The sequence below is a fragment of the Caretta caretta genome, chromosome 6 (assembly GCF_965140235.1).
Source record: "Caretta caretta isolate rCarCar2 chromosome 6, rCarCar1.hap1, whole genome shotgun sequence".
NCBI classification, from domain to species: domain Eukaryota; kingdom Metazoa; phylum Chordata; order Testudines; family Cheloniidae; genus Caretta; species Caretta caretta.
The window spans coordinates 20,318,048-20,442,484 of NC_134211.1; the positions used below are offsets into that span (position 1 = coordinate 20,318,048).

The 124,437-nt window shown below is 45.2% G+C and overlaps 3 protein-coding genes across 4 annotated transcripts; 2 read left to right on the forward strand and 1 right to left on the reverse strand.

Moving 5' to 3' along the window:
• Positions 1-19,944: 19,944 nt before the first annotated feature.
• On the forward strand, positions 19,945-51,986 carry DRD4 (dopamine receptor D4). Its single transcript, XM_048852267.2, has 4 exons — positions 19,945-20,582; positions 44,305-44,417; positions 47,009-47,556; positions 51,653-51,986. The coding sequence occupies exons 1-4, from the start codon at positions 20,265-20,267 to the stop codon at positions 51,853-51,855; spliced, it is 1,182 nt and encodes a 393-aa protein (XP_048708224.1). The 5' UTR covers positions 19,945-20,264; the 3' UTR covers positions 51,856-51,986.
• A 9,739-nt stretch (positions 51,987-61,725) lies between these two features.
• On the reverse strand, positions 61,726-106,441 carry DEAF1 (DEAF1 transcription factor). Its single transcript, XM_048852265.2, is given in 16 exon segments — positions 61,726-62,454; positions 65,703-65,792; positions 67,441-67,482; positions 67,484-67,506; positions 73,261-73,290; positions 73,293-73,368; positions 77,669-77,919; positions 91,074-91,202; positions 94,844-94,972; positions 97,049-97,175; positions 97,889-97,954; positions 98,736-98,875; positions 100,320-100,466; positions 102,524-102,653; positions 103,080-103,177; positions 105,736-106,441. Coding segments are annotated over 16 exon segments (1,851 nt in total). The 5' UTR covers positions 106,004-106,441; the 3' UTR covers positions 61,726-62,349.
• Positions 106,442-106,709: 268 nt separating this feature from the next.
• TMEM80 (transmembrane protein 80) lies at positions 106,710-120,464 on the forward strand. 2 transcript variants are annotated; one of them, XM_048852268.2, is made up of 5 exons: positions 106,712-106,828; positions 114,230-114,246; positions 116,421-116,514; positions 116,627-116,719; positions 119,027-120,464. In XM_048852268.2, exons 1-5 carry the CDS (start codon positions 106,810-106,812, stop codon positions 119,230-119,232), a joined length of 429 nt encoding a protein of 142 aa, XP_048708225.1. In that variant the 5' UTR covers positions 106,712-106,809; the 3' UTR covers positions 119,233-120,464. The 2 variants fall into 2 exon arrangements, 1 of the variants encoding a protein (XP_048708225.1); XR_007357005.2 differs by lacking the exon at positions 116,421-116,514 and having other exon boundaries at positions 106,710-106,828; positions 114,230-114,400; positions 119,027-119,071.
• The last annotated feature ends 3,973 nt before the right edge of the window (positions 120,465-124,437 follow it).

Below are 124,437 nucleotides of genomic sequence, written 5' to 3' on the forward strand. Positions count from 1 at the left end.
GGATTTAGCTTTTCAAATGCGCCTGTATTGCACGGGATGGTTTCAGGAGTGGCATTAATCTTTAACACTTGATTTCTGGGTTCAGCTGCAGTAGTGGGCGGGGGGGCGGGAGGGAAGAGGGATGGGAGAGTGAACAGAGAAAACTTCAGGGATGTAGAAGGATAATTTCCAATAGCCCTTGCCACTGGTCTGTCCTCTTGTGACACCAAGGGTCTGCAGGGAGGATACATACAGGGCAGACCAGACTCCAGGGGAGAAGGGATCTCACTAAACTGGATGCCTGAGCAAAAACATGGCAGCTGAAATTCAATTTTAAGTTCAAAGTAATGCTAATTGGAAAACAATCCCAACTATACATATAAAATGATGGGGTCTAAATTAGCTGTTACCAATCAAGAAAGAGATCTTGGAATCACCATGGATAGTTCTCTGAAAACATCTGCTCAATGTGCAGCGGCAGTCAAAAAAGAGAACAGAATGTTAGGAACCATTAGGAAAGGGATTGATAAGACGACAGAAAATAGCATAATGCCTCTATGTAAATCCATGGTACGCCCACACCTTGAATACTGTGTGCAGGTCTGGTCAGGTCACCCCATCTCCAGACAAGATATATTAGATCTGAAGAAGATGTGAAAAAGAGAAGGGCAGTAAAAATGATTACGGGTATGGAACAGCTTCCAAACAAGAAGAGATTAAAAAGACTGGAACCGTTTAGCTTAAGAAAGGGATGACCAAGGGGGGATATGATAGAGGTCTATAAAATTGTGAATGGTGTGAAGAAAGCCAATAGGGAAGTATTATTTTCCCCTTCACATAACACAAGAACCAAGGGTCCCCCCAATGAAATTAATAGGCAGCAGGTTTAAAACTAACATAAGGAAGAATTTCTTCACACAACGCACAGTCAACCTGTAGATCTCGTTGCTGGGGATGTTGTGAAGGCTAAAAGTAAAACTGGGTTCAAAAAAGAACTAGATAAGTTCCTGGAGGATAGGTCCATCAATGGCTACTAGCCAAGATGGTCCAGGATGCAACCCAGTGCTCTGGGTGTCCCATAACCTGTAACTGCCAGAAGCTGGGACTGGACAACAGGGGATGGATCACTTGATAATTGCCCTGTTCCGTTCATTCCCTCTGAAGCAGCTGGCACTGACCACTGTCAGAAGACAGGATGCTGGGCTAGATGTACCACTGGTCTGAGCCAGTATGGCTGCTTTTCTGTTCGTAAGGACTGAGTTAGGGATGGATGCCCTGGGAAATAGTGTCCTGAAGGGCTTCCTTCCCTCCGTGCTGCTGGGTCTCCATGGGGATTATTGCAATGTGCCATGTCCCAGCTGTGAGCTCTGCTGGAAACTTCTTCCTCCAAAGGATTTGAATTCCAGCAGGTTAGGGGGCATTTCCCTCCCTTTCTCCCCATCACCAGTAGCATCAGATGCACGTTACGGTCTTTTGGTTGTCTTAGCGCTGAAGAGACTGCACTGCCTCCTACCCTGTGCAGTTTAAAATTGCAGGCGTCATGCTGGAGGCTAGGCCCTCCTGCTGGTACCTCCCTAATGTGTCTGTTTAGCACTCTGGGTCAGGAGGGGAGGAAGACTGAATCCTGGTTTCTTGCACCAAGTTCCTCCCTGTAATGTTTTTGCAGCCTTTGGGGCTTCTTTTGGTGCAGAGAAGCCTGATCCCGCTAGCTAGAGCCAGGCATGCTGTGGGTAGGAGCCGTGCAAAGTTCCCACACTTGACTCTGGATCTTGAATCTTGAGTCCCGGTCCTGAGCCCTAACACAGCTCTGCCAATGCGCCTCGTCTTAATCCCTCTTGCCCTTCCTTTTGTGGCCCCCTCACAGCTCTGCCATTGTGCCCCATTACTATTTGGCAGCACCCCCCTACTGCTCCCATCCTGGGCCCCTACACAGCTCTGTGAATGCAATTCCTGCCAGGCCTGCAATTTCCCGGTCACTGCACTCCTGAGTCCTGTCAGTGTATGGGCCTGTGACGTGAATCAACCTCTGCTGGAGGACAGGGCTCTCAGTGCAGAAGTGTGGTGGGTTGCACCCCCCGCTTGCAAGTCACACAACAGGCACTTCATCCACATGACTGTCCCAGTGCCTCTCAGACCTTCTCATCTTCTCTTGTTCTTCTCCTCAGCCTTGGAAGCCCCTCCCCTACTTCAGTGACCCTCCCTCTGGCTGAAGAAGGATGGATGCTGTTCCCAGCGTGACCAGCAGGGTCACTGCCAGCCCATGAGAAAATGGCCAAGTTTACGCGCAGATCATGGACCCCCCATGGACCCCCCGCAGTGCCACAACTATGGGCTTGTGTACATTTCCAATACTACAGTGGCACAGCTGCACAACGGGAGCACTTCAGAGTTCTCCCTTTGGCATAGGTACTCCACCGGAAAGGCAGTCGATGGAAGAAAGCTTCTGTTGGCCTAGCACTGGAGGTTAGGTTGGCTTAACTACATTGCTCAGTGGTGCAGATTTTTCACACCCCTGAGCGACAGTTAAGCCAACATAATTTTCTAGCATAGACCAGGCCCAGATCACAAATTGCAGAAGGCTTCAGGGTCCTTCACACAAAAGCTGCTTTGCACCAGCTCGGGAATTTAGCCTTTGATATTTAGGGGTAGTGTCATCACCTGAGAGCTACTCTGCTGAAACTGCTTAAGTGGGGTTTGGTAATCCATCTGGGTGCCCAGAGTGCAATTACAACGGATGGTGCCGTGTTAGTTTTCCATTGCAATTCTGAATGGCTCAGGAAAGGCAAGGATGTGAATGCAATCTCCTGTAACAAACGGAGCTAACTGTGTGATGGCACATGTATAACTCAGTGACATGTACTTAAAAAGACAGATGGTGAAAGCAATCAGGATGTGCAGGCAGCAGGCAGAGTTAGAAGGGCTTTGTTGTGAAGAATAACAGCCATGTGGAAGTAGGGCTGGAGGGAAGGGTGGTGTTTTGACTCCGAGGAGGTGAGTGGAACTCTGGTGACTGCTCCAAAGCTGCTGTCAAAAGCACCGTTGTGCGAAAGGCAGCTTTGCCCAAATTGGTCTGTTTCGTCATGGATGGAGTGTATTAAAGCCGGAGGAATGGGCTCTCTGTCTCACCAGACACGTAGGAAACACATAGGCGGGGAGAATTCATCCCTCTCTTACCGCCTCTTTAATGAAATCAGTGTTACTGTTGGTGTCAGCACTTTCATGTCTTTGCCTGCTGGCCATTGTGTGTTCCGCTCCGACCTCTTTGCGCTGCTCCCGTGGCATTAGAGGGGCTGTGAAGGTAATGGAACCTGCCCCCCAGGATTACCCCAGTGCAAGGTCAGGGGAGCACATCTGGGATGGCATGGAATTGTTATGTCTGCTTTATACCACCTCCTTTTGCAGCCCCCGGTATAGGGCAGGGTGCCAGTGAACAGAAAGGTTTGGGCATGGCCAGACCACACTGCACACCAGCTAATCCCAGCTGGTGCGACAGCTTCTAAGGGGTAGTTACAAGTATGGAGACAGCATTAAGTTGTTGTGGGGGGAGAGCAGACCCCCCCAGCAGGGTTCTGAATATGGGAGGCACAAAGAGAGGAACCCCCAGATGTCCTGTCCAGCCCCTTTTCACTGCAGATGTGACCTGAATTGTTTAAAAATGGGCTTACCCAGCTTTGGTCTTATTTCCACTTAAAAGATGACACCAGGTGGGGAACTTTAGAAGGGTGTTTTTCTGAAGATGTAGAGGGGAATTATTGATTCGGTAGCTCCATGGCTCCTGATTTTGAAGCAATGAGGCTGGATTCCCTCTGCCATTGAAGTGTTGTGCTTTTGACTTCTGTTGCTGTAACAGGATAATGCTTTTATTTTTCCTTTTGGAAGTGATACTTTGTTGCAACATGGCTGTTTGAATGTGGGCTTTTATACTCCTGGTTTGTTTAGGGATTTTTGGTTGTGCTCGGCTTCTGAGCTGTTCTTAGATTTGCTCAGCTTCCTCTTTCTTTTTCTGCCTCTTTAGCTCTGTGGTATTTCCCCTTGGTTTTGGTCAAGGTCTTTAGACACGGGAAGTATTAAAGGGAAGCTCATATTTGATATGTATGTAGCACAATCCTGATTCTCCACTGGTACAGTTTGCCTTCTTTATGTCCATGGATTCGGGTTGATTTATTTTTAAATCAACAACAAAAAATGTTAACTGGTGAATAACAGGGAAAAATGCTTCTTCGCTGCAATGAAAGGGCAAAGGTTTGGATTCTTGAAAGAACAACTATTCACTCTGTAGTATCAAGGAAACAGAGTGTTAGATTTTTGGTGAAATGCTTTTATTATAGGTGGGGCAGGTTGTGCTGCCTCGAGTTAAGTTGTCCTGATACTTCCCAGTCTAACACCCTGTTTTCAGTTGCTCATAACTTTCCCAAACATTAACTGTTCAGGCTGAAGTTTTCCATGCTGGTGTTTGCCTCAAGCTGAATATTTTGAGACAGTTTCAGCAAAAATGGCCCAGACATTTTTTTAAAAATGGGGCTAGGGAAAAGTATGCATTGCCCATGTTCAAAAAAATTCATACAGCTGTTTTGCTAAGAAGCTCTAGCATCTCCATGCTTTGAAATTTGGTAATGGGGTTATCCTGCTGTCATGCCTTTGCTGTTCCCATGAAAATTTACCCAAATATGGCCAAGCTATAAAAATTTCAGTTTGTACATGCTCAGTAGCTACTTGTTAGAGTTTGGCTGCTAAAGGTACAGAAGATTCTGCCTGCACTGAGGATGTTCTAGCCTGGGGCTGCCAGGGCTGAGCAAGTCTTTCCCTGAAATGGCTTCTCCTGTCCACCAGGGGCACAGGTATTGAGAGAGGGAGACTATCTAACCTGTGTTCTAAGTGCTCCTCTTGCTGACACCCAGGCAGTGTGGAGCAGAGAGCTGCCTGAGTCAAATGCAGTGGGGACAATAGTCAGGCCCTGGGGCAGAGTCAGTAGAGGTTGGAATAAGGAGCCTGGGAGGGAGGGGATATCTTCCACTCCCATGGGGACAAACCTTAGCACTAACCAGAATCGGTACATATGTCACATATGTTGGTCCTATTTGCTGCTTCCTGTCCTTGCATTTGGATGTACTCCTAGGCTGTAAGAACTTGACAGCAGGGATTGTCTCTCTTTACACATCTGTACGGTGCCTAGTACCTTGCTGGTGCAATACAAATAACATAAAAACAATGAGGACTCTGGTGGTACCTTAAAGACTAACATTTATTCGGGCATAAGCCTTTGTGGGTGAAAAACCCACTACTTCAGATGAATGGCATGAGCAATGAGGTCTCCATGCATCTGAAGAAGTGGGCTTTTTACTTATGAAAGCTAATGCCCAAATAAATCTGTTAGTCTTTAAGGTGCCACCAGACTCCTCGTTGTTTTTGTGGCTACAGATTAACACGGCTACCCCTCTGATACAAATAACATAGGAGCTCATATATGTAATGTCTCTTCTGGTTTCTGCATGGCAGAGCTGTGCATTAATGCTTCCCACTGGTCTAGCCCTGCAGGAGGGTGTAAGCATCTGTAATATCATCCTCCAGCTGTTTGCTGCATGGGGAAGAGGAGAAATCACTTTGGAGACTTAATTCTCATTATAAACAGGATATGCTCTGCTTTCTGGCTGATGGGAAATCCTGCCCCAGCTGTTCCAGGTGTGCCACGCCAGCAAAAACCAAAATGGCTACAAATAGCTGCTATCTGCTATTGGTTTATTATGACTGCATCCCTGTCTAAAGTGCATTCGTGACCTCAAGAGAGATAAATATCTGGCAGTGAAGGGATTGGCTTTGCAAAAATGATTGCTTCGTGCAGAAAGAGGCATTGTTAGATGCTCGATCTGTGTGTTTGCAAAGTCTGCAGCCCCTTAAATTCAGCTGTATTTCCAGTCTCCAGCTGCTTCCCTTTATGTGCTTACTGGGTACAGGTCTGTATTGTTGCTGAGGTCTGCTAGTGGCTCTACGGTTAAGCTTGCAATTTTCAGTTTAAAGTCACCTTAGTGACCACACCTAATTGTTGTTGTTTATTTGTATTGTGGAAGTGCCTACCAGACCCAGTCGTTGACCAGGACCCCATTGTGCTAGGCTCTGTATCAACACAAGACAAAAAGACAGTCCCTGCCCAAAGGCCTTAAAGTCTAAGCAACTGTTCTAAACAATATGCAAACCCTGATAGCCAGGATTTACCTAAGTGACTAGTGATTTTGGCTTCCTAACTTGTGACACCATAAAGGGGCCTGATTTTCAGAGGGCAAGTGTTTGGCATTAAAAAAAACAGCTAAAGGAGAGCTCCTCTGGCTGTGAGATAGTAGTAGACTGTGTAGTGACTGACACCAGCCTCTAGAGGGAGACAGTCTCACTTCCTAAGCCAGTGTATTGCATATAGTCAGTGGGTCCTGCATACTGGATTGAAGACTGTTGGTAAGACATTAGGATCTCTGGTGCATAAGGCTGGTCAAAAAACAAGGAATGAAACAACATTTTTTTCAAAAATCTTGTCCCATTTTTATGTTCAAATTCAAAGTTTTGCCTAAATTTCAAAACTCAGAAAATTTTGACAAGCTTAACAGATGTCAACAAAACAAGGGGGGAGGGAAGGGGGAATTATGAACATTTCATCAAAAGTCATTCCCCATTATTTTTAATCTAAGTTCAAAAATGTTCCCTGAAATTTGACAAATTTTGATTGGCTCCTTCTCGCCACAGGAGATTTTGTAAGTGGGTGAACCCAGGACAGTCATAGCTTTTGAAGATTTAATGCCAGATGGAACAAGTAGATCTTGTCTGACCTCCTGTATTGCACATGCCATCGAATGTCATGCAGTTTCTCCTGTACAGAGCCAAGTTACTTCTGTTTGACTAAGGCAGATGTTGCAGAAAGGCATCTGGTCTTTGTCTGAAGGAATCAAGAGATGGAGAATGCACCACTTCTTTGGGTAGTTTATTCCAATGGTGAATCACTCTCACTGTTAATTTTGTGCCTTCTGTCTAATTTAAATTTGTCATGATTTAGCAGGGTTGTAAAAGTTGAAAGACCTGTTCAGAGTACATTGAAAACCCTGCAGTTCCATTGCGGGATGAGTCAGATGTTCTTGAAACAGCAAAGAGTCCATGCATTTTATTTTCAAAGAGGTAGCAAGGAGCTGGCAACCCTAACAAAGACTAGCCTGAAATGCACTGTCCTGCTTATTGTAGATTTGCATGGAAAGGAACGGTAGGCAGATTGCAAAACGGGAGCAATTTTACGGATGATATTTTCCCAAAGAGATGATGTTGGATTTCTCTAGCTAAATGTATCAGATAGAAGACATAGGCTTGACCTTAAGAGTGCTCCATCCTCTTTTCATTGTTCTATATGATTAAGCTAACACAATCCTTTTGCCCAGATGTAAGAATACCATTCACCATCCCACTTAAGGCATCTGCACAGTTTTATTGAAAATTGGGAGGGGGAAGGAGGGTCTCCCTTTTTTTCTTTCCTCTCTCTGTCTCCCAACATTCAATACCTTAAATGCAATGAATAAATAACGAGATAAATAAGGAGTTCTCTGTTTTCCTGTAAACTCTGACAGACCTCTCTCTCTTTGCATTCTTGCTGCTCCTTCAAACTGGCTCGTGATCAAATCCTCCATTACTTGTCTCAAGTGAGCCTGCCAGGCCTACTTTCTTTTATTGGACCAACTTCTGTTGGTGAAAGAGACAAGCTGTCAGGCTTACACAGAGCCCTTCTTCAGGTCTGGGAACGACAGGGCTACAACTACCCTGCACACACCTTCTTTCAGCACTTTGGCATGTTGTCAGATGCCAACTTCTTGGCAGCGACTTGGCCATTCTGGTGTCATGACACCAGACTTCCTCTGAGCAGCCAACAGCAGATCTAATTTCTCAGGCAGGACAGGAGAGGTCTCTCAGGGTGCGTTGGAGCTGCAGAGCTGCATTTACATCTGTGTTCTCAGGACACACCTGGAGTGAGTTGTGGTAGAAGACTCAGTCTTCAGGGCTGTCAAGCCAGTTCCCCTCACACCCTGCATTGTCCGTTCCATTTTCTCTGGGCATGCTCCCTCAGTTAACCTTGGTTTCTTTTTTTGGCTCCTCCAAGCTGACTGACGAATAGGCAATTGGTGTCTTTTTGGGGGAGGATAGAGGGAGAGGATTTCTGTCAAGTGCCTTGACATCTTCAGCTGAGGTCAGATAGCCTGGCATCCTTCACCAGCAATTTTAAAAAATAAAGATTTTGGACACACACAGAAACGGAAGGAAGTGAATGGAGTTTTTCCAGGACGCCAACCTGAATGTGGAATGAGTAAAACAAGCCCCCATCGTTAAAGAACCTGGGCGGGTGTAGCATTTAGCAGGTGTCTGATTCCTGCAATTTACTGAAAATTACAACCATGCACACTGCTCATTTTTCAACCCACAATCAGTCATCTCCCATCCTTCGGCATTGCTGGCTTCACACTCCACGGCTGCCTCTGAGGCCCCCAGCCGTGTTCTATTTAAAAACACCCTGCAGATGGGGAGTTCATTTAAAATGCAGCTTTTCCGAGGAGAACTCTTCCATTAGGAGGGGACTTGGCTGGCAACAGCCCTGTTTAACTTCCTCCTCCTTCATTCCTGCCCCGGGGAGCCTGCTTTTCAATATGCTGTCTGCCACTGCTGCTCTGTTGGCATCATTGTCTTTGAAAAGCTTTGGTGCCAGCAGAAGCTGTGTTCCTGAGACCACCCCTCCCTTCCCAACCCCATGCTTTGATCCTGAGCTGCTTCTGTCAGAAAGTACATCACCCACGGCTTTGTTGGGGCAGAGTCAACCAGTCAAACGTACTCCTCCAGGTGCCCATGATTTATGAGCATCTTCTCCGTGCTGCCTGTTCTCCAGCAGCTTCCCCACGTTATTGTGGTAGCACAGGGATATCAATCTCCATTGTGATCCCCGTCCCTGGGATGCCATCTGCTTGCGATGGATGTTTGCTGACTGGCCTTGCTGTTCTTGACACCTCCTTTGGCCTCACATAAGAGTTTTATGCCCATATTGCTAACTGTAAGGATTCTGCTTTCTATCTCTCCTAGAAACTAGGCTTTCCCCTTTCCTAGTGTACTCGAGGCAACCTGGAGTTTTGCCTGGGAATGATATTGATGAGCACGACTGAACCTTTAGTTAGGAAAACCATTCAGGCATGCAAAGACATAATGGTGCTAAAAAAACAGCCCACCCACACTGGAAAAGGACTATCTGTTTCAGTGGTCAAGTTAAATGTCAGCGCCATTTCTCCACCAATGGCACACCACCAGTCGAGAACTACCAAGCCCGGTTGTCATTAGGACCCAGCAGAAGCCTAGTGGGTGAAGAAGAATCAGCTGGCTCTTCTGCTGCTGAAGTTGCCCTGCCCAATCACAAAACAGTTCTTCTGCCTAGACTTGCCAGGGCAGAAGAAGCAACCATGCAACTGGGGCTGGTTGAAAATTTTCCATCAAAACTTTATCAAGAAAATATTTGGTTCATGATAAGCTGAAATTGTTCATAAAGTATCTCTTTCCAGGAAAAACTTTTTGTTTTTCTCATAAAAAATTTTCTGCCAAAACCTGAAGGTTTTCGGCCAAAATCTGAAACATTTTGGCCAAAAATGGTAGTTGAAGTGCCTCATTGGAGTTGTAGTTTGCACGACCCATTCTCTTCTATAGATGGGATCCACAGCTGGGCTATGTCTCCTGCTATGAGCCATGCCCAGGGATTCCATGACTCGCAGCTTCCCTCACTGAAAGGGGAGACTGGAGTGCATTATATGAGATATAGTCTAGCTGGGGGCCCTAGCCCATAGAGGAGAATGGGGACATAAGGAGCAAACTATAACTCCCATTTCCAATGGAAAACTTTGTTTTTTGCCAAAATCTTTTAGTTTCGAGCTTTTGCTGAAAACTCAAATTTTCCCAGGGAGAATGTTGATGAAAATTTTTTTTTTCATTGAAAATTTCAATGGGGGAAAAAAATTGGACCAGCTCTATTTGCAATGCTGATAGCTGAGGGCCGGGCAGGGAATCCACACCCTGCAAGCACCAGCCCCCTTCTCTATCCCAGACCACCTGCATAATGCTTCTCTGTAGTGGGGAGTGGAGAGCACATTATCAATGGCTTCTCCATGCATTTGATGGGCCTCTGAGTCCCGGCTCCCCCACTGACTTGATTTAGCCAATGCACCTTCCCAGTTCAGTGCTCCCATGTGGGTTTGTGAATCTTTAGCCCTAATTCTTTCCTATTTATCTTCACCATAGAAATGGAGAGAGCCCCTAATGGGAGCAGTGCCATATCCGTCCAAGCACATGCTCCCCCTGGGAGAGAAGGGGTTTGCATAATCTCCAGCGCATGGGTCCATGAGAGGAAGCATCAGATGGTGGTCACAGCACAATGCTTACTGTAAGGAGATGTGGGATCCAGTCCTGACTTGCTGTGTGAGGTTGAGCAATCCATGTTAACTGTATTGTGCCTCAGTGTGTTCATCTGTAAAACAGAGGAAATAATTTGTCCCTCACAGGAGTGTTGTGAAGCTTAGCAGAACAGACACTGGTAACTGACCGGCTTTGAGACCAACTGATGTGAGGTGCTAATGCAGTGCGGGTTAGCTCAGTCCTCCCCTTATGATGGGATGTGCCTAGTAAAGCAATAGCTCATTGTATATAGTTATTTCTCTGTCTTGTAAACTCTTTGGAGCAAGACCAGTCTTCTCCTCTGTGTTTATACAGTGTCTAGCATAATGGGGGCCCCAATCCTGGCTTGAAGCCTTTATGTGTTACTGTCATACAGTTCGGCTTATCCTGGACCGCTTTGCCTATGGGATCAAAATGCTTTGGTTTCACAATCAGCCTGAAAAAGACAGAGGTCGTGTACCAGCCAACACCAAGCCACCAGAATCATGAGCACCATGATCCCATCATCACAGCCGGCAACACACCCCTCAACACCATCAGGAAATTCTGCTACCTGCGTAGCCTACTTTCCAGCGCCGCCATGTTGGAGGATGAGATCATTCAGTGCCTGGCAAAGGCCAGCCTCAGCCACAGCAGCTCTGGAGGGAGCATGGAGTCTGCCTCAGAACCAAGATACATATCTACCTGTTGTGCTCACCTCACTCCTCTACATGGACATGGACGCTCTACCGATGCCACATCAAACAGCTGGAGAGCTTCCACCTTCTCTGCCTAAGGTCCATCTGCAACATCAAGTGGCAGGACAGGATCCCCAACACTGAAGTCCTGGAGAGGTGCCAAATCCCTAGCATAGAGAGCATGCTCATCAGGCTCAACTTTACTGGGAGACATGTGGTCCACATGGAGGTGTCCCGCATACTGAAAGCACTGCGCTGCAGCCAGCTGAGCATGGGAACCCGCTCTAAGGGTCGACCCATCCTCAGATATAAAGACACCTTAAAGGCCAACCTCAGTGCATGCAAGATAGGTATTAAAACCCGGGAATTTGTTGCACTGCATAGACTCAGATGGAGAAGTCGGTGCCATGAGGCCATGTCCACTTTCATGTGACATGTGAGGTCTCAGCAAGAGAATAGAGCACATTGTAAGGTCAATAATTCAAACCCTCCTGCCAACAGCAACTACACTTACAAGACATGCAACCGCACTTGCAAATCAAGGATTGGATTCGTATCTCATGTGTGAAGCCATAAAAATAAACAAACCCAAAACTCAAGCCAATACTAGTTGAACATTCATTTGTCGAAGCAACATGAGAATCCATTCATCCAATACAAATATTTAATAATAATAATTAATAATTAATAATCATGCCACAACATCATGGAACCCTGCATTGCTGGTTATAAACGTAGCAGGCTAGACCTCTATATATCTACACTCTCTCAACATACTCTACTTCCACATTGTCTAATTTAGAGAATCTGAAATTAGAGAATCTGGAACCATTGGGGGGGATAAAAGTTGGTGTGTTTTTTTTTTTAAAAAGCTGATTTTTTATTTAAATTATATACAGGTTGATTTTTTAGAAAACCCTATTTAAAATTAAATTTGAAATTGACAACCTACGTTAAGGCCTACATTGATAACAATCTATTAAAATCATTTAAAGAAAAAATAATATTAAGCAGTACATATTTGCTGCCAAGTTTTAAAGAAAGTCACCCCACTGAACTGGTGGAAGTCACTGGCTAAGCACCTGGAGCCAGCGATTGTTGAAGTGCTAAACCAGCTTTTGACAGCAGGAACCCCTTCTGTAGGTACAGAGAGAATATTTTCTTCATTTCAGTTTATTTGACAGTTCAGTACAATGACTCATTCATTCAAAGTAAGAACTCAATTGGGAATTGAAAAAGTAGGAAAACTTGTTTTCCTCTTCCAGTCTATGATTAAAGACTAGCATATGGGATAGAGTCACAAAGGGATTTAGGGGCCTAACTGCCACTTTTGTGGACAAATAATTTTAAAGTCATTGGACCAGGGGGACTGGATCCTGGTTCCATCCACCTCCAAAGTAAGTGCTCTACCCACCTGGCTACAAAGTTGTTCTCATACATGCATTGCTCTCTCTCTCTCTCTCGCTCCCCCTCCCCCCCAAATGATTCTTTCATTATTTATTCACAGTGAAACAGCTTCAACAGGAGAGACTGAGGGTGCTCCATGTCAGAATATCCCAAAGAGCCCAGTGGTTAAAGCACTTACCTGAGAGCTGGGAGAGATCCCCTGTTCAAATCCTCCCTCCCCCTCAGCTGGAGCGGGGTCTTGAACCAGCAGTCTCCCACATCCCAGATGAGTACCCTAACCACTGGGCATTATGACGGAGGTTTCCCCATCCTGAGCTTCCTGCTAAAACAGTGTAGGTCCCTAACTCCAAGTGAGGGTTTGCACCTGAGGGATTGTCTACACTAAAAAGTTGTCGATTTAAGTCAATGAATAGCCACCGCAGTAACGAAAGTGGTGGTTCACGTCTACACTTGCTCCTTCTGTCAGTAGTGCACGTCCTCACCAGGAGCGCTTCCACCGACTGAAGCGGGGCATTTTGGAGCACTGACAGCCTCAGCCCCACATGAGGCTCACAGCCTGCACACACCCTCCCCCCGCCCAGCACTGACAGCTCAAGAGAACCTCTCTCATTGGTGCAGGTAGTGTCTACACTGAAGCTGATTAAAATCAGTGATTTAAATCACTTTGATTTAAATGTATCCATCCTGGAACCCACCTCCCTTTATTTTTTGTCCCCTAGTGCCTTAGCTGAAATTCATCCCTGTGCAGAGGGCTAGCAGAAGACATATGCACCACTTATGCCCTTCTTAAGATTTATGTTGAAGGCACAGGTCTTGTGCTGGCCCAGTGCACAGAAGTAAATTGCATCCTATTTGACAATGTTGACATTTAAGAGTCTGTTACACTTTTTGCACTCCCAGCTGTTTCCCTTAGGCAGGGGTAGTCAATTACTTTTTGTCAAGGTCCAAATTTCTTGGTCAAGATATAGTCAAGATCCAGACTCCAGAGAAAATAATAAAAATAAAATAACAATAATAATAATTCAATAAAAAGATTTCAAGGGTTGTTCAAAAGTGTCTGTTTGTCTGGATTTGGCCCACAGTCTGCCTATTGACTACCCTAGCCCTTAGGAGTCTGTAATGATGAATCTACCAGGTAAGGTCTCTGTGCTCCTGCTCTAATCATTAATGATGTCAAAGATAGGACGTGATATTGATGGGCGTATAGAGCCTTCTCACAATGAGGTTACTGATTCGAATTGAGCACAGGTGGGAAGAGACTGAAAGTTATCTGTTGGCTGTTTGGTGGCCTAAGGGGAATGAATTGTGATAATTTCAATCCTGCTCTTGTGGACAGACATCCACATCACACTAATCACAATCATATACATTGTGGATCTTTATTCTCCTTCCCCACTTGAACCTAAACTAGTCTTCTCCTTGGTCAGGAAGACGCCTGTGTCTTTTGGGCCTTCAGGGTTTCATTACGTGGTAAATTGATTTTCTGGGTGGGTTTGCGTCTGTCTGTATGGGCTTGGGGTCAAATCCTCAGCTGGTGGAACTCAATAAAGTTCTATTGCGTTCAGTAGAACTGTGCTGATTTCCACTGGCTTGAAGTTCTAACCTCAGCCACGTGAACAAGGAAGAAAAATGGATGGTTTCAACGAGGGGAGACCTGCCCTGGCACACACACAGACATCCTGGCCTCTGTGTCCCTAGGACACACTCTGACCTCCTGAAATGTGATAATGGAGAAAAGGGGAGTATAGATAGGCCCCGAACAAGCCTATCATTGGGGTGGGAAGGGGGGTAATCCCTTTAAGATAGTAGGGCATGGCCTTGACTAGCCAGCCTCCTGTGGGTGAGAAAAATGGCCAAGCAGCAGCTCAGGTGAAAGAAGAGTTGCAGGGAATAGCCTGCAGGAGACCCTGGATTGGGGAAAGGGCCTTGCCATGCGTGTTAAAGGAAAGGCCTGGCTCAGGATATCTGCTGTGTAGGGAGCGCCAGAGACCTTAGGAGAGACCAGGCTTGGTTTTCCTGTTTTGGCTGATAATGATGTGTCTGTTTTTTGAACCACACACATATCCCTGGTAAATGGGGAGGAAATATTGTTACTGGTGGAAGCTTCATTGATACAGCTGGCTGGGGAGTTGGCCTGCTGCCTCACACAAGAATGGGGAAACTGAGGTAGCGGTACGGTCTGATTCCAGGCTTGGGGAGACTCTGCTGTACAGTACATGTCGCCATCAACAGTAGCAGATCAGGTATGAACATTGCTCCTGTTAAGAGAAACAGCGACATGTGCCCTCACCAGCCCTGAGCCATCCTGCCAGGTCACAGCCTAATGGAAATTTAAATCCTTTTGCAAGAGGTGTATCAAAGCAGAAAGGTGTGTTCAAAACCTCTGCCCGCTTCAGGACACTTCCCCTGTGAGCTTGTAAACATGCAATATCATCACTTAAACTTCCTGATCCCCTCAAACTGTCCCAGTACAGAACATTCCTCGGCTTCCTTGAAGAAAAAAACACAACAGATGACAGGGCCCCAGATTCCATCATTCAAATAGGGACCATTCTGAGTCCCTGTGGGGGACAGTCCTTAGGACAAAGGTCAGCATCTAGTAGTTTGGACATTGGAATACTAATAGCTTGTCATTATTTTAGGGCAGCCACTGTAAATGTCAAAGGAATTCAGCCTGTTACTGAGCGGAAGAAAGTTCTTTCATATTTTAAGACAAGAAGACAAATGCTTCTTCCTCTGGAGAGCCTCTTAACGCATGTTGAGCACCAGATATTGAAGAGGGTCAGATGGTTGTCATCTTTTTATATATAACTCACAGAAGCATGACAAGGTTATGCATTTCACTGTTGTTGCTATTATGTCCTTGTATTGTAGAAGTGCCTAGAGGCCCCATGGGGCTAGGTGCTGTATGCACACAGAATGAACAGCTGGTTCCTGCCCCACAGTACCTACAGTTGAAGGGCCAGCTTATGAACCCATTAGTCATCTTGGTGAGCAGTCACTCACACAACAGTCCCATTAAAGTCAATGGAACTACTTATGTAACGTCTGGCCAATGGGAAGCACAAGCAAGCCCTAAGTGTTTGTCAAGAGACAACAGGTGCATAAAGCAAACAGACAGGAGGGAAGGGGGAGGACACATTAACAAGGTGTTGACTGATCAATGTAATAAACTGGTCAGAGCACATCAGCTACCTATTCATTGTAAATGGCTTTGTAGACATCACAAAAGAGGTAAATTTTAAGGCTTACATTAGCCATGTGCAGCTCAAATGTTAGGGAAGACAGGACTGTTCTTATTCAAAGTCAGTTGATGGAAGAAGTGTGTACCCAGTGCAGTAGGGTAATTACTTTGCATTTACACAGTGTCTTTCATCCACGGAGATTGAAGCACTTTCTAAGGGTAGGTAAAGAATAGGATGGATGGGTGGATGAAGAACACTCACATAGCTTCCCCATCCATCCTATACTCAAAAAGAGTAAAATACCAACCAAGATTATGACAGAACTTTGGTGTGGATTTTCATTCAGCAGCTCCTAAATACACAGTAACAATCATCATCATCATCAAAGAAACCTTCAGACAAGATTTAAAAATGATACATTTAGTCTCCTCAGGATTGAAATGCTTTAATCTAACTAAAGTCATTGGGCTCACAATAGGGGTAGTGGGTTATAGGTACAGTAATAGCTTACGGCAGACCAGAGGTCAGAGTAGATCTAACAGTCCCTTCTGGCCGGAAAGGTTACGAAACAAGTCAAGTTTCATTACTGGAACATCTGAGCAGCCAGTAGCCCAGCATTCAACAGAAATAACCCCATCTTTGAAACCCCCCGTGATCAGAAAGTGTCAAGGCCTGGACAACTTGATGAAAGAGAATTTCAGAATATCTCACCTTAAAACACTGACTGTTGATGGATTTAATGTGGAGGATAACTGCATAATTTCGCTTTTTCATGCTACGCACTTTGCAGTGTTTCTTTTAACAAGAATTTCTGTTCCACCAGTCTCACATCCAGCAACATAAATATTTAATATAGAATCTGTGAGCAGCATTAAGCAGCCATTATTTAACATACATACATCCCACCGCCGCCTCAAAAAACTGCCACTAATGTGTTTTTCTTCTCCCTCTCATGTAGAATTCTCACATGCCATCATTCCCCTAGATGTCACTAGTCTGAACTATGGGATGGCCATCATTCAGACCTGGACCAGTGACAGATTCAGGTTCTGAGCCAAGGTCCATGGAAGTGGACCTCAATGGAAAAGGCTCCCACTGATTTCAAAGGACAGTGGATTGAGCCCTTCAAGTCCAATATCTCCTGAACCATCATGGCTAGAAATAGCAGCTGTGAGATACCAGGCTTTAAAATCCGGATTTACAGAGAATCTCTATCAAGCTCGAACCATATTTTTGGTGATCATTGCTCTCTCCCTCCAACGCCTGCCTAGTTGGCCTCATGGTCCTATGTTGCCTGGCTGCAGAAGCAGAAAAATATGAAAAACTTGAACCAATTGAAAATGCTGCATTCCACAGGAGGTGTCAGATTTTTTTTGGTAAAATCTGAGGGACATACAGCCAGCCAGCCAGCCAGAGGCACTATGGCCCTCTAGGCTCCCAGAGTCATGGGATTATGTCAGAATCTCAGCTTGCTTTTTTTTTTTTTAAACATGACTGTCAAGGTTCCTTCCCCACTCTGAACTGTAGGGTACAGATGTGGGGACCTGCCTGAAAGACCCCCTAAGCTTATTCTTACCAGCTTAGGTGAAAAACTTCCCCAAGGTACAAACTTTGCCTTGTCCTTGAACAGTATGCTGCCACCACCAAGCATTTTAAACAAAGAACAGGGAAAGAGACCACTTGGAGATGTCTTCCCCCAAAATATCCCCCCAAGCCCTTACACCCCCTTTCCTGGGGAAGGCTTGATAATAATCCTCACCAATTGGTAGAGGTGAACACAGACCCAAACCCTTGGATCTTAAGAACAATGAAAAATCAATCAGGTTCTTAAAAGAAGAATTTTAATTAAAGAAAAGGTAAAAGAATCACCTCTGTAAAATCAGGATAGTCAATACCTTACAGGGTAATCAGATTGTCCCTCTAGGCAAAACCTTAAGTTACAAAAAGACACAAAAACAGGAATATACGTTCCCTCCCTCCAGCACAGCTTATTTTACCAGCCATTAAACAAAAGAAAATCTAATGCATTTTCTAGCTAGATTACTTACTAATTTAAGAGGAGTTGGAAGGCTTGCATTTCTGATCTGTTCCCGGCAAAAGTATCACACAGACAGACAGAACCATTTGTCCCCCCTCCCCTCCAGATTTGAAAATATCTTGTCCCCTCATTGGTCATTTTGGGTCAGGTACCAGTGAGGATACCTTAGCTTCTTAACCCTTTACAGGTGAAAGGGTTTTGCCTCTGACCAGGAGGGATTTTATAGCACTGTATACAGAAAGGTGGTTACCCTTCCCTTGATATTTATGACATGACTGTGAAGAAAAGCTTGAAAAGTGACTCACGTGTAACTGGTGCAGTGACATCTGCCTGAGTCTGCTGACAGCCCAAACCAATAGCTCTGAAAAGCACAAACTGTCCCATGCATCTCAGTGGCGCATCTGGGGCCCTGGCAAACACCATTCTCACAGAGAAGGATGCTGGAGGAGAGAGCAGCAGGCCTAGCCCAGTCACTAAAGCAGAACTGGTGGGGTGAGTACTGGAGAGCCTCTGTGACCATCAGTGCCACTTTCTAAGAGAAGGGAGATCCCTACTGCTGCTGAGGGGAAACCAGGCCCCATTCCATTGCCCCTGCCTCTCTGGGAGGGGAGGGCCCCCTCCCACCACTGCAAAGGGCCGGGGCGCACACAGGGATGGAGCCAGGGGGTTCCTCATGTCATGGAGCGTCTAGGGCCATCTGCATATGCAATACGCATGATGGCACAGTGGGAGGCTGAGGTTGTCTTGTTCAGGGTGGCTTCTCTTGAGGTTTAGCCACTCCTGCATAATGCGGTTCTTTCAGACTCCTGCCAAGAGAACCTGTAGACCACGCCACAGTGTAGAGAATTCCCTGATTATAAAGGGCCTGATCCTCAGCTGATGTAAATAGGTTCAGCTCCCTTCATTTCAATGGCGCTAAACCCCAAGTCCCCAGCAATACACAGAAAAGTACAGCTAATCCAAGTAACAACATAATAACAATAAAAAATAACAGCAGTGTCGAAGTAAAACGCTGGCATGATATTTTGTCTGCGTGGTTAAAAAGTGTAATGAGTCCTGATTTTATGGGAACTGGAGCTATATAAATACCTTAGGATAGATGTCAAGTATCAGGGGGTGGGCATGTTAGTCTGTATCCACAAAAACAACAAGGAGTTTTTTACCCAAGAAAGCTTATGCCCAAATAAATGTTAGTTTTCAAGGTGCCACCGGACTCCTTGTTGTTTTTTTAGGACAGATGGAAGGCTAGGAAAAAAGGCAATTTAGGTAGAAATTAGCAGTAGGTTAATTCTCAGGCCACTTTTCTACATACAGCTCCCTTTGGCTGCAGGAGGAGCGTTGCCCCGGAGTAGGATTGAGACAATATAAATGGATTTTCACTAAATCGAATGAGTGATCAGCGTTTCGTTGTGTGTGTGAATGTGGTGGGTAACCCCGGCCCCAAGTCTCCTCGCACTAACCCCGTTACTGCCTAAGGAGATAGAATCATAGAATATCAGGGTTGGAAGGGACCTCAGAAGGTCATCTAGTCCAACCTCCTGCTCAAAGCAGGACCAATCCCCAATTTCTGCCCCAGATCCCTAAATGGCCCCCTCAGGGATTGAACTCACAACCCTGGGTTTAGCAGGCCAATGCTCAAACCACTGAGCTATCCCTCCCCCCTAAATGTCGGGATAGGATGCCGTAGAGCAGGGATTATGATCTCGGAAAGAGCTGGAGCTTTGTTACAGGCACCGTTGGGGACACTTGTCGGGAGGGGGAGACTCCCTCGCCGCGGAGCTGCTGCCCCCCGAGGCACCTCTGGCTCCCCCATGGGGAAAGGGACGAGTCCCGGGTCGTGGCACAGGGCGGGGGGGGGGGGGGGGGCTCCTGGCACTGACACCGGGGAGGTCGCCGCGAGTTGGCGGCAGGAGAAGCGGGATGTACTGTGGGATGAGGCTGTACAACGCCCCCTCTCCTCCCGAGGGCTCGTCCGCCCATCCGCCCACGTGGCTGGGGGCCACCCCCCGCTGCTCCCGCCGGAGCTGCCGCCCCAGCCCTTTCCATAAGCCAGCAGCGCTCAGCGGCTCCCGGAGCGGGTCCCTCCGCGGCTCCCGGGGGGCGCTGGCTGGGGTCGCGGGGTGCCGCGCCCAAGCGAGGACGGGCGCCAGGGGCGGGCCCAGCCCTGCCCGGCTGGGAGCCGGCGGCCGCGCCCCACCCCCGGGATCAGCGGCCGGGGCGGGACCCGCCTTCGCGGCTCACTCCGGTGCAGCCGGGGCCGCTGCCTGCAGCCAGCCAGCGAGCGGGCGGGCGGGAAAAGTTGCGTCCGCGGGGCAGGGACTTCTCTGGGCGCGGGGAAGCTGGGCCGCGCCGCCGGGCTGCTGCCGCCTCCTCCTTAGCCCGAGGGTCGGCGGAAGGAGCCGGGCTCATTTGCCGGCTCGCTCCCACCGCCAGCGGGATGGGCCGGGGGGGCAGCCCCGGCGCGGCGCCCCGCCCAGCCAGCAGCCGGGCGCCGTGAGCCCCGCACGCAGCACCGCGGGGTTGGGGGGGAAGCCCATGAGCCGCCCCCGGCCGGAGCTGCCCCTCGGCCCCGGCGGGGTGCCCCGGGACGGGCGGGCCGTCATGCCGGGCAGCGGCAGCGGGGAGCTGGGCAACGCCACCGCGCCCCGGGGAGCGGCGCCCGGCTACAACTTCGCCGCCTTGGTCTTCGGCGTCTCGCTCATCGTCTGCGTCGTGGGCGGGAACCTGCTGGTCTGCCTGAGCGTCTGCTCCGAGCGCGCCCTCCAGACCGCCACCAACTACTTCATCGTCAGCCTGGCCGTGGCCGACCTGCTGCTGGCCCTGCTCGTCCTGCCCCTCTACGTCTACTCCGAGGTGAGTCAGACCCTGCCTCCTCCAGCAGGCGGCCCGGAGCCCCGGGCACCCCGGCGGGTGCCCCCTGGGTGCTTCCCAGCCGCCTTGAGCCCCGCTGGGTACCTGGGGTTGTCACTGCTGCGTCCCCCTCTGCCAGACGGCGCCTGACAGCTCTTCTGACTCAGCTCTGCGGCTTGAGCCGCAGCCACACGGCCACAGGACAGGGCTTGGACCCCAGTCACGGTGGGAATGCGGCTCTGAGCCCCCCAGAAGCTGGGGCCTGAGTGCTTGCTGCCCCCTGTCAGATTGATTTGTGGGGGGGGACGGAGGGGTTTGGTCTCAAACCTGAGTCCGAACCCAGGCCTGGTGTGCAGTGTAGACGTAGCCTCTGGGGCTAGTTCCACCAGGCTGGGGCGAGGGATTGTTTTACCCCTAGGGTTGTGTTTGTTTCTTTAGGGGCCTGTCAAACGGGTTCCAAATCAAAAGTAAAAGGCAGTTTCCTAAGCTTCTTTCAAGATATGTCCACTCTGCCCAGCTGAAATGCAAGGTCAGGCGCATGGATGCGAAACATCTCAGCAATTGGAGTGAGGATCCGGCTGTAGATATTTGGATGGACGGTTATTATGCTGGTTGCACGAGTGGTGGCCAGTTTTGCGGAACATCTGCCATCCGGGTCTGTAGGAGAAATCTCCTAGTGGTAACCCAGCCAAAAATACTTTGTGAGAGTAACTTTTCTGCTCTGTGTAGGGCTGGGGAGCGAGAGGTAGCAAATGTGGAACAGACTGAATGTCAGGCCTGTGTTAATTAGAAACTCTGATACAGCATATGCCTGATCCTATTACGTTATCTCAGCAGAACTGTTATGATCAAAAAGAGCACTTATTTTCCGAAGCTTAGTTGTAGCGTATGCAAGAGGGAGAAGCTATAGAGCTGGGATGCTTTTGCCTTGCAGGTGTGAATAGAAATAGTTATCCTGCAGTAAAGCTCATCAAAGTCAATGGAAAGACTCCCACGGCCCATAAAAGACAATGCTTGGGCACTCAAGCTAGTGTTTGGATGTGCCCAAATCGTTTGAGAGGCAGCAGTTTTTTGCTCCAAAGGTGCACGTTGTGGGGGAGGGCAGACCAGAGAGAATTCCTGGAATTTAGTTGGGGATTGGTCCTGAGCAGGGGGTTGGACTAGATGACCTCCTGAGGTCCCTTCCAATCCTGATATTCTATGATTCTAAGGCCCAGCAGGGCTTGGAGACATTAGTAAAGCCAGGAAGCCCAGGTTAAAGTGATCAAGCAGCAGTGTCCTCCCCCTAATTGTCTGAAATCCCTGAGGACACAGCACACGGAGTGAGAACACTTTTGTGCTCACGCATGCACACACAGACATGAGTGAGAGACACAGAGGCTTTACTGAGGGATTATAGGATTAGCATGGGGCTGGAGGAGAAGGGTTAAAGTGCAGGTTAAGAGAGCTGGACAGGGTTGGGGCAGACATTGAGGGTGTTGGGGAAACTGGAGGTTGTAGGCAAGGAGATCAGCTCTGAGGAGAGACTGCCATCCAGCACCTGACCATATTGGGTCTGTTGTATATCATGAGGAAAATCAGGGAAAGGAGGCAGCAGGCTAGGGAGGGCAAGGTTTGGGGTGCCCTTACCTTCCTTGCAGTGTCCATGGACTGCTGAGCACTTTCTGTGATCTTCCTGAGGCAAGGGTCGTACAGAAGCGTAAGCTCAGCTGTAAAGCCATCCAGCACCTGTGAGCCCTCGTGACACTCGCCTAGAAGAGCCCCATGCTCTGCTTCCCAGTCAGCCTCACTACAGGCCAGATTGTTATCTAGGTATCTAGGCATTGCTGCACTCATTGTTGCAATGCCTAACTGATTTAGGAGCCTACATCTAATCTTCAAAAGGAATTTAGGCACTTAGGAGCCTAAATTCTGATGACAGCTGATAACTGATTTAGGAGTCTAAATCCTATGTGTTGTAATGCTGAGTACAGCAATGACTAAATACCTTTAAAAATCTGTGTCTAAGTGACTTAGCCTTTTAAGTACCATTTCAAAACTGATTTAGGTGCTTAAGTTCCATTGACTTTCAATGAGATTTAGGTTCCTAAGTGCTTAAATCACTTTTGAAAATGGGACTTTGTTGTCTAGGTTAGATCTTGCAATGCTGATTGGAGCAACTCCTAAATACATCTGAAAATTTGGGCGTGTAGCACTCCACCATCTCGTCTCAGGGTCTTTGCAAAGGACCATTAGAGATACTGCTTGCACCTACGTTTGCCACTTGTGTGTGTAACCCTTCTGCCAGGCCAAGTTGATAGCAGCAAGGGTCGGGTTCAGTACACAGGGGTTCCCTCTCATCAAAGCAAATGCAAAACTGGCTTGAGCCCCCACCCAGTGACCTGGGAAAATCTTACACACCCCCTGGGCGCCTCAAAGAGGCAATACTTCCCCTCTCGCAAGCACAGAGTCTCGGTGTAGTAGAGAATCTTTAATAACATGAGGTAAACGACATCAGCATTAAATTGGGGAAACACCACAACTAGCGTTCATTAACCAAACCATGAGCAAAGACCCACCCCAGAGTCCCAGAACCCAAACGTCTCTTGAGTCCAGCAATCCACAAATCACCCAAAGTCCAAAAAGTCCAGCCCCAGAGTTCAAAAGTTCATCTGCATAGTGTTACTCCCCAGTCTGGCTAAAATGTGCCTGTGTGTGGGAGAAAGAGGTAAGGGGCACCTTACGTGTCCTGAAGCTGACTGCCCCACAGGGCTCTGCTCTGCTCTGCTGTTTCACGAACGGCTCTGCTCCACCACGACCGGCTCCGCTCTGCACAGCTCGCTGTCTCACGAAGACACCGCTGTCTCACGACCGGCTCCGCTCTGCACAGCTCGCCGTCTCATGAACACACCGCTGTCTCACGAACGGCTTCACTCTACCATGACCGGCTCTGCTCTGCACAGCTTACCATCTCACGAACACACTGCTGTCTCACGAACAGCTCCGCTCCACCATGACTGGCTCCGCTCTGCACAGCTCACCTCGCTGTCTCACGAACACTCCGCCAGCCTATCCACGAACAGCACCGCTGCACTCTAGATCTTCCGGCACCCCACTACTTGACACAGTGCTCGGTGATTTCAGCTTATAGTAGTGGGAGCCTTAGTGCTGGTGGACCATAAGGCCAAAGTGAATGCAGCACAGTACCTGTAGCAAGACTCTTAATAGACCCAAAATTAGCTCTGACATTCCACAGTGGAGAGAGACAGAGGTGCAATTGGTGCTTCAGGCCCTCACAAAGGGGCCCACACCACCAATACCTGTCTCAAGTCTCTCTCAATTCACAGAGTTTTGGAACCCATGTCCTTTGCCTAGCGAGTGCTACTCAGTTGATGGTGAGTCCCTCCATCATAACAAAAGGCCAAGTACAGTTCCAAGCACAGTTCCCATAATCAGGGTAATAACAATTTATTCTTCCCGCCCCAATAACAGAGACACTGGGGATCCCACAACAGCCAAAGTGACCATTTGGGCAGTTATGGCCTCATTCTAGGCGGGGTTGGTGTGCCTATGCAAATGAGATCAGCCCCTGAAGTTCTTTTCCACAACTTGCCACACCTCAGATGTCAGGGTGGAGCCCATCCTGACTCTGCTTACATGTGTGCAAGTGCATAGATGACTTCCTAATGACTATAACCCACAGGGTTGCATGAGCACAAGTTCCTCTGTGGACTGGCAGTGCCCAGCACCAAATACAGCAAGAATTGTATGCCGTAGAGAGCTTCCCCTCTGTACTGGGCATTGTAGATGGCACAATGAAGTGCAATGTGTGCGTTTGGGGTGGGAGGGTGGGCGCAGAAGGACAACTGACGCAATGCAGCCTCTGGGAAATACACCTATTCCTTGAATAGCATGGCTGTATGTGATGCCAACCAGGTGTTGACAGCTTGGATGGTTGGATACCCAGGATCATGCCTTTACTTGTATGTTCTGCCATTGCCTCCTCTGTTCACTCGATTTACAGCCTGAACCCCGAGCTTCATGTTGGTGAAGAGGGTCTGTGAGCACCTACCAGTTCATTTTCAGGGGGCATGTTTGTCACTTCTGTAATCATGGTCTCAATTTCTGAAGCTGGGATTTCTCTTGTTCCCTCATCCTCCCTGCCATCTTCCCGATCACCTGTGCCAGCTCCAAATGCTGTGCACTGAGCCCCCACCAATGTTGTCTGAAAATAGCTTGGCTCTTACACTGTAGATCTAGGCCTCATTAGCATGTACAATGTGCTAGTTTACATATGTCTGTGAATCTAGAAGGCATTTCCATTCAGTCCTGAGTACCTGGGGAATTTCCTTGAGTTGGATGCACTTGAAAATCCCATAAGTGCTGGATACTCAGACAACGTGGGTGCAGCCAAATACCAGTTTTGAAAATCCCCAAGCTGCCCAACTCCCATGTTAGCCCCTTGATGGGGATCCCAGTAACTATTTCTGTTTCCATAAGCTTTTGAAAACGTTGATGCTTCAGAGGGGCTGAAATCCACAAATCAGTATCACCATTGAAAATCAGGCTGGAGTTTGTCAGAAGTGTCCCTTAATGCCTCGTGCTGCATTCCTACAGCATTTGAAAGCAGCATGGGAAAACTGTTTATTTTCATATTACTTTTAAAAATCAGTAACCACCCTTTTCCTATCCCACCCATCCAGTCTAATTTCAGAGGCTTTTCTAGCAATTCAGGTGCTGGGGCAAACACCAGACTGTTCCAGCCTGCTACAGGTGTCTCATTGCTGAAGTATGTTACACACTCATCCCAAAAAGTCACTTAACATCTAGATATAGGGAGAACAGCAGCAATACTGAAAGAGCATAGCATCGTAGAACAGCAAGGCTTTTAAAATCCCTTTGGCTGGGATGGAAGTACTTGGACAGCTGGGGCACACAGTAGTGGGAGCAGGTTTTCCAAGAAAAACTTCACCCACATTCTGTTTTGAAAGTTTACTTTGTTGTCTGAAAAAAGAAAAGAAGTACTTGTGGCACCTTAGAGACTAACCAATTTATTTGAGCATGAGCTTTCGTGAGCTACAGCTCACTTCATCGGATGCATACCGTGGAAACTGCAGCAGACATTATACAAACACAGAGATCATGAAACAATACCTCCTCCCACCCCACTGTCCTGCTGGTAATAGCTTATCTAAAGTGATCATCAAGTTGGGCCATTTCCAGCACAAATCCAGGTTTTCTCACCCTCCACCCCCCCACAAACTCACTCTCCTCCTGGTAATAGCCCATCCAAAGTGACAACTCTCTTCACAATGTGCATGATAATCAAGGTGGGCCATTTCCTGCACAAATCTAGGTTCTCTCACCCCCTCACCTCCCTCCAAAAACCACACTTTAGATAAGCTATTACCAGCAGGACAGTGGGGTGGGAGGAGGTATTGTTTCATGATCTCTGTGTGTGTATAATGTCTGCTGCAGTTTCCACGGTATGCATCCGATGAAGTGAGCTGTAGCTCACGAAAGCTCATGCTCAAATAAATTGGTTAGTCTCTAAGGTGCCACAAGTACTCCTTTTCTTTTTGCGAATACAGACTAACACGGCTGTTACTCTGAAACCCATTTGTTGTCTGAGTGCTCAAAAGGGGCTTTTGAAAAGTCCCCACTACTACTTGTTCAAGAGGTGACCCCAAGTCTTCTGCCTCCCAGTCCCCTGCTCTAAATTAGTGATCATGCTGTCTCTCATTCAGAATATGACCTTGTCTACATGCAAGTTTGCACCTGTTTAAAAAGACAACTTTCATTAAGCTGGGTCAATTTAATAGGGCTAGTCTATATTATATTATCACAGCCAGACATCAGTGCATCTAGAGGTTTGTTTCTGATTATATCTTGCTGGGATACAGTCTACATGGGGGAGAGTGTGAGAATGAATATGGGGTGCTTCATTTTCAGTGCTTGATTTTTTTTTTTTCTCTGTTTCAGTCCAGGTCAATTCAAACTGCCCCACTAAAGTGGGCCAAGTTATGCTTAGTTTATGCTGGAGTAAATCATGGCAGTAACCCATTGAAATCAGTGGTGTTACTCTTGGATTTACACCAGTGTAACAGTTCAAGTTTGGGCTGAGTAGGTTTTGTGTAGTGAGGAGAACATTGGATCTAAGAATCCCAAACTTTGGAGTGGAGATCAAAAATTGGATCTGAATCTTTCAGCTCAGATACATCACTTGCCATAGAAACTAATTCCCTCATGGTCTTTCTTTGTCTCACATGTCACTTAGGGAAGGAAAGGTGAGCAGACACTGCTGCAGGTCAGAGAGGTGAGTGCGGATTCCCCCCTCAACAGGACAGGCCTGAGCAGCTTGCGATTTCTTGTTGAAATGCAGGAATCTCTTACTACAGATTTTTAGAGGCGTTAGTGGTTCTGTGGATAACGTGATTGAGGTTTACAGAGCTGACTAAAAGATTTAGACACAATTGGGGGTGAAATCATGGTTCCACTAAGTCAATGGGAGTTTTGCCATTGTCTTCAGTGGGTTTCACCTGTGACTCCTGTAATGCTTGCTTTCTCCCACCTTTTTGTCAGTGATATATTCAAAACAGGAGTTGTCATGCGATGTGCCTGTTTAGTGCCTAGCACAAGGAAGCCCTGAACTCAGCTGAGGCGTCTGGCTGTTACTACAACAATAATAATAAATCAAAAGAGCTAGTTGAGGTTGTTGACGTGGGCTGTGTTTCTGTATCTCAAACACAACTTTCTTTATTACTGCCAAAACTCTAGTCCTCAAGAGAGGATTAAGGATGTTGCACATTTTTGACTGAGCAAAGTTAGGCCCTATACTCAACATGATGGCCTTTCTCTGTTTGTCTTTAACACAATAACTTTGGAAAACCACACCTGATCAATTCCAAAATTTCAGGGAATGCTCTAGGCATTCCTGCGCAGAATCCTGTTGATTTTGATGAGAACTGGAAAAGCCATTTTCACTTATTTTTTAGCAGGACTGCACTGGGGTATGGCCAGGCTTGGCAGCATAATTGCACCAGTTGTTTTGATGACCCTGTCACGGAGTGTGTGGGAGTCAGTGCCCTGCACCCCTCTTCCTGGGATTCACCGTGACTCTCAGCCAGCCAGTAAAATGGAAGGTTTATTGGACAATAGGAACACAGTCTAAAACAGAAAGCTTGTAGGTACAACCAGGACCCCTCAGTCAAGTCCTTCTGGGGGGCAGGGATCTTAGACCCCAGCCTTGGGGTTCCCTACATTCCACCACCCAGCACAAAACTGAAACCAAAAGCCCGTCCAGCAGGCTCTCTCCTCCAGCCTTTGTCCAGTTTCCCGGGCAAAGGTGTCACCTGGCCCCACCCCCTTCCTGGCTCAGGTTACAGGCTCATCCCCTACTATCCCATTCCCAATGCAGACAGTCCCAGTAAAACTAGACGACATTCCCCGGACAATTCGCCCCTCTCCATACTGCGTCACAGACCCCACCGGCCATTGCCATGGGAACCATATCATGAAGCATTTCTAGTAGAAATCACAGGGATGAGGTCACGTGGGTGTGGCCTTGGGCAGAGTCCCAGGAGAAACAAGGCAGGGCATCCCCAAGTCTTAGCCTGTTGGCTTGGTGAGGTGGAGGATGCAGCTGGCTTTTGGATTTGTTGAGACCCAGCTGCTCCAGAGGGAGCAGCGTCAGTGTGTGCAGCTTGGGGTGACCATTCCATGGGTAAGAGCCTGCCCAGGGGATTGTGGGAGTGGCTGGGCCAGTTGCAGCTATGTGACTGAGCGAACTCAGGAAGAGAGAGGGCACTAGCTGTCCGTCCTTCCCTTTTAATCTGGGGGTGGGTAGAAAGCTACTTTGGAAGGGGGAGAAAAAGGAGAGAGACATATCTGGCATGGGGTAGGTGTTGAATGGGGAACCCTAGTAGGGGGGAGCAGAAAATGGGGGGGATGACATATGGAGCCCCTGACATAAGGCAGGGTGTGTATAGTACTTAGCGTATGCGCAACGTGCCTGAGGTGGCATGTGACCAGGGTTCATCACTGTGTTTGATCTGCTGATTGGATCATTAGCTTCCTTGGCACAGGCAGAGTACTGATGGGAATGCTAATCCATGACCCCGGGGTGGGTGGGTGGATGTGTGTGTGTGTGTGTGTGTAAAAAGAATGGAAAATACTACTTTTAAATTGTGAGTTTAAAGTAAGTCCCTTCATAGGTGTATTTCATCATTACTTGAATTTTACACTTTGCTATCTATATCATACCACAAACAAAATTGATATCTTTTAAGACTAAGTGACAATCCAAATGCCATTGATGTGAAACTCCTCCTTAGTGAGCTACCAATGAGTGCCGTGCAATTGCCCATGCTATGGAAACTACACGATATTGGAACTCGGAGTCTGCGAGGTGACCAAAAGCATCATGCTAAAATAAAATAAAGGATTATCTTAGACAACTTCACAATCAAATTGAGGTTTAGTTGAGCATTCTTTAAAATTGCTAGAGGTTATACATAGATTCTATGCATAGACTGTTTTTGTTTTTCAGAAAACCTGAAAAGCCATTTGCACCTAAAGTTGGCTAACCCATAGAGCTCAGCCTACAGAAGCAATGAAGTGTGCAGCCTTCTGCGTTAGGCTGAATTTAAAAAAAAAAATTAACAATACCTAGGTCTACAGTTACAGTTAAGCTGTTTCTCAGAACAAGTTTAGGGAAAATAACCTTGTTCTGAGAAATAGCTTAACCATTTTAACAGAAACTATAATATATATATATATAATAAAATCAGCTCAAATAGTTTTGTCTAGCAGAGTTAGAAACACTGAAAAATGGGGTCTTATAATGTTAAGAGTGTCTAGCTTTCATACCTGTGCTGTTTATAATAACTGAGAAAAGAAAAGATTGATGTAATGGTGGTGAGCTGTAAAGGTTTTATGGCCAGGAGTTTGGGATGACTGTATTATTCATGGCTGGCGAAATGTGTTGTTTTTTGAGTAATGCTGAGAGGCCATGTGACACAGAGGCCCATTGGTGGTTCACTGTTCTGTGTCAGTAACTCTTGTGAGGCCTGACATACTCACTACACCTAACACACTGTTGTCATGATATTTACCCAAAAAGTGGCATGTAATATATCGTTGGAAAACTACAAACTCACTGATTATTAATATTCTTGCATGATGTATGTATGGTAAACCCATAAAGGACTTTATAGATATATGCTGGAAATACATGACTTTAAAACCGTGCACATCAGGGGGAGTTGATAAATAGGTTTCTCCAGACAAAAGATACATGATTTCAAAGATTTACCGAACTATTAAAAAAAGGGGTAGGGATGAGAACTCCATAACTGTCCATCACTTGGGGGACTCAAGTGGCCAGAGCTCTTGAAATCACAGAATGTTGTGTCCTTCAGCCAAGGAGGTTGATGTCTCTAAGAACTGAGTTTAGGTGAGAAACCAGCTTAGGCAAAGATTTTAACTTGCTGAAATTAAGTTTTAGTCTTAGAAGTATATTTTTACTTTTGTTTTCTTGTAACCCTTTCTATCTTTATTCCTTAAGAACATAAGAACATCCATACTGGGTCAGACCAAAGGTCCATCTAGCCCAGTATCCTGTCTTCCAACAGTGGCCAATGTCAGGTGCCCCAGAGGTAACGAACAGAACAGGTAATCATCAAGTGATCCATTCCCTGTAGCCCATTCCCAGCTTCTGGCAAAGAGAGGCTAGGGACACCATCCCTGCCCATCCTGGCTAATAGCCATTGATGGACCTATCCTCCACAAATTTATCTAGTTCTTTTTTGAACCGTATTATAGACTTGGCCTTCTCAACATCCTCTGGCAAGGAGTTCCACAGGTTGACTGTGTGTTGTGTGAAGAAATACTTCCTTTAGTTTGTTTTTAAACGTTCTGCCTATTAATTTCATTTGGTGTGACCCCCTAGTTCTTGTGTTATGAAAGGGAGTAATAACACTTCCTTATTTACTTTCTCCACACCAGTCATGATTTTTTAGACTGCTGTCCTATTCCCCCCTTAGTCATCTCTTTTCCAAGCTGAAAAGTCCCATTCTTATTAATCTCTCCTCACCACGGAAGCTGTTCCATACCCCTAATCATTTTTGTTGTTCTTTTCTGAATCTTTTCCAATACATCTTTCTTGAGATGGGGCAACCAAATGTGCAGTATTCAAGATGCGGGCGTACCATGGATTTATATAGAGGCAATATGATTTTTTCTGTCTTATTATCTATCCCTTTCTTAATGGTTCCCAACATTCTGTTAGCTTTTTTGACTGCCGCTGCACATTAAGGGGATGTTTTCAGAGAACTATCCACAATGACTCCAAGATCTCTTTCTTGAGTGATAACAGCTAATTTAGACCCCATCATTTTATATGTGTAGTTGGGATTATGTTTTCCAATGTGCATTACTTTGCATTTATCAACATTGAATTTCATCTGCCATTTTGTTGCCCAGGCAGCCAGTTTTGTGAGATCCCTTTGTAGCTCTTTGCAGTCTGCTTTGGACTTAACTATCTTGAGTAGTTCTGTCTTATACTTGGTATCACTTAAGCCTATGGCTTTTTGTTTAATAAACTTATTTTCCTTCTATTATAGAACAATATAGTGTTGTGTTTGGTCCAACTCCAGTTAAAGTAATGAGCTGCAGTGGATTGTCTCTTTAAAGGAGCAATGAAGAAGGTTCTTTCTGTGAGTGTTCCAGGAGAGGGCTGCACACTAGAGGGCAGATGATTTGAGGGAGGCTGAGAACTGGGAGGGTATTGGGGTCACCCTGTAAAAAGTAACTGGGCAGTGGAAGCCAGGGTGTGACCTGCATGCTTGTAAAGCTGGCTGTTGGTGTCAGGGCTGTGAGCCACAGTAGCATAGCATGTAAGGCAGTGGTCACCAACCGGTAGATCACTGAGACTAAGATCCACTGTCAGAGGCTCCACCATCGACCAGTCAATCATAGGGTTGCCAACCCTCCTGCAGCCAAACTGGGAGATCGGCCACTAACAGTCCAGTGATGCATCAGGACTAAGGCAAGCCCTGGCCCTGCGCCACTCCTGGAAGTGGCTGGCATGTCCAGCAGCGGCTCCTGGGAGGGGAAGGTCTCCGCGCACTGCCTTCGCCTGCAGGCACTGGCCCCCGCAGCTCCCATTGGCAGAGGGGCCAATTGGACCCAGATCCCATAGGCTCAGTCCAGTCCCTTAACCACACAACCATCGTCCTCCTTGTAAGAGTTCTGCAGGTTGTTGTAAAGCTCTGCCAATAAAACCGTCATTGCACCACTTGTATCTGTCTCACGTTGTTTCAAAAAAGAATTAGTTTAAACATTGGAGAGGGGGAGAGGGGGGTTGTTTTTAAGCTATTTCAATCCCCACCCCACATACTCTACTTTTCCTGTTGGATTTACCTGCCTTTGCAGTATGAGTCAACTCTTGAGAGCTTTACAAGAGAGAACAACACTCTGTAACTAACTGAGTGGAGAAGCTTCTAGAGTAAGTTTTCTATAAATCCTAATGTTGTGACATAAGGTTTGATATCCTGCAACTGACCAGGGCTAGAAGCCTTATCTTGATGGACAGGAGCGGGAAATGCCAGCTCCCCAGTGGGACAAAGCATCCATTTCTCACCATAGTGGCTCATGAGATAGCAGATCTTAGATTATTGCCTGTCCGTCTGGCACCTCAGACCAGTAAACTTAAGGGTGGAAGGGACTCATTTCTATGTCAGGTTAATTCTGTCAGGCAGAGGTGGATTAGCGGGCAGAGTGCTGGAGAACTGTCAGAGGTGTGCAGGACAAATGTAGTTGATCATATGTATATCACTATCTAATACATGGAAACTGTATGTTACACATGTGTACTGTACATGCATACATCTTGCACATGTGTACACATACCCGGGACTTACCTGCTCTGGGGGTTTTGTGGCAAAATATGGTCTTGAACACGCTTCAGTGAACACATTTTTAAACCCCACTTAGCTCCTGGTGTAGGCAAAGGAAGAGATATTTAAAAGCAAGTTAGCCGGTCATGGTCAACCTATGAGGGACCGTTTTATACATGGAAGGGGTTGCTTTGCCTTTCAAATGACTTTCCTTGCAAGTGTGCCTAGGGCCCAAAACCTGCTGTCCCCACCCAGATCCATTTCCCATGGCTTCACCAGGAGCTGCACCTCAATAAAGGCTGGGGTTGAGATCCTGGGGAAGGAACCACACAGTGTCCTTGTCTTGCTGGTGTGACAACCTCCAAGCAGCTGATTGGAAGGAAGGCCATGGGGAGAGTGTGGAGTGTCCCCAGGGATCCCAAAGATACTTCAGATGGAGCCACGCTGCCCATCGGTGATGGTGGTGGGGGCAAGGCGTAGGTGTCAGTGCACCTCAGTCAGTGTGGGACACTTTTCCTCTGGAGGCAGAGTAGCAGTTAAGAGCCCAGACCTGCAAAGCTTTGGGGGAAGGATGAGGTGCTCCCCATAATATTGTTAGGCTCAGAGTGCCTTACCCAATAAAGTCTGGTTGAGGCCGCAAAGAATCTCTTGTATCCCTGCTCCATCTGCACCCTGCCCAGCTTTGATCTCTTAAAAACCTGACTCCCCAAAGCGCAAGTGGAGGAGCTTCTGCATTTCCTCTGAGGGAAAGGGGGATGCGACGTCTCGGGCCTGCCCATGCTTCAGCTGAAAGGAATGGGAGTTTTACCCAGCGCCTAGGGCAGGAGCAGGACTGGATGCATGCTGTACCAGTGTAAAGTATCGTGCACTCTGTGAGCGTTTTTCTTAATCCACGCTGAGCGATCACACTTTGAGACAGAACTGAACCAGGAAGTTCTACCGGCAAGCAGATTTGTGTGGCTTGGTTACGTAAACTACTTTGTCTCTTAGCTCTTTATAATTGATTAAGGAGGAAAGGAGAAGATTTTCAGTGCATCTGCTAAACTTAACATGCTCCGATTACAGGTCATCAGTGTTGGAGCCAAGGCATTTCTGGGTCTCTGGGCTGGTTATTTGCCCCAAACAGATACTTGGGACAAAGTACTTCTCAACCATTTATTACCTATTCCTTTAGACTGGGGTTAGATACTTTGGGTTTCTGTATAGTATAAAAGAGCATCTTGCATGGCATGTGTGTCATGTGAGTTTGTTCACCTATTTAGAGAACTTTTCTACTGAAGTCCTAGATGAAGAATGAGAACACCCCTCCAGTATTTCCCATGGCTTTTTGGAGACCTGTATTCTTTCACTGATAACACTTAAAGATTCTATTGGAATAATGCAGTCTTAATAGGGCACACAAATTCATTCATCCCTAGAATTATAAGGATATTTATAATCTGGTGCCAGAATGGTTTTGAGGTGGTGGTGAAGACTTGTGATTACAGTCCAAAGCCTAGATTTTGAAAAGTGACTATATTTGGGTGCCTCAGTTTGAGTCCCTAACCTGAGACAACTTAAAGGGGCCTGATTATTCAGAAAGTGCTGAGCACTGACCTTCTGAAAGTCAAACCCCTTCAAGGTGTCTCAAGCTGGACAGCCAAAAATTACTAGTCACTTAAAAAAAAAAAACCCACAAAAAAAACCTTGGCTGCAAAGATTAGACATGAGAAAGGACCTTGGGCAAATTGCTGGTGGTCCTTGTTTCTTCCAGCCAATTTGCTCTTCCTTCAGTCCTGTAAGAGGCTGGTTCTGGTTGACACTTTCCTGAGGAAAGAGGATGTTTTCTGATGTGCAGTGCAAAATATCTGTCTTCTAGAGTGAACAGTTTGTTTGGGTTAGTCAACGAGAGACCTCCAGCAGTGGCTGCTCCCAGTGCATCTGGCATGTAAACCGGAAATTCTTAGAATCTCAGATCCTGTAAATTACACCTTCACAAGGATCGTGTAAAAATCGTTTTACTGGTGTAACTTTAGCAATGGTCCTTTAGTCTGTGAGAATGTCAGTCTCTCTCTCTCTCTCAGCACCACTTCCTGAAGTCACCATAGTGCTAGTCAAAGAGGACTAGAGGCAGCTCCTTTCAGAATCCATCAGTGCTGCTCCTTATTCCTCCAGAAGGGCCATTCTTACGTGGTGCAGGACATCTTGGGTTAGCTCCACGAAGGGGACTTAGACTCAGCATTGCTATGCCTGACATTTCGGTGCCCTGCCACATGGCAAATCCATAGCCCTGAACTAAGCACCCAGGCTGCCTACGTGTTACGCGCCTAAGAATGGGAGTCACAAAAACTCGCATGCTGAGCGGGGAGCCACCAAAGCTAGCTAGGAGGAAATGCCATGGAGAGGCGTGTGGCCTATGCCCCTCCTCGCCAAGGGAGTTAGGTGCCTAAGTCCAGGCTGAAGGGGATCATATCCCTCCACGTTGGATTCACAGCCATGAACCCTCCCCATGAGCTAAGGCTAGAAGGGACCACTGTGGTCATCTAGTCTGATCTCCTTTATAGCACAGGCCTCAAAACCACTCTGAAAAAAAGGGGCAAGAAACCCCATACTGGATAATTATGGAAGACCCTGCCCATAAAGAAAGCTTCTTCCTAACCCAAGTCAACTAGAGATTGACTTATGCCCTGAAGCATCTAGCTTTGTGTGCCTTCCAATACATCAGACTGTCTGTCAAAGTGAATCCTGCTAAAGGCAGTGTGCGTCACCTCTGCCAAACACAAACCTATGGCTGTCCATCTTCTAAGAAATGATGTTAAGACAACTAAAGCTCTTTGAATAGGGACTAGTTTAATAGACTAGTTAATTAGCCTGGCCTCGCATGAGCCTTCAGCAGGCTGGTTATTGATGCAACTCTTGCAAGAGCTGTGCAAACCACACCTAGAGAATTTTGTAAGACCTAGTATATGGGATTTTTTTGGGGGGTGGGAGGGGTGGCGGCTGGGGGAACCCACTTCTGCATTGAGTTCCGTTATCTGCTCTGTGTGAAGAGAGTGTTCACTAGACAGATACCCAGTTTTGGCAGAATGCTGCCGATGTTTCTTTCCCATGGGAAAAAACAGAGCACTTTTCCCCGCTAAAAAGCAGAAAATACAAGTGGATGGAAACTAAGTTGCCTTTGAGCACTATTTAAGGAAGCCTAAGCCATATAAAATCTTTAAAGCTTCACACTGTGTACCTTGACAGGCTAATCTCCTGCAACCTACTGTAATTAGGTAGCAATTCATTACATGACCTAGTGAAGCCAGTTCTGTCTCCTATTAATTCCAAGTCAGTCAAGTATCAAAGAGAGTTAGGTGCCTTTGCTAATGCAGCCAGAGGGTCATGCTGCATGGCAACAAGTCATCGTTAAATGCTGCTAATACCACATGGAAAACAGACTTTTTCTATTTAGAAGTGATTCTCCTTTATATTTTCTCTCTCCTTCTCTGTTGGAGACTAGAGAGGAACTAAAACCCCAGGCTGAGACCTTTCAGAAGTGACTATCAATTTTGGGTCCCCAACTTGAGACACCTTAAAGGGGCCTGATTTTCAAAAAGTGCTGAGCACCTGCCCTTTGAGAATCACATCCCTTTAAAGCTGGGCATCCCAAAAATGCGGTGCCCAAAACTCACAGGGACTTTTGAAAATTTTGGCCCTCAGATCCAAACTTACTATCTTTCTAATAGTCGGACCCACCCCCTAGGATCTGAATGTGGCAAGACTTGAGGGTTTGATGTTGAGAACTGAATCAAAACGCCTTCCCAAAGCTCAAGGTGTTTGTATTTGGCCAATTCTAGAGAGAGGTTCAGAACGTTAAATCTGATCTGAACCTCGATCTGGCTCCAAGGTTCTGGTCAGGGTGTTTGCCCAAAAATAACCATTACCCTGGGGTCCATCTGGTCCTACTGCTCAGGAGAAATCACAACCTTGCTCTGACTTCACAACTGGGTGCTATTAATCCTCATGCAGCTCCCTTCCCTTGTAAAGTATGTGTTTGGGAAGGATTCTGAATACAGTAGAATCTTGAGTTCGCAAAGAACTCAGTGGACACCTACAATGTTAATAAAATCAAAGCTCTGATGGGAACTAGATTTTGAAACCTATCGCTTCTAAAGAGAGCAGAGTTCTTACGTGTGCAAAATCTTAGACCTAACTTCATAGACCATCCTTCTAACTGGAGCAAGGGAAGGAAAGTTGTCAGAACTTGGGATGGAGGCATTTTGGATTAAACAATTCCTTAAACTGAGTTAATAAAATAGAAATTCTACAGCAGGTCTTTGTTGATGGTTTCCATGGGGCATCAGCATCTCTTTAACTTTGCAGGAAGACCTGAGAAATGACAATATCATATTTAATTGGTCTGAGACTTACTGGGTTGCCTGAATGAGACTTGTCCAATGACAGCGAGCAGCTTCCAACTGGGGATTTCCCTGCCTCTCTTTTAAACTTCGTCCCTTCCTATTCTGGGGACTCAAAGGGATATGGTATTAATGTCATTGCTTCTGTTGAAAAGGATGGTGCATGAGCATAGGGTTTAGACTTTCATACATCAAAGCTCTACTCACTCAGAGATGAAGGGATTCAAAGTTCAGTTCCCATTGTTGTGTGTATTTATAATGGCACTGAAGCCCTCACCAAGATCAGGGGCATCTGTCTGGAGAATGGGGGAACCAGAGCATTACTGTCTCAAATCATAATTTGGTTTCTGGTTTGCTCCTGGTTGTGCTGCCAATTATAAAGGGCTTGTGGTTAAACCACACTTCGGGCCCAGAGACAGGGACTTCTAAGCATCAGTAAAAGTGGCAAAATCTGCCTCGCGGGGGGAGGGGGGAGATGCTCACTCTGGAGCAGGATTTTCATTATATAATTGTAATTCCCCTCAAGCTTCTGTCCTGTGCAGTGGAGGCCAGTGTGCAATGTGCATTGGTTCATTAGAGACTAGTGTATGTATTTTATCTATATTTATATTTTATATATATATATATTTTTTAAAGGACATTTTTACAAAAAGTATTTACTTGGATGGCCCTTTGCCTGCCCCCTCTATGACTGAAGATGTTTGTGCTTTACCAAAAAAACATCTCCTTCTAGCCCCTGTCCATGGTCTGGGACACACATCTTGTAAATGACCTGAAATGTTGCAGAATCAACCTTGAGATTTCACTGAAGGATGGACACAGAGAGGGGAAGAGGGGTTGGGAAGGAGCAGAGTGTTGTTCAGATATACAGAGTATGTACAGCAGTTGGCATATGTGTCAGTCTGGCTCCAAGACAGCCCCCTATTACTGTGCTGGGAAGGATTCCCTGGTGCGAAAGTCCCCCTCTATAGCAAACAACGGGCAAGACTGAGCCCTGGTCTACATGGGGATGGTGGGGGGGTGGATCGATCTAAGTTATGCAACTTCAACTATGTGAATAACGTAGCTGAAGTCGACATACTTAGATCAACTTACCATGGTGTCTTCACTGTGGTGAGTCGACGGCTGCCGCTCCCCCATCGACTCCGCCTGCGCCCCTCGCCCCGGTGGAGTATAGGAGTCGACAGGAGAGCGCTCGGGGGTCCATTTATCATGTCTAGACTAGATACGATAAATCGATCCCTGCTGGATCGTTTGCTGGCCACTGATCTAGCGGGTTGTGTAGACATACCCTCAGAGTGTACTTTCAGCCCTGAGCAAGGGAAGGCATGAAGTTCTGCCACCCCAGAAAGCCAAAGCGATTCCAAGGCTCAGTTCCCTTTGACCTTCCAGCTTGTGCATTGGCCCAACCCAGCCGCAGCCTGCTTGCCACTTTGCATCCAGTCTTCTCCACCTTCAGCGCTCCCCACATCCTCACCTGAAAGGTGTGTCGGACATGAAGCAGCTGCTCTGCCTGCCTGCCCCAGGGCCCCTGATCTGGGGAAGCCCTGCACAATCACACAGCAGGAGGAACCTTATGCCCCCTTGCTTCCTTGCACAGCTGTGCAGGGCTCAGTCACAATAATTGAAGCTAGAGCTGAAAGAGGCCTATTGGCTCACCCAACCTGTCTCTCTGCCAGATTGTTCCTGTGATATTCCCGAGGAACTTGGGAGCCTCAGGTTTCAGTGAAATGGTTTTCTTTAACAACCCCGCCAACGACATAAGGGATGAGGCCTGGTCTTACTGAGAGAGCATCTAACCCAGGGGTGGGCAAACTTTTGGCCTGATGGCCACATCTGGATGGAGAAATTGCATGTAGGGCTGGGGCATGGGAGGGGGTACGGTGTGCAGGAAGGGGCTCAGGGCAAGGGGTTGGGGCAGAGGAGCGGTGCGAGGTATACGAGGGGGCTCAGGGAACGGGGTTGGGGTGCAAGAGGGGGTACGGAGTGCAGGAGCGGGCTCAGGGCAGGGGTGCAGGGAGGAGTGTGGGAGGGGGCTCAGGGAAGGGGGTTGGGGTGCAGGAGGGGTGCAGCAGGGGGTTGGGGTGCAGGAGAGGTGAGAGGTGCAGCAGGGGGCTCAGAGCAGGGGGTTGGGATGCAGGAGGGGTTTGGGGTGCGGGCTCCGGCCTGGCGCTGCTTAGCTGGAGTGGCTCCAGGGTGGCAGCAGTGCGCAGTGGACCTCAGGCAGGCTCCCTGCCTGCCCTGACCCTACGCTGCTCCCGGAAGCGGCCAGCACCACATCCCTGCGGCCTGTGGATACCTCCCCCGAAGCTCCCATTGGCCGCAGTTCGCCATTCCCGGCCAATGGGAGCTGCGGGGGGCAGTGCCTGCAGGCAAGGGCAGCGTGCGGGGCCCTCTGCTCCCACTCCCACAGGGGCCACAGGGATGTGGTGCTGGCCGCTTCTGGGAGCGGCACAGGGCCTGGGGCAGTGCGGGAGTGGCAATCCCGCAGGCCAGATCCAAAGGCCCGATGGGCCAGATCCGGCCCATGGGCCGTACTTTGCCCACCCCGGCCTAACCTGATGCAAGTCACTCTCTAGCCTCCCTCCCTTGAGATACCTGCACTGTCCCCACGATGGTGCTATGCCGTAGTTCCCGATGCTGCATACTTTGTTCACCTATCCCAAGCAATGGAGTCTCTGCCACTTGCCTTGGGAAACCGTTCCGCAGGCTAAAATATCTCGGTGCCCAGAAGCTGTTCCTGATATTCAGTTTAAATTACTTCCTTTCTGAGCATCATTCCATTGCCCCTAGTTCTACCCTCGTGTATCCTGCTAAAGAACTCCTCTTCATCTCCCAGGCACATACAGATTCTTAGCATGTCTCAACGGTGTTGTCTCTTAGCCAGACTCTAAATGTTTAGCTCTTTCCTTAAAAATATTTAGCTGTCTTTATCTTCCCCCAGACACTATCACTATCTCTATCTCTTCAGCGCCCACGATCATTTTTGTTGCTATTTTCTCAACTCCCTCTAGTTCCATCAATATCTTCCTGCTAATGCAGTAACTGAATGAGATATTCGGGCAGCCACTGCACCAGGGCTGTGTAAGAGAGTGACTGAGACTCTTCAGCTCGGCGATGGGATGTTTCCGCAGTACAATAAGCGGACGAGCAATAGTGCCCTAGCAAATGTCATAATTAACAGCGCTCTGTGAGATCTGTGTAGCTCTGTGCTGTTTTCAGCTCACGTCCTCCACTTCTTCAGCTGCACTTGGGTCTCAGAATGCTGTTGGCTCACCTGCAATGGGAAGTGCAACTAGGACACTCAAAGGTTACTGAGTGGGTAATTAGGTGTTGTATGGGGAGATAATTGGGGACCAAATATTCAGCCTCTGTACTGATGTTAGCCATGCAGTCAATATGGACTTCCAGACTTCAGTCAGCACTCAGGCTCAGGGCCTGTGGGGACTAGCTTGCAGATTTTTGACTGCATCTGAAAGCATAAATGTCCCCAGGTGAGGATGAAAATTGAGCAGGGACTGTGCTTTGCTTTAGGTTTGTACAGCACCTAGCACACATGGGTGCACTACTGGAAGCAAATAACAATCATGGAGAGCAGGAAACTTCTGGAGATTGCAGTCCTGATTCTGGTCTCAGATGGGTGTAATGCTGTCAACCTTAGTGGAGTTACTCCTGATTTAGGGCTTCATCCAAAACCCCTTGAAAACAATGGGAGTCTTTTCGATATATTTCAGTGGCATTGGATCAGACCCTTATACTGGTCAGTGAGATCAGAATCAGGCCCCATATCTCCAGGCAAAAGTAAGTGAGGGATCACTGGTCAAAATAACCTGGCCCCCTGAGAGAGAGGAGCAGATGCAATGTGAAGATGTGTGTATGCCTCAAACATCTGGTTTATTCTAGGGCGCGATGCTAGCATGCCATGTCACCTTTGTGGGGGGGTTTCCAAATCCATCCAAAATGCCATCTGTTTTATACGGCTTCAGAAGATTTAACCACTCCCCCCCGCAAAACATACAGCCTGTGATAGGATAAGAAATACAAGACTGAATTGCCAAGTGACCCTGATGCTGAGATTAGATTTAAAGCTATTGTTTAAACAGAAAGAGAACTCACCCAATACTTTTATTGCAGAAAGGTCAAAAGAGCCTCATAAATGACAGAACCTCTCAATTTAAAACCATATTATGATCCATACTATTTGACATCACAAATGTTGTTTGCTAACCTTAGTATTTTGTATGTGATGGGACATTGCTTCTGTTAGCTGACTGTTAACTTTACCAAAAGCTGAGGGCTTGTCTACACTTAAAACAGCTGCGCAGCACTTCAGTGAAGATGCTGCCTACACCGGTGGGGCTCCCATCCGTGCAGGTACTCCACCCCCCGAGAGGTGGTAGCTATGTTATGGGAGAAGCCCTCCCATTGCCATAGCGCTGTCTACGTGGGGAGTTAGGTCGGTATAACATAGTTATGGATATGAAATAGTTATACCCTTGTAAGTTGCTAGTGTAAACCAACTCTGAGACTAGAGAATTTGCATTGCAAAGGAAGGGTATTATTCCTAGTAATGTGTTATCCATTGTAACCCTGAAACTCCACCTTCATCAGTCCATTACAGAGCCAAGTCCCTTCTGCACTGCTCATGTCCATGCAAGCATTTTTATTAGCTCAAGGCTGGGCCGAAGTTCCTTGAATGTCTCCTTTCTATCAAGCCCACCCATCCATGTAGGTGATTGTCAGCTGGCTCCTTAAAGCTGGTTGAAAACCAGGAAAATTATTTCATAAAGAAATTCAAAATGTTTTTTTCCCCTTTCTGCAGGGTTCAGAATGGACTCATTTTCCATAAATGCTTTCCACAACCTGATCAATTCAACCACTGGGGAAGGTCCATTGTGGGGTATATAGTCTGCAAAGTTTATACTCCAGCAATCTGTGCTAAACAAATGTGGTGAAGTTCTGGAACGAAAATTGCTGCTGGCACTTTTCTCCTGCCCTGCTCTAGTCCTGGTGGCTGTGATCACACCAAGAGATATCATGTAAAACTGGAGCCGTTTTAGCATACTCCCAGAGGGTTTGCTTGTTACCTAGTGTGGCAGGGTAAAATAATTGTGTAGTAACGAGCAGTAAATTATCTGCATAATTATTTGCAAATGGGGCATTCATACTTAGACCAAGTGAAAGAGGAATCACTTTTGGGGGTTCAGGATCTGTGAACCCATCTCGGATTAATCAGTTACCTGTTTGTTCCGAGGGCTCAGGGGTGGTGGTTATGGACCCTGATGGAAAAATGACTTTCGGGTGGGTTTCCCCCCACTCCAGTCAGCAGTGGTTCTATTGTATCCCAGTTCTGCTGGGTGGTGCTTTGGGTGGAAACATTACAACATCACAACATGGAGAGTAGATGGCCAGCCCTCTGTGGAGAAAGAGGTGGTTAGGGACTATTTAGAAAAGCTGGACGTGCACAAATCCATGGGGCCGGACGAGTTGCATCCGAGAGTGCTAAAGGAATTGGCGGCTGTGATTGCAGAGCCATTGGCCATTATCTTTGAAAACTCATGGCGAACGGGGGAAGTCCCAGATGACTGGAAAAAGGCTAATGTAGTGCCAATCTTTAAAAAAGGGAAGGAGGGAGGATCCTGGGAACTACAGGCCAGTCAGCCTCACCTCAGTCCCCAGAAAAATCATGGAGCAGGTCCTAAAGGAATCAATCCTGAAGCACTTACATGAGAGGAAAGTGATCAGGAACAGTCAGCATGGATTCACCAAGGGAAGGTCATGCCTGACTAATCTAATCGCTTTCTATGAGATTACTGGTTCTGTGGATGAAGGGAAAGCAGTGGATGTATCGTTTCTTGACTTTAGCAAAGCTTTTGACACGGTCTCCCACAGTATTCTTGGCAGCAAGTTAAAGAAGTACGGGCTGGATGAATGCACTATAAGGTGGGTAGAAAGTTTGCTAGGTTGTCGGGCTCAACGGGTAGTGATCAATGGCTCCATGTCTAGTTGGCAGCCGGTGTCAAGTGGAGTGCCCCAGGGGTCGGTCCTGGGGCCGGTTTTGTTCAATATCTTCATAAATGATCTGGAGGATGGTGTGGATTGCACTCTCAGCAAATTTGCGGATGATACTAAACTGGGAGGAGTGGTTGATATGCTGGAGGGCAGGGATAGGATACAGAGGGACCTAGACAAATTGGAGAATTGGGCCAAAAGAAATCTGATGAGGTTCAATAAGGATAAGTGCAGGGTCCTGCACTTAGGACGGAAGAACCCAATGCACAGCTACAGACTAGGGACCGAATGGCTAGGCAGCAGTTCTGCGGAAAAGGACCTAGGGGTGACAGTGGACGAGAAGCTGGATATGAGTCAGCAGTGTGCCCTTGTTGCCAAGAAGGCCAATGGCATTTTGGGATGTATAAGTAGGGGCATAGCGAGCAGATCGAGGGACGTGATCGTTCCCCTCTATTCGACATTGGTGAGGCCTCATCTGGAGTACTGTGTCCAGTTTTGGGCCCCACACTTCAAGAAGGATGTGGATAAATTGGAGAGAGTCCAGCGAAGAGCAACAAAAATGATTAGGGGTCTGGAACACATGACTTATGAGGAGAGGCTGAGGGAACTGGGATTGTTTAGTCTGCAGAAGAGAAGAATGAGGGGGGATTTGATAGCTGCTTTCAACTACCTGAGAGGTGGTTCCAGAGAGGATGGTTCTAGACTATTCTCAGTGGTAGAAGAGGACAGGACAAGGAGTAATGGTCTCAAGTTGCAGTGGGGGAGGTTTAGGTTGGATATTAGGAAAAACTTCTTCACTAGGAGGGTGGTGAAACACTGGAATGCGTTACCTAGGGAGGTGGTAGAATCTTCTTCCTTAGAAGTTTTTAAGGTCAGGCTTGACAAAGCCCTGGCTGGGATGATTTAGTTGGGGATTGGTCCTGCTTTGAGCAGGGGGTTGGACTAGATGACCTCCTGAGGTCCCTTCCAACCCTGATATTCTATGATTCTATGATTAACCTTACCCGAGCCTGAACCTCCAGCCAGGCTAAAAATTAAGGGATAACAAAGCTGTGATCGACAACATGTGAATAAGACACCTGCATGGACTTCATCTCAGTGGGGGATTATAGCTAGGCCGGAGCAGGGATTACCTGATTTTAAGCCTTTTTTTTTTTTCTTTCCCCCTAGGACAATGCCAGACCTTGTGAATGTGTCTAGGATCCCCTATTAAAACACGTTGAAGTGATCCTTACAGTTTCAGGGTGCACAGATTCCCTACTAATCACATAAGCCTGAGCCAATCCGGCCCCCTGAATCTGAGCTGGGGTGGCCAGCTCACGCTGCTGCCCGCGTTGCAATATCTGCACAGCTGTTTTTAGTGAGGAGTGCAAGTCTGTGTACCCGTAATGACCTGCAAAGCCCTGTGCAGCGTCAGGGTCTGACATGCACTGACTCCCCCTCTCTCTTTGCCTTCAGTTCCAGGGAGGAGTGTGGGCCTTGAGCACAGGTCTGTGTGATGCACTGATGACCATGGATGTGATGCTGTGCACCGCCTCTATCTTCAACCTCTGTGCTATCAGCGTGGATCGGTAAGCACCCCCCCTCGGCTACTTAGCCCATCCGAGCTTGTCTGTTGTCTGGGCTTTACAGCCCTTCCCCTGGGAAATCATTGAAGGGATGTTTCCCCACCTGCCTTCTGCATTGAAGCGGTGCTGAGGTCAGATGGGCTGGGGCTTTCCTCATTCCCATGCAGGGAATCCCTAGCCCTGTTCCCCCTAGGGAAATCCCTCTTGGACTGAATCGATTTCCTCCATCTCCAGCCCCAGTTTTGGTGGAGATTTGCTCCCTCATCTTTCCAAGCAGCCTGGGAGCAGTTAATAGTGATGCCAAAGGCAGAAACTGGGCTGCTGAGAGCTGTCCCTTGTTGGGTTTGACTTGAGAGAGTGAATTATGTCTAGAATAAGCCTTCGGCCCCTTGGATTCCAGAGTTCTGCCCTAATTCCCAGCACAGAGGACCAAGCTGAGGCAAGCGGAGCGTTAAGTCTCAGGGCCCATTCAGTCCTGGCCTCTCTGCTTGGATGGCCAGTGGGTGTGGTGTAGACCCCAGTCCAATCAGAAGCTGGATTCAGACCAAACACGCTTCACACAGCTGTTGAATGCCTTCTTTGTTTCTGAGGCTGGGAGAGCTGCTATGCCCCACACCACGTGCAGAGGTCACCTGTTCCTTGGTGGCAAGCCTCCGTGGTGGTGGTCTTCCTATCACTTTGAAATAAGCAGAGCAGAACCCAGCATAGCAGGTCGGGATGATTTGGGTGGCAGCGGCATCACAAAAGGCTGTTTATTGTTCAGGGAGGCTCTTCTTCCCGGGGATTCGGAGGTGGCGGTGGATTCTTGAACAGAAATACGTTAGCTGGGCCAGTGAAGGGATGAGTAAGAAACAGCTGGGAAGTGATCACTTGGTCATAGGGCGCCCTTTGCAGAGCTCAGCTCCCTCTTTTCTCTGTGGTCCCAGTGCGCCAAACACCAGCCTGACCTCCTCCTGGGAGTGCGCCTGTAACAAGAATAGCTCCCTAAAAGATTTAATTACAGCCCCAGGCGCTCATTTCATTTACATTTCAATAGGCCGGCTATGGCATGTCAGCAAAATAAGAGTTGAGAACCTATTAACGGAGGATTAATAACTCTGTCAGAGGGTACATTCGCTACATCACCATTGCAAGCTGTGACTATTAATCCATGGTCAGTGTCTTAAACACCATGGGTTATTGCACATACATCATCTGCCTCCTGAAATCAAGTGACAGCAGCTGTCTGGAACCCGAGGTGAGGAAAGGAGAAGCTTTGCTAGCTCAGAACTGACTGATCCACATTAATAACCCGGCCGCTGCCATCTGGCACATGCTCGGTGACCTACGGTAAAATGCACTATCCCCTCCCTGCTGCAGAGGCTTTATATTGAGGGAGGTGAGTCTTGGTGAGGTGAATGCCAAAATCCCAGGTGGTGGTGGGGCACACAGGCAAGACGTTCTGTAGAAAGCCGATGGTGTGGGTGGGCGTGTATTACACTGGAGACCCAACCTGGGAATGATATGGCCACCCTCTCTTTAGGGGAGTAAGCGGCAATGTGTGGGAACTGTTAGTAATGATTAGGGTGAGGGGAAGGCAGCTGAGAAAGTGCCTCTTTCCTGTTGTCAGGGAACCGTGCTGTTCTCTTCCTTCTGCCATGCCGGGTGGCAAATAAATACCAGGTGGGGGGTGGGAGGTGGCAGTGAGATCAGGAGCTCATGCACTGAGTGGCACTTGTGGGTATGATGCACCATATTCTTGGGAATGATGAGGGGAGAGGCCGTGCCACCACACAGGGCTTTAGCGGCCAGTCTGCTAGAGGGAGCGACAGTCTGGGAAGGAACTGAGCATCCCTAGATGGAGAATGGGGGTGGTGAAGGAGACGGGTGTCGAAGCGGGGTCAGAGAAGAACCAAGGGAGCAGCTACCCTAGAACAAAGCAGTGAATGTCACGCAAACAAATGGCTGGACTTCGCCTTCCCTCCCATCCTTTGGCCACCAAACATGGCCCCCAAACATGGCAGGAGTAATAGATGTTAAGGCCAGAAGGGACCATTGGGTGACCAATCAGCCTGAGCTCCTGCATGGCACAAGTCGTAGAATCTCACCCAGGGATGAGATGAGATTTGTCCTGTCCTGAAGGGAAGCTAAAGTTCTGCTTATGTTAAGGGAATTCACACCAGTGTTACACCATGGATGTAGAGACAGCGGCACAAACCCCTATTGTGCCACACAACACAGGTGCCATGGGGGGCTAACGCTGGTGCAGCTGGCTCTGAGCTGCTGTTCCACTTTGTGCCGGTGCCGTGTGGGTGGTGAGGATTTGGGTACATCAATGTAGCGATACTGCTGGGAATGGCCTTATGGTAGATGTGGCCTAATGGTCCGATGGCGCTCTGCAGGGGAAGAAAGGGTCCCAGCCAGCAGCAGGATCTCAGCCTGATCCAGGGTTAGGTGTGAGAGAGCACTGACGGCTCCATTTACTGTCAGAGTCATTGCCCAGGTAACTCACCCAGTGATCGGTGAGAGAAGAGGACACACTCTGCTAGCACCACGCTCCCAGATCAGGGCAGCTCCATACTACCAGCCTTGACCCTGTTTTCTCTGTGTCACAGGTTCATCGCCGTTTCCATCCCGCTGAACTACAGCCGGCAGCAGATCGACCTGCGGCAGCTGATCCTCATCTCCACCACTTGGATCTTTGCTTTCGCCGTGGCATCCCCGGTCATCTTCGGCCTCAACGACGTCCCAGACAGGGACCCCACCTTGTGTCAGCTGGAGGACAACAACTACATTGTCTACTCCTCCATCTGCTCCTTCTTCATCCCCTGTCCGGTCATGCTGGTCCTCTACTGTGCCATGTTCCAGGGACTCAAGCGCTGGGAGGAGGCCAGGAAGGCCAAGCTGAAGAGCAGCATGTATGTGGGCGGCAGGAAGCTGTGCTGCCCACCTCCCGTCATGGAGAGGAAGCAGGCTGAGATCAAGCTGCAGGAGCGCAGTCTGTGTGACCGCTCCGAGTGCTCTTTCCCCAGGGGGTACATGATGAACAGTGGCATCCAGACTGTCTCCTACCCTCACCTCAAGTACTCCCACCCGGGACACAAACAGGCCAAGATCAATGGCCGGGAGAGGAAGGCTATGAAGGTGCTGCCGGTTGTGGTCGGTGAGTGGATGGTCCTTATTACGTGGATGCTAGAGCAGTGGAGTGCGGGGGGGGGGGGTGTGACACTGAGGCTGGGATTTTTGGAAAGGCTTGGTCCATTGGGAACTGTCTGTGTTTAAAAATTGGCCTCTAATTCAGGTGCTGTCTTGAAAATCTGCCCCCCGTTGTGGGCTTTTTTAAGCCCCTGTAAATCTGGTTCTGAGTGCAGTCGAAAATCTGGCCCCAGGTGGGCTCTTCTATTATAACAGGGCACCGCTAGCCTTCTTCCCACCCACCCCCTAGCCAGGATTAGCATTTGACTGCCTCAGGAACCCCTGGACTAAGATCTCACCTGGTGTTTCAGTCTTGCCGTCATGCTTAATACTTCAGCGTGATTCATACCAGTGGGGATGCCTCCAGACTCTTCCCTTCCAGCTCTGCAGTGTTCTCCTTGGGTGCAAGACTGGCAAGGAAGACATGGTCCCCATATACCCTTAATGCAGCACTCCCAGCATGGTGAGAATACTGGATGCTGTACTGGGAGGAAGAAACATGTCACCAGTTCTCTGATCTCATGCCCAAAGGGCTAGGGTGAGATCTGTTTGCTCACGGGTGATGGACAGAAATGCTTCCCTAAGCAGCAAAGATGGGAGTATTTGAATCCTTTTGTTTAATGCAAGGATCCCATGATCAGCACATGGTAGGTGATTGTCCATCCCAGGCAGCTGGCTACGGATAGGACAGGGTCCCTGCGATTCCCAAGCCTGGCTGCAGCACTGTGCTCCAGAAAGTGAGCTTGCATTTAAATAAGCACGCAGGCTTCAATGGGCAGAAGCAACTGGTGAGGTTTAGTCTCTAATGCATGATGACTCGTTGGCCTTGGTAGGATGGACTGTCTGTGAGGTATTTCTAGCCTATCTGGAAGTGAGCAGTACTGAAAGCCTCAGGAAAAGGCCTAGAGGTTTGGATAATTTAGTTTTGCTAAGTAGCTGCACTTCGAAGTGCAACTGAGGACCAGGTCCTAGCGTGGCGTGGGCAGATGGTCCAGGGGTGTAAGGTGACGCCGTGCTTCCCCACCGCAGCTACTTGCACTGCAGGACAGAGGTAGTCTCTACGGAGCTGCTACATCCTCTCCTGTGCAGGTGGGGGTGGGGGGAGTGGGCAGGGCTGGGTGAGGAATAGGTGGAGCCAAGGGCTCCATTACCACCCTCCTGCCCCCATGCACATGCCAGGGGAAGGTATGCTTTGCCAGGTGCAGGGCGCTCCTCCTCCCCCCACCCCCACCAAAGTGAGGGTGAAAGAGGCCAAGTCAGCTTCTTGTGCTGCCCCCTGTGTGGGATGCAGGGAAGAGCTATGATTTAGCCCTGCAGTTTCGCAGGTTTGATGGATCATCATGACTAATTGAGCACCTAAAACTAGAAATGATTCTCTAGCCATCCTGGCTCATCTGCTGTGACCTGCAATGCACTAAGTGAGGGAAGCAAAGCTGCTCTGACCAGGGGTAATCTTATCTCATCTCCCCTGTCTGAAAATACTCATACTCCCATATGGCAATCCATGCTGTCCTCTCTTGTTATGGCTAATGATGATGCTTATCCTAAAACCTTTACAGCTCTTTAATCTGATAGCTGAAGTTATAGAGAAACACTATATTTTATTGGACCAGCTTCTGTTGGTGAGAAAGACAAGTTTTTGAGCTTACCCAGAGCTCTTCTTCAGGTCTGAGAAAGGGGAACTCCCAGCATCACAGTAAAACACAAGTGGGACAAATTGTTTAGCATAAGTAGTTGGCACATATTGTAAGGGCCCATTCAGGGTAGAGTGGCCCATTAACACCTTTGCAGTCAGAGGACAAAAAGAGGGGGTTAGTGGGTTACAGATTGTTGTAATAAGCCATAAATCAGTGTCTCTGTTCAGTTCATCCATTACTGCGCTCTGATTGACCTCCATAGTTGTGAAATCGGCTGCAGGAATGTGGGGTGGGGCTGGGGATGAGGGGGCTCCAGGCAGGGACCAGTGGGTTCAGAGGGTGGGAGGGAGATCAGGGATGGGGCAGATTGCTGGGGCACTGAGGGGTGAGGGCTCTGGCTGGGGGTGTGGTTTTTTGGGGGGGCTGGGGATGAGGGGCTTGGGGTACAAGAGGGGACTCTGGGCTGGGATCAAGGGGTTTGGAGGGCCGGAGGGAGGATCAGGGCTGTGGCAGGGGATTGGAGTGCAAGGGGTGGGGCTCAGGGTGCAGGCTTTGGGCGGCGCTTACCGCAAGCAGCTCCTGGAAGGATGTCCCCCGTCCAGCTCCAAGGCGAGGCCAGGCGGCTCTGCGCACTGCCCCGTCTGCAGGTTCCACCTCTGCAGCTGCCATTGGCTAGGAACCATGGCCAAAGGGAGCAGCGGGAGCGGTGCCTGTGGATGGGACAGCTTGCAGAGCCACCTGGCCACACCTCCACGTACTACGGGGTCATGCTGGCTGCTTCCTGGGACCTGCACAAAGTGGGACAAGCTTCTGACCCTGCTCCCCGGCTGGACCTGAGGGCCAGATTAAATGGGCTGATGGGCCGGATGTGGCCCACAGTTTGCTCACCCCTGGTCTAGAGGGTGGGGGGTCAGTTTGTTCTTGAAGTGGTTTTCCAGGAAGGCCAGCTGTTCTTATAATTGATCCATGTACAACAGCACTGAGACCCTCATTATGGGTGTGTCAAAGGGCCGCAAAGACCGTGGGGTTGCCCCCACCCCCCTTCTGTTCTGCATGCTCAAGAAGTCACTGTTGTTAATCTCTCACTGATTCAAGAGCACTAGGAGAGAATGTTGACTTTTTAGGCCTTCCAAGCAGCAAAGCCAGGCCCCTGAGAACTGCCAGAGCCCCAAGCCGAGCCAGATTGTGTGTCTCGGATCCTGAAATGTTTTACAGTGATAAGGAAACCAGCTTAAACTCCAGTTAACTGTAATGAACCTGACATTACAGGCTCTTTGATTAGCAAAGCATGACTCAGGGTAGTTTTTTGTTTCTCAACTATGAAAAACCTGAGCTGAAGGAGGGCCAGCTGGATGGGCTAATGGATCTTAATCTACAACTTGAGGAAGGGGTAGAGCATGGATGGCTGCAATCCAAACCAAGCCAGTGGGTCAGCAGGTCAGATGAGGATTTTTAGTGTAGGAAACTTGGAAGCTGGCACTTCACGTGACCTTTGCTAGGGGAAACCGACCTAAGTGCTTTTGTGGCCTCTGTAGGATCTGAGCATCTGCCACATGGTTATGAATTTAAACTACCCTACCTCCAATGGATGGTAGCACAGAGAGCCTAGAGTGACTGAGAACAGATGGGACAAGCAGGGTGTGTGTGTCTGGAGAAGGGGCTTCTGCTCTGGTGCATCTGCCTGTGGTTTGGGGTTGGAGAGTATTTCAATCACATACATCCTGAATGAAAGGCAACAGTTATACCCACCCTGTATCAACAAGGTTTAACCTAATATCCTGATACTTGTTTTTCTCTAGGCTATGGGTTCTCAATTTGGGGTCATGAAATGGTCAGTGGGTCTTGACAATCCTGCAATGGAAAAGATTGAGAACCCCTGTTCTAGGTGATTGATTGGTATCCCCTCCTTTTGATGTGCAGTTTGATGGTGGCACCACACTTGATCTGTGTCTGTAATGATGCAGGAAGAGACGGCTAGAGAGGTTGCTTAATGCCTGTCCTGGTTCCCACTTCCTCCATTTGTGTCTCTATGTATATATCTCTGTCCATCGCTGTAACCCCTTCTTTAGCCCACTAAGCCAGACAGTTGCATGGCAATTCTCTAATATCACAATACAGTCTCAGGCTGTTGGCTCACCTGCTCTGTTGTCTGTATTGATACTATACCTAGACTAGAGGGTACAGTCTGTAATATGTATTGGACAGTAATGCCTAGACCACATTGTACAGACATGTTGTAAAAGACAGTTCCTCTCAAGACACAAATAGCAGGAGGGTATTTCACAGAGAAAGGAAGTGACTTGCCCCACTGGGTTACACAGCCTCACCTGTCAACCCACAATCTACCTGTAGCATTTCTCCTCTCCACCCCCCCCACCATGGTACTCGTGTGCAGTGTTTGACTTTGCTGTCTGTTCTCTTTCACAGGCGCTTTCCTCTTCTGCTGGACACCCTTCTTTGTAGTACACATAACAAGAGCCCTGTGCAAATCCTGCACGATCCCCAGTCAGGTCATTAGCATTGTCACGTGGCTGGGCTACATCAACAGTGCCCTTAACCCCATCATCTACACCATCTTCAACACAGAGTTCAGGAAATTCTTCCGCAAAGCTTTGCATGTCTTCTGCTAAGGTTGGTGCCTGCTGGAGTCAGGGAGGAACTAAAGCACAAGGCACAGCAAGCAGTAAAGATGACACTGTGTTAGGTTTTTTTGTTTGTTTGTTTTTTTGTATAGCTCATTAAAGTTTGATTTCTTGCTACATTCCTGTGTTTTACACTTTTTCCATGCATGGGGAAAGGTTCTCATGTTGAAAGCACAACAGCCTGCCCCAATCCTGGGAGGAATTGTCCATGGAGTATAGTACCCATGGCCTGATGCACTTCTTAATATGCAGGAATAAAAATTGGACCTCTGATCAGTTTGCAGTGTTAAGATCTGGAAGGTGCCAAAAGAGAGAGACACTGTAACAGCCAAAGTGACCTATGGTCTGTTGTTCTGGTTCTTCCATTAGCCAATGCCCGATACTTCAGAGGAAGGTGTGAGACTGTCACATGGTGCCTCTCCATACCCTTGTGGAAAGACAATTGAGAGGAGTCTAATTTAGTCTTACTCCCCCTTTACTTTGAGGGCTACCCCAGCATCCTGTTGGATAGATGTTAAAGGGCACTGGTCCCATGGCGCTCACTGTAAACTGACCAGGTGACCTACTGTACAGGGAAGGAGGTGTGAGTTTAACTACTAACAGCTAGGTGCCCCCCTATTGGCACTGCTGCAGTGTGACTCAGTGGGGATTAATATGTACTGATCAGGGAAATAGTGGAGAATATTTGAAAGCGCAGGTTCATGTGTTAAGTGAAGAACACAGGAGAAAATATTTTAAACCCTGATGATGGACCCATTCTGGCTGAGCAGTCCTTGCTCCCCTGGCCTGGGCTAGTCGAGGCTTTCCCTGGGGAGTGTAGTTATTGCCCCTGCTGTGCCAGGCATGAAGATGGCCAAGTGCAGAGCAGGGCACATGCTACCCCCCCTCAAGAGGGAGTTACTGCTCCCCTGGAGAAATCCTGGCCCCCTCTGGCTCGTTGCTACATTGGGGCCCTCCAGCCCCACTGTGACAGGCCTCCAAGGCAGATTCTTAGCCACATTATCTGCTTTGTTGCAGCCAGCATCTATCCATGCAATCACAGAGTCTCATGCCTATTTCAGGGCAGACTGCCAAGAAGCAGGGCAAAGACCCCAAACTAGTTGTATGTTCTAGAATTACATTTCACCAACCCTGATACAAGTGTGAACTCCTAAAGCACTTTAGCAGTCCTACTATGGCATCACAGACAGTCCAGTCCCCTTGTGCTTTCCAGTCTATTTTGCTACCCAGGCGAGCTGGCCTTAGTAATAGATGGTTGCTAGACCCCAAAATAGTCAGGTTACTCCCAGTCCCAATCACTTAACCCCAGCTCAATTGTACTCCAACCAAAGACAATGCCTGTAGCCAGTCCTGTAAATAAACTAACAAAATAAATAATAGTTATTACAAGGTTAAAGCAGGCAAACATGTATACTAGGGCTGTCAAGCAATTACAAAAATTAATCATGATTAAATAATGGATGTTAGATGGGGTGGGATCTGAGTTACTACAGAAAATTCTTTCCTAGGTATCTGGCTGGTGAACCTTACCCATGTGCTCAGGGTTCAGCTGATCACCATATTTGGGGTCAGGAAGGAATTTTCCTCCAGGGCAGATTGGAAGAGGCCCTGGAGGTTTTTCACCTTCCTCTGTAGCATGGGGCACGGGTCACTTGCTGGAGGATTCTCTGCTCCTTGAAGTCTTTAAACCACGATTTGAGGATTTCAATAGCTCAGACATAGGTGAGAGGTTTTTTGCAGGAGCGGGTGGGTGAGATTCTGTGGCCTGCGTTGTGCAGGAGGTCGGACTAGATGATCATAATGGTCCCTTCTGACCTTAGTATCTATGAATTAATCTATGAATTTAACTATTTTTGGATGTTTTATACATTTTCAAGTATTTTGATTTCAATTACAACACATACAAGTGTACAGTGCTCACATTTATTTTTGATTACAAATATTTGCACTGTAAAAAACAAAAGCAATAGTATTTTTCAATTCACCTCATACAAGTACAGTAGTGCAATCTCTTTATCATGAAAGTTGAACTTACAAATGTAGAATTATGTACAAAAAATAACTGCATTCAAAAATAAAACAGTGTAAAACTTTACTGTCTACAAGTCCACTCAGTCCTACCTCTTATTCAGCCAATTGCCCAAACAAGTTATTTTTACATTTGCTGGAGGTAATACTGCCTGCTTCTTGTTTACAATGTCACCTGAAAGTGAGAACAAGCGTTTGCATGGCACTGTTGTAGCCGGCATCGCAAGCTATTTATGTGCCAGATGCGCTAAAGATTCATATGTCGCTTCAACCACCAGTCTAGCGGACATGTGTCTGATGACGGATTCTGCTCCATAACGATCCAAAGCAGTGTGGACCGATGCATGTTCATTTTCAATATGAGTCAGATGCCACCAACAGAAGGTTGATTTCTTTTATTTTTGGTGGTTCAGGTTCTGTAATTTCTGCATCAGAGTGTTGCTCTTTGAAAGCATGCTCCACACCTTGTCCCCTTCAGATTTTTAAACCTTGGGTACAGTGCTGTAGCTATTTTTAGCAATCTGCTACTGGAACCATCTTTGTGTTGTCAAATCTGTAGTGGAAGTGTTTTTAAACAACATATATCGGATCATCATCCGAGACTTCCGTAACACAAAATATATGGTAGAAAGCGAGTAAAACCATGGAGCAAGAGACATACAATTCTCCTCCAAGGAGTTCAGTCACAAAATTAATGAATGCATTTTTTTTTTAACAAGCATCATCAGCATGGATATGTCCTCTGGAATGGTGGCCGAAGCATGAAGGGGCATATGAATGTTTAGCGTATCTGGCACGTAAATACCTTCCTTGTAAAGCCGGCTACAAAAGTGCCATGCGAATGCCTGTTCTCACTTTCAGGTGACATTGTAAATAAGATGCGGGCAGCGTTATCTCCTGCAAATGTAAACAAACTTGTTTCTCTTATCGATTGTCTGAAAAAGAAGTAGGACTGAGTGGATTTGTAGGCTCTAAAGTTTTATATTTTATTTTTGAATGCACTTATGTAACAACAACAACAAAATCTACATTTGTAAGTTGCACTTTCATGATAAAGAGATTTCACTACAGTACTTGTATGAAGTGAATTGAAAAATACTATTTCTTTTGTTATTTTTACAGTTCAAATATTTGTAATAAAAATTATATTAAGTGAGCACTGTACACTTTGTATTGTGCTGTAATTGAAATCGATATTTGAAAATGTAGAAATACATAAAATATTTAATACATTTCAATTGGTATTCTATTGTTTAACAGTGCGATTAAAACTGTGATTAATCGACAACCCTAATATATACACAAATGAGTTAGTCTATGGTTCCAAAAGGTGACAGAGTTGTAGTAATCTGTCAGCCTTGCATGTCTTTTAGGGCTAACCCAGGTTGACTGTGGGGATCTCTGCTTCTCCTTTGTAGCTCCAGCTCTGTGAGGGTCCAAACAGCAAAAAGAGAGAGGAAAATTTTTCTGGTCAGTTATTTGTATTGCCTTCTTCCAGAATTCAAGCTGATGGGATGAGCCCTTTTGCACCTCGCTCTTCATGAGTGTGATGTCCCAAAATGGCCCATTTAGTTTTGATGGGCAGGAGACGATTGTGCCTGACTGGGTTCATGGTTAGAAAGCAAAAACTTAAATATTACGTTATAGCATGTGATAAAGAGTGAGATTAATGTATGCAGCAATTTACAAGAATATCAAAGTCTAAACCCACTGTCACAAATCCAAACCCCATCTTAACCATACAACACAGAGGTGAAACAGACAAGTTTCCAGCAATGCATTCATCAATGCTCAGCTGAGGCCTAAAGCCTGGGCAAGAGCTGGCACCTGGTCTTCCAGCATCACTCAAGGTTTCTGACAGGAGATAAGGATGTATTTAAAACATATGAAAAAGAGCAAGGTCAGATTCAACACAGCCCACTTAGTGCAGGGAGCTGTGACCTAGCGAACAGAGCTCAAGGTTAGGAGCCAGGAACAGGTCAATTCTCATCCCAGCTCTGTCACTGATTTACACTGACACACCCCTTATGGTGGTCTGATTTGTCAGAGGTGTCAAGCAGCCCAAGTTCTCCTTTGAACTCGATGGGAGCTTCAGGTGTTCAACACCACTGAAAATTGGACCACAGTTACCTCTCTATACCTTGACTTCCCTAGCTGTGAAAGGGGGAGAATCCTTATTACCTCACTGGAGGCGGGGGGAGAGGAGAGAGTGTGTGGGTGTGAAGATTATAAATGCTGAGTGTTAGGATCAGGGCACTGAAAATGACATACAAGGGCAAACAAACAAAATACAAGTGGTCTGCTTCTGTGAGACAGGGGAATTGCCCTGCCACAGAGAGAGGATTTCATTCCGACAGTACCACAGCCATCAGACTGTTGCATATGAAGCTGTTAAATGCTTTGACTTTCATTAGAATCCAGATGTTCATTTCCCCCTGAACTCTCACAGCTGGAGTTTCAACTGTTCCATTCTTTCTAATGATCTCCTGAAATACTAAGCAAACTCTGATGAGAGGGACCCTGCTGCTTCCTGACAAACACATAGGGGTGGTAAGTAGTGGAAGAAAGCCAATTTGCAGGCTAGCTGAAGCTCCTTTCTAATTAGCTGGTGGCTTTGCAAGGAGAGCCAGGCTCAGCAATAAACCAATGCTCTCATTTTTATAACAGATTACCCTAGGCTTACTCCCAACATGGTCAGTCCCTGGAAAGTTTGTTTTTACGCCATATACATATCAGGACTGTCACATCTGGTCTCCTCTGCCTTTGCTGGAGTGTGTTTGGGAACATTCACACCCTAAGGGAAGGGGCTAGGAGCACTGAACACTTAATGCAGACTAGTGTTAATTAGGCATTGGAGTTAAATGGACATTAAAGTTTGAAGTCTCACTAGAAGCAGCAGCCCCTCTCAAAGGCTACCCCATCAAGCTGCTATGAATTCATGAGCGCCCCAAGTGCAATTCACTAGGCAGAAAGCCTTGTCTGGTCTCGCACTTTCACCAATGCTAGCACTGGTTCAGCTGACGCAGCGGTAGCATGAAATTCCCATTAGTGGGAAAGTTGGAGACGTCCCCTCGGCCATGGGGGAATCGTTTTCTACTGTGCAAAGCAAGCACTTTTCTTTTTCCTCATTGAACTCTTTCAGGCTTGCTTAGCCCTCCGAAAGCAGCACACAAGAAAGGGGCACAAGGCCCCGTTTACTTATTTTTGCAACTCACTTTTAAAAGTGAGCAGAACAGTGCTTAAAAGGACGCAAGCTGTGAACAATCCAGAGAGGCAGACTGAAAAAAAAAAATTTGCAATGTAAAGAGAGAGCTGGAAATCAGCTCCTTCCTGTCCCTCCCATGGCCTGTGCTTCCCTGGCTGGTGCTAATGGAAAAATAGCTCTGGGAATGGGAATTTTGTCTTTGCTGGGTTTGAAGATACTACCGCCATCACCTTCCGTAGTGAGGTTATGGCTAGACACTAACAATTTGCCCCCTCAGCCAGGGATACACATGATCTTCCCTGGGTAAGATCCGCTCCACCCCAAAAATCCATCCCTATCCATCAAATCCTCCCTTTCTCCCCATACCCAGCAACTCTTCCATCCCCTCCCTTGACAACAGTGCTTCCCTTGTCCCTGTACCTCCCTGAGACAGCTCCTCTTCCTCACCATAGCACTGGCAGGTGGTTGTCCTGTGAGTGGGTCCCCTGTGGGGCAGATCTGGAAAGTGAACAAGGAACGGAGGTGCTCTCACCTAGCTCTTGGGAGAGGGAAGCAGCTCTCCTTTGGCCGTTGGGTGGGGGGAAGAGAGCTCCAGGCCCTCTCCCTGTACCAGCTTGGCCTCATTTCTCCTTCTCCTTTCACACAGCTGAAGCAGCCAGCATGGCCAACAGAGGGGGAGAGCATGGTGCACCCCCGAATGCACATTGAGCAGCTGGAGGCCTTTGTAGCAGCACTGGGAGAGCTGAATGCTTCACTGAGCAGAGCCAGCTCTAGCATTCTGAGTGGGCTGTGACATGTTTTTCTGCTACCTTCCCCACTGTGTCCCAGAGTCTGTCCGGACTCCCTTCCTTGTCCCCCAAGCCCATCACTGCTGACAGAATCCCAGGACATTCTTCCCCCCTGCTCCCCGTCTTAGCCCTCGTGCTGGGAACAGGAAGATGGATCCACATTCCCAACACAGGGCTCCCCAGGCAGGGCCCCAAAGTCCTTTGACTGTGGCCTGAAGGGCCATGTCAGCTCTTTGGCTGCAGACTTTCACTGTACCACAAGAACACTTGCTTCCTGAGCCACAGTGGGCCAAATCCATCCCTGGGGGGGAGGGAGAGCTCAGTGGTTTGAGCACTGGCCTGCTAAACCCAGGGTTGTGAATTCAATCCTTGAGGGGGCCATTTAGGGATCTGGGGCAAAAATTGGGGATTGGTCCTGCTTTGAGCAGGAGGTTGGAGGAGATGACCTCCTGAGGTCCCTTCCAACCCTGCTATTCTCTGACTCTATTAACTTCTCCCAGGGGTGAGTTGGGCCCACTTTGCCGTGCACCGGCACACCGATACTGGCCTCAGAATTAATTCCCTCGCCTCCTGAAGCCGGGCATGCTGGGGGTGGCAGTAAGATTTTCCTTCTGCAATTTGAGCGATACAATTGTGGGCCTGTCAGTTTCCCCCAACATGGCAGGTGCCTTTATGTGCAGCTAATTCCAGCAGTTGACATAATCCGTGTGCAGCCCCACAACATCCCAGCAGGAGGGACTTCATGCCGTGACACAAGTGTTCCAGAAAATGCTTCACAGCTCCCGTGCGTTATTTCCCACTGAGTTTAGAGGAGATGTTTGACTGGGGTTTCCGGCCTTTTGATTCAAATGATTTTGCAAATAAGAAACTCAGGGCTGTGGGAAGTCTGGCAGGGGAAAACAGGAAACTGGGGTCGGAATCAGGAGATATGAAAATATTTTAATAATAAAAAGAGAGCGGAGACAGTGGGGTCAAGAGGTTAGAGCAGGGGAATGGGGGTGAGTGAAAACAGCAAGGGTGAAATCCTGGCCCCATTGAAGTCAATGGGAGTTTTGTCATTGACTGCAGCAGGACCTCCATTTCACCACTGGATTCTATTTATGGCTTCACCACTAATACACGTTAGCTTGGGCAAGTCTCTCATTCTGTGCCTCAGTTTCCCCCCCCCTCAGGGGGTCACAAGGTTATTACATGGAGGGGGGGGTCGTGAGCTGTCAACCTCCACCCCAACCCCTGCTTGCCTCCAGCATTTATAAATAAAGTGTTTTTAATTTATTAGCGGGGTCGTACTCAGAGGCTTGCTGTGGGAAATGGTTCACCCTCCAACAGTAGCAATATGAAACTATTTTTTTCTCTCTCTCTCTCTCTCTCTCTGGTGGTGCATAAAGTCCCTTACAATATAATGAACCTGACACGGGTAAAAATGAGGGGAAGGGGGGGTTGGCCGGGGGGAGAAAAAAAAAGCCATGAAAATAGTTATTTCAAGTCTAAAAGCGAAGAGCCTGTAAAGTCTGCAATATTAACACTCAAAGGTGCTATTTTCAAACTAATCTTCCTATTACCTAAGGCCTCTCTTCTGTGTTCTGGTGTGAGATGCTGTGGCAAGGCACAGTTGCACTTTGTTTGTTCTGCCAAAATAAGATAATGTCTTTGTCAAGAGCTTTACACTAACTTGAAGCCACAACTTTGCTTCTGATGAACTCAGAAGTATCTCAAGAAAGTTTTGCTTTCTAGCATTTATTAAGCAGATGGGGGACCAACCCAAGAATGGGAACCAAGCATAGTTTAGGTCATGAAAAGGAACAAGCCAAGCCACCCTGAATATGCTCCAATTACCTATGAGAAGTCACAGAATATTTCCTTTTCCCCAATATGTTCTGGATTGAGATCAATAACTCTTCACACAGACTGCCAGACAGCCATCAGATAGCGACTGATAATCATTACCACCAACCTGTGTTGGATTTCAATCATCCTCCTATGGAAAAGGGCTTCATGTTCCATCACAACTATCTTCCAAACCATCCAGTTCTTCTTGGTAGCAGCTGGAGCTCCAGACAAGAGACTGTTATTGGTAGAAGCAATCTTACTCAAGAGAGACCATATGTGATACCAGCAGTACAGGAGCCCAACATGAGAGATTACAAACCAGTTTCCACCTTGTTAAAATAAATACTGGTTTACTATTACAATAACTTTAGGGTCCCTAGATTATAAGGCCAGAAAGGACCATTATGATCATCTCGTCTGACCTCCTACATAACAGGTCATGGAGTTTCACCAAACAGTTCTTGCATCAGTCCCCTCACTTCTGCCCATGTGTCAGTCTACTGACTGGGACTGTGCTTAAATTTTAAGCCAGGACATCAGCTCTATGATGAGTGACACTAGTTCATGTTCAATGAACAGAAACAATGGCTAAGGCACATCAGTAGAAGGTTCCAGGCCTGTATCAAAAAAAGCACTGAGGAAGAATTTTTCACAGGTTGACGGCAAGCCTCAGGTCAGTGTATTACAGTAACTCCTCGCTTAACATTGTAGTTATGCTCCTGAAAAATGCAACTTTACGCGAAACGATATTAAGCGAATCCAATTTCCCCATAAGAATTAATGTAAATAGAGGTGGTTAGGTTCTAGGGAAACTTTTTTCACCAGACAAAAGACAAATATATATATACACACACAGTATAAGTTTTAAACAAACAATTTAATACTGTATACAGCAATGATGATTGTGAAGCTTGGTTGAGGTGGTGGAGTCAGAGGGTGGAAGAGGGTATTTCCCAGGGAATGTCTTACTGCTAGATGATGATCTAGCACTCCCCTGAGCCCTCAAGGATTAAAACATTGTTGTAAATGTAGCCCCACACTCTACAAGGCAGCCCACATGGAGGGAGGGGAGACAGCATGGCTGACAGAGAGAGAGAGAGAGAGAGATGTGCATTGCCCCTTTAAGTAAGCTGCTCCACTCTAAGTACATTGCCTTTTTAAGTAGATCAGCATGTTGAGACAGCAGCTGCTGCCAGCAAGCTCCCTCCGTCCTGAGCCCTGTCATGTCCCCCCCACTCTATGGTGATGGGGTAAGCAGGGGGTAGGAGCAGGGGGGAGAGGGACACCCTGACATTAGCCCCCTTCTTCTCCCCCCCACACAGCAAGCAGCTCCAAGGCAGAAGGCAGGAGCAGCACATGGCAGTGCGGGGAGGGACAGCTAAACTGCAGGCAATTGATGGCCTGCTGGGTGGCTGCCGCACAGGGAACTTACGGGAGCGGGGAGCTGATAGGGGGGCTGCCGGCCCACCCTGGTTCCAAGCCCCCACCACTAGCTGCAACGGGCTGCTCTGCCTGCCAGCAGTGGACAAAGCAGGTGGCTGCCAAACAACGTTATAAGGGAGCATTGCGCAACTTTAAATGAGCATGTTTCCTAATTGATCAACAACATAACAACGAAAAAACGTTAACCGGGATGACGTTAAGTGAGGAGTTACTGTACTCTTACACAGGAGTCTGGGACACTTAGCCTGGCTAGTCTAAGTCACTAAAAGGGATTTAATTGAATTAGCCATTTTTGTAGAGACTTACTTAATGGTTCAGCATTTTGTTTTAATCGCTGCAGTGAAGTCCCGATGTCAGTATACTAATGCCAGGAAAGAAACCATTTTATACTCTTACTTTGGCTCAGGTAGATCCAATTTTGGCAAGACGGCTGCCACAAAAAGGCAGCTGAGAAACACCAGCGTCATGAAACTTCACCTTACTGTGCTGAGCAAAATATGTCCACGCTGTCTGTTTAACGGTGCTCTGGCAAACACACTTGGTGTAAAAGGAATGTTACAGATATGTGCTTTCATGATTTCACTGTATTTTGTTTAACAACATGACATCTTCTGTTTATATACACATGCAGAATTTCCAATATGTAAAACTTTGCCCTGGAAGAAAAAATGAATCAGAAAAAGGACTTCTAGTGACAGAATATAGTTTATGATGTACGTTTTTAAAGACAATTAAATTAAACAAATGAAGGAAGATTTGTTTTTTCAAATGAGAGGTAGGGTAGCATGGGGTGGAATGGAACACTGGCACATCTTAACTTTCGCTCCAACCACTGTAGATGGCCCTCAAGAGAGATGGCTCTAACATTGTAATCTGCAACGGAGGGGTTTCAAAGTCTTGCAAGCTTAACTTCACAGTCCAAAATTCCTTCAAGTGAGGGTGGCCTCCTGATCAGCAAGTCTAGTTATTTTTCCCAGATCACATATCTTTAGTGTCTCCTTTGCTAAGATTCTGTGTAGACCTCCAAAATGCAAATGATGTCACAGTGCTCAAGCATCTTCATAAGACGAGCTCCCTGAAGAGAAGAGTTCAGTTTCCAGACATCCAGCAATACGAGCTCCCATCCAGCTTGCTGATCCAGCCAAGCACCTTCCCTTGTTCTTTTCTGGGACCTCAAAAGTAGATTTTTCAGACAGAGACTTTCTCCATGACACTGTCTGTGACGTGCACCTCATCCGCTTGCACTGTGACTGTGGCTGACTGACCGCACATGTGCTGGTGATCCTTCCAATCCTGCAAAGGAGCACGCAGAGAGAATGTGAAAAGAGACAGCGGCAGGAGACTGTAGGTATATCTAAAGAGCAAAAAAAAAAAAAAATCAAACCTGTGGCAGTTACTCTCAGAGCCCAGATCAACTAACTTGGGCTTCAGAGCCTGGGCTCCAGCCAGAGCCTCTACATTGCTCTGTTTAGCTCTGCTACGCAAGCGTAAGTCAGCTGATGTGGGCTCCGAGATTCCCCACTGCTGGTCTTTTCTGCTATGTAGATGTACCCTGTATGATCTCGTGAAAGCGAACAGCAGTAGCACCAGATATGGACTTGAGAACTTATTTTTATAGAATGTCTGTTTCCTCAAAGAATCTGTAAATATTTATCAGGCTTTATAAACCGTATTAAGGAACCGCTTCCCCTGACACTGGGCTGAAATTCAGCCACTGCTTAACAGTGCACAGAAAACAATACCAATTTAGGAGAGGACATAAGGAATAAAATATCCTACTGAAATCACAAAGGGAATTTAAATAGGCAGAAGGTCAATTCTCCCAATTGGAATTTAGTCAGGACACAAGTCAGCTACCCCACCATTGTGAAAAACACAGCAGGAGTTTTAATTATCACAAAATGAGGAGGACCTTGGTTGTAACCCTCATCTGAAAAACAACACAGCACACTTCTCGCATTGTGCTGGGGCACTGTTTCACTATGAACAGGGGACAGTTGGCCTTGACCAATATCCCTCTCTAGTAATATCCTCTCTTATCTGCTGGTTTCCTATTCAAATATTAATCAAATCCAACCCTGCTTAGCTCATGAGATGTGATGGGATCACAAACCAGGAAGGGAAGGAGGCAGATCATAAATGAACTTGTCTAATATATACCAGCAAGAGAAGACAGAGTTTGGGGTTGCAGCTACAAATAGCTGGATTAAACTACTGTACTGTATTTTTTCAGCATCAGCAGCGGGCGAGGTGTTTTGTTCGTTTGGAGAAGGCACCTGCATTGTCTAGTAAGAGAGTGAAATCGTGACTGTTCAGTATTTTACAGGGAACAGCTTGCGTTATGTTGTGTGTGTTACGTTGAGGTAATCTGGTGGGACTGCTGCCCTGAGACTCTCAGGAAAATGACTTGTAGGTTTTAGGAGGATATTGCAGCAAACATTCATTCATTTTTTGACTATTTTGACAATTGCATTCTAAGTGGGAAATACAGCAATAATTACTATTCAAGTCAAAACCAGGCAAACAGGATACAAGAAGAGCATTAATTTGTTTAGTATTTAAAAAATTGTTTGTTCTCACTGCATTTGGCTTCAACCAACCGGACTGAATTAGGACATGCTCCAAGAACATAACTGGCTAAACTAAATTTTTGGTTCACCTTTAAGTTCTGGCAAGAACAGGTCCAAAATGTGCCAGTAAACAAGATGTGAGGAACACACAGCACAGAAGATTTAAAAATGTTATTAAAGCTAATGTTAAAATTGTATAATACACAGGTTAAGAAAAGAGTGTCTGTACACCTGGGTATAGTGCTTAAATTATCCCAGGTTGGTTTAAAAGTCATACAATACCACCACACCTTTCCATATTTGTTTTTCCCTCCTGGGAAACCCTGAGTTACTTCTTGGTTTGCTTAAACCATGCCACAATCCATTAATTTGTATTATCACCAATGGCAGAGATCTCATGCTACCTATGGTATCAGTAACACCACAAACCAATGTATTCTGGCAAGTTGTTAAAGCAGGAAGAGCCAGGGCAGGGTACACATTAAATCTTATTTCTGTGCCTCTGTGACATTTTGGGGATCACTCAGGCCAGTGAGGGGTTCTATCACCACCTGCCCTGTCACCTTGAGTGCCTCAGTGTGATGCTGTTATGAGTCAGAGCCCTGACACCAGCAGCCAGCCTATAAGCATACAGGTCTGATCCTGGCTTCCCCCAGCCTAGCTATGCCTTGCAGCCCTTCTGATCCAGAATCTCCCCAAATCCATCTACCCTATGTTGTTAACTCCCAGACACTCAGACTTCTCCCCTTCGGTTCATCACCCCTGGCGGAGTGAAACCTGACCCCTTTAGCAGGTCATTGTGGGACACACTCCCCACAGTTTGCACAACAGAGACCTGTTTGGGGTAAAAATAAACAAAAGGTTTATTTAATTAGAAAAATGCAAGCCGTCACAGCCTCATGTGCCTGACAATTCACTTGGTGAGGGGGTCAGGACCTGTTTCAGGCCTGACCTGGATTTTTATTTTACCTTGGGAGTTCACCTTGAACAGGTGAGTTGCCAATCTTAGAAAACCCTCTCCAAATATTACAAACAGAGGGGTGGTAGCAACATCAATGAACATGTAATTGACACGCAGGCACAGGTTAAGTGTGCAGTGTATACATGGGGCATGCATGAGGTTACAATGAAGGTTGTGTGTTACACCATGAGGGAGATTAACGTGTTGTGTGGGTGTGTTTCCTTTATCAGTTGGCACTTGAAGGAGACTCCTAATGACAATGCGGAGTCTGTCAGAGTCAGTGGAAATGTGTCGTGCGAGCATTAGGGGACAGTTAACTTATTTCCTTGTTTTTTTAGGGATTGCATGATGAGGGATGTCACACTTAACTACCCTTAATCTCTTTTTAAAGGAAGTTTTAGTTTCTGCGATACAGATAAATGATGCACATAAACAGAAGAACTTCACTGAAAATGGTCTCATTTTCCTCACCTCTACTGTGGCTTCTCTCTGATTGGCAGGGGTCTGTTTGGTATACTGCCCCAGCATGCTCTCTGCTGGTGACGTCACAACCACCACAGCTCAGCACTGGAACATGCAGGCAGGCTGGCTATAGGGACACATACGTCCCAGTTGTATATTTGCCTTTTAAAAAAATATGATTGACAAACTTACAAGATGCGACAGACCCTGGGGATGGTAAACAGAAAAAACACGAATAACCTAAAAAATGCGGGAAAAACTCCCCAAGAACAAGAATGACCATGCTCTTACAGGCAGCCTGTATGTTCTCAGTCATGGGTGTAATGCTGAGTGCCTGCTGAGGTTACAGTGTGAACAGCAGCCAGTGATCTGACAGGTCTGCAACCTGTAGACTCGCATTAGAAGATAAGCTCACATATACTAATATGCTGGCCAGTCCTCTTTACCCTGCTTATTTGGGGGTATTCAGTACATGCTTGAACCTGTTTCGCCAGCTATGCTGATTGCCTTTAGACAGTGGTATCTGTGACTTATAAAGAATCCATTACCTTCCGCTGGCAGAAAGTTGAGCAGTAATTGACTTTATGGCATCCGGTGCACTCATTCATTGCCTCCCGACCACAGTTTACACAGGACTGCTGCAAAAAAAGGACAAAGTGGCCGGGTCAGGGATGACAAAAAGCTAGATGCTTTCAACTCAAACAGTAGTCTGAAGGCTGAAGCTCATAGCAGTGCAAAGGAAAAAGCAGCATAATGGCTCAGGGAACAGTCTTGGAAATCCACCCTCCCTTCCATCTTAGCTTAAGTCCCTTCAGAAAGCAAAACAATTTTGAACCAGCATAGTGATTTCCCAGTACTCCATCCGTCTGCCTCTCTGAAGAGCAAACAGCGACCCAAAGCTATGAATCAGACCCTGGGACATTGGGGAAACCTTGCAATATATCACACAGAGGCTCCTCCCACAGTGTTTTACTTAAGCTGACCTGATGTATCTGAACACGCCGTCAGCCAATGGAGGTATATACAACTCTTCGTTACAGTGGATTCCTTTCAGAATCCACCAACAAGCTCTTTACATATCTCTCCAAGCAGAAGTTTAACCCTTCAGCCTCCTTCAGATAAACTCAGGGTTTAACAAGAATGGACCAGGTACTCAAACAGGCTTGGAAAAGGGAACTTCATCTAAAATTAGCTGCAGGTAAATGTTAAGTATGCATCGCTCTAGTGGAACCGTCACAGACAGATATACTCTAACCCCCAGCTGGGCTCCCCAATTTTCATTACAGATACATAACAAAAACTTTTATTTTACCAGTGTGCTTAGCTCCTTTACACCAGTTTATTACTGGCCCTGACTGTGATAGAAAGGTGTGCATGGAAGTTCAAATAGCTGGCTCACACACCACATTGAATTTTCTCTGATTTTCACAAGGGGGGGGGGATTCTACATACATGGAACATTATGTGAAGCAACATCTAGGCACATGAAGACAAAATGAGGACTGAATTTCTGCTTTCCTGGCTTTACTAATTGAAAAGAACATGATTGCTAATATGATCGAAACAGCAATTTCCTAACAGGGAAGAGAGACAGAAGGAAAAAAGGCTATTTTAGAAGCACAGACCCAGAACCTGGGGGTAACTGCACCATCTCTCTTCATACAGAAAGGATGAATGGATTCTGTAACTGCAACACCTAGCTTCATAAATATTTTGATGTCCATTGCTTTATCCCTATCTCAATAAAACTTCAATTAAAAATGAAAAGAGCTGTATATTTAAGTGGGAGGATCACTTAACCCGGGCAGTCAGGGTACATTTTTTTACAGCTCATTCAGTTTCCAACTCATCAAATTACTGATGTGTCATTAGCAAGTCGGAGCAATGGTGTAATGCCATCACAGGAAGTAGTTCTTGGCTGTGAATATATTGTCACACTGCGGCAACATTAACACAAGCCATATTTAGTTTAGCTGCTGCTTCTCTCTTTCAGGCACAACTGATTTAACATCCAGACCCCTATTAACACTCAGCTCATTCACACTGTCTGTTTGCATCTTATCTGCATACCTAGAAATAAAGCCAGTTCAATAAAACTATATTCAGATAGTGCTAACGTTCAGACATAAATGCATAAAAGCCAGGGAGAGAGTTAAAGCTCCCACACCTTATGTGAACTCATCCCCACTGATCCTCAGCAAAGTCAGTCTTTGCTAAAGAACACTCTTAAAGCATGTGACATTTACAGCTGGGATTTAAAGGCTGCAACAGCAGTCTTGTTCTTACCTTGATGATAATTTCTGTTTTACCATCGACATCTTCCGTTTGTTGAAATAACTGGTTTTGATATTGCTGCAATGAAAGAGACATTGGAACCATTACTTGGTAAATGTATCATGATTGTAAGGTGTGGCAGCACAGGGAGCTGTTTATATCAAATGATTAGTGTGCCTCGGCGTGGTGGTAATATAAATAATAAAGATACCATTACTTGAGCTCATTCTTTTGCACTACTGGATTGGGGGCATCTGAATGAGCCATTACCATTCCTTAAAAGAAGGTGACACTGTGGGGTCCACTCGAGGTAAGCAAAAGAGCCTGCATGAAGACGTTTTGCTTTGATCAGACATCCCGGTTAATTGCTCATGTAACTGTCATGTAACCACAGTGTTAAAGCAATCCCACTTCTCCACTCCACCCAAACAGGAGCTCATCCGTTAAACTGGGTGTCTGAGGGCATGTCTACACTAGGGGTGCACAACATCGTGTAGATGCTTCCCACACTGATGGAAGGGGTTTTTCCATTGATTTAGATAACTGACCTCCCCAGAAAAAAAATGAGCAGTACTTGTGGCACCTTAGAGACTAACTAAGGTGCCACAAGTACTCCTCGTTCTTTTTGCTGATACAGACTACACGGCTACCACTCTGAAACCTGACCTCCCCGAGCGGCGGTAGCTAGGTTGATGAAAGATTTCTTCTGTCAACCTAGCCATGTCTACACTGAAGGTTAGGTTGGCTTAACTACAGCACTCAGGGGTGTGAACACTCCTATACACATGTAGCTAGATCAATCTAAATTGTAAGTGTAGACCAGGGCTGAGTCTTGCATGAGACGACACTTACCAGAAGAAGCAGTGCAGGTAACAACGGTATACGGCTAAAGGCATTTCATGATCACTAGCTTGAGTCAAATTTCGCTTGAGTAAATTTGCCTCAGACCACTAAAAATCCACATCTACACTACAATAGAAAACTGCAGCACTGAGTCTCAGAGCTGGGGCTGCAGTGTACACATTTGGCCTCATGCGGGAGCCTGGGCTCTGACCCCATGCAGGGGGAGGGTCTCAGAGACTGGGCTCCAGCCTGAATGTATACACTGCAATTTTTAGCCCACAGCTGAGCCCCACAAACCTGAGTCAACCGACCCGGGCCAGCTGAGGCTGTGTCACAGGATTTTTATCGCAGTGTAGACCAGGGAGACCAGATAGACTCTGGAGGAATGGAATAGCCCATAAACGAGAACAGGGGGAAAAAAAACAGACAAAATAAATGTCTCAAACCTTTTAGAAACGACACTGGGCTGTGCAATCCTGTCCCCCAAAATACAAAAACAAAAGTGGGGGTAAAGGCTCCACTGCAGTCCAGCTACCCTAGTAGAACTAAATGCCAATCTAGTCAAGTCAAAGAACATGCATGCAAAACCCTATGGATTTACTATAATCTTCACACTAACCGAGTAGACACATTTGGCAAGGACAGACTGGCAAAGCTGGATTTTTTTTTTAAATATCAGACCAGGTCTGTAACTTGGTTTCTCTGAGATGCAGCAGTACAGCCATCTGCTCTGCTGTCTCGTATTTGCTGGCATAAGTAACCGGTCCCAAAGCAGTTCGCATTGGGTGTGTCTCAGAGGACTTTCAGTTTTTTCCCCCCCCCGGCAGTTTCTGAGTACAACAGATGTTCTCTTCTCCCCCCAACCTCCCGTGGGCCCACATAAGGAAGGAGTGAAACCAGATTAGATTCAGTGCTGACCCAGAGTTAAACCTCAGGGGAAGTTTAAAAAAAAAACCCTGATATACCACCATAAAGAAAAATAGGTTTGCCTGAGAATAGGTCCCCAACACTGAAACAGATTAAGGGCTTAATTTCAGATCATCTTTATGACCTGGCATCAAGGCATTTACGTTCCTGTGAAACCACAACCTTAGAAATCCTTAAGTTACCATGACATGGGATCAAATTAAGAAACTCTTGGGAGTTGGAGAATAATAGACGGAAATATCTCACCCCTTATAGCAAGAGGCTTGGTTTAGCTCTGGTTTTATTAAATGAAGAGACTCAATCTATGTAGCATGCAAAGTACCATGCACAGAATCTTTAATACTTCTAGTCCTGCTTAGACACAAGTGAACAGAGTCATACTTGCAGCAGAATTTAGTAAGTACAATTTTCTGCCTAGAATTTGATGCCAAAATTCTGTCCAAGCTAAAGGCAACCTCAGTGGAACAGCAACAATAATCACTACTTAGAGATTGTGTTTCTACTTTGGAGTCAGTTTTAATCAGAATGACGTTTCCTGGGCAAAGGGTGACCTCAAGTCTTGAGACAGACTGGAACTGACAATTTACACCAGCTGAGAATCTGGGTCTGACCTCCACATTCTAGCTAGTGTTTGCTCTTTTGCCACCTTGCCAGATATTTATTTGCGCAAGAGAGGCAAAGAGTCATGCTGGAAAGAAAATGCATGTTCTTCCAGGAAGGTGAAAACAGGCCTTGTAGTATCAAGTGGAAGACAAACTACCTATAATACCAATTAGCTAACGTGAAGTGTGGGAAAATGCCACACTGCTTCTATAATTTTTTTTTTTTTTGCACTCAATGCTCTGGTCTGTATGACAGCAATTAAGAACATAAGAGTGGCCATACTGGGTCAGATCAAAGGTCCATCTAGCCCAGTATCCTGTCTTCCGACAGTGGCCAGTGTTTTCACAGGGAATGAACAGAGTAGGTAATCATCAAGTGATCCATCCCCTGTCACTCATTCCCAGCTTCTGGCAAACAGAGACTAGGGACACCATCCCTGCCCATCCTGGCCAATAGCCATTGATGGACTACCCTCCATGAACGTATCAAGTTCCTTTTTGAACCTTGTTATAGCCTTGGCCTTCACAACATCCTCTGGCAAGCAGTTCCACAGCTTGACTGTGTGTTGTGTGAAGAAATACTTCCTTTCGTTTGTTCTGAACCTGCTGCCTATTAATTTCATTTGGTGACCCCTTGTTCTTGTGTTATGAGAAGGAATAACACTTCCTTATTTACTTTCTCCACACCAGTCATGATTTTATAGACCTCTATCATATTACCCTTCAGTCATCTCTTTTCCAAGCTGAAAAGTCCAAGTCTTATTCATCTCTCTTCATATGGCATCCGTTCCATAATCCTAATCATTTTGTTTCCCTTTTCTGAACCTTTTACAATTCCAGCATATTTTTTTTTAGATTAAGTGCAGCATGTTAAATATTCCCCTCCAACACATGCACACACGAGCGCAGTCCAAACCAGCCACAACAAACCCCTCAGCAGTGGTCTACACAGTCACACAAACAGATGCACCATGCTGATAGCCAATGAATTCTAGCTCTAGGGGGCTGCCACAGGCTGTGAGCTCCATAGCGGAGGACTTTTCCCCTACCTAATTTTCAGTGAAGAGATATAGGATAGCCACCAGGAAGCACAGCTATCAGGTACCCATTCTAGGCCCCACTCCTTCCTGGAATACGCAGATGAAGATATTTTCACCTCCACTTAATTTATTTGAACCAGGAGTCCTCCAATTACGGGCCACAGACCATCAGCAGTCTGCAGAAACTGAGCCACTTGAGACCCAAGCAGAGGGAAACTGAGTGTGGAACTGAATCAAGAGAATCTCTCTCTTATAATATGGTCTCCAGAAAAATTTGGAGAACCACTGATCTGAACTGTGCCTATTGCTGTCCTATGTAGCATAATCCATATACCAACTACTTTTTGTGTACACCTAGATTCCTTAAATGCCGGACCCTTTTTCATTTAATTTCATGCCTCCTGCCCTGATCTATTTCAATCTTTCTGGGAAAAGAATTCAGACAATCCAGCTGTTAAATGATCTAATCTTTAACCTGGTCCTTAAAAGTAGCATCCCCTCTAGCAGTGTTACATTGAAGGGATGGGACTTTTTCTAGTGTTTTTCTACATTAATTCACAGAGGAATGATATTTTATATTCATATCTTTGGCTTAGGGTCTTGGGCTTTTTTAATGGCTTAAACAGTATTCATTTTGCACAGAATATGGGAACGGATTTTTGGTGGGTTTACATTTTCTCTAAAACCTGCTCGAACTAAGTCGCAGCTTAACAAACACTAAAAATGTTAGATTTCGCAGGCATTTTGGGCTTTATGTAAAGTTGTGCCTTTCATCCATTCCTTTTGGGCTTATCCTGAAACATTCTAAGCACCTCCTATGAAATGCTGAGCATCCTCAACCTTTAAATGCAGAGTATCCCCCACCATCATCCCACTCTTTTTAAACAAAAAGACACGGTGAAACCAGAATTCAGTGACCAATCAAATGTAGTCTTTTAAGGGTCTTTCAATAAGGGTGGCTGAGAATTTTACTTGATTAGAAAACAGGAATATCAAAATATGAAATATCAAATCATACTTCCTGGACACCAATAAATATTTTATTGTTTAAAACACAAATACTGAGACCTTCATTTTTATACAAACACATGAAATACCAATAGTTGATAAAAAAAGGATTTTCTTTAACGTGTGATAAAAAGGATTTTCTTTAACGTGTGAGATCACTTTTAGCCAAAACACAGATGTCTGTCTGTCACTCACAATAAGCTGACCGTATGCAAATGATGTCTGGCGTTTCCATGTGAAAACATATAGCCATACACAGAACTAAAGTATCAGCTGCATGCACACCAAATGTTCACATATACTGGGTGTGTCTTATGGGCACTGAGGTCCAAAGTATTTCAACAGATGTCAGTGACTCATATCTGGGACTAGTTCTAGGAAGTCTCTGATTGCAGAGAGATAGTAGAAGTGGTCTCAATTCAGAAAACCTTTGGGGTGATGCATAATAAAAAGTAGCTTTTAACACTGATTTCATTATAGTTTTAAAATGCTGGAGTTATTTAAACTTTGAAACTCAGACATGATCAACACTGCATATGTGTATCAATGCTCTGGACCAGTAACACTAAATTACAGCAAATTTGTAATGGTTCTAATGGACTGACAACGCATCCTAACCATTTGTAGCACTGAGGCACTCTGGTGTGCAAACTGAGACAGTTCTACTATAACAGTAACTGCGCCAAGGGGGTTGCTACAGTAAATGGTGGAATCTTATTTTTCAGCTTTAAAAAACTGCTATGAGGATAATTTAAAAAACGTGTCTGATTAATACATAGATTCTCAACCGGGGGAGGGTGGTGTCAGACTTTCTAGGGGGCACAGACATGGGTGCCAGAAATAAAGGGGCTAAACAGCCATTACCCCCCCACTTTTGAGAACCTGAACTCAGCGGGGATGCAACTAGGGGGAGTCCAGGACACCCCACCCAGAGCTAGGAGGCATGGGACGGCAGAGAGCTTTCCTTGCTGGCATGACGGAGGAACGGCTGAGCCAAATCTGAGTGAGTGGAGTTATGATCTGGTGTACGGAGTTGCAGCGTCACTCCATTTTAAAAGGTAAGGGGTGTTTTTATAGTACCATTTGACATGCATTTTGATGAAGCAGTAATCTGACCAGTATGCTCAGAACAAACACATTAGCAACAGGAGGTGGCAGTATTCTTCTTGCTATTGTAAAGGGTGGATGCTTCAAGTTAAAAAAAGAAAAAAAGAAGTGCTAAGGTGGGGTGTGATTCAAAATGACTGGGAATGGCCTGGATTAATACTTTGTACTTCAATAATGCCTTCCATCCAGGGCTCTCTCAAAACTTTTCTAACACTTGTTAAGACTTCACCAAACCTCTGTGAGGTAAATACTATTGTTATTTTATTGATGAGGAAACTGAGGCACAGAGCCATTAAGTGACTTACCCAAGGTCACATAAGAAATTTGTGGCAGAGCGGAAATAGAACCTGGAATAGACTCCCAGTCCTGTACTTTACCCACCAAACCATGCTCCTTAAGCCAATTTCTATCAACTAAAAAAAAAAAAGGACAGTCAAAATTAGTCCCTGAATATATACGTAGACTTAAAAATTACAATTATATCTTGAAAGAAAATATTTGAGATGTTCAACTTACAAGTTTGGAGTTTGTGATCCTACATTTCCATTAAGAAAAGGAGTACTTGTGGCACTAATAAATTTGTTAGTCTCTAAGGTGCCACAAGTACTCCTTTTCTTTTTGCAAATACAGACTAACACGGCTGCTACTCTGATACATTTCCATTGTAACAGCTGAGGGCTTCACAAACATCTAAACTGGAGCATTTTCCGGCTATGAGCATGAGATCAGTGATGCTATCATTGGTCAGAGGCAAATAAACATCTGAACACAGGATTTGGGAGATACGTGATAGAGGAATGGATTTTCGAATATTCCTTTTAAAAATGTGAACTTTTGTTGTCTTCATATATATTCCGTTACTGTATCTGGATGAATTTTCTTTCTAAAAGAAAGAAGCCAGCCTTAAACAGTCCAGCCTTAAACCCACACACTCACTTGAACTATCTAGTGTCTAGCGATTGCCACAGGTTCCTAAGTATACCCAGTGATCTAACACTCCTGCCCAACTCAGACACAACAGACGACTTTAAGGAACGAACCGCAGCCTAAAGCCTGTTTTGCTGGCTTTCATCAATTTATATGACACAACGCTGAATATATTTTTATTTGCTACATTTAGCAAGTCCCCTTTCCCAAAAATTCTCTCTCTGCAACCTCCACCCCTTAAAAAAAGATTTAAAAAAAAAAAAACATTCCAGTGACTCAAATGAAACATCATCAGACAGTAACATTAGTACAGAATATCAGAAGGAAGGTCTATGTCAATAATTTGACTGCAAATGTTTTTTCAAATCAATGGTCAAGTAACAAATGAAGACCTAGCCCCAGCACAAATCTCTCTTTCAGTCCACAATGACTGGAAGTGGAAGTCTGTCTTTCACATGGTTATGAATTCTACAGATCTCAACACAAGAAAAGCCAATACCACTTTACTGTACATGGCACAGCTTGATTCACTTCAGCAACATCAATTAAATTGCTGTCATTTGGAAATTGCATGGTTCATTTGCAATATTTAAGGATTAGCCAGTCTTTAATAGTGATATCAACACAGCTTCATTATTTCTCACTATCCAAAAAGACTAAATCAAAGGTAATACATGGGCAAACTTTCCAGTTTGCCTTCTTCTCCTGACAGTGAATGTACACTTCAACTAAGCTAAGCATTACATATAAGGTGTCAAATGCCAAGATAAGAGTCATGTCGCTGAACTGAGCAACAATTCTGCAGATGTGCAAAGAGCGAAGCTTGTATTAACAGCTGTAGCAACAAAGCTTGTTACTGAACAACCCATTAGTGGAAGCCGGCTGATTTCCAATCTAACAGATTTTTTTCTTTAATCCTGATGTGTGTTAAATTCACATTCCAGGAAGATCTGACTCCATAGCTCTGTTCTGGTTTAATCCCTTATTTGGGCTTGCTCTGCATTTCTTATCTAATGAAAAGATCTTTCATTTCAAAATACTTAAAACGTAGCATTGCAAAGCGATTGCACAAAACTGGTGGTGATCCTGAACAGAGGTAAGATAGCTACTACATTCAGCATTTCTGTTAATGAAAACTGATGAAAGCCCCTCCTGATTTGTCTACAACTCTACATTAACCAGTGGGGATTCTCTGAACATAGAAAATGCACATTTGCTCTGTTCATTCCAGGTACTGCTACAGAATGGATTCTCTTTACATTTAGCTGGTTCATGCAAAAAGTAAAGTAGATATTTACAAAACAAAGTTCCTGTCCAACACTGAACTGTGGAGATTTGAAAACTCAATTAGAGTAGCAGTTACTTGTGATGGAGCAGTCTCAGCAAGATCCCCACCCCATGCTCATCTTAAGTATCAGAAAGTTTACTTCAGCTACAAAAGGTTCTTGTGTTACAGACTAAGACAACTGGCTTTCAACATTGTCAGATCCAGACAGTGTTTGACCCACATAATTAAAAGTGGAAAGCCCAACTGTTTGAGAATTAAAATAAATGCCAATGTTATGATCCCTGCCCATGCACCCTGAGCTCTTCCCTACAGTGAAATTCCCTAGAGTAAATATAAATCAAGAAATAGCTACATGAAAAATAATCCAATTTGTTTTGCTTAAATATATTTACCAATAACGCCACATACTTTTATTATACTTTTTAGCAGGGTTTTCATTTTTTCCAGATATTACTGCAGTTGGTTCCATTAGACACTAAAAATCATGGACTCAATAAAGATACTGGATTTATGGTTCATTACAACAATCCAGAATCCAGTAACCCTCCTTTCTCCTATGACTGCAGAGGTTTTAACCGCACACTTCACCTTGAATGATTTCTTGCAACATGCATTAACTCCTTATACTTAACAATCCGTTCCACATTGTACTTAGCCACGACACTCTGAGTGCCTTCCAAAGACCTGAAGAAGAGCTCTGTGTAAGCTCAAAAGCTTGTCTATTTCACTAACAGAAGTTGATCCAGTAAAAGATACTACCTCCCTCAGCTTGTCTCTGATTTTTTCCAGAAGGCATTTGCTGAAAAAGTTAATTTAGACAAACCTGGAAGCACCGATTCCAATTATTATTGGTTGGATAAGTTTTGCAGAACCAAAAGAAAATTAGTATTTTTTCTGGTTGGGTAAAGGGATCTGTGCAGCCACAAAAGTAAGAGTTTTACAATTGTTATTAGGGGTCATTATAAATGACCACATCACCTACACAATTTCTCAAAAGAATACAGTGCCACTCAGCAGCACGAGTATCAGCAACATATTACAAAATAAGAATGTAAGAGGCAGAGATGGTACAGCTGGGGGTGTATGTTACTGATAAAAAGTCACTCTCTCTCACAGGCTCACAGCAGTTGCCCTTGTAAATTAGCGCTCTGAACTGCTGTGCAACAGCTGGATTTGATCCCTCACTTCCTGTGCCAGCAGAGAATAGGAGCAGCATAGTGAAGTGAGTAAACGCAGCCCTGGTGGGAGGGTAGCAGTCTGTATTGCCATCAGAGATGCCTTTATATAAAGTGTGCGTAGCATCAATGGCCTTCTAATGAGAGCCCCAACCAGCCTTCTTCATCTGGGAGCCCTGAGGAAAGACAGGGCATAAACTGGAGAGGGGGAAAAACAAACAAACAGACAACAAATTATAAAACAATAAAAACATCTGTGCCTGCAAATATCTCCTCAAAGACCTGTGGGTCGGATCCGACCTGTGGGTCGGATTCTCCAATGCCTCATATCCTGTGTAGTCCTTACACCTATATAACTTGGGTGCTAAATCAGAAAATAGCATTTGCACCCACTGTGAACAGGTGTAAAAGACTACACCAGTTGGAATGCAATGGAGACTTAACCCCCTCTCCCCCCGTGTGTGTGTTAATCAAGAAAGAATCTGTTTCTCAGTACAAACAAAAGTCAGTTTTGTTAAAGTAACTAAAATCCTGCTCAGACTGTCCTGCTAGCGCTCAGCTCTAGCATCGAAGTCCTGCCAGATACGATCTTTCATGGATTCTCTCTATACCCTTATCTAGGAGACCCACAGAGCTGGAGTCAGCAATGGCTCTGACAGTATCAGAAGTTCGTATCCATGGCAATAGATGCTAGCTACACTTTGTTATTCAGCAGTAAATAAGACAACAATTTGCTGAATAAACATTTTGCCCAATGTAAACTCCCCTCCTCCACCAAAAAACAAAAACAAAACACATTTTGCTCAGTAACATGCCACTGCCCCATCCCTTGCTCCTCTAGCAGGAAGTCAGCAGCTTGAGTAACATCTTTTAAATGTTTGCTAGTTTGCCATAAAGAAAGCAGAGTAACTGTCTAGTTAAGCAGTTGGAGCTTTTGCTATTTCTTAGTTGTGTGGTATATAGGTCTTGCATGAAATCAGCATCCCCTTCCCAGACACCAACTGATCCTCGATGCCAGGGCTCAGAATCTGTGACCACTGAAGCAAGAATTTAAACTATTTCCGTAGCACCCTCAGCTTCTTAGAATCCCAGAGTGCCCTCTTCCCCCAGCACAAGACACGAGTAACTGAGTGACTTCAACAGAAGTTATGAGGATCCTGCAGGGGTGATGAATAGGACTCAAGGTTTCTGAGACTATCCTCATTCGTCAATCTTTCATTCCAACCACAGGGGAAGCTGAGTAAGGTAGCACTTTGCTCACTTAGTAGTCGGAAACAAAGATAATACAGACTCGAGCAATGTCATCTCTTCCAGCATTGTTACCTCTTTCCTCTCCACGTCGGCTTGGATTTTTGCTTGAGTAACAGCAGCCTCCCGGAAGGAGGAGCTGGCCTGTTTAGCCTGTTCAATCAGGGTCTTCAGTTGCTGGGCTGTGTTCAGTAAGGAGTTGACCATCTCCTCCAAGTACAGCCAGCTCCGTTGCTCTGTCATCTCTAGTCCATTCACCACTGAGGGGGATATGGCTTTGGTGGGGGTAGTGGGTGGCACAGCCAGGGCAGGAAGAGACGTCAACACTGAATATTAAGAAAACAAAACAAAGCACACAGGATTGAAGTGTTTCAACTCCACAAGATGCTTCTTTTCATATCTCAGCTAGAAGTTCAATCTAACCAAAACCCAGTTAAACAAATATGATCAAGCCACTCAACAGATTAGTGACAGAGGTGTGTGGAGTGATCCCGTGTGGAACTTTCAAACTTGAGGACTGAGGAACATATGCCCTTGAAAAACTTAACTCACGGTGACAGAGGGGTCTGTAAAACCTATGACTTATTAGGGAGGGAATTAGCTACAGTGCAACTCTAGTGAAACCTAACGCAGTCAACTTGACAGCTGAGCTTTTTGGAACCTAGGTAGGCATGGAAAAAAGATTGGGGTCCTAGGAGCAGCACAGTAATTGGCTGTTTCTGCTACAATGATCAGCAACAAAATAGTTAAGGTGGACATTTGTCAACTTTGAGTTTCACAGCTAGCTACATATTAAGATGAATGTGTGTGGTGGAGGCAGTTCACGCTCAGAGCTATTGTTTCAGGCTGTCTGCAAAACTCAAGACAACAAACTGCATTCATTTACACCTGATTCACATTTAAGAGGATTGCTTCACAACCATGAGGGCTAGATACATTTTTGTTTTTGTTTTAAATGATAGCTTAAATTCCAGAATATAACTCTGCAGCATAATTCTGAGAAAAATCCCAGGCCACAAAATCCTACAGGACCCTGAATATACTGAAAAGCTCTTTGAGGGATGAAATTCCCATTCTTGGAAAGTGTTGCAATTCTTCTAGAAACCTTATGGAGGAGGATAAAGGTGCAATGAGATGGGCAGGCTTGTACTGTAGCCAAAATATTCGAAATTGGAGCATGCTAAAAGTTAATCTACTTCCATATTTAAGTACCTAAGGAAGGTCTGATTTTCAGAGATGCTCAGTTAAGGTCAGTACGAGGGAGTATTCAGCTCCTCTGAAAATCAGGCCTCTTACTTAATTGCCTAAAATGGAAGTAGGTGACGAATTTCAGAGAATTGAGAATGCTAGTCTGTAACTATACCCTTCATAAAATGAGTTGAGCAGAGTCACATAGGATAAAGTGTATCTGTTCACATTGCATACACTCTTGTTCTTAGATTCACAGGTGGAGTCAGCCCGGTGAGCCAGCGTAGCAGGAACAGGACCACAACAAGAGCACTTCTAGCTCCGGAGAACACAGATAAATTATTATCCTCATATTCTTATCAGCACTGGATAACTGGAAGGACGGGCAGGCCCGAATTGTAGGTAATAGCTTTATTTGTTATAAGCAGATGGGGCTGTGACCTGAGAAGTACAATCACAGGTCACAGAGCCATGAATAAGCAGGAGCAAATGCAACAGCCAGGACTATCCTTATTTGCCATATTCTCACATGAAGCAATTAGTTAGGAGACAGTTAAGGATGACTGTGTTGCAGAGGAGTGCTGCAAATCCCTTCTCCCATTAAAAACATTTACACACACACACACCCCACTTCTACACCTTTTAAAAATAGCCCTAAATGTAAGAACATCTGGAAACTAAGTTCAGGTAGTCAGGCAATTCCCCACTGCTACATGTTCCTTCTTCACTCACTGTCATCTGAACTAACACAAAGCAAAGCAGGGACCACAAACTCTTACACATTGTTTTTGCAAGCGTTCACGATGTCAAACTGACTCATGTAACATGTGGGAGGTTGGCTGCACTAGCATTCACTGTAGCATGGAATGTTTAGCAAAATATGAGATTAATACAGAACGATGAACATTTAACAGACTATAACTGCACCGTCCCAAAATTTATATTCTAAATCTCTCTGGGAGTCTAATTATGGCTAAGTCAGACCACTTGCTACAGCAAAGGTGCATTAGAAAGAACAAAATATCACTTCTCTTTGCTCCCAGCCATGAATTTTTCGTATTTACCATATTGCTAAAAAGGTGTACGAAGGAATTTAACAAAATCCCACCAACTTTCAAAATATATTAGCTATCCATATATGTATTTCTATTGTGTTAGTCACAGGAAGAGTATCTTGGAGTGTTAAAAATGGCCAAATGAACTGCAGTGATAAAATGAAAACTGAATTAATCCCAGATTTACAAGGAAAACAGTCACTCCTGCTATTAACCAGGCTGTGGAGGGGGGGCATCCAGTATTGAAATAAGTTTACATTAAATGTTAAAAAAAACATTATTCCACTGGTTCACTGAAGTTAGCTTGGAATGAACCATTCAATGACATAAGATACCTTGCAATCCACAGCATCTGTGGCTGACTGCACTCAGGAACCTCTCATTCGCATCTCTTTAGATCCAGTATCTTTCAGCACTGTCACAGATTTCTGGCTTCCTCTTCAATTGGATACACCCCTGAATGCACTGTGCTGGTGAAGTTACTTTCACCGGGGAACCTTGCTGGAGCCGCTAACTGGCCTAGAAGGGATCGATTAAGTGCCCCCTTTGTTATATTGCACAGTTTCACAAATTGTGTTCTTCAACACATTCAGCTCCCAGTGAAATCTTACTCAATTTGAGGAACCCTCCTTGTAATCATTTTAGAATGAGTATCTAAAAATCCACCAAAAAATGGCCTTACTCAATCAGATCTGTTAGCTATGAAAGCGTGGCAACACAATCTGGTACTTTATTTCAATAATTTTTCCCTGTCAATATATTCACAAAGTCTCTTGCTGTTATGTTTGGCTATTAAGATGAAACAACCCATGGTGGCAAGGATTCACAGAACAAAAACAAACAAGCAGAGCCTTCAGCTTTAGCAGGCTAGTAATCCCCAGCATAGCTTGCCATTGCCAAAGCAGACACCTATGAGTATACTAGGCACAAAAAGCAAATGTTAATACTAGGGCTGACAATTAATCGCAGTTAACTCATGTGATTAACTCAAAAAATTAATTGTGATTAATCACGCTGTTAAATAATAGAATACCAATTGAAATTTATTAAATATTTTTGGATGTTTTCTACATTTTCAATTATATTGATTTCAATTACAACACAGAATACAAAGTGTACAGTGCTCACTTTATATTTATTTTTATTACAAATATTTGCACTGTAAAAAACAAAAGAAATAGTATTTTTCAATTAACCTAATACAAGTACTGTAGTGCAATCTCTTTATCATGAAAGTTGAACTTACAAATGTAGAATTATGTACAAAAAAATAACTGCATTCAAAAATAAAACAAAGTCCACTCAATCCTACTTCAGCCAATTGCTCAGACAAACAAGTTTGGTTATAATTTGCAGGAGATAATGCTGCCCACTTCTTGTTTACAGTGTCACCTGAAAGTGAAAACAGGCATTGCAGGGCACTTTTGTAACTGGCGTTGCAAGGTATTGATGTGCCAGAGATGCCAAACATTCGTATGCACCTTTATGCTTCGGCCACGAGTCCAGAGGACATGCTTCCATGCTGATTGTAGAATAGCAGGGTTGGAAGGGACCTCAGGAGGTCAATCTAGTCCAACCTCCTGTTCAAAGCAGGACCAATCCCCAATTTTTGCCCCAGATCCCTAAATGGCCCCCTCAAGGACTGAACTCACAACCCTGGGTTTAGCAGGCCAATGCTCAAACCACTGAGCTATCCCTCCCACCAATGACACACATTATTAAAAAAAAAAAGTGTTAATTACATTTGTGACTGAACTCCTTGGGAAGAATTGTATGTCTCCTGTTTTGTTTTACCTGCATTCTGCCATATATTACATGTCATAGCAGTCTTGGATGATGACCCAGCACATGTTCGTTTTAAGAACACTTTCACAGCATATTTGATAAAAATGCACAGAAGGTACCAATGTGAGATTTCTAAAAATAGCTACAGCACTCAATCCAAGATTTAAGATTGTGCCTTTCAAAATCTGAGAGGGACGAGGTTTGGCGCATGCTTTCAGAAGATTTAAAAGAGCAACACTCAGATACGGAAACTACAGAACCCGAACCACCAAAAAAGAAAATCAACCTTCTGCTGGTGGCATCTGACTCAGATGATGAAAATGAACATGCTTCAGTCCGCTATGCTTTGGACCCTTATCGAGCAGAACCCGTCATCAGCATGGACGCATGTCCTCTGGAATGGTGACTGAAGCATAAAGGGACATATGAATCTTTAGCACATCTGGCACGTAAATATCTTGCGGCACTGGCTACAACAGTGCCGTTTGAACACCTGTTCTCAGAGTCTGGTGACGTTGTGAACAAGAAGCGGGCAGCATTATCTCCTGCAAATTGTAACCAATCTTGTTTGTCTGAGCGATTGGCTGAAGTAGGACTGAGTGGACTTGCAGGCTCTAAAATTTTACATTGTTTTATTTTTGAATGCCTTTTTTTTTTATATAATTCTACATTTGTAAGTTCAACTTTCATGATAAAGAGATTGCACTACAGTATTTGTATTAGGTGAAAAATACTATTTTTTTTATTTTATTACAGTGCAAATATTTGTAATCAAAAATAAATATAAAGTGAGCACTGTACACTTTGTATTCTGTGTCGTAATTGAAATCAATATATTTGACAAGGTAGAAAACATCCACAAATATTTAATGAATTTCAATTGGTATTCTATTGTTTAACAGTGTGATTAATCACGATTATTTTTTGTAATCGCTTGACAGTCCTGATAAATACTATCATTGTTAAAAAACACACAATGGCACATTTATACACTAGTGACAGAAGCATATCTACAAATACCATTGGTCGCAGAGCAATGTCCAACACAGCTGGAAATAATGGTATTAAAGATATAATAATGAAGTTTTCAATTCTCACCACTGCCTGATGATAGCCTTTGAGAAGGGTCAGAATAAAATTTCTCTTCCTACCAAGTTTGTCTCTCTATTTGGCATAGGCAGATCCTCCTCTGTCTCCTGCATGATGAATACACCTGAATGTAACAGTGCTTTCAGTAACAACTTCAGGCTAAGTCTTCATCTAGTGCAGCAGCACTGTGAATGATAGCTCAGCTCTGAAGAAGGTGTTTGACAGAGTAAATGCTGCTGCAGGGTACAAAATATTGTTTTCACTAAAATGGCAGCTACCGGCTCTAGAGTTATGATAGGAAGTTTACTACAGGGGAGGTTCTTGAAAATAAAGCAACACACCAGGACTGAAATCTTCAAAGCATCTAAAGGATCTATCCTATAACTTTAATGGGAACCGGACTTTGAAAAACTCAGCGTAGGTATCTGGAATCATATGGATATTGTCATTAGATACTAACAGCCCTCTTCAGGTTGTCAGACTAATTTCCCAAAGGAGGCTGTGATCTCCTCAGCAGTGGTGAAAGCAAAGCCAGAGAAAACCATCTTTGTCCTCTTTTGCTTCAGACTGGGGAAACAGAACTTAGCACAGTGGAACCCTAGCTATCAAAAACTCAAATACAATGAAACACCATTTATAGGTCCCAATTTCAGGAAATCATTCCTGTTCATTTTACGCACAGGCTTATGCCTAACTACATACTTCAAAGTAAGCACAAGCTTAAGTGCTGTCCTGAATAGGGATGGGTTTATGTGCTTTCCTGAACTGGGGCTGTACTGAAGTAAACTGAAAGTCCTCAATTGCTTCAATACACTGCAGCAATGTATGCAATGCAGTTTTGATTGTAGTGAACCTCAGCTTAGTGAAGTTCTTGTCAAGAAAAGTGATTTCACTGCATCAAATATTGAATATTCAGTAAGTCAGGGACTGAAATAAGTGTAACAACATGTTAGCAATTTTCAGGTCATAATTTATCACTCGATATACCAACGATAAGAGAAAGACAAATCTTGTCATGAATTTAGATGAGGTTAGTACTTCCTGAAAACCAGAAGTAGCCAACTGTATGATACGGTAGGTTGGACAGGTGACCTTTACTGACAGGTAGCACTGCAAGTGCAGGAACATGAAGCAGATGACTGACATTTTTCCCCGAAAACCCTTATTAAGACACTAAATTAAAACAGATGTTTGCACACTATAATCACAGTACCACTTGTATTTAGAGACATAAAGGAGACCTGCCCTCTTTCATAAGAGATTGTTTGCCAACAACTTCTTCCAATGTTGGATTTTCTACACAATAAGGACTACAGTTTGACATTTGATAACACTATCTAATAGGAAATATTTGTGCTCTCTCAGTGTTAGCATACGACTCGTAAACATTGACTGGCATTTACCAAACTTCATTCACTTCCTTTGTGAAAAGACCAATATTTAAGCAATAGACTCACGCCCTGAAAGAGAAGCAAAGATTTAAATTTATTTTTGACCGAGCAGAAATTTATCGCATTGCTCTACCCGGTAGTGCGAAGTGTAGCTATAAAATGTCATATGCTACTTCGGGATTAAAGAGAATCAAAATCTGTCTGGAAAGATATATTTAAAAGTTATCCCAAAGCACACAAGGTAGCCAACTAACTGAATAATTTCGCAGTTCACAAAAATTCTCACATGCCTACAAACTGATCAGCAGAGGCCTAGCCTCGCTTTAAAAATATTGTTATTGTAACATCTTGTATTACAGGCCACAACTCCAAAACAAGTGAATACAGGCTTTGCAGATGTGCTTCCTGTCCTGAAATATCTGTGCCACCACACTGTGCCAAAACCAACTCTGTCAAAACAGAAAGCAAATACTGAAGAATATGAGTGGCCTGGTAATTATGTTATCAAATCTTTGCTTTGTAATGTGGACTTCAGTTTATCTGATAAAAGCACTAAAAAATAGAAAGGCCTGATGAGGGTTAAAAAGGGAAGAGGAAATTAATTTTTCCTTCTGGTTTACAAGCTGCCCGGCTCATTTCTGTATTTACATATCCATTTCTTGGAACATAAGAGAATTAATAAAAGGGCTTAAAAACTGTTCACCTTCAGCTCCCGAGTGTTAATAACCTCCGCATTTCATTAGCTGCCACATGAATAAACATCCATTTGGCTCCATCCTGAATGGCTTCATAGAATCAGAAATTAGAGAAGCAAAAGGCCCATTAGGTCATCTAATCCAACAACCAGCCCGAGCAGAGTACTTGCCTACTGTATGCTTGCTGTCCAGCTTCATTTTAAAAGCAGTGGCCCCCGAACTTTTCAGGGTAATGCTCCCCCTTACTCCTGTCTGCACTCCACGACTGCCAGGGGGGTGGTGAGGACTGGTCACTGACGTGGGTAAGGGGGCCAGAGCTGGGGCCAGGAACAGAGACTTGGACAGGGGCCGAGGCTGGGGTCAAAGCTGCGGTCAGGCTGTGGTGGAGGCCAGAGCTGCAGCCAAGGCCAGGGGCAGAGTAGGGTTGGTGGCACTCCCTCCCTGTCCCCCGTGGGGGCTGGCCCAGGCCCCGCTGTGCCCCCCGAATGTTTCTCCATGGCCCCGAGGGGGGGCACATCCCACAATTTGAGGACCACTGTTTTAAAGGGACACCATGAACTTAGAACAACCCAACACTTCTGTCTGGAATGTCTATTCCCTAGTAATTGTTACAAGTGACATGAAAGATTAAGTGGAAGAGATCAGTGTTAGAGACCACTCTATAGCTGAATGTAAAAGTTACATTAATACAACATTAAGTTTGCATCAAATAATTATATAAAAAGTGTTCAGACCCCACTGAGCATGCTTGGATGTGATTTTTCAATTGCTTATTAACTTTGGTTTTAAACTGCACCCTCCCAAGCCTACCATAGGCTATAGACTAGTTAGGAGGAGGAGGATGGGCATAGTTGTGGAAGTCAGGCATTCTGGGTTCTGCCACTTAATTTGTCATGTGACTGGACAAGTCATTTAACCAGTTTTCCACATCTATAGAATGATAACACTTTCTCAGCACACAGGTATTGTAAGGGTTATTTATTTGTAAAATGCTTTAAGATAATCAGAGGAAAGGCACAACAGAAAAGTGCAAAGTGCTATTACAGGTTTCCCAGTCACAGGAAAAATGGCTGAAGTTCGAGACAGGTCAGACTTTTAAACAATAAATTTAAATTCACCTTTGGGCTGAAATAGTGAAAGATATGAACCACTTATGCCAATGGAAATTTGCATTCCAGTGATCACTGTACTCCTTACCAATTCTTATGCAGAATAGCTCTATGGAACCCTATGGGCCTGCTCCCGCTCCCATTGAAGCCTGGTGTCAGCTGGGGCCTCTAGGTGCTACTGCAATACATATAAATAACAGCAGCACATCTCCCCTTAATTTCAATGGGGCAAGCTCTATGAACATAAAGCATTTTGCCAACATTTAGTGACTAAGCTCTTTCTTGAAATCGCACCATGTACACAGCTTTTCAAAAAAAAAAAAAAAAAAAAAAAAAAAAAAACAACCTACCAATGATAAGCCACACAAAATTAATATATTAAGAAAATCTTCCACTGATGTGTAGGACACAGCATCTGTAAGATGCCACCTTACTTGTCAATACAATCAGGATCTACATATTCAATTATTTTCAAACCAAGATCTGTCCCAGCAACAAGAACAGGAATTCAAGAGACAAACATTGTGAAGGAGAAAAGGAGTACTTGTGGCACCTTAGAGACTAACCAATTTATTTGAGCATGAGCTTTCGTGAGCTACAGCTCACTTCATCAGATGTATACCGTGGAAACTGCAGCAGACTTTATATACACACAGAGAATATGAAACAATACCTCCTCCCACCCCACTGTCCTGCTGGTAATAGCTTATCTAAAGTGATCAACAGGTGGGCCATTTCCAGCACAAATCCAGGTTTTCTCACCCTCCACCCCCCCACACAAATTCACTCTCCTGCTGGTGCTAGCCCATCCAAAGTGACAACTCTTTACATAATCAGGTCGGGCTATTTCCTGCATAGATCCAGGTTTTCTCACATCCCCCCCACCCCCATACACACACAAACTCACTCTCCTGCTGGTAATAGTTCATCTAAACTGACCACTCTCCAAGTTTAAATCCAAGTTAAACCAGAACATCTGGGGGGGGGGTAGGAAAAAACAAGAGGAAACAGGCTACCTTGCATAATGACTTAGCCACTCCCAGTCTCTATTTAAGCCTAAATTAATAGTATCCAATTTGCAAATGAATTCCAATTCAGCAGTTTCTCGCTGGAGTCTGGATTTGAAGTTTTTTTGTTTTAAGATAGCGACCTTCATGTCTGTGATTGCGTGACCAGAGAGATTGAAGTGTTCTCCGACTGGTTTATGAATGTTATAATTCTTGACATCTGATTTGTGTCCATTTATTCTTTTACGTAGAGACTGTCCAGTTTGACCAATGTACATGGCAGAGGGGCATTGCTGGCACATGATGGCATATATCACATTGGTGGATGTGCAGGTGAACTAAGCTATTACCAGCAGGACAGTGGGGTGGGAGGAGGTATTGTTTCATATTCTCTGTGTGTATATAAAGTCTGCTGCAGTTTCCACGGTATACATCTGATGAAGTGAGCTGTAGCTCACGAAAGCTCATGCTCAAATAAATTGGTTAGTCTCTAAGGTGCCACAAGTACTCCTTTTCTTTTTGCGAATACAGACTAACACGGCTGTTCCTCTGAAACCTGTCATTGTGAAGGAGGGATATGTTTAGATCACAAAATTTTTTCCCATTCTTTCAGACTAATACTTTTAAACAGTACGGATGGAAAGTTATTTTGCTTATACAGTATAATTCTGTTTGAACAAAAACTTGTCATGTTTCTTGATAGATAGCACAAGAATCCATACTTTGGTTATCTACTTTACCAGAACTCTTCTGTACTGATTATTGGAACTGGTAAGACAAAACATTGCAGTTCATAAGATTTGTGCTAATTTTTGGAACTAATTAGTAGAAAGTAAATCTTTTCTCTGTTCAGAATACTATTATCACATTGACTTCAGAAGACAAATATATAAGGGCACAAGTCAGTCATATTCAGATCTTATCCTACATCCACTAAAAAAATCATTGCTATGCTGGCATCAGGTCATTAGTGCTGTATGGAAGGACTCTAGCACCTATGCATTATATTGCACTGAGTGCACTAGAGAACACACATTTTGGGAAAATAAAAGGTTATCAGCCAAGTATTTAGACTTTATGCCTAGAAAACGCATGCAGCTCCCAATCTGCATAGTGGCAATGTTTTGGAAATAGCTCGTCCCCTTTTCAAATCCAGTAAACACCTTCCCCAGTTTTCAGATATATCACAAAACCTGTCAGTTGCCATTCCTGAGGGACTGGTTAAAAGGCACTAAGTGCATCTCAGTTTTCAACCTGTGTAACTCCCAGTTTGCTGTTGACAGGTTGAGGTTTTCTTGACAGGTTGACTATGTGTCAAGTTTTACTGAATCAAATCCCTGTTTTACAACTGTTGTTTTGGTGTAGAAGATAGCTTGTGAGGCAAACAAGGAGAAATTCCCCATTCTTTTAAAAGGAATCCTTCAGACAAGCACCACTCTCCTTCCATGTGGAAGGAGAGGGTCAGCTACCTCTCCAAAGGCCTGCAAAGGCCTCACTGTGCATTCTGTGATTGATACTGGGAAAGGGGACGGAGACAAGCTGACCTGAGGAATGGGAGGGGACAGCAGATGTACTTTGTCCACTATCCAGACTTGGAGAGATCAAGTGAAAATAATACATCCCCAAGTCTATATGAACTTTTCGGTGTGACCACTGCAGCTAAAGGAAACCCTAGCAGCATGACTCCCACAATTACAGGGAGCTGGGAGGGAATCCTAAAAGGGGTCATACTCAATGCAGAGGGAATGATCTGGGCCAGTGTTTTTCTTCTTAGAAGTCATAAGGCACACCACAGTTTCACTGAGCAATAAGCATGAACTACTCTACATTTAGGAGGGACAAGGCGTATTCTTAAGCAATAATACTGTTATTTTCCTTTCTCCCAGTGGAAAGCAATCCCAGTCCAGTGAACGTCAATGGAATTGAAAGCAGTGTCCCAGTCGATCACTTCTAAAAACACCTATTTATCAGTTATGTAGAATTTTTTGGGGTGCCTCTTTCAAGAAAGAGGACATTAAAGTGCACAATATTGTTATAGCCCTGTCAGTACCAGGATATTAGAGAGACAAGGTGAGTGTGGTACAAGTTTTAGAGTTTACACAGAGCTCTTCTTTAGTATCTACGTAAGCTCGAAAGCTTCTCTCTCTCACCAATAGAAGTTGGTCCAATAAAAGATATTACCTCCCCCATGTTGTCTGTTTCTTACATTAGAGGTTAGATTTTCAGAAGAAGCAGAGCAGGGGCATGCACCTGTTTTGCCTGCAACACTCAAGTTTAGGTGTGTGCTTTTTTTGAGGGAAAAATCTACTGTGCTCTCTTTTTAAAGTTTAATTCTAACATTCTGTCCACACAACAACTTTCAAGACCAGTTAAGGAAACTAGCACAGTTTAAAAGAGAGCTGCACAATAAGCTTTTACAAAACTATTTTTGAACTCTGCTCGGGGAGACAATATAACACAACGCAGTTGTCATGTGGAAGGAGCTTTGTAGCATTTGCTACAGAACTCCACTAGTTCTCTCCAAAACTCCCACAATACACAGTAAGATACCAACAAAGGCTACATCCCTTTCCAAACCATGTATGTACACACAACTTTGGCCAGACTAATGCAGTTATCAGAAAGATTTCTGGAGATGTGTAAACTTTCTGAGATGACTGTATTAATCCTACAGAAAAAAAAATATATACAGCAAAATAGACAACACAAAAGCAAACCACTTTATCCTGAACTTTAAGTCACTAAATGCCTGATTTTCATCTAGCACCTTTATTCTCATCTTCTCAACGTAACATGATTTGCCTTCTGCAGCTTTGTCCTCAGCTGAACAGATCCCTGATCTGCTGTGAAACTTGCTAAACCACAAATATCATTCTGGGATGATACATCTCATAGTCTCAAGAGATGGAGAACTGATTTTGGAGTCATGGAATCATAAGATTATACCTGGGGGAAAAAAGAAAAGCCTCCCGGGAAGGTGACCGAAAACCTGCTGATCCACAGAAAGGAATGGGAATTTTAGAGTCAGCTGCATGTGAACTTGTATTTGGAGAAGGGGAAAGGGTACCTCAAATACAGGACTTTATTAGTCAAAATCAGCCAAAGCTCCTGGCTGACAACATTGAAACACAGTTCTGTGAAAAGCTGCTAAAGGAAACCTCTATCAGATTTAGGAAGTGGGATTTTAATGTAACCCTGTGTGATACAAACCAAAAAAAAAAAAAAAAAAAAAAAAGGTTCTTAAGGTTTCAAGGCAGAAGTGGAAAACCCTCTACAAAGAACAGATTTCTGCCCTCTCCCATTCTTAACATCAGTCCAGCTAAGGAACATAGGAGTAAATTTACTTCTTCGTACAATCATTAGCTAAGGAAGAAGTTGAGGTTATGGGGTAAACCCAGGTACTGCAAACTGTGGTTTATTTTAGAGCAGTGGTTCCCATACTTTAACAACCTGTGAACCCCTTTCACTGAAGTGTCAAGTCTCACAAACCCCCTCCTAAAAATGAATATTTCCAGGGATTTTCTCCTTTACCTGAGTATAAATTATAAACGCAGTGATCTTGGAAATATAAAATTTGTTTTTATGAAAGGCTTATTACACACTATTCATTATTATTTATCATTACAGTATTTTTATTACATTATGAAAACAGCAACAGTCTTCCAAGTTCTCACTTTTGTAGCTTGTATCACTTTGAATAAGCCTGTTATAAGACAAGGCTCCTATGTTTCATCAAGGAGTATCAGATGTGAAACAGCATGAAGGTATTTAAGAAGCCAACTCAAAGAGCTCCTCCTAGACAAGCATTCAGGTCTTGAGCAGTCTAGGCAAACAACCCACGTTATAACAAGTTCTTCATAATAATTTGAAAAACAATACTAGCTACCTATTTAATTTTAAAAAGAGCAAAAAATATCCACCTCCCTTTCCATTTCTTATGAGGAGTTTTGAAGTTTAAATCTCCTCACTGTGATAGATATGCTTGCTTTGATCTGCTTAACTCTTGGAAATTCAGTAGCTCCATGCCGCTGGCCCCGTGCTGCCCGGGGTCCCTAGGGACAGCTCTGTCTTCCATTAGGGATTTTTTTCCCCCCAAGAACCACCTGTAACATTTCACAAACCCCAGTTTGGGAACCATTATTTTAGAGAGACAAAACTTACCTATTTTGGGATGGGAAGTTGGCAGTGCAGCTTCTGGAAAAGGTGAAATCTGACAATTGTCCTGATAACTTGGATAGTGAGGTTCTGGATGACTGACACGGCAAGGTTGCTGGACAGTAGTATCTTGTACTATTGGAAGAAGGAACAGTATTATAAGCCCATAAAGCACTTGTTATACATTGCTTTGACATTTTTTGTATTCAGATTGACATAAGTTTCCAAAATCTGTGGTAACTATAAGCATTATGAATGCTTCTGGAAACAGTGGTGTGATTTGCATGGGTGCCAGGTTTGTATAATTTTTGGTGGTGCCCAGAACGGGTCCAAGCAGAGCCATCCTGTCCATAGGACAGACCAGGGCAACCACCCCGAGCCCTGCGCTTTGTGAGGCCCCGCGCTTTGGGGGGACGCGGCATCCAGGGCAGCCTGGGGGGGTTAGCAGGGGGCCTGGCACAGGCAGCAGTGAGCATCCCGCCCCGCCAGTTCCCAGCATCGCTTAGGGGAGAGGGCGGAAGCCAGAAAGAGACTGGGTGAAGGTTTGGGGAAAAGGGTGGAATGGGGGCAGGGAGGGGGCAGAGCAGGTGTGGGAAGAGGCAGGGTGGAGCAGGGGTGGAGTGGGGGCAGGACGGGGACTTGGGGGAAGGGGTGGAATGGGGGCTGGGCGGGGCAGGGCAGAGCAAGAGTGGGAAGAGGCAAGGTGGAGCGGAGCAGGGCGGCTAGGTCGCTTGATGCTGCCAGTGCCAGGCCCCCTGCAAGTTCCCGAGGCCACCCTGGACCCTGTGTCCCCCTGAAGCATGGGGCCCAGGGCAGTTGCCCCAGTCCGTCCTATGGACAGGGTGGCTCTGAAAGTTTAAACCCAAACATTCTGAATTCAATGTGCCGCCGTTCCTGAATATTGGTGGAGCACGGGCACCACGGGCCCATATAACTCGCTGCCTACGGTGATTTGACACTGCTGCCAGACACGCAGTCCATCCACTGTTACTCCATGTGAGTCTCCTCTTCCACTTTTTAAGGTTTCTACAAAGACTATCACCCCTCCCCTCCAAACTTACTTCTATATTGTCAAGATCATCCAAAGATTCCAAAATGCTTGACAAAGGTTTTATGATTCTCAAAGATGGCACAGTACAGATGTTCAGGACTTGTCCAAGGTCACACAGTAATTCTAAAGCAGGGCTGACACTAGAACCCAGGTCTCCTGGCTGCCCGTTCTGTGTTCTAGACACTATACCTTAAATAACTACTGGTAAGCGAGCATGGAGCTGAACGGCAATGTTCTGAAATCTCTCACACCACACCTTAAATTGGTCTGCATTATACTAGAGCAGTGGTTCTCAACCTATTTACCACTGTGGGACGCATAAGACCGAGAGAGCTGCATATGTGGACCGCATCCAAACAAAATATATACTACCCATATGACCCTGAGGATGTCACATGGGCCGCAGCTGTGTGCTGACTGCAAGAACCACTGTACTAGAGTGATTCGGAATACCCTATTCTCCTCGTTCCCTTCTCTTTCCCTGTTGTGCACCTCAATGTTGCATAGAAGGCAAAAGCCTGTATTAAACTATAGGAGAGAAAGTTAATAAAGCCCAAATGCATAAGCTAGCTCAAAACTCACATCCCACCTCGTAGATTGCATTATCTTATGTTCTCCTCCCTCTGTGCACAGTGTTTCCTCTCCAACTATCTGAAAGCCACTGCACTGCATTACAGTTCATTAGCCTACCTCCCCCTAGAAAAAATATTTGGTGAGGCTTCATATGAAGGCTGTTATATGAAAAGAACTGTTGTAAACTGCACTGTACATAACTCAAGTCTAGTACCTAATAATCACTTATGAATAAATAACTCTTATACTGCAGCCACATTTTTCATTTTCAATATGCTTTAAATAATACACTTACAGGCTCTCATATAGCACTTTTGTCATCATTAGAGCATACAGCACTCTACATAAGGTGGTTAATATCAATATCCCCATTTTACAGATGGGGAAACTGAGGCACAGGGCGGTGAAATGACTTGCCCAAGGTCACACAGCAGGCCAGCAGGAGAGACACAGGTCTTGTGCGTCCCATTCCAGTGCCCTCTCCACCATACCACACTGCCCCTCAAACATTATCACACTATGTTCTATCACCATACCACTATATCTTAAAGAAAACGTCCCATACCAGTTTTGCACCCACCAAAACACGGCCATGCAAAAATGTCTGCACAAAAAGTGGACCACAAGACTTCAGGAGATATTTAGAGTGCGGGTTGAGGCCCCTTCAGAAGTTTTGCCCATAGTATGGTAACTACATTTCAGTGCAACTATTCTGCACATTGCAAGGTTAATAAAAATAAAACTTTAGTTCCACTGAACTTGCCTTCAGACTGTATTCCTTTTGTATGCAATTTGCAGGCTGGTAGTGCGCATAGATTAGAGAAGTGGTTCTCAACCAGGGGTACATGTACCTCTTGAAGTACACAGAGGTCTTCCAGGGGGTGCAACAACTCATCTAGATATTTGCCTAGTTTTACAACAGGCTACAGAAAAAGCACTAGCGAAGTCAGTACAAACTAAAATTTCATACAATGACTCTACATGCTATACACTGAAATGTAAGTACAATATTTATATTCCAATTGATTTATTTTAGAATTCTATGGTAAAATGAGAGAGTCAGCAGTTTTTCAGTAATAGTGTGCTGACACACTTGTATTTTTCTCTGATTTTGTAAGCAAGAAGTTTTAAAGTGAGGTGAAACTTGAGGGTATGCAAGACAAATCAGACTCCTGACGGGTACAGTAATTTGGAAAGGTTGAGAGCCACTGGGTTAGAGGCACAGAGTGTAAAACCAGAATGGACCACCAAATCATCTAGCCTGACAAGTATATCACTGGCCACCTACACCGTGCAGCACCCGCATACTAAATCCAACAACTGAAATGAGATTAAAACTATTACAGGATACTAGACTATTATGTGACACAGGCAGAGTATAGGAGGGATCAAGTTGCAGGGGCCTTGGGCACTGGTACAACTGCAGGGAAAGGATTAAGTGAGATATACCCAGATAATACTGCAAGTGACCCATACCCCATGCTGCAGAAGAAGGTGAAAAACCCCTTAGGTTTTACAAAAAAACACATAGAAAGAAGACTTTAAAAAAAATTACAGGATTCACATAACTTGGACTTTATTTAATCCAAACTCTAAAGCAAGAGACACTATGCTATTGTTGGGTATGTTTTTGACATTGGTATTTGTTCCTTCTGTCAGAACTATTTGAATTGCCAGACGAGCTATTAATTCATTACACTGTTTTGCCTTCCACTGTGCGGAAGTAATACTTAAATTATTATTGAAAGAGTAGAAGGAAAATATTTCTATTTTTTCAGTTTACTTTGGAGATTTGACAGCATTTTTCATCCAGTCAGTTTCATTGCACAGACAGTTACCCTTTTGGGGGGTTGTTTTTTCAGAGTAAAAGGGGAAGAGGAAAACAAAAGTGGAAGATGGGTTTGTAAAAAAACACAAAAATTACCAAGGAGGACGCAGTGGCAGGTGCAGTAACAAAGTATTTTTAACTCATTTTATGAAATTGACAAGATTTCAAAGTGATGGTGTCATTTTGAGGAAAAGAGAATAAATAATCTACACCCTTTGGTTAAACCCTTGAAGAAAAGTCTCACAGCTGCTTTCAATGGCAATGGGAGTTCAGAACCCCACACACGTGTCTACTGCAAACTGCATGTGTGTTTTGAGGACTTACCAGTGGCTCCAGTGAATACATCACCCTGGGATGGACTTTCTGAGATGATAGCTGTGGCCTCCACGGTTGATGCACGGTCGAAGGTCAGAGCACCAGAAGTAGTGATCTGTCCTGACGGAGTCACGGTGACTGGAAATAGCAGAAGCACTTTCATAATTAGTGCTCAACTCTGAAGCCTTGGTTGTTTAGCTGTTGATCTCCCTGTTCTGAATCATCCTAAGTCACAGAATTCACAGATCAGTAATTGACCTGTGTTATCAATATTTGGATAACACCTCCATCGCACAGAATGGTAAATGGAAACAAAAATCTCATTTTGGCTTCTGAATTCATTGTGCACACATCAGCTTCCCAGAGTTATGGCTCATTTTAGTCTCTGAAGCGTGGGACCCAGATCAGTCCTGCACAGTTTTATTCCTATTGCATTACAACAATTTCAAATCACTACACAAGTGATGCCACAACACAGTAGCCAACGGAAAATAAAGCAACAGGGCTAGGAAATCCAACAAGGCAGATTTCTAATTCATGGAAACTTCAGTGAGAGCAGCTATTACTGGTCTGAGAAACTAGAGTCACCTCAATATACTTCCACTATGGTTTGGTTCTTTGGACTATTACCACCTTATTTCCCTTAAAAGGTGACCCACACCACTCTGAGACAATGAACAATGTGCAACGCTAAAGCCACAAAATCCTTCCATACCAAAATTCCAAAGACAGTGGACTAGGGTATTTAGAAAGATCTTAAAACAACCCTATATTTTTTAACTCCCCTAATCAAGCCCAAGGAAAGGAATCACACCTGCCATCTTGGGCTCACTCCTGCGCCTATTATATGTTCAGATAGATCTTTTCACAAAAAACACAAATACCAAGCTTGAGAAATGGCTGCAGATACTCATTCTTGCAAGGACCTGTTACAAGATGGTGGCTGCTCCTAGCAACAGTCAAATAGGTTCATCTTTATTTCAGAAGCTGATTTGAGCATGTTAGAGAGCCAGAGAACCTGTGTTCAGTTGTGTTTTTAAAACAAAACTGATCAACAAAAAACAATTTTGGAACCCCCTGAGCACAAGGCTTTGATCATGAGACTGAAGTCTGCAGGATTCTGCAAGAGACCGAGTCGACCCAAATTCTGGACCTCTTCCCTTAAAATCGAACTGCTTTACATTTCAAACAAACTTTGACTTAATTGCCATATACTTCTATTTTCTACATTTTCTTTCTCAGTATTGTTGACAGTTAAATATTTTTCTTGGCTAACAAAAATTTTCCTTCAGGCAATACAGGTATTTCCCTTCCTGCCCAATTCATTCAGTATAGTTGCAATCCAAATCCTGAGACTTCACTACCAGGAAGAGACTGGAAAGTCGCATACACTGAACTATGACATCATTGAAGGTAACAGGAAATGGAAGCAGACTGTTTATAAAAGTGAACCTTTGTTTTCACACAAGTATCTTGGTAATCAAAAACGGTGAGAAACAAAATACAGAAATATTACATGGTATCTAGATAGGAGTTAAGCTTAATATATTCTGAGAAACCTGTCTGAAGGTGAAGATAGCCCATACAGCAGCTCTCACTAAAAACTTCCAAATCAGAGACCATTCCAGCAGCTTAGATTCTTTTAGTATGTCTCAAGAAACAGCGTGAGGCTGAATATACAGAACCTGCCTGCTCTCGGAAAGTGAAAGTCAAACCAACAGGTGTTAGGCACCTAGTTCTGGAAAAATCTACCTCTAAACCTCTACGGAACAAGGCCAGGGCTCCAAAGCTTTTGATGGCCCACTGGACCAAAAGACAAGGATGGGGATGGAAATCTAGGTTTCCCAAGCAGCAAGAAAAAAAATACAACCCAAGTTTTAGCAAACAAAAGGTTTTCAAGATTCTTAAAAAAATATTTTCCTAGAAACAGAGCTGAACATTTTTCTACTGAGTTTACAACTCAACTATTGCAACACTGTGCTCATGCACGAGAACTAACAAACGAAACAGACTAGTCAGACCCGTCTAGTTTCACTGTTTAATCAAAAGGACATACCAAAGCTAAACAAACAATCAAATTTATTAAAGCCTTTCCGTTTGGATTCTCTAGGATGTAATTAATATGGAAATCAAGCAAAAAAGACAAAATATGATCTATCATGACAATGCTCCTCTAATAAAGAGCCGGCAGGTTTATTCCAGAAGGGAACTTACAAGTGGTAGCAGCTGTAGCAGGAAGCAGGGTGATGTTTTTGGGAGAATCCTTTTTCACTGGCGTTGTAGGCAATTCGTTTTCTTTTTTTCGCCTTTTATAAGGGACAAACAATCGTACTGGGCCACTCTGAGAGAAAGAGAAATGAGCAATTATTATGAGCTTTCTTATTAAGACTTTTTGTCCTTTTTCAGCTTGATCATGTTTGCTCTAATTCTTCAGACACAGCTGGGACCATACTCTTTTATATGTAGCAGCTCTTCCTGAGGAAGACAGAGCGAACAAACCATTGGGTTCTCCTGCTGCTGCATTTTGTCAAAATGCCAATTAAGACTACAGCAGAGATATTTGCTTCTTCTCTCCAGGCCAAAGAGAACAGTTAAGATGCACAATATTTAAGGTATTACTGATCTCAACCCTTTCAGTACAGCTGGTGGTGTCACTCCATGGTCAGCACTAAAGATGGTCAAAATTGAAGGCTAAGGTATCACCAGTCTCACCAAAGAGCATATCCCCAAACCAACAAAATCTCTACCTTCCTACCCCCATTATGTTACTCACTCACACAAAATGTCTGCTCCAGCTAAAAGGGACCAGACTTGGCATCTTACCATCATTATCTAAGGAGCAGCTCTGAACATCAAACAGAGGGAGTTCATTACCCCTTTCCTTACTCTAGTCATGAACAAAGCACACTGCATCCACAACACTCCCAACCCCTTCCTGTCTCAGGTTGCTCATGACAAACTCTGATGGCCATGTGACAACCTAACTGATTATCATTAGACCATAAAGCCAACACTGAAAGTTTTCAAATTAGTGGCTGTAAACTTGCAACTCACCAAGGTCATGTCATCACAGCAGGCAGCACAAGTGCATGAGGCAGCATGAGGATTTAAAATCCCATCCTGAAATTGGGAAGTTACCAGGACAGCATTAAAAGAGTCACAAACCACCCAAAGCATGAACATACTCTAGCAAATGATTCAGGCCTCTCCTGAGAATCTGTCCGCTCCCTGAAGACCCTGGGTAGCAGTAAAAAGGACAACTCTTCAGAAACAAAGGGAATGGTGGGGAATATACCAAGGGAAGAACTCCAAAAGCAAAGACAAAGGGCAGGTGAATGTGTGTAGAATAGTATAAAGGATCTCTGCCCAATTGTCTGTTTAATAGTAATGCCCCATAAAGAATGGGCCTCCCTTCTAACACTATGGGATGTAAAATATCTGGAGTAACCTAATAAGAAGCAAGGGAACCACTTGTTCCCAGCCAAACAACAGTAAAAGAGGTTCGATTAGAGAATTAGAAGTATGTAATACAGGTGGGGAGCCTTTAAGGCTATCAGTTCCCCATTTCTGCCACATGGAGTTCAGTGCTGGAACTTATCCCATGTTAGCTTCTAACTGGAATAAAGCTATAACCCTTTTTGAGCTTAACAAACATTTGGACTGACTTAACTTGGGAACCTGGCCAAGGTTCTACCCCTTGGTTCTCAGCAAAACCAAATCACTGTTAATGAAGTGCCCTGTTGTAACAATGATTTCTCTTTAATACTCCTGTGACTAGGTCAGTGTGTTCTCTCTCCCCCTCATCCCTCTGACAGAACACAAGCATTTGGCCAGGACGTTGGAGAGTCAGACACTGCCCTCCCTTCCCCCGGAGCAGAGATAAGCACACGCTTGATCTTACATGAATAAGGCACTGCAGTGGCCTCCCAGCATAGCGGATGCTTCTTTTCCAATCTTTGCTACTGGCTCTTCCTGCCATGGCTTCAAACTCAGTGGGGCTGTACCAGTTCTCCCCTTGCTTAATACATCGGCCCCGGCCTCCTAAAACAAGGCAAGAGAAGGCATCTAGTGGCTAAGAATAACTTTTTCACTTTTCTGAAGATGTAAGCACTGAAACCATCAGGTGATGAAGCAATTAATCCATAGCATGCAATTATCTGGAACACTAGTCTAGTAATTCCCACCCTATTAGAATAATTGTACTCATTTAAGACCTTGGCTGTATTAACCAGTGCTTACCACCTCCTGTTCATTTGTGTATGCTTAGACCAGGGGTCTCAAACTCAAATGACTACGAGGGCCACATGAGCACGAGTACATTGGCCCGAGGGCCGCACCACTGCCCCTCCCCCCCCACGCTTCCCTGCCCCTGCCCCCATTCCAACCCCTTCCCTGAAATCCCCACTCCAACTCCGCCCCCTCCCTGCCCCCAGGGGTTGCAGGAGGGGTGTGGGGTGCAGGAGGGGCCTCAGGGCAGGGGGTTCGGCTGCAAGAGGCGTTCAGGGGGGGTGGGTCTGGCCCGACATGCACCGGGGGCGGGGCAGGCTCCCTGCCTGCCCGCCCTGCCCCCATGCCGCTCCAGGAAGCGGCCGGAACCTGTGGGAGGTGGGGGCACAGGGGTCTGTGTGTTGCCCTGGCCGCTCCTCCAGGTACCTCCCCCGAAGCTCCCATTGGCCAGGAACAGGGAACCGCAGTCAATGGGAGCTTTGGGGGAGGTACGTGGAGGCGCAGCCAGGGCAACACACAGACTCCTGTGCCCCACCTCCCCCAGGTCCCGGCCGCTTCCTGGAGCGGTGCGGCGGCAGGCAGGGAGCCTGCCCTGCCCCTGGTGTGTGCCGGGCCAGAGCCGCTCTAGGTAAATGCTGGGGGCCGGGGGTACCGTGGGGAGCTGGCAGGCCACAGAAAATAACCCCACAGGCCGTGTGTTTGAGACCCCTGGCTTAGACTGCTCCACATCCTAGTCTCATTAGCACCTAGATCCGTGCTGGAGGAATCTAAATTAAATTATATGTCTGCAGTACGTACAAAGCTTTCCCAGGCAAATGGCATCGACTTCTCCAGAAGTAATGCTCTCCTTTACTTTTATTTTTAAGTTTCTAGCCTTTATGGTTGTGAAGAAAAGCTTCCATATGTGAACAAAAGGGCAATCATGGATGCCTGAATCTGCAGGCAGATAGCTCCAGTGCCTCTGTGCTGCTTGTGGCTGTGGCAAGATTCAGCAGACGCAACAAAGAATAGGAGAGCTTCTGACACAACCAAAGAATCCGGGTGGGAGTCAGGCTTCCTACTCTTCAAAGGAACAGAGTGGGGTAGCAAGAGGCCAAAGCACCCAAGGAGAGCAATATCCAAAAGGAGAAGACTGGCTTGGAAATTCTCCCTTCCCTTCATAACCGGTTTTTAAGAGCAGCACAATTAAAACAAGCACAGAACAAAGATGCATGAGTCACCATCCCTCTCTTGTGGAAGGCAGGAAGGGCCTTTTTACCTGAACCAAGCCTGTTTTTATACAGGATTCCACTGATATTCCGGCATCGCACAGGGAGTTCGCTGTCATACACTGATGGGTCCCAGTTATACTTCGTGCCATTTTTTTCTTGACCAGGTGTTAAAGGAGTGGGAGGAGACTGAGAACCTTTGGATTAAGAAAAGAAAGACGAAACATACTAAATGCCCACAAACATAGTTTTGGATTTTTAATATCCGTCATATCCAGACTGTAATGCAATTAACTCAGACAGCTCTGACGGTCCATAATGAGCAGAGAAACATACTAAATGACATATAATTTAATTTAGAGTCTGTTAACAGCATCTTTCAGACCAATGAGATTATTTAGAGTGCTTCTAGGAGCCCTGGTTAGGTATAATGTTATCAAAGAAAATAAAGGAGACAAAATCGTAGAATCACAGAAGTGTAGCACTGGAAAGAGCCTCACCAGGTTATCTAGTCCAGTCTCCTGAACTCAAGACAGGACTACTTAATAACTAAACCATTCCTGGCAGGTGTTTGTCTAATCTGTTCTTAAAAACCTCCAATGCCGGAGATTCCACAACCTCCCTAGGCAATTTGTTCCAGTGCTTAAGTACCCTGACAGCTAGAAAGTTTTTCCTAATGTCCAACTTAAACTTCCCTTGCTGCAATTTAAGCCCATTGCTTCTTGTTCTTCTTCTTCAGAGGTTAAGGAGAACAATTTTTCTCCCTCCTCCTTGTAACAACCTTTTATGTGTTTGAAAAAATTGGGTTTGTTTAATCTGGAAAAGAAGACCAATGCGGGACATAACAGTTTTCAATCTTCCCTCATAGATCATGTTTTCTAGACCTTTAATTATTTTGTTGCTCTCCTCTGGACTTTCTCCAGTTTGTTCCTTTCTGAAATGTGGCACCCAGAACTGGACACAATACTCCAGCTGAGGCCTAATCAGCACAGAGTAGAGTGGAAGAATTTCTTCATGTGTCTTGCTTACGACATTCCTGCTGATACATCCTAGAATGAAGTTTGCTGTTTTTGAACAGCGTTATACTGTTGACTCATATTTAGCTTGTGATCCACTGTGACCTCCAGATCCCTTTCACCAGTACTATTCCCTAGGCAATCATTTCCCATTTTGTATGTGTGCATTAGGAAATGTATCTTAATCGTGAGTTCATATGGACAGTGAAATAGTCTCCTGGGAAAATGATGAAACTCCCATTACTTCATACAACACACAGTCAACCTGAGGAACTCCTTTCCAGAGGATGTTGTGAAGGCCAAGACACTAACAGGGTTCAAAAAAGAACTAGATAAGTTCATGGAGAATAGGTCCATCAACGGCTATTAGCCAGGATGGGCAGGGATGGAGTCCCTAGCCTCTGTTTGCCAGAAGCTGGGAATGGGCAACAGCGGATGGATCACTTGATGATTACCTGTTCTGTTCCATTCCCTCTGAAACACCTGGCATTGGCCACTGTTGGAAGACAGGATAATGGGCTAGATGGACCATTGGTCTGATCCAGTATGACTGTTCTTATTGGAGTCATTTAAAACTGCAATGGCTATGGGAGGATGGATGTATTAGGTATTTTCCATGTCTTGTTTCTAGCAAATGTGACTTTCAATGTTAAAGAGCTGTTGCGCCACCTTGTGCACAGAAAGGAGACTGCAATGCAGCTGCCAGTGCACACACCTGAATTAAGAAATAATCTTTAGAAACAAAGAAACGGTGTTATCTTGACATTCAAATGTCAACAAAAGGTCTTGGTAGAATCATGACCATTTGCAAAGTTTAAAATATAAATGAGTCCAGAACTAGGAGACGGAACTTATCAATGTTGCCATCCTTTTCCAGTATCAATAGTTACAATGAAAAATTCATCTTCCTGGGTGGAATGCAGAGACAAGTGAACATGAGAATAATAAAGAAAAAAGGCAAGATTTTCCTGAGTGTGCTTGCGAAAGCAAACTCAAGGATTGCGCGAAAGAAATAGATTTCTTATAGAAAAAATGGGGAGAAAATAGTCTTCCTCTACTCCCAAGAAGTACTTTGCTCTTGGATCTACCAACAGAATTTCAAGAGGTGACAGTCAATGCTTATAACATGGTTTCAAAGAATTACACATGACAGTTTCTAGTTCCAAATATAGGAATAGGAGATATAGGGCTAGCCCAGCTGAGTGACGCTTAGAAAACAGAGCAGGATTGTGTTATACCTGGTGTGAGAGGTGCAGAGGGCCCCTTTAGCCCTGTGGTTTCTACAATGCTGCCATCTGTGTGAACCACTATCAGAGTGGCTTTTTCTGTATTCAAGCTGTCCCCAATTTGAAGGGCTGTTCTGCCAGACTACAAAAGAAATAAAGAGTTTTAATTAATATAATTAAAACCTTGGTTATTTTTATGCCTCTCAGATTCTTATCTCTGGACCCCCTACAACTCTAAACTGTGTGGGAGTAGCTAGATGCGTGTGCGTGCTTTCAAGTCAACCAAATTCTGGCCTCAGAACAGTGAATCCAAGGCCACGTGCTTCAGGTCACCAGGGCTACATGGGGGGACATATTCAGAGTGAGCTGGCTGTGTAACTCTTAACTTTATTGCTGGTTATGTTGCTAAATTCCTGCATGTTGAAATGAAGAACCCTCCTTTGATCTTAACACAGACTAAACATCAGAGTTGTACGCATCCGCAGATATTACATATCCTGAGATTATCAACAGGGGGCCCACAACATTCTAAAGGGAAAAAAATAAAATAAAAAAACCCTTAACTTACCAGCACATGTCCAGATATAGATGCAGCATTTGCCACAGATGTGGTAAAGACATTGTCTGCAGAGGCACCCACATTGGCTACTGTTACTGTTGTCACTTCTACAACATAAAACAGAAGTGAACTTAATATACTGCTGTATCCACAGAACCTCATTAAAGCTAAAAGGGGGGAAAAATACAATTGTATTCCTTTTTTCCCTATATTATTTCCAATTTTTTTTCCAGGTCTTCCCACCCACCCCCTTGAGAATAAGATCACCCACAGAGGACGTTCCCAACTTCACTTCTGGTGTTACCTCTGGAAATCTTTTCAAAGAATCTATACTAGAAATAAATGTCATTCTGATTATTGCTATCTATCGTCAAAACTGGCTTGGGCTTAATCATTTGAATGCTCTTGAGGCTGAGACAGTATTTAACAGCATATGATTAACTAGGAGGAAAAATGAAGCTGCTTCAGTGTGCATGAGAACTGTAAAAGAGGATTTACTTACAATCCTAAAGATAAAAGGAAGAGAAAACCTCAGAATTGCTGCCTGCCTCTGTCTATATATTGTTACCACTTCAATAATATCATGACAGAGCCAGCTAGCACACCAGCTAGAATGTATCCAATTTTTAAAAATATATTTTGCATAAAGTTTGACAGCATATTTAGTTATGGAAAGTTTGCCAGATTGTCTCTCTCCTGCTGCTATCTATAAAAATTTGCTTTTAAAGAAAATTTGGTATAAGCCAATAGACGCTCATGGTTTATATCAACTTCTGTTTATGCATAAATTACAAGGTATATGAAACTCAGCTTCTTGAGTAGGCATAAGGGTTCCCTCCTGTAACTAAGGGAATCCAAGATGGGTGTTGTATGCCAAATATGTGGGGCTTCACAAATTAAGATCCTACAAGTCCTCTGAGTCTGACACACTTGTAAAGTAGAGACACAAGGTGGGTGAGGTAATGTCTTTTATTGGACCAACTTCTGTTGGTGAGAAAGACAAGCTTTCAAGCCACACAGAGCTCTTCTTCAGGTCCTGTCTCTCTAATATCCTGGGACCAACATTGCTACAACTATACTACATACAAAATTTGTAAAGTAACAGCTGTTCAGAGCACATACAGAATACTTAGGTTGAATCCTGCTGCCATATTTTATGGTATACACACAAAAAAAAGGATTTCTGTGTTCTGGGAATGGAAAGGCATGAAAAAAACCCACCTAGACAGACGTGCAACAAGATGGACAGCTAGTTATGGGTAACCTTGGATGTATTCGATTTTTATCGGTAAACACAGATTTTACTTTTCACACACAAACTGATAAAAATATTTTCATTACAACAACTGTAATTTACAAATAGGCAAAGTAAGAAACATGCTGTTTGACAACTTATTACAGTTTAATTATATTTACTTTGTACAGTTTGACATGTGACGTTCACAATTTTTGTGTTAATAGTTGTAAAGCTTTACTTTTTGAATCTCAATGTCTATTGTCATTAAACAGTTACTGTCTGATCCCTCCCTTAATTTCCCACAACTATGAAAATTTGAATAGATAAAAATAAAAAATAAAACATTGATATTAACCATTGAAATTATTAAAAAAAATTAGGCTTGACAGAATTCAATTTTGATGATGGGCTAAAGTCTGCTCCTGGCTGCATGACAGATCTTGTCTCCAATATTCTGCATTTATCTGGGGGGAGACAAAACTCTCCATAAGAGATCTTTGCACACACCGTGAGCAAAAGGTCAAAGTCAAGATCTGATGTGCAGAAAGAAGCCTCTTGCTCAAGGGGGAAAACAGCGTACGGTATACTTGTGAAGGCAGTACGTTGCTGTCGCATCTGAAATAGTGGGTTTTTACCCACAAAAGCTTATGCCCAAATAAATCTGTTAGTTTTTAAGGTGCCACTAGACTCCTCAGTGTTTTGTGAAGACAGGCAGTGTGGGCAAAACGGACGGTTGCCAATTCTCCAGGATTATCCTGGAGTCTGTGTCATGTGATGAAACCTCCAAGTATTAATCCAACCAAAACTGGCAACCTTAACAAAAGGTCGGAAGAGTCAGACACTATTTACTTCTAGTTCTGAATTTACTAGGTATTGGCTGTGTGGCCTGGGATAAGTGACTTCACCGCTCTGCCTCCCCAGCTGTAAAACCAAGATAACCGTGTATCTCAGCTGGGGGCGGCGAGCCCAGGACTTGCGGCACTGACGAGAGGCACGGGGGGGGGGGGGGGTGACCGCACGGGTACCGCGCACCCTGGGACAGACGGGGCGGGAGAGAGCGGCGGACAGCAGCAAGCCAGACCCAGCAGCGCAGCTGCACCGAGGCGGCCCCTTCCCTCGGACGGAGCCGTGTTCGCCCCGAGCTCGCTCTCTGCGGAGGAACCCAGGCCCAGCGCTGGGACCTGCCGGGAGCTGGCCCGGGGACGCGGGTGCAGGGCTGCCGACCTCGAGTAGCGCCCCATCTCCGCTCGGCTCCCGCTGAGCGCTCTCGCCGGGTGCCCAACGCGGACCCCGGGGCCCGGCTCTCCCGCGCGCATTCGCCCGTTAGAAAGGCCGGCCCGGCGCGCGCGGGGCGGTACCGGCGGCAGCGCGTGGCCGGGCGGCACGCGCGCCCGCGCGGCGCTCTGTGCGCATGCGCCGCGCTCTGACCTGCGAAGGCGGCGGCGGCGGCATCGTCCGCGCTCGGCAGGGACTCGGCTCCCATCGCGATGTGTTCGGCATCCGCCGCCATCACGGTCACCGCCGTCACCTGCGCGGCTGCCTCCTCCTCCTCCTCGGGCTCCGCCTCCAAGCCCGCCGCCTCCGCCCGCTGGTGCTCGGATCCTTCCGCGGCCACTGCTGCGGCCACCGCCGCCGCAGCTACCGCCGCCGCCTCGGCCAAGCCTAGCTGCTTCGCCGCCGAGTCCGAGTCCTCCATCCGAGCCCGCCCGAGGCGGCGGTAGCCGGGGGCCGAGAGGAGCCGAGCGCGGCCCGAGCGGGCTCGAGCCCTCTCCGATCTCACACGAGCCCGATTCTCAGATTCCCCGGGCGGGGCGCGGCGCGGCGCTACCCTAGAATGCTCCGAGTTTCCCCGAGCGATCCCGAGTCCCTCCGAAAGTAGCCGAGCGCTGCCGAAAGCGAGTAGCCGAACTGGCCCGAGTCGGCCCGAATAGCCCCGAGTCCCTCCGAGCTCGCCCGAGTGCCGCTCCAGGCGAATTAGTCGAGGATCCGAGCTCGACTGAATCCCCTTGCCCCTCCCGCGTGACCCGAATGCGGACCGATCCGGGGAGCCGAACCCCTCCGAGTCCTCGCCAGGCTCCCCGGAACGTCGCCCGAAGAGCCAGCCCAGCCGGGCGGGGGGGAGGGACCCGAACCTGCCCGAGGCGATCGGGGACTAGGGCCGATGAGAGTCGAGCCCGCCCGAGTCCTCCCAGCTCGTCCCCATGGCAGCGAGGAGCCGAGCCGAGCCCAGCCCCCTCCGATCTCACCCGAACGGCCGGGCGGGCCGGGGAGCCGAACGGCCGGCGCCCGAGTCAGCCCGAAGCAGAACGAACCCGGCCGAGCGCGCCGAAGGGCTCCGAGGCGGCCCGAAGGCGGCGGGGCTAGAGGGGGAAGGGGCGGGCTCCTCTCCGCCCTCACCGCACGCCGGAATAAGCGGCAATGGCCGAAGGCGCCCGAAGCCTGAGCGGCGCACGGGATGACGGGATGCTGGAGGACTGAGGGGTGGCGAAGGGGGAGGCGGACATGGCTGCTGTTAGGAGAGGTGAGCGGACGCGTTGCCATCGTTACCGCGAGCTCCGCGGCCGATGGGGCAGGGGGTGGGCTCAGAGCGGGGCCGGGTGACGGTTCCCAGCCAGACGGGGTGCGGGGGGTTGCCCCTGCCGGGATGATGGGCCCAGTCTCTCTGCTGCCGCGTTGCCATAGTTACTGCACGGCCCTGGTTAAGTCGCCGCGAGAATTAACTCCCGCCGGCGCGCGCGGCACCCGGAGGCGGTCGGGGTTAGTACCGCGGCGAGCGTTCAGACGCGAAGGGAATGTGAAGCGATTCCGGAGTTAGCCCCGGGGTCGAGCTGGACGGGCGGGGGCGATGCAGGGCACTGCGACCTCCCTTTGGGGCGGGACAGCCTGAGGGAGGCGTGGCCCCCCCTCGCCCAGCTCGCTCCCACGCTCACGGAACAGCCTCGCCGGCGCCAGGGCCCCCTCTCGCTCTCTTCTGCGCTTCGGCCTCTGAGCAAGCCTTGCCTACGGCCCGCCATCGGGAAAGGGGGCGGCTCCGGGGCGATCAGTGCCTGAGGGGAGCCGATGGGCGCTGGCCGAGGGGACTCCGAGGAGAAGGGTGTCTGCGGGATCAGTGTCTAGGGGGTTCAGGGAGCTGGGTGTCTGGGCGAAGGATGCCGGGCAGGAAGGATTCAGAGGAACAGCCGTGTTAGTCTGTATTCGCAAAAAGAAAAGGAGGACTTGTGGCACCTTAGAGACTAACCAATTTATTTGAGCATGAGCTTTCGTGAGCTACAGCTCACTTCATCAGGAAGGAGAGGGCTGTCTAGGGGGAGGTGGGTTTCTAGGGAGCTCAGGGGACTAAGGAGAGAGGCAGGGACGGCAGGTTTGTATAAGTTTTGGTGCTGCCCAGAACGGGTCCAAGCAGAGCCATCCCGTCCATAGGACAGACTGTGGCAACCGCCCTGGGCCCTGCACTTTGGGGGGCCCCCTGGTTTGGTGGGATATGGGGTCCAGGAAGAGCTGTCCCATCTGTAGGATGGACTGGGGCAGCCGCCCCAGGCCCTGTGCTTTGGGGGGCCCCACACTTCAGGGGGACGTGGGGTCCAGGGCGGCCTGGGGTGTTAGTGGGGGGCCTGGTAAAGGCAGCAGCAAACAACCCAGCCCCAGCTCTGCTCCACCAGCTCCTGCCATCGCTTGGGGGAGAGGGCGGAAGCCGGAAAGAGATGGGGTTTGGGGGAAGGGGTGGAGTGGGGGCAGGCTGGGGCCAGGTCACTCACTGCTGCCAGCACCAGGCCCCCCCACGAACCCCGTAGCCCACCCTGGACCCCACATGCCCCTGAAGCATGGGCCCCCCCAAAGCGTTGAAAGCCCAAAACATTGGTGGAGCCGGGCCCACGTTCCTACAGATTGGTGGAGCATGGGCACCACGGGCCCATGTAACTTGCCACCTATGGAGAGAGGTGGTGTGTGTCTAAGGGGACAGACAGTGGGTGGTGAGTATCTGGAAGAGGCAGGGGTTAGCTGGTGTCTGGAAGAGATGGAGGGACAGGGGTTACCCTGGTTCATTCTCACCTGTCCCCAGTGCACACCCCTGTTGTGAGCAAGCACCAGATGGCTGCAAGGGTACAACCAGAATTTTCTTGAGGGGGGCCCAAGAGGGGCTCATGTGTGTATGGGGTTCCCCTCCTTCACATTGCCCTGACCTCTTTCCCCCCCGCCTGAGAAACCAGGACCTCTTTCCCTTTCTCCAGGAGAGACCTGGAGTGGTGTGGACTCCCTTCCCCAAGCCAGGGAACTTTTGTTGTGCCCCTTGCCTGCCTGCTTCCAACTTTTACTTGCTGAACTCAGCTAGACTGGAGCCAGAGGCTCCATGCTCTGCACTGCTGCATCCCAATCCTCAGCGAAGGGGGATAGGTTGGCTTTGCCTCCCCCGACTCATGCTGCTCCCTAGAGCTACATGTGTGGAGCGACTGGAGGGCACGAGCGCTTCCAATGTCTGCCTTTCAGCTGTGTGCAGCCTCCCACCTCAGGGTAGGGACTGCCTGGTGTTCCCCCCTCTGACCTGTTCAAATCTGTGCAAGCTACATCCCTTCACCACTTGCACACAGAGGGCCTTGCCTCTTGCTAACAACCACAGCTGGGCAGGAAATAGTTTTCTTGTACCAGGAAATTTTTGGTTAGTCTCTAAGGTGCCACAAGTACTCCTTTTCTTTTTGAAAAATGTTCTCACCCAAAATTGGACCAACATCTTGAAAATTGTCATGAACCATACTATTCCCCTCCCCCCATTTCAGTTCAGGTCAATCAAAACATTTTGATTTTGACCATTTTTACTTTTTTGCTTTTCTAACTTAAAAAGTCATTTAGAACCAGAAAACAGGATTTTTTGTTTCAAAAATGATTTGTTTAGGCAATTTGGATTTTTTTCAACATTTTTTGGAGTCAAGAAGTTAATCAAACCCAACCATTTTCCCACAGACAGTTTCTGTTTTTAGTAATCAGCATTTTCCAGTAAAAAATTTAGTTGAAAAATTCCCAATCAGCTTTACTAACGGTATCGCTGAATTCAGCCTGGGTATGTGCTTGGGAGGCTCAGCTGCTGCTCTAGTGAGGAATCTGCCCCACTAAGCATAACTGAATTGTTCGTATCCTGACTAACTTGTCATGCTTTCTTTGTATGAGTTCTTCTGGCAACGTGCATAACACAGCATGGATATTCTGTTTAATTTGTTCTCCATGTGGGATACTCTTATAAATTGAGGTAAAGCAAGGGAGAGAAATGCTGCACCAGTGAACTAGCTGTGATGAATGCATTATTAACTATTGGTCAGTAAAATTTTGTCCCCTGCCATACATTTTGTATTTGGCAAAACTCTCCTTGACTTATTACAGCATTCCTGGCTACTTTTAGAGTGAGTTAATCAGTATTATGTTGTTTTTCATTATTTTAATTTAATATGAATAAAAGAAATGTAAACAGTAACACCCAGCCTCCCAACTGACCTTTGCTGAGTGGGGCAACCTTCATTTTATTATTAATAACAATATTTTATACTTATTTTAGCACCTTCCTGCTGAGTATTTCAAAGCACTTGACAAACACTAATGAATGAAACCTCTAAATACCTTTGTGACATAGGTAAATGTGGAAACAAGTACAAAGGACCAGATATTGCTGTGTATCAGTTTAAATCCAGAAGGACTCTTATGAAATAAGTAGAGTTTCCCTCGATTTAGACTGATGTAACTGAGAGCAGAATTTGACCCAGAGACAATAAGTGGCTTGTCCAAAGTCACATAACAAGTTGATAAGTTAGCTAGAAATAGAACCCAGGACTCCTGGCTCCTCTTCTCATGGTGTACTTCTATACTAGCAAAGTAGGATCTGTATTTTAGCAGCTGCTAACAACGGTGCAGCTGGATGAGTGCTAAGCTGCTAGTAGAAAGGGCTCAGGCATTTTTACCATTGTGTGCTAAGATCCGGCTATTCTCTCACTGTTATAAATACTTCATTAAAAAAGCCTAACAATGTTCTTTTAATAAGATTGCAAAGTCAAGCACTCAGAAGTTGGGAAATGCCAGATTTAAGGATGGTCGTGCAACCTTAATTCAGCTCCCTTGTGCATATGCATTATGATACAGTATTTAATTACATGATCACATACTATTTTTTCTTATGGTAGTGGCACAGCTTCCCAGAGTGTGCTCAGTCATTCTGTGGGGATGGCGCGCATGCAGTCCAATCATACATAGGAGCTGCCATGGGCTGGAGCATGTGCAATACAAACAAAATCTGTGGATAATTTAGTAGCCAACGTCAGCTGACTATGTGTGAACTGAGATTTTTCAGTGACTCATAACTTGGTCCTACTTGGGTGTTTTTCACAGCAACAACAAAAGGCACATTCCAGACAGCAGGTGACCCCCGGTCAAATGTCCAGTTCCAATCCAAAGCAAGGAGGTGTGAAAGCTTCTTAAAATATGATAATAATCTTACAACTCGTTCATTAACATGGGCAACATGAAATTTTCCATGCTCTCATTCTCCAAAATGACTGAACCATTTTAGCTGAAAGTTTCAAAAAAAAAAAAAAAAATCAGTTTGAGGTAGATGCCTGGCATGGAAAATTTCAACCTGAATGGTTTAAGTTGGGCAAAGATATAAGTAAGTGAAAACAGGATCTTATAATGGGAAGCATTGGGCAAACCTAGTTATAGGGATTGCTACCTGCACCATCTGTAACACATTTTTGGCATCAGAAATGCTGAATCCTGAAACAGATTTATAGAAAACGGGCCAAATTCTGCCTTCAAATATGCACACGCACAGTGTTCTTTAAGAAAATTTGGCAGGGGCTACATTTAAAAAACTCACTTGTTTGGAACAGACTTTATGGACCTGGTTCTGCATTTGTTCAGTGTATCAAACTCCCAGTAAAGTCAGTGGGATTCTGCTCATGGAGTATCTGCACGATCCAGCACTAAAAGCACAAATTTCAAAACTGTTTTCTTAAGACGCACATGCAGTTCAAGCATATGTACGTGCAAAAAGGCCCTCAGGACAATATGGCAGATAGATAACCATGCTCCTAAGAGCCCACTCCCATATATGAATGTAAGATTTGCACCATGTTTGTATCCTTTCTTGAAAATTGGAGTTAGTGCACCAGATTCATCCCTGGTATAAACCCATTGTCTTCACTGGAGTTACACCAAAGATAGAGTTGGCCCATATTCAAGCATCGTTATAGGCCGTTGAAAGCAAAGTGATCTTGCACTTGGCAGTCTAAACTAATTTAGAATAATTGAAAATTAGATTTCAACTCTCATAATTGAGTGGATATGTTATTACTAGATTACTAATTACTATATAATTACAATACCTATCTCACAAATGTGTGTTGTGAGGCATAAGCAATTAATGTTGGTGAAATGTACTGAGATTCTATAGATGCTAAGTAGGGTTATTAGATATTATATAATTTGTCCTTGGTACAAATGTAGGAATATGGTTAATGCCTACTTGTGGGCTAATGACAATGGCATACGGTTTTGTGGTTAGAGCAGGGAACTGAGAATCAGGGCTCTGGGTTCTAAATCCAGCTCTTTCACTGATTCACTGTGTGATCTTTGGGCAATTCCCTAAAGGCTTGTCTATACACAAAAATTGTACTGCTTTATCTAGCCCAGTATAATTAAAGTGGTACAACCCCTGTAACATGGAGTCAGTTATACAGACGTGTGACCAGAGTCCCAGGGGAGCCACACTGAGGTTACTCAATTGGGGTGAACTGCAAAAAATGGGGCAAACAATCCCCAAAGCTACTGAGTATTCCAATATTTAGATTTACCAAGCCAGCACAAAACCGCTTCTATAATACTTTACTGGTTACTCAGAAGCCAACAACACAGTTTCCTTAAAGTAACCCAGCCTTAGGCCTCCACCCAGACACCCAAGTCAAATATGATGAGGATTACTGAAAAGTTTATTCATCATATAAAAAAGTTCTACCAATCCCAAAGGATCGGACACATTATCTCCCAGGTTAATGAATATTTCATATCTTACCCAAATACATGCTTACAGCCAATTTGTATTAACTAAACTAAAATGTATTAAAAAAGAAAAGACAGAGACTATTGGTTAAAAGATCAATATACATACAGACATGAGTACAATTCTGAGATCAGATTCCTAGTAGAGATGGTGAGCTTTTGTAGTTGTAATTTTTCAGAATTAGTCCAAGGCTATAGTTCTATGTCCACATTCAGGGTGATTCAGATGGGACTCTGGAGATCTCAGTCTTAGGACTTAAGCTTTTCCTGCATGAAGCATCAAGCAGATCTGAGATAAAAAGGATCAGGAACCAAGACATTTTTATATAGTACCAGGCCTTCTTTTGACTGCTCGGAGTCCTTTGGGGAACAATAGGTAATCATGGAGACTTTGAAGTAGACCTGTTTCCTAAGCATCACTGGTAATTAGCTACATGGATTAACATAAGACAATTGCCTGTTTTCCACCATTCACAGGTAATTTGCTGTACATTTCAAAGAGAGATGAATAATAATACAGTGATATCACTATATTTACAGTTCATTTAAATGATATTTCCTTTTGATATCTGAATTAAAGAATTAACAGAATACAGCATAGACAGGGACTGCTCGATTACATTGTTAACTTCTAACAATATATATGTAAACACACAAAAACCCAAACATTATCTACCAATATGTCCCTAACGGTTGAATGTGGGTCAATTATCCTGCAAGCTGCTTAACCCTTTCTGATCATCATGCGTCATACGGTGTATCTTAGGCTTGTTTTCAGATGGAATTCCAGAATAAGAGCTATCGCTATTCCAGAATAAGGGTATCCACACATGGAGATATTGCACTTTAAATTAACACTCTACCTTAAAATGAAACAAGTTTCAAGTGTAGACAAGCCCTTTTTCCTGTTGGGAAGGGGAGTAAGCTATCCACACTAGAGGTTATTCTGGTATAACTATTTTGGTAAGAAATCACACCCTTAACTGACATAGTTATATCAATACAAAATTTGCATGTAGCCCAGTCCTTAGGCCCCAATCCTGCAAAGACTTCCACATCAGCTTAACTTTACATGTTGTAAGTAGTCAATGTGTAAAATTAAGCAGCAGAGGCATAAATCTTTGCAGGATGAGTGCCTTAATCACAAAGTGCCTTAGTTTTGCCTTCTGAAAAATAGGGCTAATACAAGAAATTCTCAATTCTGTATGTACCTATGGAGTGCTAAAAGGGATAACAATGGCCAGGTGAGCTTTCATTAGGTCAATACTGCCACACTTCAAGAAAACTTAAATTTGTGTTTTACAGGGAAGTTAGATTAGACACTTCCAGAAAAATTATTGCTTGGCTCATACATTTCTTTTTTTTAAATTGCAGTGTGTTAAGGATTTATCTGGACTTTCAATGATTGGTTGTAAGGGGAGCGTGGTTAGAAGGAAGTATCATTTGAGATGGGGAAAGGGGCAACATTGTGGTGGCTGGGGCCATGGTTTTGACTTAATCAACCTTTGGTTGTAATTTAACAACAAATGACATATTCTGATTCCCCTGTATGCTTCTCTGGTTCTTGTACAGTTCAGAAACAGGGAAATGTCATCAGGTGATTCATAATGAGTGCTCTGAAGGTACGGATACACAATAATATTTAGTATCTATATAGTGCTTCAAAGAGTTTTCAAAGAGATGTACACACCAGAGAAGGTGTGTTCTCTCCATGAAGTTTTCACAGAATGACTTTAGGGTTAATGGATCCTAAAACAAGTTATTTTCTAAATTTGAAGTAACTGATGTGGAAAAATTTCAGTCATACGTGCATTTTGCAACATTGTTGGTAACGAAAATGTAGGCTGATTTTCTCCTAATTATTCCTTATTTTTCCCTCCGATGGCAGGAAGAACTTCATCAGTTGTATCCTTTTGGACATCCCATCCCTTGCACTTCGGGATGACCTGCAAGATCAGTGTCTAATAAGTTTGCACAATGTTTATATTAGCATAGTTTTCACTGGTATCCTTTTTTGTGTGGCATCAACCATCAACACCATCCGTTTGAGCTACTATTGGTAGGTGATAGCTTCTAAAGGTATGTCTTCACAGCAGAGTTATCCCAGGCTCCTACTTGGGTATTGCTGCTATCCCAGCACCCATACACACATGAAGCCCTCTTGCATGAAAATACTTATGCTTTCAGCCTGGGCTAGCTGGCTGGTCTGGTGCTATAGGTTGACAGTCAAGTTCTGCTTTCACTCGTACTGGTAACCCACCCACTTTGCAATCAGAGCGCAGGCTAAACCAGTCAAATGCCAATAGTCCGACTCCTTCGATGCTTTCCCAAAATTCCCTCTCCCCCATGTGTTGAAAAGCACAGACACATTCTCCTACAGTTCACTGGGAAAGAATCATAGAGTGGGTCAGCTTACAGCAATGCTAAGAACCATGGGATATGCCCCTAGAAGTCCTAGCAAAACATGAATCAGCGTGGACCCTGTAACTCAGGTATGGTTTTGCAATGTGGCTGCTCACATCCTGGGTAGGTTAAGCTAGGGGCTGTTCACCTGAATGAAGACATATCCTAAGTCAGTGATGTGTAGATGAGTAATTGAAAGAGAATTGAAACAAAAAACAGTCACCATAGATCCATGGTCTTTCGAGGTATATGAGGGAGATTAGAGGAGAAGGAAGGAGTGACTGGTTGGTCTGTACTAGCAATCTAAAAAATTGTAGACTGAGCCACATGAAATCCATGCAGCACACACCCCTGAGACTTGACATTCCATAGCTGACAAGGGGTGCCAAAAGAGCATTGTAGCACACTCTTTGTCTCTCTTTCCTGGTGCTCCGCCCTCCCTTCCTCCTCTCCCCGCCCCCAGTGATAACCTCCTAAGAAAAAAGAAAAGGAGTACTTGTGGCACCTTAGAGACTAACCAATTTATTTGAGCATGAGCTTTCGTGAGCTACAGCTCACTTCATCACGAAAGCTCATGCTCAAATAAATTGGTTAGTCTCTAAGGTGCCACAAGTACTCCTTTTCTTTTTGCGAATACAGACTAACACGGCTGTTCCTCTGACTCCTAAGAAAAGAGACAGACACCTTATTCTTCAAAGACTTCTGCTACTGGAATTTCTCCAGCATTTTTGCTCCACCTTCCTTCAACCAGAGAAACAGGAAAACCAAGTTCTGCCTTATTAAAATTAACATGCTTGGGAACTGGACTAGTCCCATGACTTGCAGGTATTCTCATCCAAACTGGGTGGGCACTAACACTAAAATATTCCGTATGTAAACTTAATATCATCTTAAACCTGGGGGACAGTAGAACGAAATGGCCACTAGAAATCCATGCCAAATTCTCTCTTGGTTGAAATGGGTGCAGCTCCATGATTTTGGCTCCTATATTTTACTGAAGGTGCTGTCAGCATTTGAAATGTGTATCACATTGGCTCCTGTGGTTCCCCCCCTTTAAACAATGCATAATAAACAAATGAAACAGACTACCAAGGAAATACAAATTAAATAAATGGCTGCTGGCTAGAAGACTCTTTCCCCAACATACACACTCTTATAATATTGATCTAACTGGAAATTTGGTGAGAAAGGCTGATCCAGAAGTTAGGGCATTAGCCAAGGACTTAAGAGACCTGGATTCAAGATCCTGCTCTACCACAAACTTCCTGCGCAACCTTGTGCAACTCACTATTTGCCTAGTGCATCAGTTCCTCAGCTGTAAAATTAGGAATAATAGGGTTCGCCGGAGTGTTGTGAGGATAATACCGTAAAGATTGTGAGGTGCTCAGATACTATGCTAATGAGGGCCCTGTTAACAACTAAGTATTAAAACTGACAAGAAACCAAAAAGCTATTGTCCTACATTCATAGTATTTGGAATCTTAACATTTGATTTTAGGTATTTCCAAGATATCAATCACCTTGGTATCTTAAGTGCCAAAATAAACCTGTACATGCATAGATTGCTATGGAAAATAAGGGATAGTAACATTTTGAGGTTAATATGCTGTAACTGATAATTTATAAAATAGATCTTGTCTGCATTACTGTTACAGATCCTTAATAACATTTGTCAGCTGTCATCTGTTCCTTTACAGATACTGTTCTATTTAAATGGATTTTATTACATCTTTTATTTCTTGGCAACTCTTCTAATGATTATTTATAAAAGTCAGTTACTTTATACATATTCTAAACACAAAACTCAGATGTGTGCGTGTTATATTGTGATGACTTGATGTACTTAATGGTTTTGGTTTGTTTACGCTTTGTTATTCAACAGGTCAAGTTTTCAGTTATCCAGATAATTACTTGGGTCTTGATCTTGCACTGCTGTTCATTATGGCCACTCTAGAAGCAATCCGATTATACTTGGGTATGTTGATCTTAAATATCATTGTGCACTTTAAGATGGAATGTTTGCCTCATAGTCTTTACACATTAATCATGTTATGAATGTGGATGTCAAAACTTGCTGATTTAGCAGCGTAACTAATTATTTTACAGACTGTTAAACATGTATGTTGTTGAACATTAATTGATTGATTGATCTGTATTGCCAGAAGGGCAAATGATTGTAGTTATATATTGGTTAAATATAATTTTTAAGTACCACTAAAAAGGGACAGATTCACAGATAACAAGAACTGCTGGAAATGTAACACTGGAGTATTGCTGTGCTATTTATAAGTATGTATGTTGTGGGAGAGAATAAAGCTCAAAACACAGAGGCCCTGATTCTGCTGAAGGGCTCATTTACACTGCTCCAGCAGCATAAAAGTGGTCAAGTGGCTGGAAATAGCCCCCGGTGATTACCCAGTACAGAAGACTTCCTTGAGCAACCTGAGCTGCCACAATTGTTCCACACCCCTCCTTCTTGCAGCCCTCATTTCTTCCAGCACTACACTTGGAGGGCAGGGTATGGGGCAGGAGGGATGCTCACTTTGACTCTGGCCCCTTTGCATTGAGTTAATGGGCTAGAGTGGCATAACGGGCCATATAAGCCTCGGTTCCAACTCCCACCATAGGCATTACTGAGTCAGTCAGAAGGGGTTTGTTTGTTTGTTGGGGGTAGGGATTAATTTTTTTATATGCCAGGCGTTCTTGAGACATTTATACCAGCATACACCATGGGCTTCTGCTGAATTCAGCTAGGTTACATCAGGGATGAATTTAGCCTATTGTCTTCAGTTTATAGTTAAAATGTGTCTAAAAGTAAATTCTCTGCATATGTGCTCAGAGCCTGTTTGATGAAAACATTTTATAAATTGAAAAATAAGTTCCAAGTCTGAGGCAATTAAAAAATGAATCACAAAACTATTGACCCTAAAACTGGCTTGGACATAAGGTACAAAATTTTAACGAAGACACTTAATAATTAGAACAGATGACAAGAGATGTGGTAGATTTTCCATTACTTGAAATATTAAAATTATATTTGGATCTCTTTATAAAAGATATAATCTAGTCCAGTGGTTCTCAAACTTTTTTTTTCGCGGACCACTTGAAAATTGCTGAGGGTCTTGACGGACCACTTAATGATCTTTCCAAGTGTTGTTTGTACCGTTAGCTAACTATTGTAAAGCGCTTTGCATAAAAGCTCTCTCTATAAAAAAAACTTAATAATAATACACTTTTTTGTTCTACAAATAAAAGCACACAACTCATATTTTAATATCAGTAGTCTTACCTTTCTAATGCGATGGATGGGCCCTCTCTCCCCTGCCGCAGCAGCTCCCAAGCTGGGGCTGGGAAGGGGGGGTGTCTCTCCTCCACCATAGCAGCCACATGGCTGAGGCTGGGAAGGAGGGCCATCACTCCCCAGCAGCCGCAGCCTTGGAGCTGGGGAAAGTTGCCTCTTTCTCTGGCCACCGCAGTCCTGCACGTCCCAAATTCCCCCCACCCCCTCTTCTCACCCCACTGCCCTCTCCCACCTACTCTCTATTCACCCCAAGGCCTCCACCTCACCTTACATGTGCGTCTTCTCCAGGGTCCAGGCACCTAATTAGTGGAGCCACACAGTGGGTGGCCCTTCATTCTCTCATGTGCAGCCGCCCAAACACGCATCTTAGAGGGAACTATCCGCGGACCACCTGAAAGGAGCTCGTGGCTGCGGACCACAGTTTGAGAACCTCTGTTCTAGTCAACAAGTTGTCAGGCTCAGTGCAGGAATTATGTGAAATTTGATGGCCTTTCAAGCAACAAGCCAGACTAGATGATCGTAATGATCACATCTAACTTTAAAATCTATTAATCTGGGGAAAATAATGTAGGAGTTGTGCTTGGGGCTTGTGCACATGTGCTGCATGGATTTTCCACACCCCTCAGCAATGTAGTTATACTGATAGAAATCTATAGTGTAGACCAAGTCTTAGAGTACCAGTAGATTGTCTTTTATCCAAACTACCATCCTGGTCAGTGTTGAAATGACTGTGCTTATCTGTCTTGGGATTTGTTCTTAAACTTACAGACAGGGGCCTTGATTCAGGAAAGCACTTAAGCATGTGCTTGACTTTAAGCATGTACTTAAGTCCTATAGACTTCAAAGAGTCTTAAGCATGTACTTACAGTTAAGCATGTGTTTAAGTGCCCTTACTGATCAGGGCTGCTCTCCTGAGTTGGGGCCCAAGACATTGTCCCTGTAAACAGTCAAAGATTCATGTAACCCTTTTGTTTCCTCAAGGTACAAAGGGTAACCTGACAGAAGAAGAGATTCCACTAGGCATCAGTCTAATGATTACTGTTGGCAGCATAATGTTGTCTGTCTACTTCCTGCTGTGGGAGACTTACGTGCTGAAAGCAGATGTCATTATTAATGCTATTCTTCTTTTTACGTACGGGCTTGAGGGACTACTACAGATCATAGCCATTGCTGCATTTGTCAGCTAAATCTCTGCTGCTCAAAGTTGTAAGGTACATCTGCTTCCAACATTTCTTCAGTAAAGGGACAACATGCATCTTTAAACAGTAAAGGTATTTGGTTTCACTTTCTCCAGTGTAAAATACTGAGGGGAACCTCATCCTTATATTACAAGGTTTAATATAGCCCTATTCCGGCACAGACCCCCATGAATAACCAGGTAGAATATCCTGTACAGTAGTTCTGTTCCAATAAGTAGTTTGACTAAGTAGTTCATTTAGTGGCAATGTCCCTGCTTCAGGAAAACACTTAAGTACATGCTCCGCTTTAAGTCTGAGTAATTCCACTGCAGTCAATGGGAGTGCTTCTGGGCTCAAAGTTACACACATATTCAAGTGTATTCCTGCATTAGGTCCATGTGCTGACCTGCTGTGCCTAAAGAGGTACATGTGTATTTAATCAAAATTCTGCATCAGATATTTGTATCCAAATCAGAACAAATATAAACCAAGATGTTACTCTAGTTGTATGTTGGTACAATACCATTGATTTTAATGAAATCACACTGGCATAAAACTGGAGTAATGCAAAGATCAACCAGGCCCTATCTACATTAAAAGAAAATACTGTGGGCTCAGTTCTGCACTACCAAGATAACAGGGTAGTATTTGAGGGCAGAATTTTGTCCTGTTGTCCTTATTCTGATCTCACTTGTGCCTTTTACACCTTCGTAACTCCACTGACTTCAGTGGAGTTACTCTGGTTGATACCAGTGTGTGAGAGAGCCGAATCAGGTCTCCTCTATGCAAAAGGGAGCTGAGTTATAGCTGTTGTGGGAACTACAGGTCCGACCACTCCTCATTTCCACTGAGGCCACATCTCTGCTTTGCAATGTAAAAGATGGGGCTTTAAAATGGGCATGAATGTTACATCCCCTTTGTACTACCTGAGCAGTGTAGAATGGCCTTTTTATAAATAAGAATTAGGCCTTGATTTTTCCTTTTGAAAGATCAGCTTTAATGTTGTGTAAGGTTTTTATAGTCTCTATATGATATACCTATTTTTATAACTTTCCTTTCCTGTTCTGTTAAATCACTATTTTAAAATCTGTTTGACTAAATGCAAGCTAAGATTTGCAGATGACCATGGGTTTTTGTAACAGTGTAATCATTGGTTTTTTTGTACATAATTATAGTCTTCATATTCATATGTTTTATTTTTGTATCATTTTAAAAAAAATAAAGAATTCATTACACCCTAATTCTGTTTGCAAGTGCAAAATATTTTGGACCAGATTCTGGGGTATGGCTAAGCGCACAGAGCACAAGTTGGGGTGGTTAGGCAGAGTGTGTGGAAAGAACTCCTTTGATTTTGCTGCTTCTGTGTGCAGGCCAGTTTATCCTGAGGTCTGCTTTAATTTACACCAGGCTGCAATGACTTCAGGGGGCTGAAAATGCAGCCAGGGACTGGTGTTGCCTGGTAGTGGCTCAGCCACACACCCTTTTCCCTGCTGTGATGGCAGCAGGGGGGCAGTGATGTAAAAGCCCATGTGGCAGCACTGTGCCACCAAAGGATCAATCTTAAATTAGGGAAATTGTCCATGAGCTAGTTAACATCTGCTTCAGAGCCACATTATACCTACAGTGTAACTAACGTCAAAATCGGCATTTCTGCAGGCAGATCTCCTGGGGATGAAATCCTGGCCCTGTTAAAGCCAATGGCAAAATTTCCCATTGATTTCAGTAGGGTCAGGATTTCACCCCAAAGTCAATGCGAGAATTATGGAAGTGCGTCCTAAGAGGCAGCAGATAAAATGAGTGACTGAATGCTTTCATGCTTAATCTGCATAAGTCAAATGGCAGTCCTTTTGTTCTTCTAAATTTGCCTGGCATAATGGAATCTGCCCTGACATACATTTTCTGTTAATAAAGCAAAATTCACAACATATAACACTGCTTCACTCACCCTATGCATGATGAAAGCATATCACGAAAGCATACCATGCATATTTATACCTTGATTTATTGTATGTGTGCAAATAAATGAAAGTTCATTTCCTGGTATTTAGTTATACCCATCTCAGTCAAAGGTAGAAATGCAGGGGCCCTTAACAGAATCCAAAGGAAAAACGATGTAAACAAAACCAGTTACTTGATTGTCTATATTAGAGCAGACAGGGATAGCACACCTTATAGTTAACTCTGAGTTCCTATATTCGCGTCCCTCTTTTACGTGGCGCTGGTGATCTGAAAGGGTAGCTGTAAATAGAGCACATTAGACTAGTCCAGCTAGAGGTAACAAATGTCTAACTTCATTAATAATTTAAATACACTTTTTCTCTTATTTCCAAGTGTTGTCTTGAGTCCCACAATTAATGCCTGAAGTCATGTGCTCTCTGGTGCAGATAAAGTACCCATCCAATGTCTCCTGGTGTTCCATGCTCTTTGCAACCTTTTTCACCATAGATGTAGATGGGGTCTACATCTGTAGCACAATGTTCTGTGATACATTGTCGCCTGTATGCATTATTCTCTGTACAGACTGTCAGTCATTTTGAAATTCTCTCTGAAAGAAACTAGTGTAACACTTAAGAAAACTAATAACCCAAGAAGTCATCTAAGGCCTTGTTGACCTGCCCTCACACGGGTGAAGTTAAACTGGAGCAATCCCCTTGTCGATACTCATATTTTGGTTAGAGTGGGTATATTTTTGGCTTAGCTTCAACTTGTTCCTAATGTACTTAAGGCGAATTGAAGCCATTCTTAAATCAAAATAAGTAACTACATGGGAGTTTAAACTGATTTAAATTCACACCGTTAGTTAAGCCAGTGTGACTATCCTTGTAGGTAAGCCCTAAACTCTCAAGCAGCATCAAATAATCAGAGCAGGGTCTAATGTTCCAGAGAGGAATCTGAGCCCTACTGCACTATTAATAATATTAGCTTGGCACACCCAACTCTCTGGGTCAGAGGCTGATCTCACTGATTATATTGGCAGTAGGTGGAGAGAGAAGAAATGAGATTGTAGAAGTGGGAGGCTAGTGACCACAGAGTTAAAAGTCCGACAGCCTCTTTTCTGCTGTCTTGCTAGTGCAGCCTCAATCCACTGCCCATGTTCGTGATTAGGCAGTCGTCACAGCTCATCTTTTACCTGATCTCATTCACTCATTTGTGGATGAGAAAATCGTGGATGCCTAGAGCAAGGGGGGGGACATTCTCTCCATAAATTGTGTGTTATTGCTTGAGCATGTTTAAACAGAAGTGCTGGAGTGCTGAGAGCCAGGCTTCTCCTCAATTGCATATGGGCAGGGCAAAGTTTTGGTACCAGGGGACCGTGAAATTACCAGGGTTTCTGGATGACAAATATGAACTGGAGCAGTGGTTCTCAAAGCCAGTCCGCCTCTTGTTCAGGGAAAGCCCCTGGCGGGCCGGACTGGTTTGTTTACCTGCCGCGTCCACAGGTTCGGCCGATCGCGGCTCCCACTGGCCGCGGTTCGCCGCTCCAGGCCAATGGGGGCCGCGGGAAGCGGTGCAGGCCAAGGGACATGCTGGCCGCCCTTCCCACAGCCCCCATTGGCCTGGAGCGGCGAACCGCGGCCAGTGGGAGCCGCGATCGGTCAAACCTGTGGACACTGCAGGTAAACAAACCAGTCCGGCCTGCCAGGGGCTTTCCCTGAACAAGCGGCGGACCGGCTTTGAGAACCACTGAACTAGAGGATTTATACCATCCATGGAATGTTAAGTAGTTATGCTTTTATGCCTTCTTGTATGCCACCCCTATGCTTTGAACAATCTCCTGGTTAGCATGTGCCAAGCACTCTCCCTCTCACACTTCAGAAAATTCATGGGTTCCATGAAGCCAGCAAGCCATAATGCTCACACTCATCTCTCTGTTTGCCATTGCTACTGTGCCCGTTCCTATAGTTAAACTCAATCCTGCAACAAGCTCTGTCCAAGCTGATCACTGCCTGTGTGTGGAGCTTCTTTCAGGATCAGGGCCATAGACTAAACTCTTTGGGACAGAAATTTGTTAACTTTATTTGGTATATTGTACCTGCTGTACAGCACGAAGTACAGTTGTATTGTGAGAGAATATTTTGGATTTCCTCTAGTATCCCAGCAACAGCAAAACAGGAATATCCTGTTAAACAGAAACGGTGGTGGACAAGTCAATACTGTCTTTCACTAGATGGAGCCAAGTTTTGATTAATATCTCTTATTTGCAGTTAAAAATAATACTGACAGACAAGGTCTCAGGCTCTGCAAGTCCTTTCTCTGAGTCAGTGGAGAAAAATATAGGAAAAAGGCTGGCAGGGTTCTTATATTTGACTTTATTTCTGCTGATTTAAAGGTGCTCTGTAAAGGATGAAATGACACTTGTGCTATTTTCATATTCTTTATGGAGCTGAAAGGGTTTTTTAAAAAAGGTTTCTACTTGGTAGAAAGGAGTGTACAAGCCCAACTGTTTTCCCCTTTGCAAGGCACCTTTAAAAGGGACTGATCTTAGGGACTGGGGGAGACAATGGTTTAATTCACTAGCGTTCAGTGTTGGAGTTCAAAGTTCACATCTTCTTGTTTAGGTCAATATTTCAAATGCGGCTGGTGGTTTCAAAATAGGACCTAATCCAAAGCCCCCTGGAAGTCAATGGGAGTCTTCCCATTGGCACCAAGGGGCTTTGGATCAGGCCCCTAATCCCTAGTGGATCTCTCTTCATGTCACAAAATCACCATACAATTGGCACTGTCTGCTCAGGAGAAGTCTAGGAACTGACTGGCGTAGGTTATATAGTAGGTGCACGAGCAGAGCTAGGTGGGAAAGCTTAAACTCTGTACCTGCACTGTGCCTGGCATTAGTCAGAGCTGTTAGTCTCTTGAGGTCATCTGTTAGCTGATTTCTCTCTGATGTTTCAGTGCCAGAAAGGAGGAGGATGCAGCAATGACCAAGGGCAGTGTTAAGGAAAGGAGGAAAAGATCCAAAGGTTATATAAACCCCATTCAGATGTTGGCAGGGAGGCGATTGGCCCTCTCCACCTAGAGGAAGAATAGTTGCCTTCCCTGCGTGCAGGGATTTACAGGGTAGCTGGGCTGCTCCAGCTGAGGGAATTCATTTTATACCCCCCAGTGGCGCTTCTCAGGATACCCAGGGCTGAGAGTCACCTTGTTACCACCTGCCTTCAGCATGATGGAGTCTGACCTGTGCTAGATGGGTGTTAGCTCCCTTCCACAACCAGCCTG

Bases quoted from the DNA above. Each gene is read 5' to 3' on its own strand.
- DRD4 (XM_048852267.2), top strand. From the start codon at position 20,265: ATGAGCCGCCCCCGGCCGGAGCTGCCCCTCGGCCCCGGCGGGGTGCCC. The intron at 20,583-44,304 runs GTGAGTCAGACC...CTTTGCCTTCAG, and splicing joins CCCTCTACGTCTACTCCGAG to TTCCAGGGAGGAGTGTGGGC. The intron at 47,557-51,652 runs GTGAGTGGATGG...TCTCTTTCACAG, and splicing joins GGTGCTGCCGGTTGTGGTCG to GCGCTTTCCTCTTCTGCTGG.
- TMEM80 (XM_048852268.2), top strand. The intron at 116,515-116,626 runs GTCAGTTACTTT...GTTATTCAACAG, and splicing joins TCTAATGATTATTTATAAAA to GTCAAGTTTTCAGTTATCCA. The intron at 116,720-119,026 runs GTATGTTGATCT...TGTTTCCTCAAG, and splicing joins AGCAATCCGATTATACTTGG to GTACAAAGGGTAACCTGACA.